Here is a 144,179-nt window from a genome sequence, read left to right on the forward strand (position 1 = left end):
GCGTAAGGTAGGCCCTATTGGTGATGTACAGCTGGATAAGTTGAAGACGGGCGTTCCTGGAAATCTTTCTGTGGTAATGGGTTATTTTCTCCCATGCTTTGTCTTCAAATTCCAGGCCCATTTCTCTTTCCCACCTCCCTTTGCATTTTAGTTCATTCTTGGTCGAGCCCTGCAGAAGGGCCTCATATATTCTGGAGGTTTCGTGGCCACCTTCAGCAGTGTCCAGTATTGACTCAACGATTTCATTTTCTATGATTTGGACGGTGGTCTCCGGCCATCTGATCTTCAGGGCCTGTGTCACTGCTCTGTGGAGCAAGAACTGGCCTGTGGGCAGGCCTGTGGATTCACTGAGGTCCGTGAATGTTATGAGTTCCTGGTCGTGAACAAGGTCCCCAAGTACTGCCACCCCATAGGGTTCCCACTGGGTGCGTGTTTCTGTGTGTCCCCATGAGGATTTAGCCATGACTGCCGCAATGGGGATCTGCGGGGAGTACGGGTCTAGCGGTCCCACTGTTCTGCAGGCTCTCTTCCAGAGCTGAGTTCCAAGCTTAATCAGGTAAGGATACTGTCTTAACGCCCCCTGTTCCACCCACAGCAGGTCTCGGAGTAGCAGTCGAGGCAGGGCGGGTTGAAGTAGTCGGGTGTCTGTAGTGGCTTCGTCTGCCATCCAATGCGTTACGTGTCTCAGTTGGCTGGCCAGGTAGTACAGTTCGAAGTTAGGGATTTTCAATCCTCCTTTTTCATAGGGCCTTTGGAGAGTGTCGAGCGCCACCCTGTGCCTGCCACCCTGCCACAGGAACCCACTACAGAGTTTGTTCAGCTCCCTGAAAAAGGCGGGGGGGATGCTAAAGGGGATGTTGGTGAAGCAATGCAGTAGGCGGGGGAGTGCCACCATTTTGAGGAGACCTGCCCGCCCAGCGACAGAGAGAGGGAGCTTACCCCAAAAAACCATGGACTTAGCAAGTGCATCTTTTGCCCTGACTGTGTTGAGGATGTGTTCGGTACTTGGGTTACGGTGAATGGTAACGCCCAGGTATCTAAAGGATGTCGCCTGCCACTGAAGGTCCAGGGGGGGCAGCGATCTGTGCTCCTCACTATATAGCGCAGCGAGGGGGTAGAGACAAGACTTGTCTTTATTAATCTGAATGCCTGTGAGTTTGTGGAAACAATCTAAAGTCTCCAGAATGTGGGGCAGGAGGTGCTCAGGGTCATGTAGGTACAGCAGCATGTCATCTGCGTACATGGAGATAAGATGTGTCACTCCGTCCAACACAATGCCTCCGTCTCCGTATTCCTGGCGGAGATATGCAGCAATCGGTTCTGCAGCAATAATGTATAGCATGGGGGAGAGAGGGCATCCCTGCCGTGTGCCTCTGTAGAGGGGCCATTTGTCTGAGTAAGTCTTGTTAGTACGCACCCTGGCGGTGGGGTTAGTATAGATCAATTGGGTCCATCTAAGGAAGGCGGGTCCAATCCCCATCTTAGCCATAGTGGCGTATAACCATTCCCATCTCACCGAGTCGAAGGCCTTGGTGGCGTCCAGTGACGCTACAGCGTATTTCTGGGGCCCTCGCTCGGTGCTGTATATAATGTGGTGTAATCTACGCAGGTTTTCGGTAATGGAGCGCCCTGGCACGTAACCAGTCTGGTCCTGGTGAATCAGCACAGGAATCACTCTGCGTAATCTGTTAGCGAGGAGTGCCGTCAGTATTTTACTATCTACATTTAACATAGAAAGTGGCCTATATGACCCACAGTCCGTCCCATCCCTCCCGGGTTTCAGCAAGGGGATAATAACTGCCTCTCTCATGGAGTCTGGGAGCGTGCCTTGTTCATAGGCTTCGTTATATACCTGCGCTAGCAGTGGGGCAAGGGTCCCCTCGTACGTCTTATAGAATTCCCCGGGTAGGCCGTCCGTGCCCGGCGCCTTCCCAGAGGGTAGTGTTCTAATTATTGCCACCACTTCCTCAGGGGTGATCGGGTCATCTAGGGCTTCGGCCATCTGTGTATCTAGTTTGGGTAGCCTTATGCAGTCCAGGGCATCCTCGATCCCGGAGTCGGGTGGAGGCAGGGTCGGAGAGTAAAGATTGCGATAGAACTCGGAAAAAACAGAGTTAATCTCTGCCTGGGTGTGCGCAGTAGTACCATCAGGTCTGCGTACGTGGCAAATGGGGGTCCTGGGGGTTTCTCGCCTGTACAGCCACGCTAAGAGTTTCCCAGGTTTATCTCCCAGGGCATGAGTCCTTTCCGTGTGCTTAGCATAACTTAATTTCCCAAGGGTCTCCCAGTGCGACAGACAGGCTTGTCGTAGTTTGGTTATTTCCTGCAAATGTTCAGGAGTCGAGTCTGCCTCGCTCTCCAGTTCTCCCAGCTTCTTTTCCGCACCCGCCAGGGAATTTACAATGGATCTTTGGGCGCCCCCCACCGTGGCTATCATTTCCCCCCTCATAACCACCTTATATGCCTCCCATGCGGTGCTAATATGTTCTACACTATCTAAATTATTTTGCCAGTATTCCTCCGTACTGTCTTGTGTGTGGTCGCGGAAGGCCGCATCGAGCAGGGCCTCGGCTCTAAGTCTCCACGTGGGGACCGGGGGTCTAGGCGGGTACACCTCCCAGGTGGCCAACATGGGGGAGTGGTCAGATAATACCCTTGGTAAATAATGTGCGTCATGGAACATGGCTTGCTGCCCATGACTGACTAGAACATAGTCCAGCCTAGTGTGGACATTGTGTGGAGGGGAGAAGAAGGAGTATTCTCGCCGCTCCGGGCCCAATTCCCTCCACAGGTCACAGAGTGAAAAGTGGCTTATCAATTTAGCTAATATTTTAGCTGGGGGGGACGGGCGTGAGTGTTTAGTGTCTGACCTATCTAAGAGGGGGTCTAGGGTGCAGTTATGGTCTCCTCCCCAAATCATAATGCTGTTTGCGTAAGGGCCCAGTCTGGCATATAGGGAGTTGAAGAAAGCCGTGGCATCGTGATTGGGCGCATAAGTGCTAACCAGGCACAGGTCTCTACCCTCCACAGTGCCCTGTACAAGGGCCATCCTGCCCTCATCGTCCGTCTTGGAACCCATTACTCTGAAGGGGACGGACGGGTCGATCCATATCAGGACCCCTCTTGCAAATGAGGAATAGGAGGAGCCAATGAGGGTTCCTTGCCACTTTTTGGCTAGCACCTTGAGTTTTTCTTTTGTTAGGTGTGTTTCTTGCAGCATGGCGATTCCGACCTTCTGGCGTCGCAAGTATGTGTGAATCCGGCGTTGCTTCACGAAGCTATTCATGCCTCTGACGTTCCAAGTCATAACTTTAATTCCGTCAGCCATAGGTGGCATGGTGTCTGTTACTTCTCTCCAGCCCTGAGCAAGGTCCAATTAATGGTGGAACTGTTGTGAGGTTATCCAGTGATCTCGGTGTTTGTTGAACAAAATTCCCAACATGGGTGTAAACCCCCCGTTGCTCCCTCCCATTTATTCCCTGTGTCCCACCCCCCCCCCATAACTGCAAACAAGTCAAACATAGAACCAGCCCAGCGAGGTCTCCCTCGTTATGACAAACCCGTTTCTGCTCCTCGGAACCGTACATTGGCTCCAGGTGCCCTACGGGAGGGTATATGTACCCAAAAAAACAAAAGAACTTTCAAGGGGTTGGAGTGAACCTTGACTCGTGCGTCTCCTAGCGAAGGATCCTTTCAGCTGTATGGAATTTCAGTGCACCCACCGGTAGTGGTTGAAGAACGCGCAGTTCCCAGCAAGTTAATGGGGAGCAATCATCTAGGCTTCCGTTTCCTTTCTTCAATATCCGGTATTTGTAGACCGTCCATCCAGTCCCTGGCCTGTGCGGGGGTGTCGAACAAGTGTGCTTTGTTTTTGTGCAGTACTTTAAGTTTTGCCGGGTACAGGAGCATGTAGCGCAGCCCGGCGGCTTTCAATCTGGCCTTCGTGTGTATGAACTGGGCTCTGTCCATTTGAACCTGGAAGGTATAGTCGGGGTAAATAGCGATTTTGGCAGAGTCACGTATTATCTGGCCGCCTGTTCGGGAAAAAGCCATGATTACTTCACGGTCTCTGTAGTTGAGAACTTTAGCTATCACAGGTCTTGGTGGGGCCCCAGGTGGTGGCTTCCTAGCGAGGGAACGATGGGCCCGTTCGATCGTGAATCCCTGGGAGAGTTTCCCGGCGCCTACTTCCTGTAAGAGGAGGTTTTCTACATAGGTCGTGGGAGGCGAATGTTATTACGTCGGGCTCTCCCCTCTGCTTCCTCTGCTCTATTTTCCAAGTTTTTGACCCTTTGTTGGAGTTCATCTACGTCCCGGAGGAGGTGTGTTTTAGATTCAGTGTTTTCCCTGACCTGTGTCTCGAGCACCTCCGTCCTGCCAGCCAGGGTTCGGACGTCCTGTCTTAGGAGGCCCTGGTCTGTAGCAACAGCATCTATCTTATGCTCCATTGTCGCCTGAAGCAGCCTGATGGCCTCCAGGATCTGGGTGTTGCTGGGCTCGGTAGATGTTGTAGTTATGGGGTCCGAATGAGGGTCTGTGGTCCCCCCACTCAGGTCCGCGAGGCCTGTTGACTCGCTGGCTGTGTAAGTATCCATGGTTGTCTGCCGCTGTCGGGGCTTGCTGTTTTTACCAGCCATCTCGGGGATGCACAGTGGTCCAGCTCCGGAGGCGCCCAGGGCACAGGCGGCAGTCCGCAGATTCCCGCTGCAGAGGGGAACCTCTCACTGACACCGCAAAGCCCACCCGGCAGCGCCACCCGGGATCGAGGCTTAGATCTGTAGGTGTCTTTGTGTCCTGGGGGCACTCGGGGGTCGCCACAGAGGGGGCAGCGATATGGGAGGGAAGGCAATGTCCGTTCAAGAGGGCAGGTGGAGGCAGCTCGCAGTTCACTGATATGGGTTGCCCAGAGGTGGTGATGCTCCGAAGTTCCGCTGTGTTGTGGTGGTTGGGCACCCCCTCCAGTGGTAGATGATCCGAGGGGGCCTTCCAGCGGAGTTATTGGGCAAAGGATGAGACTTCTGTGGCGGGGGTCAGGGAGGCGCGCAATGCAAGCCCTCAGTTCAGTGGATGCAGGCCTATGTTATGGCAGAGCAGGTTGGCCAGTTCGTCGTGGGTGCCGCTGGGCATCCAGGTGTCTGTAGGGGCACTGCGCTCTAGGCGGGATCTCACCGGGTGCAGGGTGCCAGGTAAATCCGGGCAGTGGAGGAGCGCTGATGCCTCTTGTTGAGGGGTTGTAGGGAGCGGGTGGGCAGTCCAGACTGCTAAATCATACAGTTGCGTAGGGTGGGGAGCTGCAGCTCCAGTGCCTCGAGGGAGGCAAATGGGTTCCCTTTATTTATGAAACTAGGGGACTTTCCAGCAGGATTTCCTGGCGAGAGATGAGCCCCCACCCGAGCGCACCAAGCAGCGGGGGCGACGCCCGCCTCCCGCCCCGCAGATGCCGGCTCGATCCTGCCAAGCTAGGCGGCCAGTTCACTGAGAGCGCCCCCGGGCGCCAGGACGCCTGCGGGGACACTGTGCACCAGGCGAGAACCCCCCGGCCGACGGGCGCAGGCCAACCCGGGCAGCGGGGGAGCTCCGAGGCCTCAGGAGCGCTGGGGCCTCTTATCGGAGGCGCTGCAGGGAACGGGCGGGTAGTCAATCCAGGGCGCAGGGTCGAGATCAAGGGCTCCGGTGGCTCTAGGGGGGCCAGCCCCGCGTTCCCACCACTCCCGGAATCCCAGTTCGGGCTGGGTCAGCCCCCTTCCGCCTACCTACGCCGCGCCGGCCGGCAACGGGTCTCGCCGGCGTTCCTCCGGCTCAGCTGGGCTCCGCTGCCCTCCCCAGGCTGGTCGCAGCTCAACGGTGGGCTCAGGGGTCCGATCGCCCCTCCGCGCCGCTCCTCTCCCTCGATCCCAGCGTGGGCTGTCAGCTCCGGGTCCGCCGCTTGTCTCGGCGGGCTACGTCCTCTGCAGTGCAGGCGAGCTCCGGTCCTCCAGACGTCAGGACGTGGGAGCCGCCATCTTGGCTCACTCTGCTCGACACAATTCGTCCGCCTAACAACGGCGTTCGTAGTCTTCGGTCGACTGGCAGATGGTTCGGATGTATGTAGATAGGGTTCCGTTACAGACGGTGCCGCTTGCCGGGTTCCAAAGTTAGTTAAAATTAAGTAGAAACAGCTTATAGTGGCACATCAACTCGGAGCTCACACGAGACACGTCCGCTCTACATGGCGGTTAGCCACGCCCCCCCCCTCTACCCTTGATATAGCAAGTTGAGCTCCTAAATGCTTAAAAGTTTGCACTCTGTTAAATTTTACTCTTCGAGAAGTCCGGATAGAGTGGTTACCTAGGAAATATTCGGTATACACTTGTACACCTGCTCGTCCAAGCAGGTATGTTATATATAGTGTGGCAGTAAATTTACTTGCAAGGTCCACTATGTTTTGTTCTCTACTATGGACATGTCAACTCTCCTGTATCCTGTTCTTAAATCCTGAGTGAGCTAGCTCAAGTACATCATAAAGAAACCTATTTGTCCACAGTCGAGTGCTGTCTGCAATTATGCAAACAATACTGGTTTTCAAAATGGCTGCCTTGGTCAGTAGGACATCCTCGGGGCGCAGTGCAATGTACCAGTGGATGATTTCATTACTTTCCGATACATGCGAGCACAGCAGAGATGGAACTTGGCGGTGATGTTCATGATGTCATATTCCAGCAAGATGAACTCTGCTGGTGGGGTCCTGCCCAAACACAGGAGCCCCCGCAGAATGCGTTGCAATTTAGAAGGTTTTAAGGCCCGAAATTCAATTCCATATAAAATCATCTGCAAGATCTTTGTTAAATACAACTTGACAATGCAACCAACCGAGTATCCTCCTGCATGGTATGATAAGCACTTCATAGCGCCAATCACCTGTGCAGTCTTGAGTTGTACCTGTTGGAATTGTAGTTTATTTATTTATTTTTGACATTTATATAGCGCATCGAGCCCGGAGGCATCTGGGCGCTTACTTACAATGAGTAGAGGTTACAGTTGCACACCAAATACAAAATAGAGACAGCAGATAAAAAGACATTACAATTGGACATAGAGTAACAATTAACATGCAGATTTATAGATAACAGGTGGGCGCATGACGGGGTGGCGAATAGCTAGATGAGATTTGTGTCTAGGTGGCTTAGGTGTGTGGTGAAGAGGTGCGTTTTAAGTTGTTGCCTGAAAATCCAGAAGGAGTCTTGAGATCTGAGTGGTAAGGGAAGTGAGTTCCAAAGTTTGCTAGCAAACATGGGGAAGCTGAAACCGCCGGTCTTTTGAAGCTTTAATCTGGGAGTGGAAAGTGGCTGCTCGTAGGTTGTTCTGGTGGGTCTGGAGCTTTGTGTCAGGGTGCAGCTGTTAGACAGGTAGGTGGGTGCCATCTGGTGGAGACACTTGTGTGTGAGGGTGAGTGACTTGAACATGATGCATTCCTGAGCTGGTAGTCAGTGTTACTGGTGTCTAGTGTCTGAGATGTGTACCGATCTGGGGATGTTAAGCGCGGACCTAAGGGCATTGTTTTATAGGACATGAAGCTTCCTGATATTCTGTCTCGATGTCCCTGCATAGAGCGTGTCGTAGTAGTCAAGGCACGTGAGGATTAGAGCTCAGGCCAGAGTGAGGCAGCTGTCAGGGGAGAGGAGTTTTCTGCAGGATCTGATGAGTTTGCATGTGTATGCGATGGCTGAGGTGGTGCCGTTTATTTGTTTGTTGAGGTTGAGTGAGGAGTCTAGATGAAAGCCAAGCATTTTTACCTCGTTAGAGACTTTAATGGTGTGACCATATATGATGAATGGCTTGAAGAGGTGGTTGAGTTTGGCGATTCTGAGTTGGGAGCCGATGATAAGCAGTTTGGTCTTATCATCATTCAAGCAGAGACGGTGTTGGGCCATCCAGTCTTGGATAGCTCGGACGATGACGTTGATGGTGGCTGTGTCGGTTTACCATTCAATTATCACTGCCAGGTATTTGTAGCAATTCACCACCTCTACAGAATTGCCATTCAGTGTCCAACTCCATATCCTACACCCTTTCCTATTTCTATTTGTAGGGGAGAACCCCGTCATTTAGGTTTTACTAGTATTCATGAGTTGAGCACCGCACATTCATGTAGGCGATCTAAGAAGCTCACAGCCTCCTAGTTGTTAAATCTAGCAAGGCAAGGTCGTCGGCATACGCAACCCGCTGTATTCCGACTCCACCCATCTTGGGAAGGATGGGCACTATATTCATAACACCTTCAGACAGGTCTGCCAAATACAGGTTGAGTAATGTGTGGGCAAGTATGCATCCTTGTTTGAATTCTGAACACGTATCTGTCCATTGTTTCATAGCCCCCTCAGATGATTAATTCTCTTCTGCTGCCATTCCATTACATCCATTTGTTAGCTTCCCTTCCCCATCTGTTCCCTCTCCTTTGTCCGCCATCCCTTGCCCCTTCCATTTGTCTTCAATTCCTCTTTCCCTTTGCTTCGTGCCTCCCTTCCCCTCCTCTTCCCTATACCTTACTTTTCCCTTACTTTCCATCCCCTTTCTCCATTATTCCCTGTACCATTCTCTTCCCTTTCCTTCAGTTTCCTTTCCTTTCCTCTTCCTTGCTTTGCCCTACTGATCCCGTCCCTTCCATTTATGTCCACTTCCATCCCTTTCACCTTCCCTACCTCATCACTTACCTACCCATTCCTTTCCCTTTCCTTCCCTTCCCCTTCTATTACCCATCCCTTCTGTTCGCCTACCATTGCATTCTACTTCTGTTCTGTGTCCTTTCCATTCATATCTGATTCCTTTCCACTTCTCTTCCTCTCTCCTTCTTTTCCCCATCACATCGTTACCCGTTACTTCTCTTCCACTCCTCTTTGTGTCCTCTTCCCTTTCTTTCTGTTCCCTTTCCCTTCATTCCTCTTCGCTTTCCTTTCAATCCCTTATCTTTCCTTATCTTCACTTCCCACCTCATTCCTGATTTCCCTTTATTCCCCACCAACTTCTTTCATATTTGGTTTATCTTTCCTACCTGTCTTTCCTTCCCACATCCCTCCCCTCCGCACTCGGTATCCACACATATCTCTCCGTCACCTCTCACCTTCCCTCTCACTTCAGTAGCGTGCCTGCAAACCTCTTCCTCTTCCAATGAGTGATAATTGGGTCTGCGTGCCTGTTGGCTTCTAGTGTGTGCTTTTTGAAAACATGGACGGTATTCCATGTTGGCATTCTGTTCCGAGAGTAATTAGGGGATAGTGTGAGGGAAGACATACCCGGCCAAGCTGTTTGGCTCTTATATCTACCTGTAACCCAAGCAAAGAGACAGCGAATCACCGAAGATGAATCCAACGGTTCCTAGGTGGCCTGGTTGACTACAGAGTTGGTGCTACCGCAAGGCCAAACTGCATCACTATCATCATGCCACATGCTGGTAGAGTGGGTCTTCGTTTAGGACAGGAAAACCCTTCCACAGGGCTTCACTCTGCCTCTGGCAGGAGGTAAATCTTCTCTTGCTGGTGGCAAAATAGGAAGTACTTTGTGGGGAAAGACATGCTAGGTCTTTTCTTGCCTTTTGGTTAAGAGCACAGTGGCCGCCAACCCTGACATGAGTGGGTAATTATAGTAGGCCAACCCCAGAGGTACTAGACAGACATGTCTGTGTTTGTTTAGTGCTGTCCCGGATCAGTGTCATTTACTGACACTAATCTTCAGGGGAGAACTGTTGGTCTATGTCTACCCAACTGAGTGCTAACCTGCAACTAATATTACTGATGGAAGCGGCCCTAACGTATTGATTTGTTGAGCCAGCCCAATTTGAGGCACCAACCCAGAAGGTCCACCTACATTATTCGTAATAAACTAGAGTACATTTACAGGCTAGTTTAGCTTTCCCAAATTTCTGTGTTCTAATGGTTTTATCAAACTATCAATACCAAAAAAGTGGTGAATATAGTGCAACAATAAATGCATGCTATAGTCCTTTATACTGAGAACAGGCCCTAGACCCAGGTGTCAAGTTTGGATTGGAGTCAGATAGGGAAGCAGTCCCCTTTTCGAAAAAGCTGCTGGAGGTCAGGTAACAGGCTACGTGGAGTTGTGCATGCATATCCATAATGTCCACATTAGTCACAGGTTCCCTACAAAATGTCATTCTGGAGATGTGCAAGTGGCAGAAGGAGCACCCAAGTAACCAGCCACAGAATCTTGGATCCTCCAGAATTAGCTGTTTGTATCATGGTTGCCAATGAGTAACTAGTGCCTCTGTTGGGGATGAAGGGTGACAAGGATCTTGCCGGGATTGTTCTGGTTCCCTTCATTTCAGTGGTGGTGCTGGAGAGAGTTTTGGCAAAGGTTGATCTTTCACCTTGAGCTCGGGAGGTCATAGTATAGTTAGGTTTATGAGTATCTGTGACAGAGGAGCCTGCAGTGGTTCGCCTGCTTGCAGTTAGAAGGGCCACGGTATATGATGGCGTTGTTGCGATAGTTGGTGGCCCAAAAGATGTTGACTTAGTTGTTTTGGCCTTGGCCACAGTAGAAATTAACCTGGTTGCATTAGCAATGACCGCAGTAGATGTCTTGCTGGTAGATACTTCTATCCAATTAGGCATAACCGTAGTGTGGAAGGTGTTGGAAGCTGTAGCAGTTGAAATTGTTATGTTTGGTGTTGGCGGTGAACTGAACTGAACTTCGGGGACGTATTGCTTAATCCAGGCATTATAAGCAGTAACCATAGTGTAGACCCCTGGGCGGTTTGCCTCGGCACAGCCATAGCCCCAGCTCACCACTCCAGCCAGGAACCAGCTTCCAGCCATATTGCACACAAGGGGCCCTCCAGAATCACCCTGGTAGGTAAACAAAAGTGAAGTTAGTCAATATAAGATGACATTCCTCGATGAAATCCGATAGCCTCCCAAATTTGCACATGTTATTACCCTCCCAAATTTGGTCTTCCCATCATACCTTTGGAAGTGCATGATCTTCCTTACAGTGCAACTCAACTAACAGCAAATAAGATGTTCACACATTACAGAAAGCGGTCCATGGATGGGGTTACGGGATGGCTCTGTGTCACCAGGATCACCATCTTTTTAGCTCAAGGCTTTCATCTAAACACGTAATGCTTCTCAGAGTTGAATGTATGCCATTGTTTGTACCAATTGCATTAAAGGACAGGCTTCCAATGGTTTGTAAAATGAAACCCCCAAGGCCAAGAAATATGGTGACCAAGGAGCATGGAGTAATCTGGCACCTGCATCTAGAACATAGACTACCACTTGTACCTCACTTAATGCGTTATGTTTTTAATTTATGTAAGGTCTCAAATCTAGAAATTCACCACGTCATACTAGTGCCACCTTCTGGGACCATTTTTGACTATATTGAGCCAGTTTATATCCCTTTCCAGCTTTGCCTGAGATGGCAAATAGCTGGGCTGCAGTTGGAGGTGGGTCACTTGGGTGAAGTTTCTCGTTGAGGCAAACGGAATGATGGCTGCAGGGATTGGCATCAGAAATCCAACTACAAGTGCTTTAGGTGGAAGATTGTGTAGTTTAAGGGTGATTTGGAAAGGCAAGAATCTACCTGGGTGGCATCAAACTGGGGCCGTGGTGGCAAGGCTTCTGGAATCTGGTTCATCTTGGAAGATGACGGCTCATTGAAGGAAGGAGGTACAGGAATGCAGCAGTTGCCAGTTCTAAGGTATGCTGGCTGGTCATGTGGTGCCACATCCGCAACCCGGGTCAAGCTAGGGAAGAGAATATCTTCAGACAATGAATTTTGAAGCTGTCACTGAGGACTTAATGCGACAAATGTACCAAATGTATTCGTTTGTGGGAGCTGGTAGATATGTCACACCCTAGTTACAGTACAAGTGTTGCACAGGGTTGGTGTGTGGAGTGAGTAGTCTCAAGATGAAGGGTTGAGGTCTATGATTATGAGTGGAGCTAAGGGGAGAAAAGGAATTGATGGCAGTGAACCCCATCTTGGTGAAGCCAAAGCGGGACGATTACAGGGATTCCAAAGAAGGAAACATATCTGCAGAGGGCAGACATGATAGCCAGAGTGTAATAGGCATATTACCAGTAAGCAGTGAACGTTAACTGTCATAGATGTGTCAGTCGTAAATTAGGCCTGCAGAAAGATCCTCCTCTTTATTTTCTGCCGGCCACAATCAGAGGTTTTCAATCGGAATCTATGTTTTTTTTTGTTATTTCTCTCTAGCTTTACGTTAGGATGGATTGTGGAAACGTTAAGTCTTCAAAAAGCCCTCCTGAAGGCTTCCTACTTGCTTGAAATTCTGAAGAAAATGTTGGGTTGATGAGCTGGCTAATCGTCCTCTAAGGAATTCACTGTCATGGACAGGCCCAGTGCAAGGACGTATACCAGTACAGCTGAAGTGCCACTTTGGCTCCCTCACAATGAGGCCAAAATCCACGATTTTGGAGCCAAAACAGCACTCATAGCATCTCTCTGCCTGTGGAGCACTCCACGGCTGCCTAGAATTATTGTCACATCATGCCACTGACCCTGATGATTGGTATGGAGTTTCAGAAAGTTATAGCATCACTTATAATCTATTAGAGTGCCTCTCATTGTGCAGGAAATTAAAACTAAAGGCTAGGTCATGGAAGGTTAAATGACAAGGCCTGAAACCAAACATTAGTTTTACGGAGAGTGCTAAACATATTGAGGTTATGGCTAGACAATGTGCAATCTTCAGTCGAAAGGAAAGGGGTGAATTTGTAGTGTAGTGAGAGGCTAAGCTAAAATCTACCACCAAAGGCCATCAGGATCAAGAACGTAGGTTGGCAATTCCTCAGCTATTACATCACGGGAGCAAAATTGTGGCAAACAGAAACAATCTTTGCATGCTTCTACTATCATCACAGCCATTGGAGGAGAGGACATTGAGGTCAAATGCTGGATGGCACACCGGGGCTTGGAACAGTATTACTAGGGGGTGAGATGCTCAGGAAGGGGTCTCCATTTTAGCCAGATTATGCAGGAATGCAATCTCTTCTTCACAGAAACTCCTCCGGTAAAGAGTAAGAGGCTTCAGACGCTAATGCTGGGAGCCTAAGTTGAGGGGAAAGTGAGTGTCCTTTGACGCTGACTTTGATGAGCAGCTTCTTTATTGGCATACAAGGAATATTAGCACATGGAGATTCTTATTGAGCCCCATCTCAAACAATTGGAGTGTTCGGAGCGCAGTCAATGCCTACTGGTATTGACTACATTCTGAACATTCTGACTTCAAAAGCAGACAGGGACATCACAATGCAATTTTCTAGGCAAGGTTTATTTCAACAAGACCCTTCCTCCCTGGGAGGGATTTTTATTCACTGCAACATATCCTATTTAACACAACAGAGAGAAAGCTACCACACGGCAATATGCTTTCGCTCTCTTATAGATAAACCGTTTACTTTTACATGACGCCTAGTGCATGCTCATTTTAAATCGACTCCAGTTCAATGACCTGTGCAATTAGCGTACTTAACGTATGAATACAACCTTGTTATTTAAACACTACGAAATGAAACCACATTTAAATTAGTAACTCAGTTTGTCTATTAACTCTACTCACAATCAAAATAACGGTTTTACTTCACCATCAAGGCCCCAAAAAATGAGTTGCTAGTACCACCATGTGGTGATAGTATTATTTGCCTCAGGAAGGGTCAATATCGCTTGGGATAATGACCCCTCTACCGTTCTATTGGGATATAAAATAGACAATGCCCTGGATATGTTATCACTTGATGAATTCATGTAAGGTAAGCCATTTGTATTACTCATCTCCAACACTACGGGCCCCATTACAAACTGAATTACCTTTGACACATGTAGAGAATTGTGGTAATCGCCCCATTATGGGGTCCCATAGGACTTTGTTGGGGTTAGGGGGAATTACCCCATGCAGAAATGCTGCCTAGTCATTACCACCATTTGTCATGGATGTAGTAACTCCATGTCAAAGCATGTGTTAACCCCTAATGATGTGGAGTGTTAAAAATTTCTGTTTTCCGAAAAGGCCTCTGTTTTACCGACACCATACAACACTAAACGGTGCACTATGGCTTTCCTGGCCCTCGTAATAAATGGCCAGTATGACAGTATCTGGCTTTAGGTCCCCGGGAATATGCTTTGAGAGGAAGATGCTATATGACTGAGAGCTCAGTCATGCAGTGTGACACAGGCATTCCAGATACATTAGTTCTCAGGTGCAGTGCTCCGAGTTTGGATCTTTCATCTCCCCAGACCTTACTATCTTTATTTTCCCTGAACACCACCTGTTATTTCTTTTTTTGTTGTTGAAATGTTTTATTTGAATCAAGAGTAATACAAGGCATGTAATAACTACAGAGGATATACTAACATATTATTCGAATACCAGATTTCAACCAATACATATACCAGAATGAACAATTCATGAAGGCCAAGTTTATTTATGAACTAGATGCAGAAACAAACAGATTTAAGATGTCAAACATGTCAAAACATCCAAGACAACAAAAGCATAACAATTGCAGACAAGGACTGACACTCACAGATGGAGGGGAGGGGGGGGCGTAGATACGCAGGAAATTGTAACTAGTTGTATTCGTCATCATCAGTTAGCAGTTACATTAGATAAGAACCTAAAGAATAACTGCCACTTCAATTCATGTTTAAATAAAAGAGAAGGGGAGGAGGCATTACATCGATCTAACCTATGAATGTTACATATAGAATTCCACCACATTGTATAATTAATATGACTAAGATGCTTCTAATTGGACGCTATAGTTTGGTTTGCAACTAGGATAAGAAGATCAAATAAATAGCAAACATTATTTTCCCAGATATCCCATAGCATTGCACAGCCCAATAAAAGAAATGTTAAACGAAAGTCATGTTGTATGTTGAAGATTAGCTTGATTGTGCTCCATACACTTTTCCAATATGCTATACCATGTTCACAGTCCACAGACATACGCTTAAAAGATCCCTGCGCATGAAGGCAGTTCCAGAATCTGTTGTTCTCTACAGCATTACATTTGAAGAGCTTTATAGTGATGAAGGCTCTATGATCAAAACAATATAAAGTTTGGAGTAAACTGGAGGATGTGATAACTTTGGAGATGTTGTTCCAAACGAGGGGCCTAACCGTTTCACTATATAGTAAAGAGCATTCTTGCTGCCATGTGATCTGAGAATTCCAGCTACATTCTGAAGAGGTTTCATCAGAAAGAACGTTGCAAAACATGGAGGTGCTAAAATGCATATGCATATGCGGTAGTCTTTCTTTGTTAGGAGTAACAGATTTACACACTAGTGAATCATAATTTTACATTACTGGATTAATAATTGTCGCATATTGGTGCATATAAGAAACCGGTATAAAGAGTCTTTCACTGAATTGATTAAAGGTTACAGGAACTCTGTCTGAGAACAGCTGATTAATGTACTTAACGCCCCGAGAGAGCTATGGTTTCCAAAAAATAGACCTGCCATTAATTCGTATTAAAGCATTAAACCAGAGATATTGTGAGATAAATTGATAGGGTTTTATAATAGAGGGAAACAAATAAGTTCCGAGGTCGCGAGTAGATAGGATAATACCAGCACCTTTAATAAATCTATTTTTCCTTTGATGATATAGGAATCAGCAAGAGTGAAAGGGTAAAACATAGCTCTCTCCATGAGCAGCCACATGGGCGCACTATTGTAATCTACGGGGGTAAACCACATCTGCTTCTGCTTCAAGACAAAGGGCTAATGGTATTTTTTTCAATCTGTGAACCCTACACCACCACAAGGAGATGGTTTTTTAAGTTTGCTTATTGTTATTATATACAGCTTCTTTCACCATAAGAATTTGAGTAAACATGATTCAATGGCTTTAGAGAAAGAAGAAGAAAGGGGGATTGGTAGCATATAGAGGACATACTAAACAATTGGGAAGATAATAATTGTAATAGTTCCAATGCAACCCCACCAGGAAAGATAGAGTGGGTGACCATGAATTTGTTAATTCATTGATTTTTGATAACAGGACAGTAGTATTTTGCTTGATGATATCTTTAATGGATGAAGAAATATATATACCTAAATATTTAATTCCTTTCGGACACCACTTCATGCCAAAAGTTTGAATATGATGCCTAGTGCAATGTATGTTAAGAGGTAAAATTTCAGATGTATCTATGTTTAATTTATAACCACATGTTAGTGAAAATCCTGAAATAATATTCAATACAAATTGCACACTAGTGTCTGGGTTTTTCAAGAATAGTAAGACATCATAATCATACGCTGCAATTTTTACTTGTATTCCACCAGCATCAATACCTTGTATATTATTGTCTTGCCTAATTGCTTCTAAAAAGGGTTCCATTGGCAAGATAAAAAGAAGTGGAGAAAGGGGGCATCCTTGACTTGTACCTCCTAAGAACGGAAAGTATCAGGACATTTGTCCATTAATGAAAATAGCGGTATTAGGATTTGAATATAGCACTTTAATCATGGGGAGAAAAGGGTTACCAATTCCATGCCATTTGAGGGCCTCAAATATGTAACCCCATTCAATCATGTTGAATGCTTTTTCCGCATCTAGGGCTACAGCCACCCAAGGACCTTTGGATTTAGGAATAATATCCAAGATATTTAAAAATAGCCTCACATTAGAGGAGGAAAGTCTATGTCAGACATACCCTACCTGGTCATTTTTAATTAAGTTGGGTAAGAGAAGAAGAAGTCTATTTGCTAGAATCTTGGCAAAGACTTTGCAGTAAGTGTTTATGAGAGAGATTGGTCTGAAGGTTTGAAGAAGTTCAGCATCTTTATCGAATTTGGAGAAAATAATTAACATGGCTTCTGAGAAAGATCCCTGTGCCTTGCTTGCTGTAATACCATGAGAAAAGAGCTTGGTAAGCTTAGGCACTAGTAAGTTGTTAAAGTGAGCATACAAATCTATAGAGAATCCATCTGGACCTGGGGCTTTGCCATTTTAAAGTTATATTATGGCTTTAAGCATTTCGCTAAGAGAGAAAGGGTAATTTAATGATTTGAGAGCAACAGTTGGATATGTAGAATGAGGAACATGTTGAAGGAACTCTTGACAATAAAGGGTTATTAGGCTTTGATTCCAAAGAATATAGTTTTTGGTTACATTTAGAAAAGACTTCAAATATTTCTTTATCTGAAAACCTCCTATCTCCTATCTGATCTTTGATTACAGCAACCCTCACTTTTTCCCTTTTAATTTTAAGGTATGATGCAAGCGATTTACTTGTTTTCTTGAAAAATGTGAACATTTTTGCCTTGTATTTTAAAATATTTGCACAGGAGTATTGTGAAGTAATTTTATTACATTGAAGTCTCAGTTTAATGATATTATTAAGAGTAGAAGGTGCACTACTACAAGTGTATCAGGAATCAAATGATTTCAGTTGTTTTAGAATCAGATTCTTGTTTTAATTTCTTCTTTTTGCTAGCAACAAATGATATAATATGACCTCTAAGTACAGCTTTAAAGCAGTCCCAATTGTTGACAATGGACATATCTTGGCTATTATTCTCTGCCAAGATATTACTATGTTGCTGAGCGATGAAAGGCGTGAATAGCTCATCCTTCAGAAGAGCCACGTTAAACCTCCATCTATTCGACTTGTGACTGTTCTATGAATTTTCGAGTTGGATATGGACTGAAGCATGTTCTAATAATGCAATGCAATCAAGTTGAGAAGAAGAAGATTTGACATAGATTTAGGGAGGAATATATGATCTAATCTAGGAATGGAATTGTGGGGGTTGGAGAAAAAGGTGAACTTTAAATCAGAATGATGAGCCATACGCCATGCGCCCATGAGGCCTAATTCTGATACGAAATTGAGAAATTGCTTATGGGATCTAGTGCTTTTAAAGCGAACACTAGATTTTCTATCAAGAAAAGGATCCATAATCTCATTGCGGTCTCCATAAAAATGTAATTATGAGGATTTGACTGGATGAGATCATTCCTTCGTTCTAGTCAAAAAGAGGGATAAGGAGGGGTGAGACCATACACATTAAGAATAGTGTATTCAATGGATTCCACTAAATTCTTAACCAACACCTACCTTCTCATATTATCAGAGTCAGTCCCTACAACTTTACATTTGAATGCTTTATTAATAAGTGTAATAACCCCATTCTTCTTGCCATGCGGCACACTTGAAAAATCTTGATCCTCCCAAAAGCGCTTACCTTTAGCAGCTTCAGTCTGAGATAGATGTGTTTCCTGAACGCATGCAATCAATGGTTTTGTTCTATTAAGGTGGGATAATACTTTCTGTCTTTCAATAGGGCTGCGTAAGCCTTTAACATTCCAGGATGTTATATTAACTGGCATTAAGGTTAGTAGAATTAAGAACATACATCTTTATTTTAATTATTAGTATGCCATTATGAGTAGCAAGATAATTAGAAAGCCCTTTATCATAGTTAGACTGACTTTCCTACAAGAATAATGATAACCTTGAAGGAAACACACATGAGGGAGAGGGAAAGACAAACAAAGTCAACATGGAGATCTTCAGTAACCAAAGGTAGGTGCAACAATGGATAAAATTGTGGCTAACGGGATAAGATAGGGGTGGAGAGTTAAATAAGGAAAGGCCCAAACTACACCCCACTCCGGTAAAAGGTATCAGTGAAGAATTCTGAAGTAACAAGCCATTAAGTCTTATGAATATGTTTGAGTGGTTGGTCTTGACGTATCAATTTTTTCCATATTGTTGATTTGAATAAAGCGTCTTAGATCTGTTGGGTTTTCAAATGTGGCAGTGTGTCCATTGAGGGTGACTTTGAGGATAGCTGGATGGATGATACCATTTCTTGCATTTAGTTGTCTTGGAGCGGGCCTGAATGCGAGTAGTTCCTTTCTTCTAGCAGCTGTTGCATTAGACACGTACTGGGATATGTATATCTTTCTGCCACCCCAAAGCAGTTGCTTAGTTTGCTTCACCTTGTTCATTATGAGATCAACATGGGTATAATCCAGAAGAGCAAAGATGAGAGTTCTAGGAGGATTATTAGTACTATGCACTAAATTAATTGGGCCTACCCGATGGGCCCTTTGGATATTTAGCTGCAGTGACGCTGGAGATCAAGAAGCTTTGGGAGCATGGTATTAAGGAAGGAGAAGGGATTATCTTTTTCATTCCCTTCTGGAAGGCCAACAATGTATAGGTTGTTACCTCTATTTTGGTTTTCAGATTGATTTTGTAGAGTTTTGACTGCGGTTTCCAATGTTGCTACTATGCTGGTAACATCCTTTGCATCACTCACTCGTCATTCCACTTCTATCATCCTTGACTCAATGCTAGACCATTTATCATCCAGCTGTTGTAATTTATAATTAGTGGCCTCCATGAAGGGCCTTAGGACCCTTATTGCCATTATAATGGTCTGCATGGCCAGATCCAAAATATCTTTCGACAGTATGGTTGAGTCGCTTTTTTGCCTTTCAAAGTATTAGATAGTGGGAGAGATACTTCTTTGGATTGACCCTTTTTGACACCATAACTAGATTACTCACACAGCTTAAAAGGCTCGAAATCGTTGAAGGCTATACGGGCCAAAAGAGGTGCGCAGAATAATTAGACTGAATGCTTATGCAACTTGTTCAAGAAACTCAGTACACTGTTATGTGGTGTTCTATAGTTCTAAGTTGCTCTATGTTCACCACATGGAGTTGTACTTTTATCTTATGTAGTATGATTTGAGTCACATGTAAGCACAGTGAAACCCCTCATTTATATATATATAATATGAACCATTGTGAAAGAGCAGTTATATTGTGGTGGCCTGGTTCATAAAAACACCAATATTTGATTCAGTGCCTTAAGGTGGATGACCATTGCAATTTGAAAGATAATTGCCTCCAAACTAATGTAATGATATGATTGAAATTGAGGTATCTGGAAATAGTTCCTGTTAAGTACAGAATTAAATCAATAGAGAGGCTTCTGTTTTAAATGTGCATTTGCCTTCTTTTCCACAGGTTGTGAACATATGAAAATACAAATTCCAGCACTAAATACTGCTGCCGGAAAAAGAGAAAACAGTACCTTGTTCATTATATTCTTATTTCATCCTATTGTTTAGATATGTAGCCTGTGTTGTGAAGAATGTTTGTTTCCAGCCTGCGGCTGTACGCTACGTTGTGTTGCTGCCGAGCAGCTGACAGGAGACGTTGGCTTCTGGAATCACGAGACCTTGCTGTCTGGGGCCTTGCCTACGCACATCATAGAAATAAACACACCAGGCAGCCAGCACTCTTCCCGGGTTGCCGCAAAGAACTGCCAAGGATTTCATAAGTAAAAAGAAATATATTCATTCTGAAAAACGTAGCAATTTATTACATAGCTCTCAACCATTTGTGATGCAAAGGCAGGTGAAATCACCCGATTATGTTTTTGGCGGGTGAGACACCCATTGGTATGAACGGGCATGCAGGAGGCTTGGCGGGTGAGTCAATTCTTAACAAGGCGGGTGACACCCGCCAAAACCATGTGAGTTGAGAGCTATGTTGTTATAACAAGGGGTACCGGAGCGGGAGCGCAAGTTTAAGCGGCCATCCAGCACCTGTTATTGCTAACTTGTTCTTTATCTCCTGATATTAGTGCTCACCCTTTCAGCTAAAGAGGTGTGGGGGAAGACCACATCACAATGATGCTAATGGCACTGATGTTGCATGGCATCCCTCCGCAGTGGGTTTCCCACTTTATGCCCACCCAGGGGTGTACTGGGAACCAAAAGAGGCCTTGGAAAGAATGTTCAAAGTGACCCTGTGTTACATATTTTCAGCAAGCCCAACCCTTTTACAATGAGGAAAAAGTGGAAGTAAAATAGGTTTCAATTATACATAAGGAGAAAAAAACCCGCCCCATTCATAACCTAACTCCACGGTCCGAGGCTAACCATAAGTATTCGTACATAAAGGAGACCAGGTACAGAAAACCTAATCTAGTAAGTCGCTCATCTGTCTAATACGAGGTAATTGGTATTGACCTATAACCATTGGTCCTGAAAAAATAGACTTGGTGTGCAAACAAATTTCATACATTTAACCATTTTTATTTATAATCCTCAAAATTTGTAAAATTTAATCTAAAAAACATTTTCTAAAACACATAATATAACCCAAGATTTATGACCCACATGGTGGGTATAACAGCAACCTAATGGGATGACTACATCACACATAACAACATATAAAATTTCAACAGACGCATAACATTTGAGATAAACTATGCATTTGAACAGAGTGTCATTTATCAACAACCATATCCCGACATGTTTCAGTTCTTAGTAGCTTCTCAATGCTTGAACCTTCTTCAGGGGAAAATAACCTTTTCACATAAGTTTTCACCACCATGTAATCCCGGGTTAGGAATAAAACGATCCAATGAGTAGGGTCACATGCATAGGAGAACAACCAACACCACAAGAAGACAGTGAGTCACGTTCTCCAAATAACTCTAAACACAACCTTTAGATTACACCACATTGGTGTCTAAAGGACTAAAGTACAGGTCTCAACTAGGCCTGCCCTTAAAAGAAAACTACTATACCTCTGAATGTGACTTTAGTAGTGCTAATGTCGAAGTCCCAACAATAGCAGAAAACTTCTTGGCTGTCAAATAAACTATTGAATAAAGGCTATCCGGCTAAGCTGGTTAAACAATCTTCTAAAAGAGCTTTCAATAATAATAGGGAGGCCCTATTGGAGAAGAAGGTGAGAGAAAACAAAAAAACTGGCATTGTGTTTGTTAACACTTTCTCGAATTTGTCCTACAAAATAAAGGGTATCATAAAGAAAGCATGGAAAAAGGTGTACAGAGATGGAGTTACTCCTCCCCTTCTTATAGCATTTAGAAAGAGCCAAAATATAAAAAATATGTTAATAAGAAATGACATAACGGTGAAACAAACTTTGGCTCCTAGACAGACTACATTGTGGGGCTTGCCATCTGTTAAAGGTCATTTTCCCTGTGGCAATTGCTTGATGTGTGGCTACACAGAAGAGACTAAACAAATCAAGTTGAGTCAATCATGTACTTGGGTAATGAATGAAATGACTAATTGTAATTCGGAAAATGTGGTGTATCTGATTACATGCCCTTGCGAGCTACAATACATAGGAAAAACCAATAGGAAATGCAAAACACGAATGATAGAACATCGTAGCTGCATTAAGAATAAAGTCATTGCAGCCCCCATGGTAAAACATTTCTTAGAAATGAAGCATACACATGAAGTTTTTGGATGGGTCATTCTTAAAAAGATCCAAGGCTCCACGAAACAAGAAACAGATCAGAAACTCTCTAATTTTGAACAAAAAATGATTTTTAAGTGTCAGAGTCATATTAGAGGGCTCAATGAAGAAGTGGAATGGCACCATGTAAATTTATAAGCTGTCCGTATATGGTATCCCCTCTGGATATGTTATACACTAATGTTTCAAAATTGCATTGCTTCTTTAAATTGCTTTGACTGACAAAAATTTGAAAAAAGTGTGTAAAAAATGGCTACATTCTTCAATTGCAATGTGTTTTGGGTTATATGTAGAAGTGGAGCAACATCATGTAAATGTATAAGATGCCCATATATGGTTTCCTTTTTTGGATATGCTAAAAACTAATGTTTCGTAATTGCATTGCCCCTTTGACCTAAAAAAACGTGATAAACGTGTAAAAAATGGCTATATTCTTTTAACTGCAATGACTATTCAAAACTAAGACATATCATTTGCTCTATGTATAGGATGATAATATATGTCATTAGTGGGGTGTACTGTTATAGTTTTTTCCGTAACCTTGTTTATCAAGCGTACATTGGACACATCAGTGTACATCCACAGGTTTTTACCACTATGGAACCCTGTATATGTGGTCAATTCCAAGATGGCGCTCGTAAAAAAAAAAAAAAAACAAAATGTGTATACTTTTTCCATGGACGGGACCGCTAGACATGTGTCTGATGTGTCTAGACCATCTATCGCTGTAGTTTCACTCTGTTTTTTATTTTTTTATTTTCATACTCCGGGTGGATATTTTTTTGTTAATGAGTGGCCAGATCGGCTGAGTGTGGCTTGGCGTATGAGCTGAGTTAGGGGGATAGTCCTTCTTTGTGCTCTATTGATCGTGCGCCTGGTTGGATTGATGACAGGAGTCCGTGGCCAGATCGTCTCATTGTGGCTTGGTTTATGAGCTGATTTAGTGGGATAGTCCTTCTCTGTGCTCTATTGATCGTGCGCCGGGCTGGATTGATGCCGTGAGTCCGTTGTTTGTGTTCTACATGGTCTATTTACAACACGCACGGCAAATGTCGATAAACCTGAACACTCGCAGTGATTGTGATTAGGAAAGCTTGTTCAGTGGCACGGTAAGGTAATTCGACCACGCGTAAACAATGCTGTCATTTACGGAATTGGAATTAGCATTTTGGTTTGTTTGGGCCACGCCACATGATACTTTACATCTTTGTTTCCAGAGATATTAGAGAACGTATAGGACTCCATTGATGAATTTTCCTCGTATGAGATACAGAAGCGTAACTCAACAGTGAATGCTGGTAATTATTTTACCAACCTAGTTGAGGTAATGATCATGTTACCCCTTCTTTAATACAATGGTGATGGTATTTGATGTCTGTTAGACACGCTGTGATGGTAATCTGGATCCTTGTTAATAGCACTGGCACTGGCACTTTTAAGGTGATTGGTTGGAGTGTATTAGAAGACAATACATGATGATGTGTTGTATAATGGCTATTAATTGAAGGTGGTATGACTAATACAGCTTGTTGGGATATAAGGTGTAGTTAGCATGTGGCTTTAACGTTATATATATTTGTAACGTGGTGGTATGTCGGACTTGTGTTCCCCTGTTTATTGTTTTATTCTCTGTACAGATCTCGGAGCGAGCAAGGGTTACTTTGAGAACCCATATTTAAATACATAAACTTGATTCAAGAAGTTTTCTGCTATTGTTGGGACTTCGACATTAGCACTACTAAAGTCACATTCAGAGGTATAGTAGTTTTCTTTTAAGGGCAGGCCTAGTTGAGACCTGTACTTTAGTCCTTTAGACACCAATGTGGTGTAATCTAAAGGTTGTGTTTAGAGTTATTTGGAGAACGTGACTCACTGTCTTCTTGTGGTGTTGGTTGTTCTCCTATGCATGTGACCCTACTCATTGGATCGTTTTATTCCTAACCCGGGATTACATGGTGGTGAAAACTTATGTGAAACGGTTATTTTCCCCTGAAGAAAGTTCAAGCATTGAGAAGCTACTAAAAACTGAAACATGTCGGGATATGGTTGTTGATAAATGATACTCTGTTCAAATGCATAGTGTATCTCAAATGTTATGTATCTGTTGAAATTTTATATGTTGTTATGTGTGATGTAGTCATCCCATTAGGTTGCTGTTATACCCACCATGTGGGTCATAAATCTTGGGTTATATTATGTGTTTAAGTAAAATAGGTTACCACACAAAACAAGCCCAGGGGGCAGAAGGTTACCGGGGAATCTCCAGAGTTCCCTAAAGGTCAGTCCATCCCTGCGCCCGCCCGCCAGTTTGAGCAATTGTCTTTCATACCTGTCACGTACCTGGCATGAGTCTTTCTGCCCTTGCTGATACCCGGCACAGATCATGTCGTACTTGATGAACACATAGTTTTGGCTAACCCCCGAGCCAACATGGTACATATTGTCGCAGGTCTTCTGGTCGATGAGCGGGACCTGCACTTCCTGAAGGGTCATGGGTGAGGTGAGGCTCACTAGGAATAGAAGAGAGATCCCACTTTGACAACAGACCATCATTTACAATCAGTGATGTTTATTTTGGACAAACATACATGCTCACAATAAAACTTGTTTACAACAATAAGAACACATTTACTAAAACGTATATATGATTGTAAAAATAATACTTTTACTTATGAAAACAATTGTGATTTTATTATACCTATCTATATAACATTTAAAAAACATTTTATAAAGTTAGAACATTTTAAGAATTTGTGCAACCTCCAAAGTGTTAACACTTCTTATACAGAAAATTGATTATTGCAGGGTTAATAGTGGAACCTGTTTTGTCAACATGAACTATCTATCAAGCATACGTCATGACTGGCCAGTTGTAATAAAAATGAATGGGCCTCATTATAGGTTTGCCGGTCTGGAAAAAATGGTGCTGGTAAGCGTACCGGCACCGTTGTTTCCGGACCGGCAAACCACAAGTCTGCCTGACGGAGCCACTGTGCCTGACAGGTCTGACCCACAGTAGGCAAACTTGTCACGGGAGCACCGGCACTGTTGTGAACTGTGCCGGTGCTCCCGTGTCACTTTTCCCATAGAGTCCCATAAGACTCTATGGGAATGGGGAGTAATGAAATTGCTGGCACCTGACTTCCCGGCTGCCGGACTTGGAATAGACCGGGGGCACCAGGAAGTCATGTGCCATTAATTCATTCCGAGTCCAGCGGCAATCCGCCGGTAACACTGGCAGGGTTACAACTGAACTCGGAATGAGGCCCAATAACTTTAAAAAATATTGCTCTTCGATTCCATGTTCTTAACAAAAAATTAGAGACTTCAAAAATCACTAGCTCTGGTGTTCAAACCTCGAAGGGGCGGGCACGATCATCCAAAACGTAGGGCGTCCATAGTAATTTGTTTCAACCAGGACCAAGCAGATCCGCCATTGGCGAATGTTTCATCCCGCAAGGCAACTTCATAATTCATAAGCTCTTTGGTGCTTGCCACTTTGAACGAATACAATATAAATCTGAGACAGGCCTCACAACTAAAGGCCCGGTGGCCCATCTCTAGGTGGACGGAGAGATTTCAGAGAGCATACCTCCTCCTGGTGTATCCGTTCAACCTTCTCTGTCTGTTCAGATTCTCCCTCAAACTCTGTTACACTGTACTATCCTCCCTCTTATTTCCTTATTCTTCCAACCTCATTCTTCCGTTTTACATCAGCCTCCTCTTTCCTTCTCCTTCCAATGTCCCTCCTACTCTGTGCCTCAACCTCTCTTTGCCTCTTTGCCTCATGTCACCTATGTTGTTTGTTCTCCAAATCCTTTCATTCACACCTCAGTCTTAATGTCCACTCCCTTTATAGGGGCCTAACCTTCATATGGAACCAGGATTGCAACAGCCATTCTATAAATTGAGTCCCACTGATAGGTTGGGAATTCCAGTGGTCCTCATCAGGGGTTGGGCAGTATCCCGGCTCTTATCCCAGCTAGCGTTACGGCAACTCAGTCCAGTGCAATTTGCGTGGGATCCTGAGTTGCAGTGGGGAGGTAAATCCCCATTCCCAATCAGTCCATTGGACCCAATGGGGGTTTCTTGGCGCTATTAGTGCAAGCGCAATTAGCGCTGCGCTAATAGCACGGAAAACAGGCAGAAAGGGGACATTTTTACCTACAGCAAAAAGCTGGAGGTAAAACTCCTACTTTCTGCCCAACTCGAGATTGGGGCAGAGTGGTAAATATCATTACCGCCGCATTTTACTGCTCCACCCAACTCATGATGACGCCCAATGTGTGCGGACACGTGGACCAAGCCAATGCATCTTAGCTCATATTATGCCAATCCATTTACTTTACATCTCGAGCAGCACATAACAAACCAAATGCTTTTAGGTAAGGTAAACATAACAAAGAACTGCAATTTCCTCGAAAGGCAGACTCTCTTGTAACTCAAATGCTCTGCTCTGGGGCCTCACATAACTATCCCAACCAACCCTCTAAACCTGCACCTCATAACATGCTTTGTTGACTCCTATAATACTTCTTTCTTTGCTCTTCAATCAGCAGATAAGTACAGCGCAGCGTGAGCGCTGGCATTGAGCACAAGAAAGCGTAGGAATGACAGCTTGATTACGAAGTGGTTAAATTGACAAGCACACACGCCATCAGACCTGTGCGTTTTTTTTTCTTTGACAGATACTGTGCGTCCTGCTCATGCAGGCCAAAACGCTTTACTGACAGCTCTCCCATTGCAGTTGGGGACCCGCTGCGACACTCTGAAGGGAGGCCCTGGGGGGTACGCATATGTGTTTCCCCACGGGGTAGTTTGGGCACTGCACTGGCCAGCAAACTTGCTTGGGGGAAAGGGTGCCTCTTCGCTGGGGTTGAAAGGGGGCTGGGAAGGTTCAGGAGCAAGCAACCGTTATTGGCTATAGCTGCGTCCAGTCGCTGCTCCTGTTCTTTCCTTGTCCCATCAGGCCAGGTCGAGCTAGGCCGAGCAGGTCTGAATTTGGTGAGAAGTTTGTCAGGTTGGCTGTTGGGGGGCGGGCGTTATATTAAAAAAAAAAGAAAAAATATAGGTATACACACGGTTATGTAAATAGTCATGGGTACGGCTTGTGGGAACAATTAAGGTGCACTGCAATCCTGTTGCCGGTGCGCTTTGCGGGTGGCAGTCAGCGAACTTACCTTGTGAGGGTTGCTGCTGTGTGGTGGTTAACTAGAAGTGCCGGCATGCTGCGGCTCTGTGGTGCAGACGGTGCGGATCTCATACGGCATTAGGGGGCGGTGGTAGGCTGGGGCTAACCCCTCCTGCGGTGTGGGGGGCCTGAATTGAAGTGGTAGATGAGAGGGCCAGGGGGTTCAGCAGAGCAGCTTTCAGTTTGTTGCCCCCGCTCGACTCCATGAGCATCGCTCTCTGGTGCAGTAAGGGGATACGGTGTGGCCAGCGGTCTGGCAGGGGATAGTGCGGCTCTATGAAGGGCCCCCAAGCCCATGACTCATTATAGGGTGACCATGCTATGGTCCGCTACCAGCTCCCCCTTTTTGGGGTAACAGGGTCTGAGGGTAAGGCCCTGAATGTTGAAATTAACCCAAGCAACCATGTAGTAAAGTGGTCCCCGAGAATAGCTATGGCCTTTGATAGTAAGATTGGGAGTCTCTTATTTGCAGAGGCAGTCATCCTGTTCTCTCCGGATGGGTTTGCCCCCTCTGTCTCTAATGTCCTATGGGGCCTAATGCCTGCAAAGCATCTGGAAAAAGGATTTAAGAAATGTGGGTTACAATGGTTAAAGGGACATACACTTCTTATGGGGATGAATGATTTAGAAAAGAATGCTGTCCTGTATGCTGGGTAACAACACTATGAGGTTCTGGCAGTTGATCAAGTCAAGGGAGACAGACCAATATCTGCAAATGAAAGCAATATCCGAAGACTCCTGGGTTATTTCTTGGAAGTATATGTAAATACAGGTGTTCCCAATTTGCACAGGTTGCTTATGCGCCGCTAGCGCCCTCTGCAGCAACTCGATGATATTTGCAATTTTGATTAAGCTCAGTAAAAAATCGAATGCTCCCGGCCGGACGGTTTAACTAATTTGGCCTTCAGCTCAAACATTCGGATATGGGCCCAGCTTTTGTCGCTCTTGTTTGGTAACATCTTGGTAAATAGAAAACCTCTGGGTTCCTGGTGTGCGTCCCTGATTGTTTTGATCTTTAAGGGAGGAGAAAGATTGTCGCTGATGCACTACAGGGCTATTTCTTTGCCAGATGCTTCGAACAACATTTTTGCCAAGATGTTCCTAAAGGAATTGCAAGAGTGGGCTAGGGGCGCTAATTGTCTGGATCCCTACCAGGCAGATTTTAAGAAGGGGGTGGGAACAGCCCTAAATAGTTTTGTCTTGGCCCTTCTGGCCGCACAAGCTAAGGAACAGGGGAGTTAGTAAAGCTTTTGACCATGTTAATTGGGCAACCCTTTGGAAGAGCATCTCTGATAGTGGATGTCCCCAAGCGTTAATTGGCATCCTGGAGGCTTTGCATTGTGGAACAAAAATTTAAATCAGACTGCATTCATATGGCTCTTTCTCTAAATGGATAGAGACGAACTGGGGACTGCGGCAGGGGTGCGTCCTTGGTCCGTTTTTATTCTGTTTTTACATAAAGGATATGCTTGCCTGGTGGAAAACTGTTAGGACAAATCCGCCCAAGTTGGGGAATGAAGCAGTACAATATTTGGCATACGCAGCATATGCAGACGAGGTTGTCATCTCCGATATGACTTCAATAGACTTGAAAAGGGCTCTTCAGGCGGTTGACGACTTCCTTAGTAAGCTTGATCTCTAAAAAGCCCCATATCTGAGGAAGCGTTCGTCTAGGGAATTCAGGTTCCAAATGTTGAGACTAATGCTACATTTGTTCCCTAATATGGATGTTTTGGGTAAAAGGAGTAAGGTTCCTAAGGGGGAAAGACTTTGCAGGCAGTGTGGCCTAGATGACGAAACACTAATGCATCTGTGTGTATACTGTCCAGCGCTGCGCTTGCTGTGGTTGGAAAAAACTGTTCTGCGCCCGAGCATATTGGAAGAGGATTTATGGATTAGAATCCTTAAGACGAACAAAATCTCAATGTCCATTAGACTATTAGAATGTTTGGATGTTGTTTTAATTTAGCAGAAAGGGTTCTCTTCTTTTCCTTCTCCTTTTTCATCCTGCTCTGTTGTAAAATAAATGAAACCTTCTGTCTTCAAATCCTCCTGTCTTCAAATCCTCCAGTCAGATTTTCCTGTCACTCCCTGATGCTTGCTATTAACCATGTGGACTTGTTTTTGTGTCTTTTATATTTGTTTTTATCATCAGAGGATGTATTTTTAGAACTAAAAGTTTTTAAAGTTTCTAAAGTTTTAAAGTTTTTAGTATGTAAAGAATTGTAACTGATTGATTGATTGTTATTTATGTATTTTTATGTAAGTCGATGTGTGAAAAGTTCTGTTTTTTACTAAAACACACAATAAATGAACAAATTATAGTTGGAGGGGACTGTTGGGGGGCTAATAAAAATTAAATGAAAAAGTTAAACAATATTGAAGGGGTTTTTTGTTACCGTTGGGGGGAGTATCTAAGGTTAGTGGGTGGGAGGGGACTTTATATTGGCCAGCGGTTAAAGAGGATGGTCTGTGGCAGGCAGCATTTAAAAAAAAAAAAACGTAATAAGCAGTTGGGGTGCAGTTTGCATTTCTGGTGTTGCTGGCGGGGCTTTGTGACACCAGGACATTTCTTGTTAGGCTGTTTGTAAAGGGCAGCTGTGGGATCGCGACGCAGCTACCTCTGCACCTCAGGAGTTAAAAAAAAATGGAAGAGGGGAAGTTTGTTGAAGTGGGGGGAAAAGCGGGCTGTTGTGCGGCCATGTCGGAGGACTCAGTTGACGCTCACGTCTCAGCAGGGCATTCGAAGCTCAGCTGGAGGGGTGGTGCAAGAGGTCACTGGGGAAGGGACCCAATGGGGGGAGGCTCCAGAGCAGAGCGGGTTCGGATGGGGCCCTTGCAGCGGTGGTGCCTTGTAGCTCGTCGGCAGGGAGAAGGGAGGGTAGTGGAAAGGGGGCCAGGAGGAGCAGGGTGGACATGCCGAAGAGGGCAGAAAGGAGCCGGGAAGTGGTGAGAAAGGGGGCTAGGTGCAGGGCTGGAGCACAGGGTGGTGGGGGGTTTGAGTGTACATGGGGGTGGTGCGGAGGTGGGCGTGGGGCGAAGAGGTGGGGCTGGTAGGGGGCAGAAGGGGATGGGGCATCGGTGAAGAGGGTTCAGGGTCGGACATACCTGCAGAAGAGTGCAGAGGGAAGAGGAGGACACTTTCCCCAGTAGATGGGAGGAACAGGGGCAGGCAGGGTACGGCCTCCCTGGTCAGCGTTGAGGAGCACAGAGGGCATAGTACGATCCCTGTTTCAATGGGAGAAGAAGAGGGACAGGACTTCAGGGTGGTCCCTCCGGCGAGTGGCAGTGGGCAGCCTAGAGGGTACAGTACGGCCCCTAGCACGGCAAACCACTGGAAAGGTGGAACACCTCGCCCAAGAAGAAGGAAGGAACAGGAAGGGGTTGGTGTGGCCCCTACCAGAAGACGGCACAGGACCATCGGAGTGGACGCCCCGTGGTGGCCCGAGGAGGACCTGCCCGTCCCGAGCGGGCTTACGGAACATGACTGGTATATGGCTTTGGAGGATTGGTTGTTGAGGGGGAGAGGGTCGGGGGGAGTGGGTGGCTTTGGAGGATTGGTTGTTGTGGGGGACAGCAGTCAGGGGATGTGGGTTGAGGGGGAAAGGGGTTGACGGGGTGGTAGGTTGGGGGGAGGACAGGGCTGACGGTAATGGGAGCATGCAGGAGTGTGGGTAAGATGGGGAGGAGACACTGCTGATGTTTTTTTGTTCCTGCAGTCCTTTGAGGAAGGAAAGGAGGAGTAGCAGTGTGGAGGCCAGGATGGCACGGCTGGGTGGCGAGGATAGGGCACCAAGAGGTAAGTAGGGTAGGGAATTATCCGCAGCATGGGTTACTAGGTGGGGGCACAAAAAGGGGAGGTTGGGGGTGTACCGGAAGTGAGGAATCAAGGACACGGGATGACAGCGGGGGCCCTGTTGAGGGCAGAAGGGAGGTGTGTTAACTCAGTGGAAGTACAGACGGATAACGTACCGGAGTTTGTGGGGCAGGTGGTCATGGAAGTTAATACTCCGGGTGCTCGGGAGAGCGCAGAGAAGGCAAAGAACCTACCCAATGAGGGTATTACAAAGCCATTGGGAGCCTATTTGAAGGCAGCGACAAAGGAAAACATTTGGGCAAAGAAATGTGTTGATGTTTTCAAGCTTTTACACAGGGAACTGAGATCTAAAGAGGAGTCAAAAGAAAAGGAGCGGGAGCTGGCGGAGAGGCAGCGGCTGCCTGTTACAATTGAAAACTGGACATCAGTATTTTTAATCTACGCTAGCGTCTGCTGTGAGAAGTACCCCGAGAGGTGTGAAGCAAGAACGGAAGCCTCATCCCTCTCCCCCTCTGACCCACCTACCCTCTCGCACACACCAATCTCAACAAGACACTAAAGAGGAAACTTACCTGGTCCCCCTCAATCTCTCAGCACTCATCGCCCCCCCTGTCTCGACCCACCACCGCACCTCCCCTCTCACCTCCTTCCCCCCACGCCTCTCCCTGCTTAAAACCCCTCTCCCTTGATTTCTCACCGACCACAACTGAAACTCCTAACTGCCCACACCCCACCTTCAATTCCCCTGTGCCAAACCCAATCATCCCAGCACACGCGTTCTTCCACTCCCACCCGAAACCCACCAACTTTTCCGCTCACCCTCTCTTCCCATCAACCATCATCCACCCCACCCCTCTTGCTCGCCAGTTTCCACCCTCTCCCTCCACACCCCCATCTCTGCAGCTCTGACAGCAACCTCTTCTACCGAAGTGAACTGCATCCTATTTAACGCCCGATCCCTAGCAAAAAACAGACACAGCATCTTTGACCTCCTCGCCTCTGACACCTCAGACCTGGTCTGCATCACCGAAACGTGGTTCTCTGACGACTTAGCCCCTATTGCCAATGAAGCCCCCCATACTACTCCCTCATCCCACTGAACCGTCCGTCTAGAGGATGAGGAATAGCATTCACCTATTAAGTCTCACTTCCACGCCTCAATCATCGAGAAGCAACCTGTCATGCACCAGCCCTGGAAATTCATGTATAGGTGGAAATACCACTAACATGGTTCTGATTGTTCCAGGTTGAAGGTCTAGTGTTTTTCCAACATGGCCGCCGGAAACTATAAACAACGATGCAAACTGGCGCTTAGCGCGTTGTATCGACTTCGTTACGTTCGCTGTCAGTTTCGTTTCCAGAGGCGACTTGCAGTTCAGAGCTAATTCACTCCCTGTCTCCCTTCTCTGTATGTATTTCACCCTTATTCCCTCACGTGGGTGTTTTCAGGTTAAGGTAAGGTAGCGGTTGGTTCTGTTTCTCTATTCGTTTATACACATAGCGCTAACCTCCCTTTGTGTCTGCCGCTATTTCCCTATATGTGTCTACATCGGCTATCTCTCTCAGCCTTTTCTCTTTACTTTACCGACGTCCACTGTATTGGAAGTCTTACCTTATTCTATTTCTTCCCCGTTATCTTTTTCTTACCTATTTCTTTCTTTTGTGGAAACTACTGGACTCTGACTTCTATATTTAACCCATCATTAACTCCATCGGAGGAATTGTTGGAGAATTGGTGTACTGTTTCCAAGGACAATTGAAAGATACTTTCAAACAAGCACTCACCGCATCTACAGACGGACAGTTACGATCTCTCAGGGTTTTTGCCTTTGGGCTTTTTTCCCAGCACGAAGGGCGTGCTCCTCGGGTTTCCCTAAGATCTGTAAAACACCCAGATCAAGGTGGCCACCGAGGGAGCGCGTCCTTACTTACGTCAGAAAAAGGAGAAGAAGTCAGGAGAAAGCGTAAGAACTAGGAAGAAGACAGAAGCATTAAGGTTGGAGGAGATACAAGAAGACCCAGGTGAGGAGGAGAAAGGGGTAGAGGAATCCAGTTTTGACAGTATACAACGCCCAATCAAACCTATGGCGTCTCCGGAACAGATACAGGAGATGTGCAACGCCATACAAGGACTCAGAGTGGAGATGCAAACCCTACATGCTGAGAACCTTCTACTTCGTCAACAGGCTGCAGCTAGAACAGAGAGTAGAGATGATCTACCACCTATGCCATTCTCATATGGTAAATATGAAGGAAACCCCAAGACAATAAAGGAGTTCCTAGATGCCTGTGCAGTATATTTTTCCTTCAGACCCAGAGCTTTCGAGTCTGAAAGGGCTCGGATAGGATTTGTCATTGCTAACTTAGCGGGTAGTGCTCTGGCCTGGGCGACCCCCCTGGTCACTAACCAGGATCCTTTGGTCAATGATTACGCTGTATTCATACAGGGCTTCAAAGACCGTTTTGAACGTCCGGAGGTCCAGTATACCAAATACGAAGCTTTCCTCGATGTAAGGCAGGGAAATCAGGACCTTCAAGCTTACATTGCGCAATTCCAGAGTCTAGCAGTATCCGCTGGTTGGCCAGATACAGCACAACAAACAATCTTCAGAAGGGGATTGAACGAAGAAATGAAGGACGAATTGGCCCGCGTAGCTCGTCCCAACAGCTTTCGTGAACTAGTAACCCTCTCCCTCCAGATCGAATTTCGGATCCAAGAGCGACGTTTGGAGAGAAGGAGAGGAAGAGGCTATGTCCAAAGGTATAGTCCTCCACAAGGAAGAAGAGAGCGCCCAACCCTAGAGGAACCGATGCAGATAGGATCTACCAGAGGACCCTTAACCAGGATTGAAAGGAAGAGAAGACAAGAACTGAACCTCTGTATGTACTGTGGATCCTCTAGACACAGCCTCAAGGACTGTTCTGAAATTCCCTCCAGAAGACAGGGAAACGACAGACCCCAGGTCTATGCAAGGGAGATCGTGGGGACAACGGCTCAAACCCTTGCAATCTTACCAGATTCAGTCAGGAAGGAATAGAAGACAACCGTTTAATGGTATTTCAGGTCTTGTTTTCCTACAACTTGAAACAGAATATCCCTGTACTAGCCATGCTAGATTGTGGAGCTGCGGGAAATTTCATTGATGTCAACTGGGCCCAAGAAAACCAAATTCCACTCCAAAAGAAGACAACCCCTCTCCCAGTTGAAGGTGTGGATGGACGTCCTTTATCTTCCGGAGTTATTACGATGGAAACGGTTCCTATCTCATTGGGAATGGGACACCACACGGAGAACCTTAGCTTTGATGTCATCAGAGCGGCACATTTCCCTCTGATACTGGGTATCTCCTGGTTACGACGTCATAACCCCACAATAGATTGGACAGCTAACAAACTCAGCTTTGATTCTGAATATTGCGGAGAACATTGCATGAAGGGACTCCAGGTTGAAGTCCAAGCTAGCGTTTCCAAAGGACTGTCCCACATTTCTGTTTCCTCTATCCCCGTACAGTACCAGACTTTTTCTAAGGTGTTTGAAGATATAAACCCTAGACTCCTCCCACCTCACCGAAAAGAAGATTGCAGCATAGACCTCAAGGAGGAGGTCTCTCTTCCATTTGGACGGATGTACCCTTTGTCCTTAGCAGAAAAGGCTACTCTGAAAGAGTATCTAGATACCAACTTGGAGAACGGACTGATCCGACCCTCAAGGTCTTCAGGAGGAGCATCATTGTTCTTTATATCTAAAAAGGACTCAAAGGAGTTACGCCCATGTATCGATTACAGGGGTTTAAATAGCCTGACTATCCGTGACAGATACCCAATGCCCCTTATCCGAGATATTCTCGAGGCTGTCCAGAATTCCAGAGTATTCACCAAAATCGACCTAAGAGGGGCCTACCATTTGTTAAGGATTAAAAGAGGGGATGAGTGGAAGACCGCATTCAGAACACCAATGGGGTTATTCGAATACTGCGTGATGCCATTTGGATTAGTGAACGCCCCGGCGATATTTCAGAGATTTGTGGACAAGATCTTTGCGGATCTTCTATATACATCTGTCGTAGTATATCTGGATGATATACTGATCTTCTCACCATCCTTGGAAGAACATCGAATTCAGGTTAATAGGGTTCTACAGAGACTACTAGAGAATCACCTCTTTGCTAAACCAGAGAAGTGCGTCTTCGACGCTTCCGAAGTCTCATACCTCGGTTTTATTTTGGCCGCCAATGGGGTAAGAATGGATCCTAGCAAGATCCGGGCAATAGACCGATGGCCAGATCCTTCTTCTGTTAAGGAGATTCAACGCTTCCTTGGTCTGGCAAATTTTTATCGTCGGTTTATTCCTAATTTTTCAGACCTGGTTTTGCCCTTAACCTCACTCCTTAAAAAGGGAGTAGTTTTTCACTGGGATACAGAAGCACAGGAGGCATTCAAGAACCTCAAGAAACGCTTCACTTCTGCTCCAGTTTTGTTACAACCTGATCAGACTAAACCATTTGTCCTGGAGACAGACGCCTCCGGAGGTGCCTTGGGGGCAGTATTATTACAGGAGAATCAAGAAGGGGAAGAACACCCCATAGCTTACTACTCCCGCACCCTGACGGGAAGCGAAAGGAATTATTCTGTGCTCGAGAGAGAGCTATTAGCTATGCGAGCTGCCTGTCAAGAATGGAGACACCTTTTGCAAGGGGCAGCGCAACAGTTCACGATCCGCACAGATCATAGAAACTTGAAGGTACTCCAACAGATGGAGTGTAGAAATTCGAGACATGCTCGCTGGGCATATTACTTTTCTAATTTCGACTTCCAAATCACCTACATCCCTGGATCTCAGAACAGTGTTGCGGACGCATTATCCCGAAGCTGGGAGAATGAGAAGCCAGAATTACAGAGGGAAAGAATCCTACCGAAGCATCATTTTTATATGATCGCAAATCTTTTTCTACAAGAAGTTCATAGTGGATTGGAAGAATTCACACAAGAAGTAAGAGAAACCTATCAATTGCAAGACATTGACGGATTATGGTTTCGCCAGTCTGCACTATTTCTACCCACCTCAACTCTTCAGGACCAAGCCATCCACTTTTGTCATGATCTACCCTTGGCAGGACATAAGGGGGAAAAGGCAACTTATGAACTGATATCCAGAAGTTTTTGGTGGCCATCTATGCGAAAAGATATCACCTCATATGTTTCTACTTGCCCCATCTGTGCTATCAATAAGACCCCTCGTCAAAGACCATTAGGACTCTTACATCAAGCCAAGGCACCGACACGTCCTTGGGAAGACCTTTCGATGGATTTTGTAGTAGAGCTACCAACTTCAAATGGTAAAACAGCAATTTTGGTAACGATTGATTCTTACACAAAGCTAGCCCACTTTGTAGCGTTACAAGGAGTACCCTCTGCCTCCGAAACGGCTACCATATTCCTCAAGGAGGTTATAAGACTACACGGCTTACCCCGAACCATAATTTCGGACAGAGGAACCCAATTTACCTCAAAATTTTGGGACTCCCTTTGTCATCAACTTGGAGTTCAACGAGCTCTCTCCTCGGGGTATCATCCTCAATCAAACGGACAGACGGAGAGACTGAACGCCAATTTAGAACAGTACCTCCGTTGCTATTGCAATAGAGAGCAAGACAACTGGGCTTCTTTGCTACCCATGGCAGAATTTGCCTATAATAACACATATCATACAGCTATCAAGATGAGTCCCTTCAAATGTACCTACGGGTACCATCCTCATCACTTACCAGGAATCATAGCTCCAGGATCTAAGATATCCACACCAGCCATAGAAGAGATGTTAATGGATCTCAGGGTCTCACACAAAGAAGCATTGCGAGCATTGGAAGACAGTAGGAGGAAGTACAAGGTGTCAGCCGACACCAAAAGAAGCCCCAATCCATTATGGAAACCAGGAGATCGAGTCTGGCTCTCTACTCGGTATTTACCTCGTTGGATCCATATGGGTAAATTTGCAGCCAGATTTATAGGTCCATATCGCATTCTATCCAGGATCAATCCAGTTGCATTCAAGTTACAACTACCCAGCGCCTTAAGAAGAGTTCATCCGGTCTTTCATTCCTCTCTTCTAAAGGCTCATAAGGAGGATCCTTACAAGAGGACAAGAAGAAGCCCGATTACTGCCCCTTCCGAAGAACCAAAGGAGTATGAGGTGGCCAGATTGGTTGATTCCCGTTATAGAAGGGGAACTCTTCAATACCTGATACATTGGAAGGGATATCCGATTGCTGAAAGAACATGGGAACCCAGATCACATGTACATGCCCCTCGACTGGTTCAACAGTTCCACCGACGGAATCCGGGGAAGCCTGGAGGAAGCAGGTATAGAAGGGGGCATACTGTCATGCACCAGCCCTGGAAATTCATGTATAGGTGGAAATACCACTAACATGGTTCTGATTGTTCCAGGTTGAAGGTCTAGTGTTTTTCCAACATGGCCGCCGGAAACTATAAACAACGATGCAAACTGGCGCTTAGCGCGTTGTATCGACTTCGTTACGTTCGCTGTCAGTTTCGTTTCCAGAGGCGACTTGCAGTTCAGAGCTAATTCACTCCCTGTCTCCCTTCTCTGTATGTATTTCACCCTTATTCCCTCACGTGGGTGTTTTCAGGTTAAGGTAAGGTAGCGGTTGGTTCTGTTTCTCTATTCCTTTATACACATAGCGCTAACCTCCCTTTGTGTCTGCCGCTATTTCCCTATATGTGTCTACATCGGCTATCTCTCTCAGCCTTTTCTCTTTACTTTACCGACGTCCACTGTATTGGAAGTCTTACCTTATTCTATTTCTTCCCCGTTATCTTTTTCTTACCTATTTCTTTCTTTTGTGGAAACTACTGGACTCTGACTTCTATATTTAACCCATCATTAACTCCATCGGAGGAATTGTTGGAGAATTGGTGTACTGTTTCCAAGGACAATTGAAAGATACTTTCAAACAAGCACTCACCGCATCTACAGACGGACAGTTACGATCTCTCAGGGTTTTTGCCTTTGGGCTTTTTTCCCAGCACGAAGGGCGTGCTCCTCGGGTTTCCCTAAGATCTGTAAAACACCCAGATCAAGGTGGCCACCGAGGGAGCGCGTCCTTACTTACGTCAGAAAAAGGAGAAGAAGTCAGGAGAAAGCGTAAGAACTAGGAAGAAGACAGAAGCATTAAGGTTGGAGGAGATACAAGAAGACCCAGGTGAGGAGGAGAAAGGGGTAGAGGAATCCAGTTTTGACACAACCTTCCATTCCTTCCTGTGAATCACTCCTCCTTAAACTATCCCTTTCCCCTTCGTTCTCCCTCAGCTTCCTAATAATCTACAGACACCCTGGCTACGATAGACAATTCTCAACAACCTCTGCGACTCTATTGCCACCCTCAAACTAAACCATCCCAACCTCACCCTTCTAGGAGATTTCAACGTATAGCTCGACATTCCCACCAACCCTATGACACACTCTCTGGTTGACGGACTAGACGCAATTAACCTCCAACCCCACATAAACAGCCCGACTCACTACAAAGGACACACTCTTGATGCCATCTTCAGCTCCCACAACCGGATACATCTAAGCCCCCCTACCCCTATCGTCTGGTCTGATCACTTCAATGTCTCTTTCGCCATGCGCTCACCCAACCCGCTTCCCGTACCCGAACCTGAACCTCCGAATCTATGCAAATGCCGGAAAAAACTAATAATCCTTCCTGACCTAGCCGACGCACTCCTCCAGTCTCCCCCGCCTACCTGCCTACTCAACAATCAACTAACCACCGACGCCTTTGACTCATGACTCAGCACCTCACTAACGCGGCTCACTCCCTCCTGCAAACCATCAGCCCGCTGTGGCCCTTTACCTAGATGGTTCATACCTGAATTGAAGACCAGTAAACAACTATATAAATACCTAGAATGCAAATGGCGGAAAGACAAAACTCCCCTGAGCAGATCCACCTTGGCCAGGGACCTTCATCAGTACAAGGCCGAAATCCAGAAAGCAAAAAAAAGCCCACTACAACTCCCGAATCCTAAACTGTAAAAACCCCAGCAAAGAACTTCACAAAATCATCACAGAATTCACCAAACCATCATGCACCACCACCGCCCCGACCTCCTCACAATCGCTGTGTGACTCGCTCTCTCTCCACTTTTACACCACAGCGCTCGAAAGAACAAACACTCTAACCAACAAACTAGCTCTCCTGCACCCACCAGGCAACCCACCCTCCATACCGCCCAACCCACCGCCTGCGACCACTACCCAACAAATATTCGACTCCTTTAGTCCAATATCAGCTGACCAATTTCTCAAACTTCTCTCTGCCCGCAAACCATCTGGCTCTCCGCTGGACCCTTGCCCGGCCAAAACCCTCAAAGAAATGTTTGCATATACCTGCGCAGGAGAACATGCAAGAACCATCAGAAATGACTCCCTTGCCTCAGGAACTTTTCCAGATGCATTCAAAACGGTTCACGTCAAACCACTAATAAAAAAAATGTCCCTCGACCCTCGCGAGCCTAAAAACTACCGCCCCATCTCTAACACCAGATTCCTTGCCATACTCATCGACAGAAATGCCTACTCCCAACTTGATGCCTTTGTCGAAGCAAACAATCTCCTTGACCCCGCTCAATCAGGTTTCAAAGCCCGACACAGAACCGAAACCACCCTAACCTCAATCTGGGATGACCTGAAAAACACAGCAGACTCTGCGGGATGCACCGCATTAATCCTTCTTGACCTATCCGCCCCCTTCGACACAATCAACCACTCAATCCTCCTTGACCGCCTCCACTCCCTGGGAATCCGTGGAACCGTTCTCAAATGGATAGCATCCTTCCTCAAAAATAGGAACCAAATAACCCTACTATCCACCTATCCCTCCCAAGCCCGACCAGTCGACCCAGGAGTTCCACAAGGAGCTTGCCTATCAGCCCTCCTGTTCAATCTCTACATGGCCACCCTCCCGCAAATAATTTGTTCACACAACATCCTGTGCTACAACTACACTGATGATACTCAACTAATTCTAAAACTCCTGAACTCAAAACCCAACTGTCGACCTGACCTTGCTTCCTGCCTCCTCGACGTAGAGCTCTGGATGACCACAAACCACCTCTTGCTAAACCCCTCCAAAACCAAAATCATGGTATGTGGCAACACCGAACTTCTTCCACACTCACTACCCTGGCCATCTGCCATGGGCAATTTGCCGACCCCCTCTAATTCAGTAAAAAATCTTGGATGCACCCTAGACTCCGACCTAACACTCTGGCTCCAAGTTAACAATGTCTCAAAGTCCTGCCACTACCACCTTAAAACTCTTAGCCGCATTTTTCCATACCTCTCCTTTCCCAACAGACTCTCCGCGGTCCAATCAATTGTTATATCAAGACTGGACTACACTAACCCCCTCTACCTCGGAATCCATACATACCAACTGACTAAACTACAAAGAGCACAAAACTCCACAGCCAAACTGCTACTCGCACTTGGCCCAAGAGACCACATCTTCCCAGCCCTTAAAACTCTGCCCTGGCTTCCGGTTGACCGAAGGGTGAGCTTCAAAACCCTATGCATTTCTCACCGAGCACTACATAAAACCGGACCTCAATATCTTCAAGACAAACTAAAACCCTACCAGCCAGCACACACTCTAAGATCAAGCTCAGCCGGCCTCCTAGTCATACCAAAAACAAACTTAGTCAGGTTAGGCGGATCGTCCTTCTCAGCCTTAGCCCCCACACTGTGGAACACACTCCCACCCCACATCCGACTGACTGAAGACCTCATGCCTTTCCGAAAATTACTGAAAACTTGGCTCTTCCCCTAAAACCAACCCCCGAACTCTAACTAACTCAAACTGGATAATGCTAAATCATAAATAGCAATGTAGCATCATGATCCGAGTGAGAGATCGAAAACTTATAATTTCTATTGGTTGACTAAAAAGGCCTAACGAATTAAAATGAGTTAAAAAAAATAAAAATAAAAATAAAAATTATATAATAAAAGTGTACGAAAGAGGTGGAACGGATGAAGTCGGTGAGGTGGATGAAGCGCGTAGAGTGGATGAGTGCATTGAGTGGATGAGTGCGCAGAGCAGATGAATTGCGTAGAACGGGTAAAACCCGTAATAAGGGTGAACGAAAGAAGTGGAGCTGATGAAGTCAATCAAGTGGTTGAGGCGCATAGAGCCGATGAGTGTGCAGAGCCGATGAGTGCACGGGTGGATGAGTGCGCAGAGCAGATGAATCGCATAGAGCGGATGAAACACGTAATAAGGGTGAACGAAAGAAGTGGAGCTGATGAAGTCAATAAAGTGGATGAAGCGCATAGAGCGGATGAGTGCGCAGAGTGGATGAGTGTGCAGGGCGGATGAAACGAGCAGAGTGCATGAAACGCGTAGAGTGGATGAAAAGCATAGAGTGGATGAAATGCATAGAGCGGATGAGTGCGCAGAGCGGACGAAAGCGTAGAGTGGATGAGTGGGCAGAGCGGGTGAATCGCGTAGAGCGGATGAAGCATGTAGAGCAGATGAGTGCGTAGAGCGGATGAATGCGCTGAGAGTATGAGTGCGCAGAGTGGATGAATCGCGTAGAGCGGATGAATCGCGTAGAGCGGATGAATCGCATAGAGCGGATGAATTGCGTAGAGCGAATGAGCGCGTTGAGCGGATGAGCGCGCAGAGCGGATGAGTGCGTTGATCAGATGAGTGCGCAGAGCGGATAAATGGATGAAGCCCGTAGAGCCAATGAGTGCGTAGAACGGATGAACGGATGAAGTGCGTAGAGCGGATGAGTGCATTGAGCGGATGAGTGGGTTGCGCGGATGAGTGGGTTGAGCGGATGAGTGGGTTGAGCGGATGAGTGGGTTGAGCAGATGAGTGGATTGAGTGGATGAGCGCACTGCGCGGATGAGTGCGTAGAGCGGATAAGTGCGTAGAGTGGATGAGTGTGCAGAGTGGATGAGTGCGTTGAGCGGATGAGTGGGGTGAGCAGATGCAAAATAACATAACATTATTTAAGTGCATGGATGTTATTAGGAAAGCGTTTTGGAGGATTTGCCTGGGTGAGGGTGAGGGTGAGGTGAGGGTAAGGTACAATGAGGAGTACAGGGCAAGAATGTGGGAGGACCAAGTGACAGTGTGGGGGAGATTGATATGGATCTGTGGTTGCAGTGGATACCGGCCACACACCCAGCACCCACGCTTCACGCGGTGAGTGGTTTACCTGTGGCTTACCAGTCCTTTCTTGGTCGCCCCGCCCTGGATGGGGTAGGGGAGGAGGCAGGGGACAGCCGTCAGCAGCCTGCTCGGCCTTTAATTAGGATGGGTGCTCTAGGGTGGTGTGCAGATTCAGACATGAGTGCAGTAGGTGCGCAGGACGGCACCCTGTGACACAATGTTTTGCGACAGGGGAGAGAAGCTGGGGCTCGGGGGGCGAGGGGTTGTGGGGAAAGACATATGCTCAAGTTAAGCTAGATGTGCTGGAGGAGTGGCTGTGTTTCTACCCGGATAGGGAGGGGGCCAGGATTGTGGGTGCAGGTTTTCAAGAGGGTTTTAGGTTGGGTACCAGGGTCCTAGGGTTCGGTGGTGGGCAGAAAACCTGAAGTCGGCACGAGAGAGACTGGATGTGGTAAGGGCGAGGCTGCAGAAGGATGTGGCCGAAGGAAGGGTGGTTGAACCATTTGCGGACTGGCCAGGTGATCTGGTGGTACCTAAAACGGTGGCCAGTGAGTTTAGGTTGATTCACCATTTATCATGGCCAGAGGGCATGTCCGTTAATAACTGTTTGCCCCTGAGGAGTGTGGGATGTCCTATGCATGTGTGAATCAGGCGGTGGGGCTTGTAAGGGAAAAAGAGCATGGTGCTTTTTTGGCCAAGTGTGACATTAAGTCGGCTTTTCGGCTGCTGCCGGTACATCTGGAGGATTTTTGGTTGTTGGGGATGCAAACTGAGGATCAGATTTACGTTTTCAAAACAATACCTATGGGCTGTGCAGTGTTGTGTACATTATTTGTGCCTTTTAGCTCCTTTCTGCATTGAGTCTTCCCTTACAGGTCAGGGTTTAGTGGCGTGTTGCACTATCTGGATGATCTCTTGTTCATCAGTGGGGGAGGAAAAGAAGAAGAGTGCCAGCAAGTGCTGGAAGCTTTCCAGACATTCATGCTTGAGCTGGGAGTACTGTCGGTGGAGGATAAAACAGAGTGATCTGCAGTGGTTCTGACTTTTTTAGGTACCAAATTGTATTTGATGGCTATGACCTCACGATTGCTGGACGACAAGGTGAGCAAGCTGGTGCAGTTGCTGCAGAGGGCGCTAGCGGCGCATAAGATGACACGGATGGACATGCAGAGGCTGGTGGGACATCTCAATTTTGTGTGTTGGGTTGTGGACCTGGGTCACCCTTTTTGTAGGAATATGGCCGCGTTCTGTGGCGGAGGCGAACCTCCTGCACCACAGGGTGAGGGTGTCTGGGGCTATGAGGGAAGATTGCAGGGTGTGGTTGTGATTACTGGAGGAATTTAATGGTCTGTATATGTGGTTACGGGAGGACCCGGTCACTTGGGAGGTGCAGGTTTTGTTTGATGCATCGGGTGCTGGAGGTTTTGGCATGTACTGGAGGGGCAGATGGTGCGCAGAGAGGTGGCCTGAGCAGTAGATTAAAGGTGGAAGGAGCATAGCTTTTTGGGAATTTTTCCTGTTGCTAATGGCTTTGGAATTGTGGGTCAGAGATTTCTGGAATAACAAGGTGAATTTCAACGTGGATATTGAGGCTGTGGTTAACATGTTGAAGAGACAATCTGCCAGGGATCAGAAGGTGTCCAGGCTCTTGAGGGAATTTGTGTTTAGGTGACTGAAATGAAATGTGGTGTTTAGGGCAATGCACGTGCCAGGAAAGCATAACTGCATCATTGATGCATTATCTTGCTTTCAGTGGCAGAGATTCCATGGGTTGGCACCAGAAGCGGAGATGGAAAACCACCGGGACCAGGAGGAGCTGTGGCAACTAGGAGATTGAGAGCGTTGCATTAAGCGGAGGGTTCACTGTTATTGTGGGAAACATACAGGAGAGCATGGTTGGAGTTTTTGAGAGGGGGAACGTGGAGTTGGAAAGGGAGATGTGATGCAGAGGGGAGAAGGAGGGATGATTTTATAAACCTTATACTGGGTTATGTGGGGAAAGGATGGTCCATGGCAACAAAAGAGGGGAAGGTGGTGTAAAGGGTTGGAGGTAAAATGGGACTAGCGTGGGGCAGAAAGGACACCCCGGGGAAGGGTTTTTCTGGTGCCAGGGACATGGCTCTTGGAGAAGATGGGGTGAAAAAGGGGTAATGCACAGTGAGAAGAAATGAAGGGGAGGGAGGGAAGGGCAGGAACTGATTAATTATTTAATTAATGTATTGCTTTGGTGAATGTTATTGATCTGTAGTCTGTAAGGCCGAGGAGTCAGGTTAGCATTTATTTGTAAGCTGTGGCCTGCCACACTGAAGCAACCTTTTCCACTCCATGCAAGTGTGGGCATATGCATTTCCCCCGGGGTAGTTTGGGCACTGCATTGGCCAGTGGGCTGGCATGGGGGACCGAGTGCCCCTTTCCTGGGGTCAAAAGGGGACAGGGAAGGTTATGATATGATATATGATATGGCATTTATAATGCACCTATACACAGGTGTTTCAAGGCGCGATGAGGGAAGGGAGGGGAACAAAGGGAAGACAAAAAACGATCCTACTAGGCCAGGTATCATTAAGATTGCGCAAGTGCATGGGGAGAGGGAGGGGGAAAGTGTGTGGGGAAAGGAGAGGAGAAAAGTGTAGTACAAGGGATAGTAGAATAAATAAGATAAATTTTAAAAAAAAGAGAAACGCGGCCACTGGTGGCAAGTGCAAGGTAAGTGCAGACATAAGTGCTGGTAGGGGGACTGAAGGGATACAGGAAACAGTCCCCAGGTGCCGGGGTAGCAAGGGAGGTAGTGCAGGTGGGCAACTGGCGGGGCCTCGGCCCAAGAATCAGAAAGGGTGGCCAGGTCCGGTGCTGTTTCTGGCAAGCATTTAGCAGGGGAGAGGGGGAGAGAATGCAGAGGCAAAGAGGAAGGTTTTGAGGTGCCTCTGGAACCGGAGATGGTTCTCCTCAAGTTTCAAGGAGACAGGAAGTCTGTTCCAGAGGGAGGCCCCTGCTGAAGAGAGAGATCTGCCACCAACTTGTTGCTTGGAGAAGCGACTGACCCTGAGGGAGTTGAATGCAGATGAGCGAAGAGCTCAAGAAGGAAGATATTTAGGAAGAGAGTTGAAGGTATTTCGGCCCCAGGCCCCGGAAGGCCTTGTGGACAATGCAGAGGGTTTTGAACTTAATCCTAGCAGCCACTGGGAGCCAGTGAAGAGATTTAAGTCCTGGAGAGATGCGATCCCTGGGCTTGAGGCCAAGGACAAGTCTTGCAGTCCTGTTCTGGATGAGTTGTCGGGAGAGGGCGGAGAGTAGAGGCAGACAGATTTAGATAGAGGCTGTTACAATAGTCGACCCTAGAGAGAACCAGGGCTCTGGAGACAGTGAGCTTCTGGGGGAAAGAGAGAAAAGGAAGGATGCCTCTGAGGAGGTGCAGCTGGTAGTGAGACTTCTTAGAGACATTGGAGATGTGAGGAGAGAAGGAGAGTCTGGAGTCGAAGATGACTCTGAGGTTTTTTGCCTTGTAGGTGGGAGCAGGAAGGGGGCCAAGAGAGGCCGGCCAGAGAGCTGCAGGGAAGGAGGGAGCGGGTGTGCCGATGAGTAGAATCTCAGTCTTACTGGCATTAAGGCAGAGGTCATTGGCGGCACACCACTCATGGATGGAAGAGAGATAGTCAGAGATGAGGGAAGGAGAGGAGGAGGCGGAGGGTAGCCTGAAGAAGAGCTGGGTATCATCCGCATAGCACTGAAAGTTAGGGCAGAGCAGCAATGCGGTGGGCAAGGAGTGCCAGGTACTGGTTGAACAGCCAGGGAGAGAGGTTTGACCCCTGGGGGACACCATAGGTGGAGAACATTTATCAGGGAGGAAGGACCCAAGTTGGACCTGGGAGGGTCGGTCGGAGAGGAACGAAGTCAGCCACACCAGAGCCTGACCAGTGATACCCAGGTTATCACGGAGACGGTTGAGCAGGATGCCAAGGTTCAGGAGCAAGCGACGGTTGGTGGCTTTAGTTGCATCCCTCCCTCTCCTTAGGTTGGCTTTTCTTTTGGGGTGCCAAGAAAGGTGGGAGTTGGGGTTTCACTGGATCTGGGAGGTTAAGGGGGTATAAGAGGGTGGCTTGGAAAAAGGAGGGGATGGTAGCGGTGTTGTGACAGGCTAGGGCATTAAGAGGTTTATTGATGTTAAATGGTTTATTGTTGTTGCTGATGTGGCAGGTCAGCCGGGCTGGGAGGGGAGCAAAATGGGTGAGGTCTATATGGGGGGTGCCGGGGACATGGCCCTTCGGAGAATGGTTGGGGAAGCAAAAAGGGGTAGTAGCACACTAAAGGAGGGAGGTAGCGCTGTTTGCGCGGACAGGCTTGTCTGGGGGTACAAAAAGGGGGAAGTGGTATGGAAGTAGTAGGGGAGTGGCCTCGGAGAAAAAGGGGGAGAAAGGGAGAATGAAGTGTGAGAAGAAATGAGGGGAAGGGAGGGAGATAAGGGGCAGGAATTGATTAATCATTTAATTCATGTATTGCTTTGGTAAATGTAATTGATCTGTAGTCTGTAAGACCGAGGAGCCAGATTGGTGTTTATTTGTAAGCTGTGGCCTGTCACATTAAAGCGACCTTTTCCACTACATGCAAGTCTGGTGTTTTGTGCAGTTTAGCCTAAGTGAGGATCACCGAGTGTAGTGGTCCTGTTTTCAGCTCTGGCGGCCGTGCCTCACATCCCTCACGTGCAGACAGAGCAGGCCCTCCCTCACTTTCCATGCAACCAAACTCCATATCTCCTCTCTCATCTTTTCCGGGCTATTTTACTGCTCCCCTTTATTCTTTGGACTTCCTGCCTCCCAGCTTACCCCTCTCAAATCCATTTACCACTCTGCTGTTCGTACCCTTTGTCTCCTTACCTCCCGTGATTCCATCTCCTCCTCGCTCTCTCTTCTTCGTTGGCTACCTTTCCACTCTCAGTTAAAATTCTGCTTTCTCTGCCTTGTTTTTAAATCCTTATATGGTCTCGCTTCCCCTTATCTCTACTCACTTCTCACCTTCTACTCCCCCTCACGCCCTCTTCGTTCTGCTGACCGTTTCCTCCTTACTGTACCTCCTTCCCCTTGTGCTTCTTCCAGGTTTCGTTCCTTCCAACTTCTTGCTCCTCTTCACTGGAACGCACTCCCTCTCTCAATCCGCTCTTCCACCACCCTTCCCTCATTTCGCACGTACCTTAAATCCCTTCTCCTCCACTCTCCTCCTTGAAGATCTTCCCATTCTCTCTTCATCCCCCCTGTCCCTCTTCTGACTCCTTAATCCCCTCTCCCTCCATTCTCCCACCTTCCTATTCCTCACTTGTTCTTTTCTTTTCTATTCCCCCTCGTCAATCCTACTTCCTCTCTACCTCCCCTTCTCCACAGTTAACTGCTTTTTGCACTGTTTTACTGTCAAATGATTCATCATGTAATTTTGCCATTACATTGTTTGTTTATTGTTTATTGTTGTTCACTGTATGAGTTGTTCCATTGTACAGCGCCTTGGCATAAAGCGCTCTATAAATAAACAAATCAATCAATCAATCAATCATTTAAAGTGTGTTAGTGGCAACAAAAAAACAACACTGCTTTCTGCGTTCAGGACACGGCTGTTAAGGCATGACACAGCGTGCTCTCAGACAGTGCCACATGCAGGCTGCATCACTTCTATCAACTCAGGTCTGGCAGCATTTTCAAGACTAATGCACAGTTCCTTTCCTCACATAGGACCCCTACTGGACCAGGACCCAAGGTAACCTGGCCATCTACCCTCACCATGGAAGAAATCCTGATGAGCAACCAACCCCAACAGTGGGGAGAAAGCTCAATGGACAGTGTGTTTCCCAGGCCAGGAAGCTCACATCCCTTGAGGGACCCAACAATTGACCAGATGGTGAGGAGGGCAGTATTTGTGACATTAGCGTACCAATGGCCCCCGGAATCTCTGTGGTGCACCGCTGCCCCATGCCTTAGAAGGGGGGGGGGCTTGAACCTCAAAAGGAAATAATTTATTTTAAAGTCACTGACTTCATAAATAAATTACTTCCGTAAATATTTTCTTTTTTAAGTCAGAGTGACTTAAAAACAAAATTATCTCTTTTGAAGTGCGTGGCAGTCTACTCCCAGGATATGGATGGAGGCATCTGGCTCCTATGCTCTGTGCATGGTAGGAAACAGGTTCCTGCTCTGTGGAGTACGGAGCCAGGGACCTGCCATGCCATCTGCCTGCAGAGGAGTGCCTCAGTGCTGGAAAAGATAGGAAAGAAATATATTTTTTTTAATTGTATATGTATTTGTTAGGAATGATTTTCTATACTCTGGTCTGGTGGAAAGATGTACAGAAAGCAGGCCTAATATTGTGACAGGGACAACTCTGGGAGCTGTAGCCAAACTAGTTCAAGGTCGCAAGGCAAGTGGTCTAGGCTAAGTGTGGTGAGCTTGTAAAGGTTCCACAATGAGCACACACAGTGAAGCAGTCAAAATACACACTTAGACAAACAGGTTAAATACATTATTCTTTAGTTATGGCTAAATAACACAGTGAAAAATGACTACTAACAGGTAATTCTATCACTCAAAACTAAAAATTAAATACATATATAGAACTACTGGAGTAGGGCAAAATACATATCAAACCCCTGAAAAGGAAGGTACAGATTAGTATTAGCACTAGTAGTTCACAGAAATTAAATTCTAACTTCAGAAGTCCATCCCTAAAATGTATGGAGTCTTGTGCCCAAAAGGTCAGCAAGTTCCATACAGTTTTGTGCAGCTGAAAAAAAAGAAGGTAGGGTCTCTGGGGTCCAGTGAACAGTTACAAGTGTCAGGGGACAAGTTAAACTGCATAACAATCATGTTCCAAACATTCGGAGTGCTTGTGTGAACAAGCAGTAGCAAATCCAAAGTAATCTAAAACGTTTCTAAAAGTTACCACATTTTTAAAAGGGAGTAAAGGGGTGCAAGTAAGTATTGCTGCAACTCACCCCCTGAACTCTGATTGTTCACAGGACTTGGCAGGTCAACAGAAGAGGGTCCAAAGTCGCTTTTCCCATCGTCAGCGTCAGCTCTTGTTTCTCAGGGGTTATAGATGCGAGCAGCTCTACAGTCGGTGTCTAATGATGGAGCAAGTTCTCCCTGCTGAAGACTGAAGCAGAACAGCAACACAAAAGGATTCACTTGCTGTGGTCAGACTTTCCCTCCTATCTCCGTTCTGATTGATGCTAAAACCACCAAATATCGCATAGGTAAGTCTTGTTACACAAGCTGAAGATCCCCTAAGTTCCAGGCCTCAACTCGGAAGGGCGCTGTCTGCAGCATGGTAACCCAAACTCAGAGCTGGTCAGTCACAGGACGGTCCTGGGGCACTTCAGAGGGCTGTTCTTTGTAGGACTCTGAGCTGACGCAGAGAATGGATGTTCCCTCCACTCCCATGGTTGCAGCACTTTTGCAGGACTGCTGGAGATCTTCCACAGGATGGGGCTCTACCAGAAAAGCAGCAGAAGTTGGTCGCCAAGCCTTCTTCCGATGGGTTCACGGTCGTCTTGCAAGTCTTGTAGCTGGACAGAGTGGGTGCAGGGGTCCTCTTCTTATCTTAAAAGCCAGGTAAGAGCAGCAGCTCCCACTAGCCAATGACAGGTCTGTCCCACACACACACCCCAGCAGTGGTCCAATCAGGACCACTGGCAGCAAAACTCATGCATACCACTCAGACACACTGGTTCCAGTTTGTGGACTGGGATCAGACAGTCCCATCCCATGTCCTGGCAGTAAACATTCATAGCCCTCCAGTAGCCCACCAAAAGCCTCTGCTTTCCCGGGCACTAGAAGTCCAAATAAGGATTTTCCTGGCCTCACTGGCCAGGAAGACGGCTTAAAGACAAGATGCCTGAAGGACAAGCAAAGAAGCATGTGGCATGGCCATGTTTGACCACTAGCCACAGTTAGTAGCCAAACACGTTAAACACAGTAAGGCTAAAACGAAATGTACCAAAAAAATGTAAAATGTCACTGCTCCCACCAGCTTGTCCATTTAGCACACCTAGCACACCTTGTTGTATTGTGCTCTCTATGTGCGCCCTGATGCCTTCGGGTTGCGGCACGTATCAAATAAATAAAATAAAATAGAGTAACCAAAAATCCTCTGAGTGTTAGTCTAGGACAAAACGAAAAGTGTACCCTATTGTACTGCATTGTAAGATGCATTGTACAATTATAAAAGTAAGCACAAGTGATAACAAGTTACTAAAAGTATAACAAAGTAACTAGACTAAGGGAAACAATGTTTCTCAGTACTGACAGTCTGAATGACATGTCAGTTTCCCCCTAACAGAAGAGCAAAAACCAGTGTAGTGAACTGCACTGTAAAAAGAACAGGCCCGATACAAAAATCAAAGTAAAACTTTTGGGGGTCAATAGAAATGGAAGGAAAGGTGCAGAAAGAGGAATCTTTCCTAACAGTATACTATGTAATGTGAGTGTATGATGAATGGGTGGCTGGGTGTGAGTGTCTGTGAGTGTGTGGTGAATGGGTGTATGTGTAAGTGAGGGAGTGAATGGTGTGTGAGTGCTTGTGTTTAATGCTGGGCTGAGGAGCTGATTTTGGGATTGGGAGAGGGGATGTGTGGGGCGTATATATTATTATGTAATGTATGTGAATGAGTGAGTGTATGATGTATGGGTGGCTGAGTGTGTGTGTGTGTGAGTGTATGTTGAATGGGTGCACGTGTAAATGGGCCAGTGAATGATGTGTGAATGTCTGTGCGCTTGTGTTTAATGCTGGCTGAGAAGCTGATTTTGGCGGTTCACGGCGGGGTGGGATGGAGTTGGCATGTGTGGAGGGTAGACGGGTATTCAAAAACATACTTTTTAATGGGCATCTGTGTTGAAGAAGTAATGATATGTATTATTAATTTGCTACACTGGCATTTTAATGCAGCCAGTTCAGACATGTTTTGTTATTGTTATGTTACTTTAGCATGGCATGTTTTACTCATGTAAGGGTCAATATGATGTGTGTTTTTACATGGGGAGGGTGCGGGCACTGTGCAGTCAGCAAATAAATATTTTCTTAGGATGGCATGCTATGTTTTACTGTTATTAACGCCAAAGTCAAAATGATGAGTTTTCTTGCGTTTTGGGCGGAGGTGTACGCGAGCCAAACAAGGAAAGGGTTCCTTACTGAAGCATTGCATTTATTACTGGCATTGAGGACAAAGTCAACTTGCATATTCTTAAATGGTGGTGCAGAGGTTGGGCAGGCATTTGTGCAGCAGCAATAACATGTTTTCTTCTTGTGGCAGGAGAGTTTTACTGGCATTAAGGGCAAAGCCAACAAGAGAATGTTTGTACATGGGGATACTGGCATTTACTGGCAGAGCCAGCATGAACATGCTTTCTTATAGTGTCATTAGTATGCATAAGATCACTGGCCATGCAAGAGTTGGCTGGTACATTTGAGTGTCAGGACTCAAGAGCCAGGTGCAGCTCCCTTGTTTCTACACTAGGTGACAGAGTTACGGTTTGATTAAAATACATACTTCCATCTGTCACCTAGTGCAGACCATGGTGTTTCCCTGCAGCAGCATTATCATCATGCACATTGTGCATGCGTGATGATGCAAAACTGCCCCGACTGTGGCGTCGCTCATGCTTTGATGCTGAGCTTGGTGGGGGGGCCTCAGCATGGCTTGCAGGGGGGGCCCGCATTTTGTGTTGTGCCACTGATTCACAGGGTTTGCGTTCCTCAGCAGGAAGATCGGCATCTTAGAAGATTGGATCATGAGTTCCCAAGGAATCAAGGTGGACGGATCCAGACCTTCTTGAAAAGAGAAGGCAACGTGAAGAACCAAAGCATGTAGGCAAGAAGTGCTCAAGCCCCACCTAGGGTTCCATGCATGTTTAGCGTAGGAACGCCAAGCATGCTAGATCATACGATCTTTTGAGTGAGCACAGGCCCGAAGTCGGAGCAGGGAGGAGAACAGACTGGCTAGTCCAGCGGAAAAATACTAGTGCAAGGAAGTCTCCATCTCACTGACATACCCTGGAGATGTGGAGTCAGATGTCTCCAACGGCTCCACGAGCTTCGTCCTCAACAAGGTCGTGGGTCCCTTGCTCGCTGAGCCATAGGGAACCAAGGTGCACCTCACTGAGAAGGCCCAACAAGGCCGAAACATGTCTGAGGTTACTTGTGTTTCTGTGCAGAGGGTACCTGGCCTAGCAGTTTGGGCTGGTCTGCTTCTATTGGTGGCAGTTACTGACTGATTTACATATGGCTGGACCCCTTTTGCAATCGCACAGACAGGCTAAAAAACGGTGGTTTGGAAGGATGCCCAGAGCACTGCCAGTGGTTCAGATGAATTCATAAACTTCCACCCATCACCTTTCTGGTTGTAGGTAGGCTCAGATAGCCGTCTGCCTCCTAGGTAACACAAACCGTGCTTTAGCAGTGGAGCGCGGGAGGTCAATATTGGTCAAGATCGAGCTCTAAGCGTGGGGATCTAGCCTCCCTGAATGCTGTGGCAGTGGCAAAGGGCATACTGTTCAGATAAGATTTTGTGAAGGACATGGCTAGGTTCACCAACACCTACTCAGCTTTGGAGAAAGCTCAGGCATCATTGAAAAGAGTGCCATTAAGGTTTTTGGAAGTGTTGGCATAGGAACGGTCTGCTCAGCCATGCTCTATATTCGACCATCTTGGCGGAGGTAGAACAGGAAGCCCAATCTCTTCTTCCCCTCATGAGGAGGGGTAGAGGCAGAGGATGGAGAGGCGCCAATGGACACAGGCCACTACTTTAGGTGAGGGCAAGAGTAGAAGCACCCGGCGCGCACGCGAGCACAGCAATACCAACAAATGGTGGCAAGCAGGCAACGCATCTAGAGAAATGGAAGAAATGGATAAGGGATGCCTGGGCGTTGGAAACAGTACAGGGTTTTCACCTCGAACTCTATAAAGAGCCCACCCAGGAACGCCTTCCGCAACCGAGTTTCTTCTCAGAAGAATATCAAGGGTTGATGATGAGAAAGGTCAATGCCCTTCAGAAAAGGCATGCAATCACCCCATCCGAATGAGAGTCAGGCAATTTCGTGAGCAATTTCTTTTTAGTCTAAAGAAAGCTCAAGATAAGACCCATGATCAACTTCAAAGCCCTCAATGCCTCGTTGATTTATCTATACTACAAGATTGAGGGTATTCATATCCTTCGGGACCCCTTACAGAAAGGAGACTGGCTAGCCTGGATAGACCTGCATGAAGCTTGCCTACTAGTTCCTATCTTCAAGCCGCATCAGCACTTTCTTCAATTCCGTTGGGAGTTCACTTGCCTCCCATTCAAGTTCCTCTCATCATCTCCCTGGTGTTTCACCAAACTACTCAAGCCAGTAATGAACATGTTGTACAAGCAGGGAGTCAGACTGATAATCTATTTGGACATCTGCATAATGGCACAGGATGTGCATCTGCTTCATTCCCAGGTGAGGCAGACGGCAGATCTCCTAGAGGAGTTGAGCAGCCTGGTGAACTGGGAGCAGTTAGAGATGAACCCCTCTCAGAAGTTGGAGATTCTGGGGTTTGTGATAGATTCAGTCCAAGGAACCCTGAGTCGCCCTCTGTCGGAGGTCAATGCCATCCGCAAGGAGATCATAGCAATCTTAGCCAAGGACGTTGTATCCTTGAGGGAGCTGGCGAAGATAGTAGGGCACCTTGCGTACTCCATTCAGGCAATTTTTCCAGAGCAGTTGCATTATCGTGCCCTGCAGTGTCTCAAGTTCGAAAACCTCAGGAAAGGCCTCACACATGAGCAGAGAATTCCCATGTTTCAGGTAGAGAGGACATGAAGCGAAGACAGAGTTGTGATGGTTACAGCAAATGGACAATTGGAATAGGAAGGCCATCTTCAGGTGTTCTCGTGATCTGAAAACAGAATTGGATGCCAGCAGAAGAGGCTGCGGGGCCTGCTGCAGAGAGATCTCGACTGAGCGGGGAACCAATCTCCATATCAACTGCTTGGAGATGTTAGCTAGCTCCTTCGCAATCAGATTCCTGACTTGAGACAGAGGCTAATGCTGCATCCTCCTGAAGGTGGACAATATCTCAGCCATGCGTTATACTAATCAGCAAGCAGCAAAAGTCCAGAATGCTGGCGAAGTTAGCTAAGGACTGCCTGTACCTCTGTCTGGAGAGAAAGCTGAGTGTGACTGCGAAGTACCTTCCAGGCCTAGCCAATCGAGTGGGATTTGAACTCCAGGTCTCTTAGAGACTCCAGCGACTGGAAGTTGGACACTGCAGTTTTCTGCAGGTTGATGCAGCTAAGATGACCACGTGAGACAGATCTGTTTGCATCCAGACTGAGCCACCAGCTCACACGTTTTTACAGTTGGAGGCCGAATCCAGAAGCGTCAGCAACAAACGTGTTCTTGCAGGTCTGGGAACCCGAAAATGGAATACGCTTTTCCCTGATTCGCTATGAGCGCTAGTATGCTTGCAGAAACATGGTGACAGCAGGTAAGGCTAGAAGTAGTTAAAGCAGCCTGGAGGGGGCAGGCTTGGATCCCAGACCTTATGGTATTGTCGGCCAATGCTCCACTCCTCGTCCCACATTGATAGGGCATATTAACGGATACAAAGGGCCTCCCACTTCTGCTGGTCATACTTTTTTTTGGTTTAAGTGCTAGTTTACATTAAACCTTCACTCATATATCAAAATATATAAAAGACCAATAAAAATAGCATATTAAAATCATAATCAAAATATACATCAGACAATTACAGACTACATAAATTCACTATGTCCAGAATTGAATGAAATTTCCACATGGCCAACTGTAAGAGTAACACACACATTCAAGACAGCATAATGATTTGGAGTAAGACAACTCACAAAGTACCGCTTGAATTCATTTCGAAATTCACTACAAAAATAAAGGTTCAATCTGCAGCCAAAGTCTAAAACCATTTTGTATAAGAACAGAAGAGCTGGCCGAGATAATAGAAGGCCACAACTGATCTGTAGAAACCATCTAGTTTGGTATGCACAAAATGTGTTTAGCTTGTTGGTGCTTGTAACGCATAACTGCAAGCGTGTGTGTGTCAGAAATGATGACAAGTGTGTGTCTTTATCACCCGCGATCTTCTGGGATGTGTCCAGGTCTTGAAAGTAGTATGTCTCATTCAGTAGGATGTCAACCTGCCCCATGACAGGGGTGACATGATTAACTAATCCTGCCACTTTGGACAGCAAAATGACCCAGGTATGCAAATAATGAGAAGGGTTACAGAACATGATTTGAGAGCTCGGGTCCAGCATATGTTTCTAAAACGTGAGTGTGAGGGAAGACGATGGATGCGAAAAGTAGGCAGGTGTTTGTGTGGCTTATATCTAGAGCGTACTTTGCTACCAAGGTTCAGAGAACTTCACGCAAGTCTTTAAGAATCCAGGGGGAATGATGGGGCAAGCTGGGATATGGAAGAGAAATTTAGTGGATTAATCCCATGGGGCCAAATGTACCTATATGTAGATCACCAGAGATATCTGTGTAACACGCCTGCAAACGTATGAATTCTGGCTGGATGCTTCATGCCTTTCATCCTTACCCAGTCGTTAAAAGGAGTCCAATTTAGTTGAATAATAAGTAACCTCTGTTATTTTGTATGCTATGACGATAGCTTATAGTATCACAATCTTTGGCCTGGTTGCAGGAGCGTACAAAGGAGAACATCTCCAAACAAGGTGATCTGTCTTCCTTAGTTTGTGCCGACACCTGCTCGAGGTCCACCTCTCTACGGTGCAGGCCCACCCTGTAGTGCAACTCTTGCCGCCACTCTGCTTCACATTAAGTACTTCAGGTTACGTTACAGGCCATTTGTACTGTGCACTATCACCACCGGAGTGTTCCCCTGGCGCTCTGGCGGCTCTGAAAGGCAAGCTGCCGGGATGGGTTAGGGGGGCGTGCGACGCTGTGCAAACGTATGAGCTTGGGTCGCTCTTATACATCACCTTCTCATTCAAGGGCGGCGGAGGCAGGAGTGCCCTCGGCCCTGCTGCGGGCCTCTCTGGGGTCTTGCCTGGGGCCATGAGGGTCTGAGTGAAGCTCACTGGTTCGCCTGTGGAACTAATGGTGCAATTGCAGACACAATACAAACTACTGACGGATCTAATTTTCATTTTGCAAGCGGGTTGTCGCTGGCCTGCTGCTCCGAATATTGTATCTGCCCAATACTGGTTCAAAATTGATTTTAGAAGAAGAGACCAACAATGTGTGCGCCAAACATGATGTCTATTTGTTTGTAGTTGGACAAGAAAGATATATTCATCAGGTCACTTGTTATTTTTTTGGGAATTCATTTATTAAAGTATTTTTACAATAAAAAGAGTCATAGAGAATTTTTTATTTCAGTGAGCGGTCCTTAATTGCTTGATCCTCAACATGATTTTCTCCAGTAATGTTAATGCTGGTTCATCAGGAGGGGTTTAAAGGACATTTTTGTATTTTTAGCTGCAATGATAGTTGTACATAATTGCAGGTTTTGTTTTTCACTCTGAGTGCACTAAATGTCATCCTTTGTTTGGAGTGGGTGTACAGTTTTAGCGAGGACACCCATGTATGGGTTTAGCTTCAAATACCGAGGGCAAATACTTCTTGTTTGCCAGGTAAACCCCAACAGGGACTCAGGGAGCTGTGCAGTTGGCACCTTGCTTAGTGGATCCTGCAGAAGTCGCTGGATAAATTTACAGCCTGATTTATGGAATTATTTGCGTGAAAACGCAGATTTGAGCGCCTTTCTGCCCGAAAATCCCTGTTTGAAGTATGGGGATTTTCGGGCAGAAAGGCGCGCAAATCTGCGTTTTTCACGCAAATAATTCCATGAATCAGGCAGTTAGTCGTGTGACTCATTTTATTGTAAAAATACTTTAATAAATGAATTCTCAAAAAACAAGTGACCCAATGAATATATCTTTGTTGTCCAACTACAAACAAATGGACATCATGTTTGGTGCGCAAACTGCTCCTGCTGTGTGCTGTGGTGCTTGAAAGCCTCTGTCCCAGCTGCGATTAGTCTCCCCTCAGGGCTGCAGGTGATAAAAGCGGAGGCATCAGTCAGGGCCACAGGTGAACCTTAAAAGCCACGATAGCACGACTCAACCTGATCAAAATGGTGGTACTTCCCAAATTCCTATTCCTCTTCCAGATGCTCCCCACTCAGGTCCCAGCCGCGTTCCTACAGTCCATGAAACGCACCCTACTCAGGTTCCTCTGGGGGGTGGGGGAAACATAGGATCTCCTACGACGTCCTAACGAGACCCAAGGAAGATGGTGGGGTGGGATTCCCGGACTTCGATACATATTATAGGGCCTCCCAGCTGAGGATTTTGGTCGACCATTTCAACCCTGGGTCAGAAAAGCAGTGGGTAGCACTGGACAATAGGTTACTTGCCCCGGTTACGCTCGATGAGTGGTTGTGGGTTCCCAGAGCGCACATCCCCCGGCATGTTCTAGACCACCCGGTACTGGGTGTCCTGTGGTCTGTCTGGAAGGAGGGGGGTTACTATAGATAGCTCACAACCTGGCCTTCCCCACTAAGTTGCATCTGGGCACCACTATTCATAGCTAAGGTTGCAGAGCCGGCCGCGTATCAGAGGTGGTATGAGGCGGGCCTTGTTAGGGCTTGCCACTTGTGGGTGGGTGGCTCCTTCATGCCCCTTCTGGACCTGGAGGAGGCCCTGGGGCTGGGCAAGCTTTCACCTTTTTGTTACCTCCAACTGAAGGGAGTCCTCTCCGAACCCTCATGGGGGGACACACTCAGGAGGGAACTCACGGACTTCGAGAAAACGATCATCTCCACACGGGGCTCCAGGGGGGTCATATCTCGTTTGTACAAACTTCTCTTGCTTTCGATACCCAGGGATCCACCGCCAGCACGGACACAATGGGAAAAAAATTTGGGCACTGCAATCGATGATAAAAGGTGGACCAAGATGTGCATCCGGGCTCATCGCTCAACGACCTCCCCTCAGTACAGACACCAAGCCCTCAAGGTTTTACACAGATGGCACTACCCCCCACAGTTGATAGCCAGAGTGAGTCCGGGCTACTACCCACACTGCTGGAAATGCAAAAAGAAAAAAGGGAACTACATGCACATGTGGTGGTCTTGCCCGAGGGTGCAGTCATATTGGGGAGAGGTCCTATCCTGGGTTAAGGGGGTGGATGGTGTCTCTAGGCCCCTCTGTCCCTGGTTGCTTCTATTCGGTATTGAGGTGGGTGATGACCAGGAGGACACCCAGGGCCACATGTTGCAGGTCATGCTCGTAGTGGCCAGGTGCTGCTTGGCCCAGAAGTGGAGGAATCCGCACATGCCTGATGAGAGGGAATGGTTAATGAAGGTGCGGACAATATATGGTATCATGTATTAATATCGCCACATATATGGTCGCCGTAAATAATATCGCCGGGAAAATGTCGTGGCGATATTATTTGGGTGACCATATATATGGCGACACGGGCAAAACGACAATTTTTCAGCGATATTTTTGCATGGCGATATTTTTGTGGCGACATTATTACATGAAACCCAATATATGACTTAGCATTTTTAACCCACATCCTGGATGAATCCAGATCCAACATTGAGGAACTCTGGCTTCCCTTCTTTGAAAAGTATGAGCGATCGACCTGAGGGGTGAGCCCATGAACTGTTGGCCTGTTTGGGTTTTGAGTCCAGAGGAAATGGAGGACCTACTAGGTATCCGTTGTACAAGGCACGCGCTCCCCCCCCGTGGGGTGCTGCTAGGGTGAGCCCTAGACTATGTGTGCACTAATCTATTCAACAGTCCGAACTCGAAAAATGCATAACGCGTCCCTGCAAGATAAGCTTGAAATCGGCACCTGTTCACTGGCTAGGGGAGGGTGGGAGAGGGTTGGGGGGGGGAAGGGTTAATGTTTGAACGTTTTTTCTGGGAATGGCATCGGATTGAAATGACATGTTTGTTGTAATAACCTTAAAAAAATGCTAATAAAAACTATATTTAAAAAAAAAAGCCACGATAGATGCAGAGAGGGGCATATCCCCCGGAGGGGCGGAGATGGGGGGAGTGAAAGGCTTTTCCAAGAGAGGCTTTCTTCACCAAATCAGAGTGCCACGTTTCCAACATACACATTTTCTTGTTGGTGGCTGACAAAGTCACATTAAAAGTCCCTTTAGGTGCTGGTTTTGGTTCTGTTCAGCTTTACGTGGGTCTCGTTGCTGCGCTCACTTGCTGAAGGCCTTTCCAAGCGGTCTCTTTGGCGAATAATAATAAGAAAGTTAGACATGCACATCTCCGAAGCGGAAACTCATCAATCTGGCTTTCGGCTTCCGTACCAAGTGCAAGTTGTCTCAAATAACTGCTGCGCACCAGGGGTGTTGCTAGGTCTGGAAAAGATCTGGGGCTATGCTAATTCTGGGACTGTCAGGACTGGGGGCTAGCTAGCCTTTTTGGTTATAACCCCTGGGCTTCTATCCGGGGCTACAACCAAAAGACCCAGGGCTATAGCCCCCTCAGCACCCCCTAGCAACGCCTCTGCTGCACACCCTCACTTCCATTCTGATATGTGTGTGTGGGGGGAGGGAGGGTATGGTTATTGTCCAACGTGTACCTTCGGAGCCCAGAGGTATGTAATGTCTGTGCTGGAACACCCGCGCCAGGGTTCCTGCACAGACTACGCATTGCAACATTCTGATACTGGTGGATCCCTAATGCGCAATCTCTGAAAAGCTATTCTCTACATACTGTGGATGGGGCATGTCGCATTTCTTGAAAGGTTGCCCGGTGCTCGGGTCTCAACAGGATTTCGGGGCTCACGCTCCTGGGGCATTAAAAAAAAAAACAAGATTACTATCACTGCGGCTGTTTACAGTCTCAAAGCTGCAAACAAGCAACTGTTGGTACAAATGTGTTCCGAATAGGATGTTGAACAGCAGCCGTGCTAAATAAAATGAACTCCATAATGTTTTTTTCTGAGAAAGTATATTCACCTTCGTCACAGGAAACGCGGAGCTGAAGAATGTGCTTTTATTTTCTGAAGTGAACTTTAGAGTGCATTTGCGGAAATAAACACATAATTGGAATTCATGATACCAAGCTGGTGCCCTCGGCAGGTATTTATCAATGACAGCCATATTGCTTCCCTGCTTCCCTTTTATTTGGAACTGCTCAGGAGGAAGTTGAATTAAGGGCCTCTTTCTTTTACACGCCCCCTCCGTTCAGCACGCTTGGTAATTGGGCCTTTTGAACGGATGGGTGTGGCTGAAATCAGGCAGGGCCTGTCTTATCCTGCCTCCCTGCACCTTTCAGTTCTCCCGGCCTTTGTTCCCTATTGTTGCATGTCACCCTTCCTGGGGAGCATGGTAGCTTCCAGGAACTGTATCATGTCACATGATAGTAACCATGTGACCAAGCTAATAAAAGAGACGAGCCGTTTCCGGCTCGTCAGTCGAACCAAGAGCTGACTCCTGTGTGAAGCACCATGCAGGTGCCATGCAGTATGCCAAGGCCTGCCACGTGGCATCCGGACGGTGCCCCTACTGGGCAATGCCGTCCCTTGTGAATGGTCTCACCATGTGATCATGGCCGCTGGGAGAACCCCGGCCTGGGTGCCCCCAGAGCCAGGGCTGCAGTTTTGGGTGCCCCCAGTAAGGGTGCCCCCTGCTGAATGTCAGCTGCGTGAGCACAGCCCCAAAGGTATCCGTCGGGTGATCCCGACATCTGCCTTGCTGTGTTAGAGGGACAGCGCGTTGTTTCCCTGCGTGCAGTTGTCAGAGGCATAAAGGCCAAAGGCCCAGGAGCACATCTAGAGGGATGGGCATGGGTAAGATGTATCTCGAAGCCACAAGGGACCGGGAGTGTTATCGGTGTATACACTCTGCAGAGAAGCTGTCTTAATCAGCCCAGTTTTGTTCTACTGCTGCACTGTCCTTTAAACTTCACCTAGTTTGCTGGCTTGTGTGCGGCCCTGTTAGAGGGATTTTTTTTATCTGTTGCGTAATTGTTATTTTCTTTATTAGTTGCGTATTTATAACGTGCTTAAATACCCAGAGGTTTCTAAGCGCGGACCCAGGGCTCGAACCTGTGTTGCTTCATGTCGTCTTGCTTGCAAGGCAAACACGTTTCCACTGAGCTACCATCCCGTGACACTCTTGAGTGCCATTGGTCGGTGACATCTTTGTGAGGGTGCGGGGTCAGGCTATTTCTTCACGTTTGTGCTGCATTGTCAAAGGTCTTTTGTTAAAGAATTTGGTGTTAAGGCTGGGGAAAGAAATGCTTTACCTGAAAGCGAGAGCTTTACATGAATTCTAGTTTTGGCTCAAAGGATGTATCAGAGTCTGAACACCGCGTGGTGGCCAATTATTCTCCAGCCTGTCTGGCAGTCATCCTGGGTGGTTTCCTACCACCAACTTTTTTTCGGAATGTGTCACTTTATTGTATTGGCTGCTGTTCCTCCTGCCTTTCACTGCTCCCTCCTGCATTCAGGGCCCTGTACATGCCATTTAGGCCTAATCAGCATTTGTTTAATTGCAAAGGTACAGTCCTCTTCCTATAACCAATGCCATTTATGCAAGGAAGCACCACAGTCAACCCCCACAATGCTATCTACCTGTACCCGCACTGTACCTTGGATACCAGCTTCAGAACTGGTGCTCAGATCAAATTGGTGCTTCTGGCTCTTCATTTTATCCAGGGCATCTGGGGCTAAAACATGAAAGTAATGCACGTTTCTTGTGTTGAACATGCCATGTGCTGTTGCCAGCTGCACTAGCCTACACATTTTGCACGCTCAAACCTTAGGCAGCAGAGCTATTTCACACAGATCTCAAAGTGTCAGTCCTTAGGCATTAGATCGATTCTACATGTCAAAGACCGTAGCCAGCAGAACTATCGCACAGGATACACATGCCTCACGAGCTCAGGTTAATTCAGCAGAGCTATCCTTCCTGTGACACAGATCGCAGAGGATGTGGCTTTTTTATTTTATTTTATTGTTTAGAGTGCAGGCCTAACTTGAGAGCAGCGCAGAGCTCCACAGTGTGTGGGTAGCCAGCTTTTGGCCTAGCATCTTTAAACAGTAGCGCAGTACTGTGAGTGGCGATAGACAACTGCACTATGCTACAGGGATAATGCTTTATGATGCCACTTCCCGTGATGTCAAGGACGGGGGTCAAATGACTTCACTTCCTGTGATGTCACGGTGTCAAATGACGTCACTTCCTGTGATGTCACATGGGGTCAGGGGTCAAACAACATAATTTCCTGTGATGTCAATCGGGCGGGGGGTCAAACAACATCACTTCCTCTGATGTAATTCAGAGGCGGGCGTGTGATGTCACTTCTGCTACCCTTTGGCATTTTGGTGAAATGACATCCCTGGCAGCTTTCAGTGTACAGGCCAATGAGAGTGCTACATATCATCATGACACAACATAGATGGCAATGGGATCCAGTTCCTGCTGAGGTAGGCTTAACGGAGCTCAGCAGAGGGTGCCACAGACATGCACAAACCCTGCAGAATACAATGGGGCTATAAACAGAGATCAGCAAGGGTGGTCTGCGTGTTGGCCTGACTTCCGAGCTGTTCATTACCTCCATCTTGGATGTTTCCCCAGCCAGTGACCCAACACTTCATTCCGGCAGGGAAGTGGACCGAGGGGGCAGGCAGGCAGACGGGCCGGATGTAGCTGGTGTACTGTACAGGAGCCGCCAGCTCAAGGAGGGCGATGTCCCCACTGGATCCTTCCGAGGTGTAGTTTGAGTTGATGATCACTCTCTTGGGAGTGGTGGAGATCACGTTGGGGTTGACGTTGTTTTGGGAGAGCTGGTAGGCTCCCAGGTACACCCGGAAAACAGAGAGATCAAATGGCCCGCTGAAAAGGAGCACACACAAAAGTCACAACTGCTGCTCTAAGAGACCTTTTTGGAAATAAAAGGTGTACAATTTAATAATAAAAAAGATACATCAATTTGTGTCACATACATTTTCCAACAGTCATTTTACACTCTAAATGGTTACATTTTTGAAATATGAAAAATATATTATGACAGCAACCCACACTAATATTAAAGAAAACACTGATTCTGACCAGAAACATTCACAATTAATATCTGAGTGAGTACTAAAATGAGCACACCTTTTATTAATCATGTTTGTATAAATCGTTGCTTCTGTCCCAATTTATGTGTTTTTTTCTGATGGTGTTAGTTGCTTTTCTATTGAGTATTGTTGATAAGGTCATAGTTACAATTTACATATCTGGTTTGTTCTTTCAATGATATATTTTGTTTAGCAAATTATGGTCTACAGTGTCTTCACCACTAAATACAACTTTTTTACAACACAAGTATGTTATTTTAATGAAACAGTGTAACTTATTGTTTCATTAAAATAACATTGTCATAACATTTAAAATGTAAACCTAGCTGAACCATCAGTTCAACGTTTTTTGTTCAGTCGTTATTCAATTTGTATTCATCCATCTTGGTACGCTACTAGGTAGAGCGCTCCCCGACATAGCTACAATACCATATACAATTTAACATGGCGGTCTTGAAGACTTGAGATGTTAGTCCTTGAGTGTTTATGGTCTCAATGTGCAGAATACCACAGTGGTAGGGCACCAGGCACCATTCCTCTACATATAGCCACAAGGCCATATTCAATCCAAGACAGCACTGAGTAAAAACAAGCACTGACAAAGCCAATAGTTTTGGCAGTTTGTTGTTCTTTGTATTTTCGCATTTCGAGGTTTCAAAGGAGAATGCAATAGGAGGTGCAGGTGTGCAAGGGAAGGAGATGGGGAATAGAGCAAGGGAGGAAGCCATTGGTAGAGGGTGCCATGGATGACGAGCAAGAGGGATTATGGGCGAGAAAGGATGAGAGTGAGAGGGTAAGAAATAACATGAGTGTGTGAGGGGAAAGATGAGAGGGGATACAGAGAGGGGTGCATGGAGGAAAAGGGGAGTACAGTGTGGGTGGGGGAATGGAGGAATTAGCGTGGGTGGGGGAATAGAGGGGGTAAGGTGAGGGTGGGTGGGTGTATGGGGGAATGGACAGATTAGGGTGGGATAGCATGGGTGGGTGGAACGCACTGCCACCTGCACTCTGAGGTGAAAGCTCACACCTAGCCTTTAGAAAAGCTGCCAAAACACTACCCTTCACATAACCACGCCACACCTCAGCTACCCAACCGACACCTGCTTGAATGCATAATGTAATTTACTGTCTCACCTAAATGCATAATGTATTTTACTGCTCCCTGTATTGTATTGTAACTAAGTGTAACTACAAGTAATCGCGCCGCGATGGGCTGCCTGTGCGCTATACGAGTGCAAAAATAAATAAATAAATAAATAAATAAAATAGAGGGGGAAGGCGTGGATGGGGCTAGAGAAAGAGGGGTAGGGTGTATGGGTGGTGGTAAAGAGAGGGGATAGGGTTGAGTAGAATGAGACGGGTAGAGTGAGAGGGTGTAGACAGAGGCGGTATGGTGGGTGTAAGACAAAGTGGGGGTGAGATGGGTGGGGTTGGAAAGGGGGGTGGATGGGGAGAGAGGGAGTTTTGACTAGAGAGAGTAGGGCTAGGGTGCATGGGGTAAAGATGGTGGGGCCATGGTGGGTGTAGCATGGGTGTGGGGTATAGCGAGTGGAGGAAGGGGGAGTGGAAGGGGCTAGGGAGAGTGGTGATAGGGTGGGGGTAGAGCAAGTGGGGTTTGGGTGTAAAGGGGAGAGAGAGATGAGGGTGGGTCTCTGTGTGGGGTTAGACAGAGTGGGGAAGGGTTGCTGGGGAAGAGTAGGGTGGGAGGGGATAGAGAGAGTGGGTGGTCTTAGACAGAGTTATGGGGTTAGAGGGAGTGGTGCAGGTGGCGGTGGAAAGAGTGCTGCGTAGTGGGTGAGGACAGAGAGAGTAAGGTGAGGTGGGAGGGTGGGTGTAGACAGGGCAGGGTGGTTGGGTGAGAAAGTAGGGTGGGTGGTGTAGAGTGTGGGTGGTATGGGTGTAGAGAGAGTGAGGTGGATGGATCGGGGTGTTAGAGGGGGGGCTGAGGAACGGTGGGTGGATGGGGTAGCAAGAGTGGGGTAGGGTGGGTGTGGGTAGAGAGAGTGGGGGTAAAGTGGATGGGCGTAGGGAGAGTGGGGATAGAAAGTGGGGGATGGGTTGGTGGGAGTGGGCACAGAGAGTGGGGGAAGGGTGGCTCGGGAGGGGTAGAGAGATTGGGGTTGGGTGGGTGGTTTTAGAGAGTATGGGGTAAAGAGAGTGTGAGGTGGGTGGGTGAGGGTAGAGAAGTTGTGGTGAGTGGCTGAGAGAGGGGTGGGTGGGGTGGTAGAGCGTGGGGTGGGTTGGGTATATGGCATAGAGAATGTAGGGGGGTTGATAGGTTTAGAGAGAAAGGGTGTGGGTAGAGAGTGTGGGGCGGGCTGTGTGGTGGTAGAGAGGGTGGAGTTTGTAGAGAGAGTGGTGGTGGGTGGGTGGGGTAGAGAGAGTGGAATGGGTGGGGTAAGAGAGAGTGTGGTAGGGTGGGTGTGGGTAGGGAGAGTGGGGATAGAAAGTGGGGGATGGGTTGGTGGGAGTGGGTACAGAGAGTGGGGGAAGGGTGGGTCGGGAGGGGTAGAGAGAGTGGGGTTGGGTGGGTGGTTTTAGAGAGTGTGGGGTGGATGGGGTAAAGAGAGTGTGGGGTGGGTGGGTGAGGGTAGAGGGTGTGTGATGAGTGGCTGAGAGAGGGGTGGGTGGGGTGGTAGAGAATGTGGTGGGGTGGGTGTATGGCATAGAGAAAGTAGGGGGTTGATAGGTTTAGAGAGAAAGTGTGTGGTGGTAGAGAGGGTGGAGTTTGTAGAGAGAGTGGAGGTGGGTGGGTGGGGTAGAGAGAGTGGGGTGGAGTGGGTGGGGGCTGTGAGCATGGGGGTGGAGTGGCTGAGGCTAAAGATAGTGGTGGTAAACCAAGCCCAGCCATCACATGTAATGAGGATGGGGTGGGTGGTGGTACAGAGAGTGGGCAGGGGTTAAGGTGGGTGTAGAAAGTCAGCTTTGAGAGGACTAAAAGAACAAAATTAGCCCACGTATACATGAAATAGCCTAAAATAGCCCACTGCAGCAAACTTACAAATGACTGCCAGCTAGGAAATGGAAATCCTAGCGCCAACTTGTTGCTTACAGGGCTGCTGATTGGAGCAAATACTGTTAGGGAACTCTTCATTGGGTAGTAGGGGGGGGGGGTTGGGAAACGAGCTGCTTGTAGCTACAGCAACCAGTTTAGAACTCCCCACGCCCCTTCTCTCTCTCGCTTCTGTGGCACAAGTGCCACAAACCTTCGCCGAAACCAATACATTCCAGTGGTTACTTCCGCCTAGCCGTATGGCTGTTAGGAGAACTGGACATATACTTTTAATGTATCTAATATGCGAGCAGACCTTTTCCTCTAGAGTAGAAGAGAGCTCCCCGTTAGCCTGGCCTTTGCTTTGTGTTTTGTGTTTTGCAGAGACTGGGGCCGGACAGGGGCTGTCAGGCCGTTGTGCATTCTATTCGGGCCCATGAGACATTATTTCTCTGACAATCAGAAGGTCGTTTATTCTTCACACAGTTTGAACTAACGTTTTTTTAAATATCTTTCAACTAGGTGCAATACGTCACACCTTATTTTTTTTTAAGTGGCGCATTGGACATAACGCTGTGTTCATGAAATTAAAGATTGCGCTATTTTGGCGACCAATCCCACAAATATGTGTTGCCTTTGTGCAATAAGGTGCCGACCTTTTATACTTTTGCTAACTCTACTTGGGATTAAATAGGGACTGGACCAGTGATGCACATTTCTATTGACGTCTTTGTATACTCTAGACACTGACAGAAACTAATAGACTGACACTCGGGAGTTTATATGAAAATTAGACTTGTGCACATTCTGTGAACTGCAAGTGTTGTGGCCCACTCCCGGGTCTTTGTCCCAAAACCCAAGGTGTCTTTGTCCGTCGACAAAGCGTTATAAAAGATTGGCTTGAATTGTGTATTTCTCAAGCCATATTTTATAAGCATAGAAATGTTACATATTTCTATGTTTATAAAAGATGGCTTAAAACGTACACCATTTTTTCCAACAGACAAAGACGCCTCGGGCTCAGTGATCTGTGTTCTGCTCTGCAGAGCAGAGAGATCACAGAGCCTGTGGCGTCTTTGAGTCTCTGCGAATCCGGTGGTTCTGTGATCTAATCTGCAGATAAGATCACATAGCCCGTGGGTTCCCTGAGGGTCAGTGACCTGGGGAGGGCAGAAAAAGGAAACATAACTTCCTCTTGTGATCCCTCATTCGAGGGGTCACAAGAGGAAGTTACAGTGACTGACAGAAGCTGTGGGTGGCTGGCACTTCTGTCAGCTTGCCTGACATTAAAATTGTGGGTGCATCTCCCGTTGCAGCTACGGCCGTGGCAGGATGTGTCCCTCCATGGCGTGGTGGGACCGGCCCCACTTTTTGGAGACTGCCGGGGCCTGGCCCCGGCTGGCACCTTTTTCACTTAAAGCACTGGAAGCAGGTCACTCAGTAACAATTGGTACCCAGTCAATTTACCGAAAACATTGCACAGTGGTACATTTCACAGAGTACCATAATACTGAAAAATACCCAAAACATTAAATATATATATATATATATATATATATATATATATATATATATATATATATATATATAGGGTAGTGTGGTAAGGGGTTAAAATGGGTCAGAATGGGGATGGGGTGGCGCTATAGGGGTAAAAAAACGAGTGGCTTCGGGGGACACCTCATATAAGAAAAAACATTCAGTGTTTTTCGGTATTTTGCCCTCGATTAAATGTACCACTCTGCAATGTCCGTCGGTAAAACCACATATAACCTAACAATTATGTTTATACTTTATAGATTGTTTTGGAGTGATTTAAAACGTCTTGGGAAAAGTTTGTTCTAGGCCTTTTTGGGGGCCATCAGCTGGACGCACTTTGGGCTTGCAAAGCTTGTTTTGAACTCGATAAAGTCTTGGAAAGCTTGTCCTGGTCTTGTGGAGCTTTTTGTGAACGTATTAAGCCTTGAAAATACGTTCAGAACTGTGTTAAGAATAAGGAACGTGGGCATCCGTACTTGTGAAGCTAGTTCTGAGTTAGATTAAGCATAAGGAATTTGGACATTAGATGACTTCGATATAAATGGCACTTTATAAGAAAGAACACGTGCAGTTCACTTTGTGCTCTGAGAAGACATCTGTGCAACAGTCTAGTTTTGAACGAATTCCTGTTTGACATCGATTTAAGAAGATGGTGTCAGAGCAGAGATACATATTATCTTTTAGGGGTGTTAATTTAAGGTAATCTAACTGGCAGTTTGTGTAAAGTGTGTCATATACAGCGGAAAACACTATGAGCTTGATTTACCGACGTGTTTTATGATGGCGCAATCCCATAGGAAAACGCTCTGTGAATCCGGCCATATACATATATAGAAGAATGCATTGATAATTCCTTAAATTAGGGACTCAACGACCAGCACAATTCCCTGCTCTCATTCAAAATATTCTTTTAATCAGGGCCATTTTTTTGTATGTGTTATTTAATAATGTAAACAAAGTATATCAAGCGACTGAATGGATTCTCATTTCAAAGAAGTAGTGGGAGGAACTTAGTCCCAACAGCACTGAAAACGTAAAAGTTGCACAGTCACGTTCCATATAGCACTTTGCAGAATGAGCTTATTGCCTAAAGTGAGAACATGTAGCCATGGGCCTGTATTTTCAGCTGGGGCTCTACTCTCAGCTTCCCCACTTGCCAAAAATGTGTGATCACTACTTTCATGGAGTTCTTTCAACCTGTACAAATCAGGAGTGCTTTTAGAGACTGAAAAACCTCTAGTATTTACTGCTGTACAAAAACTGACTCGCGTTCCGGATGTTTGCTACATGGACATGTAGTTTGGGCTATTTGGTGGTACTGAAAGTGCTACCTTTCAGCCAAAACTATTGTCATTAAAGTACAAGCTTTAACATAATAGCTTCAAATATGGGCTTTGAATGAGGGTCTTTTCCAATGGAGATGACATTTGAGGAGGGATACACATTTGTAATCCCTCCCATTCCCTGCCCCTAGCCATGCTAATCCCTTTGGCTAATCACATCCATTCCTGCCCATCTCAGAACTCTTTGAGCTGTGAGCTCTTCCATGGAGGGCAGCCATCTTGCATGACTGTCTCTAAGGAAGCTCTCTGGAAACAAGGCAAAACTAGCAGCCTTCTTCGAATAGGAAAGATACCATGTATCTTTAAAATAGCTAAAGTAATTTGCATTTTGGGAGCTTTTTATTTTTTGCAGTGACAAACATGTTGCATGTTCTGCATTTTTTCCATCTTTGATGAACCACTTTTTTTCATCAATGCATACTCTATATCACTGCAGTCAGAGATCCATAAAAGAATTCAAGATGAAGCTAGTCTGTAGCCGGATACCTCGCGCTGGATATTGGATTGATTTGGTATCTTCACATATGGTTTGATTTCAGTATGGTTTATTTTGTGTTACAAGTGGTCAGCCGACACGTGTTTCGACCCCTCAGGGTTTTTTTCAAGGCTGGTAGGTTTACAGACAGGTATATATGTGAATAGGTGACATATGGTTAGAGTGATAAGAAGTGGACCTTCCATTGGTTCATATTTACAAATTGAACATGTTTATCACACACATTAACATCATTTAAACACATGGTTAGCATATATATAGATCAGTTGATAACAAGATAGTAAGATAACAGTCCCATGGGAAGAAAAGGGAGGGAAGGAAGAGACGTATTACTGTTAGTTCCTTGGTAGTCTAGGGGTTTGTTTAGTACAATTTATGTCTGTTTGAGGCTGTAGGTTTTATTAGTTGGGTTATGGGCTTACCTAGGTTTGTTGTTTTATCCCACGTCTTTGGATGGTGGTGGATCAGAATTTTCCTAATGGCCCGGTAGGGCTTTTCGCTGTGGAGTAAACCGGGGCGATTTAGATAATTCTGTCTGCCAGTGCAGTTGCTTGTTGCATGGCTGGATGGGTAATTAGTTGTGTCTGACATTGAATCGCTGCAGTTCCCATAAGAGGACAACCCTGTCTTAGTGGTGGTGGGGAGATGTGGGTCCCACCAGTGCAAGTGTTTGGTGCATTACCGGTGACTACCATTTGATATTCAGTCTACGTTAAAACCTGTGGTGACAGTAAGGTGAGACGTTGCCTGGTGAATTGTTGAACGAGCTGGGACTGTGAAGTAATGTGCACGATTAGTGTATTGTGAGAAGGTTTCGCGTTGGCCTCATGGGACATTATTCCCAAGTGGGCGTGGGCATGTGCGAATCCGCTGGAAAATCGGGTGACCCTGTCTTAGTGGTGGTGGGAGAAGTGGGTCCCACCAGTGCAATAGTTTGGTGCATTGCCAGTTGTATAAACGTTATGTTTTTTTATTTTTGATTCAGTCTTTGTTACATCCTGTAGTGACAGTAAGGTCAGGCATTGTCTGGTGAATTGTTAACCGGCTGGGCCTGTGCAATAATGTGCATGCTTAGTGCATTGTGCGAAACTGTCGCGTTGGCCCCAACGGATTTGATTCGCAAGTGGGCATGTGCTATTCTGCTGCAAAATTGGGTGGCCATATTCCCAAAGCTGTCCAGGTAGTGAGGGGCTAAGTGGGTATTCTTCCGCAGAGTTGGACAGTAAAGTGGTTCCAAGTGTTGTTGGTGAGTGCTGGCATGCTAGAGGCCTGTGTAAGGCAAGCACATGGAGAGCCTGGTGCAGCGTTTAATTCATTACTATCATATCCAACTAGAAAAGATTCACATAACCGTGCAGCAGTAAAACTCAGTGTAGTACTACAAATGTACACATTTTGAAACAAAACATAATGTGCATAAGCATTTCAAGCTCAATGTCTGACGAAATATCTGTTTGCCAGTGTTCACTGGAAACAGCCCATGGGTGGCCAGCAGACTTTAAAAGAGCACCACTGAGGTTTGCAGGCTGGTGGAAGGAGGTGCGGGGGGGTTGGTGGGCACATGGTAAAAAGAGGTACTTTGGGGTAAAGCTTAGCTTGCGAGGAGGGCTGGGAGCGTGGTGTCGGTGGTATTGGGGTGGGGAGACTGAAATGGGTAAAGGAATGAGAGATCCGGGGGAAGAGTGAAAAGAAAGTCATTTGGGGAGAGTAGAGTTACTCTGTGCAGCAAGGGACCTGAAATTAAGTACCTCAGCACACTCACAAGACCCATTACAACTGTGGTAACATAACACTCTCACTGTGCTCGCTTGGGCAGCGTCTTGCACGGGTATGAAACTGTGCCTGGTGTGTTTGGGTGCATCGCAAGAGACTAGGCACACAGGGAGCCCATCATCTATACAGAAGAGCTTGAGCGGCTCATCGTGCTCATGGCACCGGGCAGCAGCTCCCAGCTCCATGATGTGCCTAAGGTAGCAGGCAGGCATTTTCCACTGCTAATGTATGCCGACAATGAGGTTCTTATTGCAAAAACTGGAAGGTCCCTTCAGCAATTGGTGAAATGCTTCCATAAAATATATGTCTGCAAGATACCTGAAAGTGAATGCAGTAAAATGCAAAGTAATATGTATGGGCCCACCAAAAGCAAAACAAAAACTATACTGGCTGAAGGATCCGCTTTGATAGGGGTTAGTGCTTTCACTTACTTGGGCCTCAAATCTTTCGAAAGGTTTGAAATGGCACCTGCATATTGAAGCTCAGGCTGGTAAATTTGCCCAAATTATTGGCTCTATATTGCGATACGGGCACACATTGGCAGGCTCCCAGTTGAACATGCTTTACTTATTTTTAGAGTTAAGTCTGTGGCAGGGGCCACGTACAGTGCAGCAGTCTGGGGGCATCAGGTACCTTTGCCTATACAAAAGAAAGAGAATCAATTTCTCAGAAGATGTATGGGGGTAAATCAGGGTTTTCCTGGTTATATAATCTACCAGGAATGCAGCACAATGTTTGTTTCAAACCTTATCCATCTTCAACCATTGTTATATTGATTACGTCTCTGGGCAATCCAGCATTGTCACTGACAAGGTCACTAATCCATGATATTTTGGGCTCAGATGTTGTGCACAAATCAGAATGGCCAAACTATATACGAGCAAGCTTCGCTCAGCTTGGCCTGATGGATTATTTTTATTGCAAAACAGGTGTGGGGGATCACGCTCTGGCGATTACGACCAAAACCTTTTTAAAATGAAAACATATTAAAAGAGAACATAGTGAATCCCATTAAAAAAAAGTATATGGGTTATCTTAGTAGGAAAGACATTCTGGGCCTGTCAAATTATGTGATCTGGTTAAATGAACCGAGAAAGAGGGCAGATTTCATTCGACTGACGTCCAACTTACTTTTTAGGAAAGGTACCCTGTCGGGCAAAGGAATACAAGGCTTGAATAGTTGTCCTTGCAATGAACATGAAGTAGATGATCTGTTTTATTTCCTGTTAATATGCCCTTTATATGTGAAGTTGCGGTGTAAATATCTTTGCCCACTGTTTAGGAATTAGGGGATAAGAAGCGCACGTGCAGCTTTTAATATGATTTTATCGGCACCTGATCTGAACTGTGCACTAAGAATCTATATCCATGTCGAGCAAGCTCTGGAGCTCAGAACGGTTTAACTGTAAAACATGAATTTAATTTTGCTATTTTATATTCTGTATCAAATAAATTTACCTTTGTTTTGTGCTGTTGTGATTGTTTTTGTACTTTTATGGGTATCGCCCAAAATAACGTTATATTTCTTCTCATAGGCTGTAAGACATGATCAGGACATGGCAGACAGTGAGAGGACCACTCAAAGGAAACAATGAGCCCATCCCAAGTCCCACAGCAGAGCGTTGAGGCATCCCAGGGGGTGGATCCAACAGCCAATCCCCATCCTAGCTGACAGAACTGAATCACCTTTCACCAGTGAAAGGCAGGGGGTGGGATCCTTTAAAAAACCAAGGCCTCAGTCGGAGAGTGGACGTGGTTGCAGTAGGAGATGGACACCGGAGACAGGAGCTGTTTTGTAGCAGGCTGGAGGACAGACCAGGAGGACATGGCGGGCGGAGTCCAGGAGGCTGGAATAGAGGTGAACAAGGATGAGCTACAGACTAGGAGCTGGAAAAGGGCCCAGGAGACCAAACAGATGAACCAAGAGAGCTGTAGCTGCTGGTAAGGAGTGAACGAGGGATTACCAAAGATAGTAAAGGAAACCTGAGAGAGGGGAGTGCCCAGAGGGGTGAAGAAGATGCAAGAAATAGTTATGAATTAGTAAAGACTTTTTAGGAGAGTGTTGACACCCAGAACAGTGGTCAAAGTGCAAGAAATAGATGTGAATTGGAAAATAGAGGGATGGTGCCCAGAAGGGTGATGAAGGTGCAAAAGAGAATTGTGAGTTGCAGAGTGGTTTTGAGAAGACAGATGGTGTCTAGAAGGGCGAAGAAGGTGGGAAAGATAGTGAGCGTTTAGATTGGGGACTGGACAAAAAGAAAGGTACCAAAGTAACAAAGAAGGGACGAGAAGTTGGTAAAGGATTCAATAAAGGAAGTAGACGAGTGGAAAGCAGGAGGCTGATAAGGGGAACAGTAGGAGGATTTGGTAGAGGAATTAAGACAAGAGGTAGCAAATTGTAAAACAGGGGTAAGGTTACAAGAGGAGCTAGTCCACTTCTGGTAGAGAGAACACGAAGACCACAGTAGTGTGGAATGAGCTAGGGAGGAGGCAAAATGGCAAGAAACCAAAGGAGGGAGAGTTAGTTGGCCACCCGCCTGTTCTACCAAAATGTCTGGGACCACATCCAAAATTTGGGACATGCCATGCCTCCTCCACAAGCTCTTCAATCCCTGCATCCAAACCACAGAGGTGAAGCACCTAGAGGTGACAAAGCCGTCGATCAAGTAGGAGGAGGAGGGACCAGTGACTAGTAAGAACAAGATGAGATGGAATAGGAGAATCAAAGGAAAAGGGAGATGTCTTAGTAGACACAAGGATTACTAAGGACCATCCATGAATCCCGGGAGAAGGCAAGAGTCAGATACTGGAAAACCAGAGGCTTTGTTCCGAGACATTTTTTTGTTTATGATGAACTGTTCCTGGAACATTCTAATGATGCAGGAAATACATTTCTGAGCTTTTATTATGAAATCAGCAAGCCTCTTCTAACACAATTTACATGTAAGCCACCAAGCCTCTCCTGACACATTTCAGTTAACATTATGCCTTTCCTATTTATTATTTTTCCCCTGCACTGTAACAGTTCCCTAATTATCCACTTTCAACTTACGTTTCCTGTGTTTGTCTGCTCGCTGTTCCCCATCACCAAAGTGACACTATATAGGGGGTCATTACGACCTTGGCGGTAAGGGGTTAACAGCGCTGGTAAAGGTGCCGGTGCCATTAACCCCTTACCGCCGCATTACCAGGTCCGTTAGTGGGAGCCGCTAAAGGATCAGCATGCTAATAAAGGACCCGTTAATAACGGGCCCATTATTCGCATGGTCCCTATTCCCATTGAGCCCTATGGGGGCTCGAATGGGAATGGGGAAGTACCGGGTCTGGATTCCCTGAATGGGGAAATACCGGGTCCTCCAAGATTGGAATGGCCCGGTAATTCCCTATTCAGGGAACCCGGACCCGGTATGCGGTATGGGGGTAGCCATGGCGCTAATAGCACCATGGCTACCTCCAACCTCGTAATGACCGTAACCCAAACTCGTAGATGAGACCCTGGCAAGAAAATTGATTTTGTGGCACCCACTACTGGAGCAACAAGTCTCGGGTCCCATGGACTTACAGACCCAAGCATTTACCATTGGCTTCAAAGACCTATCGGGCAGCAGAGGCTGTGCATACCTGTACCCAAGGGTCTGGAGATGTGTATTGTTTGTGGCTGCCAGCAGAAAATATCTGCAATACACCCTTGCCATCGGAGCACCAGGAGATGCAGGATCCACCTGCGGAGCAAAGAATAAAGATGGTAGATGGCCCTAGTGAGTGCTCGGGCCATAGCTCTGCACACACACGTGGAGGCAAAGCACATTCAGTGGAGGCATCAGATGAAAATGCGGGTGGCAATACCCATGCTGAACTCAGAGAGAGACACAGCAGAGCACAATGTGTGAAATACAGGCAAATGGGCATGACCCCTAACTAGAAAAACGCTCAGTCTGCAATAGTCGGTGTGGGAGTTAAGAGTTGAAGCTGGAGAGAGTGGGGGTGGGGGCGTGAATTGGTTCGGCGAGGAGGTAACAATGCAGAGTGAGCAGGAGAAAGGCCAGCAAGTTGAAAGAGAGAGCAGCGGTGCTGGAGTAGAACCTGGATGCAGATAGGAAAGCAGGAGGAGAAGAAGTAGGAGCGGAAAAGATTAGGAAAGATCAGGAGGTGCTGAGAAGAACAGGGAGAGGGAGGAGCAGAGAGAGAGAGTGAGAGAGAGAGAGAGAGAGAGAGAGAGAGAGAGAGAGAGAGAGAGAGAGAGAGAGAGAGAGAAAGAGAGAGAAAGAGCAGAGGAGGGTGGGAAATATCAGCAGGTGTTGGAGAAGAACGAGGAAGTGGATGGGAAGCAGAGAAAGAGAAAAATAACAAAGTCAGCAAAGGTTAGAAAGGGCTGGAGAAGGAAGAAACGATGGAATACGAAAGATACGAGAAAATGCACAACAACGTGGTGGTGAAGAAAACCAAGAAGGGTGGTGAAGAGCGCCGGAAGGGACACTGAGAAGGATGTGGGACAGAGCAGAAGAGGGGCAGATAGGAAAGAGAAAGGGCGGTCATGAGGAGGAGGCCGTACCCAAGTTTGGCAAGTCAGCAACCATTTTAGCACTGGGGAAAGCTATGGTAGAATGTGCAAAACACCCTAGAAGGTCTGACCTTTGCCATTCCCGCGTCAATAAAATCAGTTCCAGCATTAACAAGGCCCAGTCATTCAGATAATGAGCCACAGACACCAACAAGCCTAGATAATGGAACTTGCCAAAAAGAGAGCAACATCATGCCGAGAACAACAAAGGAACAGCTCAAAGTTCAAGTGAAGTAATACACGTTGGGGCACTTATATCCCCAAAGGCTGTGCGTTACCTAATTTGACCCTCAGCTGGTGAAGCTAAAGGAAAGAAAGAGGTGTTCTAATGGAATACGGCCCTTAACCAATTTGAAATTGTTCATTATTTTCTTCCTTGAATTCCCTGCTCCACTGTTTAAAGCCACACCTAAATCCTTGGAAAAGTTATTTGAACAAATAACCTTTCTGAACTTTATATTTTGGCCTTTGATTTGTCTGTTGATCACCAACTCATAATAAGCTGTTGAAAAATTGGAGTAGTGTGGTCTATTCGACTGCCACCGGACAGACACCAAAATGTAATCTTCTGGATGGTTTGGAGCCGACCAATGAGATTTTGCAGACAGCCTAAAAATGAAATTGCCGTAATACATAGCCCAGCTTACCAGAAATATGTTAGTTACTACTGCATTGACTCAATGGAAAATGAAAAGGGAGAGGCTTCCACAGAACATGAACACACTAAAACAGAAGTAAACTATAGTGTTGGCCAAGTGAAAGGGAGCGATCTATTTTAAAACCCATGATGGAAGCACCCATAAATGGGCCCCAAAATAGAAGTCCCATAATTCCCGATTGCCATCAATGATCGGGATATCTGCTTTATACAAGATTATCTTAAGCCAATTTACGGCTGTCAACCATTGATGTCTGAGAGAGGCAGCTGCGAAAGATGTCTGCTTATGACACTCAATCACTATCCATAGAGAGAAGGATCTGGATAAATGAGTGAACAAGTTTGGCCAATGCTTGGATATAAACATTGAAGAAGATACGGAAGGGAGAACATCCCCCTGGCACCTCATAATAGAGAGAGAGGGAGGGAAGCCGAAATGAAGGGCGGAAGAATGATTGAGTCCTATTAATTTAAAATGACTAGAACCAAGGCAGTGCAGTCCCCCCATACCCGTAGACTGAAGCCAACTGAGGGGCAGCGGACATTCAATGCTGTTAAAGGCAGCCAACAGGTCTAACAAGAACAGAGCTCATATAATGAGGCCATTCGAAGGTCATCGAGTACAAACATTAGACCAGACTTGGTAACTCTGGCCGGATGGAAGCCAGCCTGATGTGGGTCCAGAAAGTTAGGGGACTTCATCAAATTCCAGAAGTCTGTTGGGGTGGTCAGGAAAGGTCCCCATCAGTACGAAAAGTTCATTTTGCACACACCATATTGATGACTGGGGGTGCAGCGAAATTAGTGCAATGTTGTCATTTCATATGTATAGATTGTAGTTAACTGTGGATGAGATGTGTTACTTTTAGTGTTACTTTTTGTTCAGAACTGATACATATTACCATGCACGCACGCACACAGAAAGATTAAGTATTAAATCCACTAAATGTAAAAACAATCATGCACATTATTATAAATACATGGGGAATTCATGGATCTTAATATAAGTGGCCTTTTCACAATGAATCCAAACACAGTGGTTGGAGCTCTCTTGCTAAATGCATTTTGACTTTTAAGAGTAACTTCAACCTTCACTGTCAGCAGCTGCAGCAATAGCCTTGAGTTTATATAGTCTGATAAGTCTTGTAGATAGTAGTTATAATCGCCTGCTGCTTCAGAGCCTGACCAAAGAAGTTTCATTATTTATTTTGGTCAGTAGTAAAACGCATGGTAAGCTAGTGCATAAAGCTATTTAGACATTTCAATTGTGCGATAAAAGTGGGACTTTTTGTAGATTGTGAAGTTTCAATGGAACAGGGACCTGCATCATGAACAAAGGGAAATCCTTCACCCAACCTCTCATGTGCAAATCAAGACTTAGGGTTTAAACGGCTGAGGCCAGTTATTGCTAGTAATTAATTATTTTTTCAATAGCAATGTTTAACCATGTGTGGTCATCATGACCTACTATGGAGGAATCATAAGAGGAGGTGTGTTATGAATATTATCTGAAGATAATTATTGAGATAAACCTGACCAATGAAAACATAGGAATTGGGAAAAGATGGGGTTGCTTCGAAGAGGGTTGTGTCCAATCATGGTTGGGGGTGGATTGCAATAAAACATTATGGGAGTGTCTTAACTGGTCCAAAACTGTATAAAATATGTCAACTGATGTGGTTTTTTGAGACTTGGGTTAGTTTGTTCCTGCAACACCATCTAACTGCTCCCTGGAACATTGTAAAATAAACTTGCTTTATGTACAATTGGTAACTCACTTCTTAGCTGGTGGGTCTGTTTGGGGTAAGGGGATTGAAGGCCCATGCGTGTATTTGTCAAGCCAGGGTAGGACCCCAGGCATTCTGAGATGTTGGGGGTCTTCTATCCACACCTCTCAGCTGCAGCACTCCACGATGGGGACCAGTCTTCTGTGGACAGTGAAAAAGAGGTCTGCAGACTTCATATTGGTTAAAGGTCCATCTGCTCCCCAGACGTGGTGCCGTAGCCTATCTGTGCAGGACGACTTGACGAAGCACCACATCAGAGTGCCTCAGGTTCATGTAAGTGCATGTTTGGGGGTGCAAAGCAAGGGGGAAATAGGGGTAAAATGTTTTTTTTGGTAAAGGTACACTTGGAGTGTGAAATCAGTTGATGTTGCGAGGTTTGGAAAAGTGGATGTTTTTGATAGAGTTGTTGAACTGTTCTGTGTTGTAAGTCCCCTGTATATATTCTTTTACCTAGTTTGCTATTTTAGAGGTGTGAGGGGGTACCTTACACTGCGTGCTCAGTGTGAGGCTTGTCCTGATTCCCTTTAGTTTGCTTGTCTGGTTGGCTGGAGCCCTCGCCTGAAGGTGGGGTGGTATCTTAGGGTAAGTCTAACCGTAGATACCTTTCTGACATTTGTTTGTATTTGCTGTACTGGCGGTGCCCCCTCACCTCGATTTTCTTGGTTAGTTGAAGTAGTGAAAGGAAACTTCCTTTAGTCAGGGAAAGACGGTTTTGTAGTAGAGAAAATGGTATTAGTGATGAAGAGAGCAAGAGCAGTGGTGCTGTAGTGGAAAGCATTGTGCCCCCTCAATGCTTGAGTGGTGGGGATATCTGGCTGGCAGAGTTTTTTTTTAATATAAGATGCTGTTTTCTGTGTATGAGTGAGAAGTAGATTTGGAGTAAATAGTGAAGTGATGTAATTGCGGTATAGACGAGTATGGTGAATGAGTGTGAATGAGTGTGAACTTGGACTAAGGAATTGGGTAAGGGTAAAAAGGGAGTTTTTGGGTGAACATTCTTTGTGCCTCAGACTTGGCTCGATATCAGATTTTGTTTTAAACTATTTTTTGATAACTTGGGTTGGAGTATGTTGAATCATTTGTGCCATGTGTTGCCCGGCTATAAGGTCAACATTTTAAAATATCATAGAGAATGGTTGCAGGAGAGTAAGGTGAAAATGATACATTCTTGGCCTATTGAGGGAACCTATGATACAGAGATATTGGAGAACCTGCATACCTTTTAACCACAAAGCACAAGGGCTCGAAGTTAGAGAGGAGGTTACACATCTTGGAATTATGGAGGATGTATGAAAAAAGCGGGAAGGGCCATAATGTTGAAATTGTGGGGGAGGCTGAAAAAGGAGGGTCCAGGAATTTCTTCTGCACCGCCCCCATAACAGTGCTATCCACAGTGCCTCCATCAGTTATGATTTCTAAGAACTGGGATTGTGAGGAAAGTGGAAGAATAACTCCCTCAATCATTAGGACTACAGAGAGGTTGAAAACTGAGAGCGAGAAGGGGATAACTCCCCGACTGCTAGATTAGTAGATAGATTAAGGGCAAAGGAGCGAGAGAGAGTGAGGCCAGTAGTCAGAAGAGCAGAGGAAGGATTGAAAATGAGAGAGAAGGAAGAGCTTAGGCCTCTTCCTACTAGGATAGAGGACAGGCTGCGAAGAGTAGTAGATGTGCAAGAACAGGAGAAAATGAAGGAAGCACTAAGGCTAACAGAGGAAGAGGTAGTGTTCTACAGCGACAGAGATGAAGAGCAGGAGGAAGTGAAAAGACAGGTAAGGGATGTAGAAGAACGAAGGTGAAGACATGGGCAGGTTCTTGTTAGATTGGGCAACTCAGTTACAAGAATGGTTGAGGTGGATATGGAGAACAGGGATGCTGTCACAGGTACAGGGGCTGAGCAGGGAGGACGGGAGACAGCACCCTATGGTATTTGCTGATTATGCTTCCATGCCTATAGAAGGGTCAGGGGATGTAGTAGCCAGAGTAGATGATGAAGAGGGAGAGGAATGGGATGTCGAGCAAGGAGAGCATAGGGCATAGTCACCCTGCCTCCCGCTCCAGTAGCACTGCTAGAAAGCACTCCATAGAGCCATAGAATGTGCCAGTGTACTCACATGGCTGTACTAAGTAGTAGGGGAGAGATGGGGAAAGCCCCAAGAAAAATGGGTTTACCTCATTTTCCGTTGCTCCAGAAGGATCTGGGAAGGGCGTATTATGTCCTGTGGTCAAACATGGACCGGAGTAACTTGATGAAGACACTCCCTTCGCTCAGTGCAGGGGCAAAGAAGTGGATTTATGCATGGCAGAAGCACACTGCTGGTGTCATGTTGGCCATAGGGGACATGAAGAGCTTACTCACAGCCCTAATGGGGGAGCTGTCAGATGAGCTTTGGAAGAGATCGGGGTATCCAGCAGTTCAGTTTGATACAAATACCCATGATGGAGCAGCTTTTAATAATCTCAGGGCACAGGTATGGGGGGCCTTGGGAATTATGTATCCCGATACACCTTATATCAATTCAATATTAGCTAAGACAATGAAATTGGATGATGATCCTGCCACAAACATCCAGTTAATTCAGGAGATGGGGAGGGCAGAAACGGGAAAAGCATGGGACAAGAATGTGGCAATTTTTTACCACATGTTCAAGAAGGAACTTCCTAAAGATGTCCAGCATGATTTAGAGACAATGATAGGGATGGAAGCCAAGAGTTGACTGGAAATTCAGGCACACATTGTGCATTTTTGCAAGAGAAGACAGGAAAAAGAGAGAGAGAATGCAGAGCAGTCACAAACAGCAGAGGCTAATCTTGTTCAAAAGAAATTGGCGATTTGTCTAGAAGTGTTCACAAATCCTATGGAGGGACACCAGGGGCACTCGGTACAACAGGGACACAGTGAACCCGGTATGACACAGGGGTGGATGGACAGATATATCCCCAGTCCAAAGCCTATGAGAGGGTTTACGGGGGGGGGGGTGATTTCCACGGGGAAGTGAGTCATTTGGCAGGTACGGAGGAATGGGCACGAATTTTTATGGGTCAACAGGAAATAATTATGGAGGATTTTTTAGGATGCAGTGTTGGTCGTGTGGAAGGTTGGGGCACGTGTCATGGAATTATCGTGAACGGCCACAGTACTTTAAACATGGGAGCTTGACCCTGTCATATGCCCTGGGCTCTGTGCAATTGCAGCAGGCATGGGTTGGACAGAACCCAGTTACTGGGGCTGCATAGGCCTTTGGGATCCCACCGACCATGCCAGCACAAGCATCAGTGCAGACATGCGATAAGATTCCTTTACCCCAAGGAAAAGTTGCACACTACACTGGAGCAAGTGTTTTCGGAGAAATACTTTTCCTCTCCCAGGTGTAGGGCAGCCGCAAGGGTCTCTGATGTGTCCAGTCCTGTCTGTTACCACTGATCCAGAAGGGGAACCCCAGATAGGTGTGCAGGTAGGTGACCAAATGTTCTCATTCATGGTCGACATAGGGGTAAGTTCCCCTTGTCAGGCAAAACAACAGACAAACAGGATTCTCTCGGGATGTCCTGTTGGTTCCTGATACTGAAGATCTTCATATCAAGGTCAGTAATCAAAATGTATCAGCCCATTTGTTGTATTCTACAGACACCCAGGCAAATCTTTTGGGAACATCCTGAGCAAATTGTGTATGTCCATTATCTTCACAGAGGAAGGTATTGTATGCTCGATCCCAGGGTTGTATCCGGTAAGTGAAGCAGCACATTATGAGACCTAGTGTAGCAGCAGCGCAATTAGGGGGGTTCATGTGCATGCACCATTGTTTCTTTATGGGTGATGGTTTTGTTGAGTTGGGTCCCGGGGATCAGAGGTCAGGCCTGGCAAGTCCCATTTGAGTTTTTATTTCGGTCTGATGTGCCGCAGGAAGTAAGGCCAGTCGCCACTGTTACGATTCTATAAGAGCCTGTAGTGAAAGAAGAACAATGTGGTTTTCTCAGGAATAGATCAGGAAGGCGGAGAGTGGTGCACAGTTCTGTGCATCGATCCGACTTATCGCTAAGGGGCGTGTCAGAAGGGCAATTGTTTGAAGACACAAGAAAGATGGCCTTTGAAATTGGAGTGCCTTTCCAGATAGCCATAGAGCGAAGCGAGTGTCAAAGACCATGTTCATCATTAAAAATACATTGTCATTTTGGAAGGAGGATTCGGGGAAAGTGCCGGACCATTTGTGGACCAGCAATCCTCATGAAGTGGGGCTGCTAACGAGTGTTGGAACGGTAAGCATAAAATTTAAACAATGTGCGATATTACCACGAGTTAAGCAGTACCCCAAATCTAAGGAAGCAGACGAAGGGATTTATGAAACCATTATGGCACTTTTAAAGCAAGGCATAATACAACCTTTTGTGTCCCCATGCAATAAGGCTATTTATCCTATGAAGAAGGTGAAGGGATCCACTTGGAGGATGGTCCAGGATTTGCACCCCCTCAATGATATTGTTGAGGTGGAATTTCCAGTGGTACCGAATCCTGGCAACATTCTCTGTAACATCCGTAGTGGGTTGACCCGCTTTACGGTAATTGAATTAAAAAAAGCATTTTTCTATGTTCCCTTAAACCCTGATTCTCAGTACCTCATGACGTTTACATATTGTGGTCCGAAATTCGAGCACACAAGGTTGCCCCAGGGGGACTGTGGACATTCGAGTGTTTTTAAAAGGGTGGTTCAGATGGATTTGGGGAATTTACATGTGACCAGTACAGTAATTCAGTAAGTGGACGATCTGCAGCACTTCAGAGGAGCAGTGTCGAGGAGACTCAATAAAGCTCCTCGCCATGCTCGAGGAGAAGGTGTACAAAGTGGACAAAGAAAAACAGCAGCACTGTCAGACAGAGGTATTATATTTGGGGCAAGTGATATCGCCCACAGGAAGGAAGGTAATGCCAGAGACAGCCACTGCAGTTCAAAATACTCCTCAGCCAGTCACAGTGAAACAAATTCAGCAGTGGGCTCTGTAACTATTTTAGATTGTGGATATTTTATTACTCTAGTCATGCTGGGCCCTTACTGCAGGGAATAAAGGAAGCACAGAAGGTGAAAGGTCTGATAGAGTGGTCTGAGGAAAGGGGGACTTGGTTTTGGGAACTCAAGGCTGCGATCAGCAATGCTCTAGTGCTAGTGAACCCAAATTACAAGAAACCGTTCTTTCTGTTTTCCCACTGAAATGGACAGGTGATGTCAGTGGTAGCCAGCAAACATTGCTAGGCCACAAACCTTTAGCGTATTACAGTGGACTACTATACCCAGTGATGCAGGGACGGTTCCCTTGTGAGCAAGCTCTAGCAGCAGTGGCTTTTGGAATTAAAAATCTTGGACCATTACTATGGGTTGCCCAGTGATATTGTATGCAGAACATGCAGTCTTTGTGATTGTAGAAAAATCAAAATCCATGTTGATGACTCAGAGAGTGTCGGGGTATGAGGTAATGTCATGAAATGCATCAATTCATATCACCTAGTAAGTCCTGTGACATTTGGAGCAGAGCCAGTGCAGCCTGAGGATATTGTTCACGGTTGTGCCATGATTGTGTCACGTATGAGGGAGAAGAGAAAGAGATGGTGAATGTGAAAGAGGATGCCGTAGAAGGGGGTGCAGTGATTTTTGTTGATGGGAATTCAACCATCAATCAGGAGACGGTTGAGAGGCATACGGGTGCAGCTGTTGTGGGTCTTGTGGATGGGGAGTACCAGGTCAGACTGAAGAGACGGTTGCCTTCTCATTACTCTACTCAGCGGCAGAACTGGTGGCTCTTATAGAGGTGCTAGAAATATGTAAGAGGAAGGTATTCACTGTTACTTCTGACTCTGTGCGCTACCCATACAAATCAATTAAATAGCTCTTAGAAATGATGCCGCAGACAAGGCGGTGAAGGAAGCAGAATATTTTCCTTTCACAGAGTCCCAGAAAATAGAGACTCTGTCCCAATAGGTAAAGTTCCCAGCCCTTTATACCGCAATGCCAGTGCTCCAGATAATAGAAATGCAAGGGAAAGCCTCTAGAGAAAAACAGGAGCTCTGGGAAAAGAGAGGATGTGTTCTCTCATTCGCAGATTTGCTTTGGAGGCAGTAAGTGACAGGGAAGGTAGTAATGTCTGTAGAGCTGCTTCTGTTGGCTCTAGAGAAACTACATTTCCCATCATACTTCTCAATGACAGTCGCAGCAGAGCTCCAGGAGTACTGGTTTATCCCTAACTTACAAGAATAGGTAAGTAGATTTGGAGGGAATTGTCCAGGCACTCTGGTCCATTCAAGGAGCTCCACACCAATTTTGTGGACATGATAATGAGATGCAGTAACATCAAATATATAATTGTCATGCCTTGTCCATTCTCCTGGTGGCTTTAGGTTGGTCCCTGTGTACAAAAACTCTCAAGATTATATCTTCACAGGTTGTGTCTTCTCACCAACAGACAACAGGAGAAAATGGCGAGACTACTGATGATTGGCTCAAGATGCAGCTTCTCCCTGGGGACCTCATCTAAACCTGTGCCTTCCTGCATCGCTGGAACGAACAGCATTTCCATGAGCCGCACGCAGTGATCTGTATAACCCTGACTGCCATGAAGATGGAGAGCAACAAGAGTTGGATCCACCTAAGGGACACTCAAAGGGATACTGGCAGCCCCCCACCTGCACGGGAGCAGGAGCAGGCATAGAAGTTAGCTAAGTATGCCCTAAGGATTCACTGTTAGTTTCATTGTAAAGGGGGGTGCGCAAAGTGATCTAGAATTTAAATAGTTTTTTGTATAGGGAAAAGAATGTCTAATATTTTAAATTGTGTAAAAATGAATATTTTTGTGATTTTCTTGGTCCTTGGGTCATCATGTCTGAAGATGACGACTAGTATAAAAAGGAGAAATTTTAAATTGTCTAGTGTTATAAAGTTTGAGAAGAAAAGGTTAAGAGTAAAAGAAATGCCCAAAATAATGTTTTGATAATGACAAGGATGAATTAGATCCTGCAATGAATGCGCATGGTTTCGCAGCGGATAATATATGGTATAGCCATTTGGGGAGCGAGAGATCTTTTGGATATTGCTACATCTGCTCTCTCATGACCCATGTTTCTGGCGCTCCTAGAGTATTTATCCCGAGTGAGGTAGAGGTAGCAGATGCGCTATGTCTAGTACACCCAGCCCGGTTCATGGTTTGAGAGCAGTTTAAAGGGCAGTCAATTACTGCATCAATCATACCAAGTCATGCTGAGAGTCCAATTGCAGAGCACACGGAACACAAAACTATTAGGTTTGTTCAAAGAGTTCAATTGACCTTGGAAGGAGCTATTATTTCTAAAAAAATGATGGAAGCAAGGGGTGAAAAGTTGCAGAGCTGGAGGAATAAGGGGATTCTCAGAAGAAGGGGTGGCACAAATCAATCAAGAGTGTATGAATGTATGGAGAAATCATTTGCAGTATCTGGCATAGCTGAAGGAGCCAGGAAAACCTGTTAAGATACAGACACTAATTTTTCTCTGTGTTTTAAGGGCTATGGTATGGTGTCTATTGGCACAAATAGGAACTGCAGTCACACGCTTTGCATCACAGATCTGGCTGAGGTGCTGCTGCTCTTTTGGATAATTTCGGGACCTGTGGACCATATCCATACAGGAATTTGCCTCCAGCCTGGCAAGGTGTGTGCAATCTCTCTACCCTTCATGTGCCCATCCTCATGATCCCCGTAGAACATTTTTGCCCCATCCAATGCCCGAGATTACCTCTCTGCCCCCTTTGTCCCCTCTGCCCCTTGCATCTTTTCATCACCTTATATGGGCAAAAAGACTATGTTTGATGACAAGAATCATGAACAACTGCAATGTAGTAGAAAATCGAACTACCTTTCAGCAGCATAATCAAAAGCTTTAGCGGACATTCCCGATCGATACCAGCAAAAAACTGTACTCTCACCAAACCTCTTACTGCCTTGCATAAACTGAAATTGATCATGGAGACTGAGGCTGAGTATCTTGTGTCCTCCACCAAATTGGCATGCTTGTGTGGGGCAGCAGGTAGATTGACAGAATGGTGGGGGGACAAGTTGGGTTTGTTTGCTGGAGGAGTATGCCCTTATTGAGACCAGTGTGAGAGATGGTTGTAGGGATGTTCCCCAAGAAGATGATTATGATTTGTTATATAAAGTATTAACTAAAGGGGGGAATGTTGGGGTGGTCAGGAACGATACCTATCATTATGAAGGCATCATGTTAGGCGCCCCATATTGATGAATGGGGGTGCAACGAACTGAGCGCGATATTGCAATTTCATATGTATCAAGTGTAGTTAATTGTGAATGAGATATGTTACTTTTAGTGTTACTTTTTGCTCAGAACTGATACATATTAGCATGCAAATAGTCAGAAAGATAAAGTATTAAATCCACCAAATATAAAAACGTACATGCACAATAATATAAAATAAAGTGAACCAATTAATCTTAATGTAACTGGCCTTTTCACACTGAATCAAAACACAGTCGTTGGGGCTCTCTTGCAAAATGCATTTTGACTTTTAAACTAACCTTGCCAGGTATGTGAATGAGTAATTTCAACCTTCGCGGTCAGCAGCTGCAGAAATAGCCTTGAGATTTTATGGTCTGATAAGTCTCATAGATAGTAAATATAATCTCCTGCTGCTTGAGAGCGTGACCAAAGGAGTTTATTTTTTTTTTTTGGTCAGTATTAAAATGTGGGGTAAGCTAGTGTTTTAAACTATTTAGGAGTTTCAATTGTGTGATAAAGTGTTTTTTTTGTATATTAGAAAGTTCCAATGGAATGGTGACCTGGGAAATGAGATAGCATCACAAACAAAGAGAAATCATTCAACCACCCTCCTGATATCATGGAGAATGTCCATGCGAGCCATGCGCAAATCAAGAGTTAGGGTTTACATCGCTTAGGCCCGTTATTGTTAGTAATGAATTATGTTTTCAATACCAATGTTTAACCATGTGTTGTCATCATGACTTACTACGGATGAATCATAAGAAGAGGTGTTTTATGAATATAATCTGAAGATAATTATTGAGATAAACCTGGTTAATGAAAACATAGGCATTGGGAAAAGATGGTATTTCTTTGAAGAGGGTTTTGTCCAATCATGGTTGGGGGTGGATTGCAATAAAGTATTTTGGGAATGTTTTAACTGTTGCAAAACTCTATGAAAGATGTATACTGATGTGGTTCATTGAGAGTTGTGCTAGTTTGGTCCTGCAACACCATCTAACTGCTCCCCAGAACATTGTACAATAAACTTGTTTTATGTAAAACTGTGTGCTCACTTCTTAAGTGGTGGGCCTGTTTGGGTTAAGGTGATTGAAGGCCCATCCGCACATGTCCCAAGTGACTATCTTTTGTGTCACCTTGTCCAAAATAGGAAGAAACAAAATAAGATTAATATTGGATAGTAGTCAGGATTTAGAGTAGTTTATTTTTATAAGGGACAATTTTTAGGCCTATTTGAATGGGATTGAAACCTCCTCGCAAGGGAACAATATATGATTGCTGTGATGAAAGAAAGTAAACTTGGAAGGTTTTTTAAGTATTTGTATTGGTCTTAAGTCCAATAGAAAGACATTCTTTATTTGGGTCAGCAAGTGCTGGATTGCTGATAGAATAGTGAGCAGTCAACAGCAGATTATAATTTCTAACCATTAGCGTAGTGTATTTCTGACGTTTTTCAGAGAAGAAGATAGCAGTAGACTCTGGTAGCTCCTGGAGGGGGCATCTATAGAGAGTGCTACAAAAGTAGGACGTTATTTAGAAATAGGGAACATTTATTTTATGGATGAAATCACAATTGTCTAGTTCGAGGTACTATTGTTTTTTTTGTTTATTTGATTTGTTTGGTAGGATTTACGCTTGCCAAAGTGTACATCAATTTATAGTTTGGATTTTTCATCATGCCATTTGTTCTGTATCCTTTCCATAATCCTATTTTATTGTTTTAGCTCATTTACTTCGGGAGTGAAGCACTTGTCTTATGTAAAGAGGGGGGCTATCTTTAACAGATAGGGAATATCTTTACTCACTGTGTTGGAAATCCAATCAGAAAATCTTTACAGAAACTGAAAGGTGGAAGTTCCCTGTGGCAGGGATAGTTAGAGGTTGCACTATATGTATCTGATGAAGAAATATGTAAAGAAAACCAAACTGCCTTGTGATCTCTCTAGGTTAAAATATTTTATAACCAGAGTTCATTGTAACAGGGACAGAAAAAATAAGATTCAGGGTCTGGCCGGCTAGATGAGTAGGCGCAGAGACCCAATGATTTTGAAGAGTGGTCAGAAGATTAGAAGTGACAGAGATTAACACAATCTCAAAGAAGGTGATGGTGGGTAAGTAAGGAGACAAAGCCTGCACAGCCAGGTCTGAAATTGATGCCTGTTTTTCATGAGTGCCTACAAAATACTATGTGGAGTAAAAAATCCATGCCGTAAATACAACATGCAATCCTAGCTCATAATTAGGTGTCATTGTAACAACACTGGTATATCAAGGGCTGCCTCACCTGCACTTTGCTCTCAAATACAATTATTGAGTGGGGCGCGCAGCAAGGCGGCTGGTTCCGCTGTTCCCTCTGCTTCCCTGCCTCCCTGCTTCTGATGTTTTCGCTTGGTCCAGTTTAACTCCCGTCCTCATTGCTCAGCCCTATTGGTTTCTGACAGCACAGCTTCGGGAGCCTTGGGTACTGCTAACTGCATCATGTTAGGAAGGGGAGCTCTCAACCCCCCTCTCCATACAGAGTTATTTGTTTATCTGTTGTTTTGTCCATGTGAGCGCCCTGAGACCTTTGGGAGAGTGTTGCGCTATACAAAAACGTATTTAGTTAGTTAGGGAGGGAATTGAAAGTGAAAATTGCTTTTTGCCCAAAAGTGGAAGTGGACCCCTGCAGTGCAGCTTGGGAGCTGCATTTTGCATCACGTTGGGATCCTGGAAGACGAAGTAAAAGGTGAAAAGGTAAAAAGTGGATTCTTGCAAGCCCTCTAACACCCTACTCTGTAATCCTTGTACCGCATTATTGCAAGTAGCGACTAGAAGAGCGGCAGTTTGCTGTACTTCTGGAGCCCCTCCCCCCCTAGAAGGACCTTTAAACCTGCACCCAACTCCTGCCAGGGCAAAGGGCAGGGGTGTTAGCAGGAACATCCCTGACCATCCAGAAGACGTTGCAATTGAAGCTCTCCTCAGCCTGCAGTCAGGAAAGCAGGAAAGCAGCGCCCGTTTTATTGAATTCACTGATACCTGCACCAGCTGAGGTGCCAGAGGAGATGATTAGTGGTTTCCTGGAGTCTCGCATGACGCACGGAAGCGGCTGGGGGTCAGCGGCAGTGATGGTGCGTGGCTGGCACGGGAACAGGTGAGAACTAAGAGCCAAGAAGGGGAAGGGGGCTTCTATACCCCCAAGCGGATACACACAGACATTACAGTCATTACAAACAAGCTCTTGGCCTCGATTGGAAAACGGTCCTGATCAGTGGATTCCAAACCCTTAGTTTATTTATTTTAACAAGGGCACCTTTGCATTCGGGTGTGTTCTTCGCAATGTCAAACCCCATCTTGACTCCAATACCTACTCCTGGTCCTGCACCCACACCTGCGCCCGCACAAATATCCAAATGGAAAATGTTGCTTGTAAAAAGGAACATGCCATTATTAACTATAACGTCCTCGCCATGTGTCGCTGAGACCAACCCTAATAATCCTGGAAGGTCTGTTGGGGAAGTCCACTTATCAGCGAGATTCATCAGTTCCTTGGTTCATTCGATGCCCCTGTCAGTCTGGACCATTGAACCATTGGAGGGGTAGACGGGGGCGGGGGTAAATAATGTTCAAAATACGAAGTATTCTATTACAGCTGATAAACTCACATGCCCTCAAAATGAAGGTTTGGACTCTGTGTGCCATACGGGACATTGGCCTACTGATGGTAGGACAAAGATTCTTGCTGATCAACCAGGCCCTGGGGGGCCCTGCAGTAGCCCGCCGGCACCCTTGAATACTGTACGACCGTGGCCACAGGGAAAGTTGATGCTCCCGATATTGACATTTCTATGCATATTAATACGCTTCCGGCAGCTCTCGACAAACTAACCCCCCAGCCAGTGCTTGCTGGAGTGTTATGAATCTCCCGTTATTACTAAGACCACTGCAAAATGTCAGGGGGGATGTATAAATATGCGTAAGATATTCAGTACCGACGAGTCTCTGGCGTTCATCAATCAAATCTTCGGCCCTCACAAGGGGGCATCAACGGGTGGAGAAAACTGCCCGATTGAAAATAGTGGAAATGTGGCTGAGTGGATGTTCTGGCTACACCAGCTGGCGTAGCTGGTGATGTAGTGTCGGACAGCAGCACATTTAGTCCACCCCTCGCGCCCGATGAGAGCAATTAACAAAGCACATTCTTGACCAGACCAGTGGCCTAGAGACTAAAGAGTGCCAATGTAGCTTTATTCTATCTGAACTCCTGAACCTAAAGAACTTAGTTCTGTCCTTGTTTGAAGAAGTCGGGAAGGGTGCGGATAAGGAGGGTCTGCAACATAGCCTAGAAAAAGGGTGGAAAAAGGGCCCAAAAGATAGCGCAGGAAGTAGGATTTCACCCGCCAACAAATAGCCCTAATAACTCCAGAGCCACCTTGGGTGGGAGGGACCTTGCTAGTGGAAACAAAGTAAGTATGAACATCATAAGAGGTCCAGCTGGTAAAGGGTCACCATCCACAGTGGACCTAAGTGGCTGCGATTCTCCAGAGAGCACACAATATATTAGCCTCCCTATATTGACGAAGATTTCTACCCCAAAGGCAGATGGCGTATCCAAGGCAAAGGCTCGATTTGACAGGGCAGCAAGTAGGATGGGTTGTGTTTCAGTGGCCCCCTTTGCCAAATCCAGCAGGCCTACAGCAGTTCGGGCAAGGGGGTCAATATATGTACGTAAGGTCCCCAAATTGGCCCTAAACCAGTATGAGCATAGGGAAGCACTCCTAAACAAATGCACTCACTGGGTTTGTTTAGTATGGGGATGCCTATTTATAACCCGGGAGCAAATTGCAAGCTGCACCAGGATCTCCCACCAGGGGGGGAAATGCCCATGACTTTGTTAGAATTGATTTTAAAGACCCAGGCTGCTAAGACCATATTGAGCTTTGACAGGAGATGTCACCGCCCGGAATACATAGCAATAGAAATTAGTGTCCATCCTATGGAAACCATGCAACAGTGCCCTGTGCTCTCGGGGGCAAATGCTGTCCCATTGGGGAAAAGGATAGTGGGTTGACCCACTCTGGCCAAGACCCTGACAGCTACCGGTGTCCTAATCTTATTGAGATCTTTCTTTCACCCATGCTGAGAAACCCCTGCAATGAATCGAGCTTCTTATGGGGTAAAACTGGGACCTAGGTTCACTGCACTTAACCTGATTTAATGTTATCATTATGAATGAGATGTTAGCTTGAAATACGTGTAAAGTTTTATAATTGTTGGGAAATACTTTTATGGCTTAACGCCGAAATAAAGTAAATATTGACGATGATGATGATGGTATTTCAAGGGACAGGACTGCGAAAGGTGCAAAAAATGATTCTTTTAGGAAAAAGTGAAAACATCAGAAAATGTGTTCAGATCATTAGCTCATGTCATGCTACATACTCTCAGTGTATATAGCTTTCTGCAAACAATGTGGACATGTTTCGGGCCCACAGTTGACATTTGTGTATCTTCTTCAGGAAACGGGTTACTGTTTTAATTTATAGTAATATGTGTGGAAAATGTCAGGGAAATCACTTAATTATGTAATGGAAAAATCATCGTAATTGCGATGGTAAAGGTTGTAAGTTTTTTTGCTGTGCAGTTTAACTTTGGAATTACATTATAAAGAGATTGCATATGCTACGGGGGGGTGGGGAGGGGTGATGTGTACACAAGATTCGCTTCATTCCACAAGACAAAGCATATTCAGGAAAAACATTCTGAGGTGGTTTGCTGGGTCTAGTTTTGATTTTCTTCTTAGAGTGAGGTCATTTCGGAAGACCAGATTGCAAAACCTTTCACTACCTTATTACTGGGGACTGCTTGATGAAAGAGACGTGACAAATCTTCAATCATTTTTTACTACTATTTCAGAGAACCAGTTCTCCTGTATTTTTGCTGTTGTTAGGGCAACCATTTGGAAAGTTCAATTTCGGGTGCGTTTAGAAGAAGAAGCAAAATCGTTCAGTGGTTTTGATAATGGTACAAACATGCAATACCCAATTGCAATCCATAATACATGGATTTCTTCAGTCAGATGTCGTTCGTTATGGTCATTGGATGAATTAATGGTCTTGTCCCAACACTCTGACCCAATGCACTCTATGTTCCCGAAAGTTCAATCATACATCATACAAACAAAGACATCGACTGAGCACCCACAATGGTAGTGCCAAGGAAAGGTCTCCCTTCACCATCACCCACTCACTGCACCCTTACCTGGGGAAGCAGTGTGCTGCCATTAGCACCCATGCTTCAGTGATCAGCGAGCCCCCGCATAACTGGATTCCGTTTTGCTGCAGGCTGATCTGCCAAGGCCACTGCCCATTGTTGGCATCCTGTCCCCCCACAATCCGGTCTGAGATCACTGGTGAGCCACAAGCTGAAAAATCACAAAAGAGTGATTATGAACATTTCTCCCTATCCAAGGACATTTGAAGCCCAATGGCATCGACTAAGCAATGAGCTCTACAGCACTCAGCGCCCTTGGTCTGTTTAGGCTTGAATGTAGCTTGCAAAAACCTTTGGTACTGAAGCACTAATGTGCAGTGCCTGAGGTAGGGAGGGGAAGAGAGCACAATCGCGAAACTGAGAGAAAAGGTCAAAATGGACGAGAAATCTGGGAGTGCAGTGTATTTTTCTATTATCTTTTTATTTGCATTTGTAAAGGGCTGCACATACCATTGCTGGAATTCAGGCGCTATGCATTTTTCAGACTGCGGAAATCCAAATAACATAACAAAGGTTTCAATGCTTTCATAAAGGTCCATTAATCCTGGTAAATTCCAAGATATTCCATACCCTGAGGCACACACCGTAAATGCTCTGCCTCCAAGATGGGCTCGACGGACTGCTGGAGAAACCTGAAGATTTGTTCCGTAAGAGCGCGGAGAGTGCAGAGGAATATAGCCAAGAAAAGCTGGGTGTTTCGAAGTTAGAAGTTTAAAGACTATACACAAGGAATTCAATGTTATCCGGTTCTCTATGGTCAGATAATGACGGGATGCTTTGGCTGCTGAGATTGGCTGCTGAGACGGGCTGCGCGCTGCATTCTGTAAACGCTCTTTATTTGCTCTTTGGGAGGACCCTGTAGTACAGAATTACAATAATTGAGCGAACTGGAAAACTGCCAAACCTCTTGCAGAGTGTGATGGGAGCGGAAGCACTCTGGCAAGATGCGAAGATGACAGGAACATGAGTGCACTATGGCTACAATGGGGGTACAGAGACACAAGGAAGAACCCATTCGTGCTCCCAGGTTACCTACCATTTCAGATGGAGACAAAGTTCTCAACAAGGATGCCATGCTGAATGTTTAAGGTCTATTGTTGTACAAAAAAGGACTAGGGTCTCAGTTGGGACCCTTTTAGTTTCAGGCGATGCCTGCAGCTTCAGGCATCTATAGCCAAATGAGTGGAGTCTATTTAATTGGTTTTGTGGTCATCTCCTCACACTTTAAAACTATCTGGGGATCGTCTATATACTTCACAAAATCCAACTGAAAAGACTTTATTAGTTCCGCAAGCAATTCCTTGAATGTTAAATAGTAAAAGGGATAACGCAGAGTCTTGTGGGACACCCCATAATAGAGCTTTCCACTCTGATGAGAAAACTACGGATTAGGTTTTAGGAAAGAATTCTCTTTTGGCAACTTTCCCTCCATAGTTTCTATGGACCCCCAATCTTTTTGCTTTGTTTATGAACCCTGTCTGACTTTTCACTCCCCTGGCATGTTGCTTGTTTCTTATAGGGACAGTGAACACTCAGTCCTTCAGACTATCAGTACTGGGAAACCATGTTTCCCTTTTGTCTTTTACATTTGTGTAACTTTTTAACATTACACACATCATCGTACAATGCAGTGCAATGGGGATACTTTTATATCACCCTAGCTTTTTTGGTTACTTTTATAGGTGCCTAAGTACAAGCTGATGGCAGCAGATATATCGTTGCCATGTTTGGATTATTTCTAGTGTGTAAATGCACGTTTACCGCATATGGGTACTAAACTTGGCTAGTGCCCTAAAACGGCTGTGCCACAAGACGTTCGCTTGTTCTTTGGCCATGTTGTGGTTTGATCTTCTTCTAGCCTTGCCAGGTCAGGAAACCAATTATAAGGCCATGCACTTGCTAGGGAAAGCTACTGCTTTTACGGGCTAGTGCTGCCTTTGTGTGTGTGTGGCCCAGGAAGGGGTGGGACTTTCTGGTTCCATTCCACATCCATCGTGCCAGTCTAGATGTGGGGAATGAGTGAAACTTATAGTTATCCCTGATTAGACAACTACTGGCTGTTTGAATGGTGCAGTTCCTTACCATTGGAGGGCTCGAACTTGCTTCCAGGCTGAACTTTGGATAAGAAGAGGACTCCTGCAGCCATTTCTTCAGATCGGCATTGGAGCCAAGAATCCCTCGTAGATGAATAGCTGACTGAAAATCTGAAGAAGACTCCTGAAGAAGCCTGGAATTCCTTCCTGTGTCTGGCCCGGCAAAAACGTGGATTTGTCGGTGCACACTAATAGTTTCAAGCTAATTTTTTTCATGTGAAGGTATCAATGTTCTGGAATTTTAAGGTGCAGGGGAAGGGGAGAAAAGATGGTCTTGGCACAAGACCAATATTACACAAAATGAGGGGAATAAGAGAATTCAAATTGGGAACCCTCCCGTCCCCTGCACCCTATAGTATACTGTCCAAAGACATTCAATAATTCAATCAAAATTAAACATGCAAAAACGTTCAATTATGTTCAATAATAATATCAATTTGAGAGGTTAAAGATGTTTAATCAAAAAAAGAATTTCAAGTATAGGAATATTGACGATAATGCAAAAGAGAACATCCAGGAGTTCAATATACTTGGCTGACGCGTTTTGAGGTATTTTCCTCTTCTTCTTGAGTCTAATTGAACTGAGGAGCATTTAAGGAAAATATAAACATAAAGAAAAAGAACAAGAAAAAAAGAGAAATAATTCCCATATGTATGTTTTTCATAACCATAGAGTCCAGTGTAACAAGAATATATTGCAGATGGTAAAGTGTAATGCATAGCGTTATGAAAGGAAGTGAATGCAGAAAATAGAAGGTACATAAATCATCGTAATTGTTCATACTATACATTCCAGAGGTATTTCCAATGTCCAGTATCGTACTGGTTAACACACAGAGAGTATCATCACGAGTTGGGCTGTAGCCCTTAAATGCGGTGGTAACGGTATTACCGCCGCATTTAAGGGCTGGCCCTATCACGAGTTGGGCGCTAAATCGGCTGTTTTACCTCAACCTTTTTTTCTGGAGGTGAAAATCCCAGTTTTCGGTGGTATTACAGCTGGCTGTATTAGCCTGCAGTATTAGCACCGTAAATTCCCCATTGGATCCAAAGGACCCAATCAGGAATGGGGATTTACCGTTAAGGCCCAACCCGTGATCCGGTGGGTATACCATCGGGCCAGTCAGTGCTAGGGCTATTACAGTCAGCGGTATTACAGCCGGGAATACAGCCCAACTTGTGATGAGGCCAGAGGTTCTAAAGGGCACCCGGTGAGCACCAATTCACAGATCATTAATTTGCTAGGTGTGAGTATGGCACAATACTCGCTCATTATGTGTTTTTTAAAGAGAAATGGCATGTATCATATTCGCGTTGTAACAGAGGTATGACATGCATCGTTATGACGATGCTGGCTAAAAAGAATACATTTTAGATCTGAGTAGTATTTGGCATAGAAATATGATTATTATAAAAAAAATGAATAAAAAGCAAGGAACAACAAAATAAATGATGAAAGCAACTACTCACATTCGGGGAAAGGGGAAGGAGGTGTCTTTCTCTTAGCGCGAAATAACTGAATCCTTCAATTGAAGATAATGCAGTACAATTGTGCTCAATGGATCCAATCTAGCTAGCCTTGTCTGTAGGTTAAAAGAAAGGGGATCTTATTAAAACTGAGGAATAGAATGGGGCAAACTATTCAGTTAGCCAAGGCACATTGTGTTAATGCAAAAATGAAAGGAAATAATTAGATAAACGGACTCACTCATGTGTAGCTGTGAAAGTCGCATAAATGCAGATTATTCGTAGCTAGAATATCGTCGCCCAGCGTGCCCAAACATGTTTTTCCCTGTGGGACTACCTGATCTCTGAAGACCCTGAGCAGTGCTTCAGCCCTTGGACTTGTGGGACCAATTAGTCTCAATGTGGTCTTGTGGATTGTGCTGTCCTGAGACTTCGGAACTGTCCCTGGGCCACCCGCTGGTCTGACAAGCCCTCTTGTGGGCTACCTCACAGGATCTATCACCATTCTTTGGCTGCACCTGGAACTTTAGTGGTCGCCAGCTTGTGGTACAAGTCGCCTTCCCTGTGAATTCCAGCCTCCCAGAGTCAAGGGATCCTCTCCTATAGAAACCTCTTCAGCCAAGACTGGAAGGACGCCTGCCATCATCTGTGTGTGGTGGCCGTCACTTGAACTTACCTTCTCCCATCCCATGAAGTGTCCTGATGAGGCCTGCATCAGTGAATCTTACATATCTTCATCACCAGGGGTTGCATCTTGCGTCTGGACCTGACCAGAAGAATCCTTGCACCTGCAGCTCCTTGGCACCTCTCACTAGAACCAACAGTGGGAAATCCAACCTCCAGCAACCGCAGTCAAATCAGCAAGTCATCCGAGAAAATCAGATTTAGGGTGTAAGTAAACGCAAACACAAAGCATTTATCTCCTCCTGTCTCCTCGTGTCCTCGGTAGGGTAACATTGGGAACCAGTCCCTTTGTATCCCACCATTCTATTCCACTGCCTTTTGGTCATCGAACCTGTGTAGTATCATCTGAAAGATAAGAAAACAATTTATTTAATAACCTTGTTGAATATCTTCTTTGAACTCACCAACATGAGAAAATTAGAATTTACCTCCAAAGACGCATTCTTGTGACATAAGGCCCCATTCTTCTTATGGAGTGGACTGCTGAAGTTAGGGAAATTCACTTGTGACTTGAGTCCATCTTTACTGCATTATTATACTTACCTCCTGTGTTCAGTTATTTTAATGCATTTTAAGAATGTATGGTGAATGTATATATGTTTATTATTGAGTACTGTATGATAACATCACCTGCTAGTTTGATTTTTTACTGCGTGTAATGGCCTAGAATAAATATTGCTTTTTTTATCCCTGCCTAAATTGAATTATTGTGTGCTTCACTGTGTGGACCCCTGACCTCACTTACACTCTCCTGAGAATAGGCTTGAATGTGCTCCACTTTTATGTGGGGTGCAATCAAATGCCCCAAACTGAAGATCCCTTTCACATAACAAGCAGGATATTTCAACACTGACACAAAAACACCTTTGCATGTATCTGCAACTGAAAACTGAAGAGCCATGTGGAAAAGGCCTACCTGCCGCTGCCAAAGGATAATCATATTTTAATCAACAAAGGAAACAGTAAAATCCAAGGTCCCCTTCACATTAAAAGCATGTTCCACACTGACACAAAAACGGCTTTTCATGTGTGGTCACAAATGAAAACTGATGGGCCATGTGAAAAGGCCTACCTGTCATTACCCAAGGAAAAGTAGCATTTTAATTCACAAAGAAAGTGGAATTCAAAGGTCCCTTTCACATGAAAAACAGGATTTGTAAATAGTGACACAAAAACGGCTTTGCATGTCTGTTTGCAATTTAAATGTGAAAAATGTACCCCTGCCAACATATAAATTGAAAAAGACATGGTGCGTGTTGACAAAAAGTAATGTATATTATGTTTCGCATTTAAAATCCCACCAAACATTGGAAAAGAAAAGCCCAATTGGTTTCCATAAAAACAGTTTCTTTAGGCCAGAGGCAAACCCTTTTGTAGGCTGTCGGACACATGTCACAAAGAACTCCCCAACTGGAAGTCTGGCATCCTATTGTTTGCATGCCTAGAATGTAGACAGGTGGTGTGAAGATGGGGGAGCTAATTAAGGGAGGCTGAAACTCAAAGAGCAAACAACCAACTTCAAAGAGACTAATAAAAACTCTGGTCAGAGGTTGTCCCAGAGAGACAAATGGCTGGATGAAGCAGAATTGCCATTTGCTGAACATAAAGATTTACAATTAATTTAAAAGGACTATTATAGTTTAGACATTTTCCCCAGCAACCCTAAGTCAGATTTATTTTTCATTTATATGTCATTTTTAATGTAATTTTCAGGTGATTGTGGAGGTATACAATTCACCCATCTGGGACTCACGGAACTGTAATGGCCATCTAAAATGGGTTTCTGGCTGATCTGAAAACGTTCCAAATGTGAGAGTTGGTGAATGGGTGTAGGGTAAAATTAGGAATATGGGGAATGAATTGCATTTTTCAAATGATTATGCGTTCTGTGAAAACAGCAGAAAATTGCCACACAGCTGTGAAAAACGGCGTGGACCTGGCTTTTGTCTTATTTAATTCCCCATGATTAGCTGAATCAGAATATATATATATTATGGCAGTTGCGAGTAAAATTATGAAGTTTTGCAACATAACTAGATTTTTGCCAAAATGTAAGATAATGACGAAGATGGCGATTTTAAATAAAGCTGCCATATGTCTGCTCCAGACCCCTAAACCAATACGTAGAGGGAGGCTGGATTTGGGAGGAGAGAGAAGGGTAACTGTCCAATCCTAGTTGTGGGAACCCTTGAGTGTACTCCCCCAAGATTATAAACTAGATGGTGTCATTGCTGCTATATAAGGGGCAATGCACTTGGTAGAAGGGAGAGAAGCTGTTGAAATTTACCATCGAAGAGAGCTTATCAAACTTACCATCTGACAGCTGCAAGGAAACGCAAAAGGAGATTGCTTAGAGTGCATCTGGGTGGAGCTGTCTCTTTCCAGGAAGGCCTAAACAAGCTGACTGGGTCCTATGGTGGAGAGCCGGAGGCCATCCTTGAGAGTGGAGTGACCAGACCCCTGCTCTCTTTCCAGAGTGTCCTGACATGCAGCTGGCTTTCCTGAATCTTAAACAGAGGCTTTATATGTAAGTAGAACTGAGCCCTGGGAAACCAAAAAGTGGGGGAGTCTGCTTGCCTTAAATCCTTTCCCTTTATAGTGGGTGGGGGAGGGGGAAGAAACTGTGTAGATTCTTAGCCTACTTAGCTAAAAAGATTAATTAAATTCATTTCCCATTTGGTGGAACACTATGGGGTGATTTTTGTTAAAATTCTAAATTAACAAAGCTCCCGTACCAGTGTGCACTGAAAAACTTAATTTAATTGTGTAATCCTTTTTGTCCTGTTGATCCTGACTTCTTTAAGAAAGAGGGGTGTCTCTGTTCTTAAATCGGTCCAATCTTTTTGTCCAACTTTCCCCTAACACAGGTCTTTAAGTGGGGCTGAAAATCCTTAATTCTGAAATCATCCCAATTATTACCATCTAGCTTCCCCAACACAGGCAGGCTTTTCAGCGGGGGGGGGGGGTCTAAAATCCAAATTGCCAAATCATCCGAATGTTTCTGTCAGACTTCCCAACCCAGACCAAAGTTGGGGGGATGTCTAAAAACAAACTGCTCAATTACCCTGCATTTATTTCAAATCAAAAGTGTGGGTGAAATCATAATTGGCATATGCATTTGTCCAGATTTGTAAAACAAAATGGCTAGCCTTTGAGCACGCAGGAAAATAGAAACTGCACAGGACTACATCTATTAAAAAATAACAATTTTTATATTTCGTGTACACTGGCCTAGTTCTTGGCTCATTGGTAGCTCAGGGGGTGGGATCCAAGGGGTATTAGAGGAATTGGAGATAGGGCTGAATAAAATAATCCATTAAACAAGTTTGTTGCGTGACACCTTGAGTGGGGAGGGAAGGAACTCCCTGTGTTGAGGGTGGCCTCTCAATAAACTGTTACATTTACCTTGATTGGGGTTTGGCTAACCCCTCAGAGTTTCCTGTTCACTATAACTAGGATGGCCTCCTAAAATCTGTCCAGCAGACCATATTCTACAAATCTATCTTAACATTGGGAGCGGCCGGAAAGAAATGATGATATCAAGTCTCATGCTGTTTCATCAACACCAGTATAAGGTAGACATGTTGAAAGTAGTTTATGGTTGATGGTGTCATAGACCTTAGATCAGTGCTCCAAAAGTGCCTTTGTCTGTTGTTGATCTTAAATCATCTACAATGCTGGCTATTGCCATTTCGGTGCCCTGTGTGAAACCCAGCATGATTTGCATGCAAAATATCATTGCTTTTGCCATAAGACCGAAGATGTTCTATCACTACTCGCTCAGCATCTTCTCAAAGTATGGTAAAAGGGAGAGTGGTCAAAAGGTTCCAAAGGATGTGGATTTCATTTCTCCAGCTATGAAGTAATCTCTGCTTTTTAAAAATCTCTCTATGGACTGACCCCAATGAGAGTGAATCATTGATCATGCATGCACATTCCGGGGATATTCTTTTAGCCACTGATTTTAACTTTTCTGCAGAACATACATTTAAGAAATATGATATTCAATTCTTCATTAGTGTAGCAACATCTTGCTTGGTTATGGTCATAAATGTCAGTAATGAAGTATTACAAGGGCTAGGTTAGATAAGTGCGGCTGACCAGGCATCTTCATTTATACTTCTAGTTCATATAGTACTATATTGTTTTTCAAGTTGGAAATCTTACCTACAAGATGTATGGCTAATGTGTTGCAAAGTGTTTGGAAGGCAGAATAGCATGTTTAACAACTGGAGAGGTAGGGCAATCATACATAATTTAAAATATTTCTTAAGATAAATGCACTGCATGGCTGCTGTTAGTATGTAATTGAATTGACCTAATGTCACAGTGAAATCAGTTTCTGTCATTTTACGTTGCTTCAATAATGAGAATTAAATGCAGTTTGTTAGGGCCAATGGTGTAACTACTTTCCAAGGGCGAATCATTGCACCAATATATTGTCTGGTATTGTTCTTTATGGGAATCAACATAGGAAGATTGCACTTTATACTACAATGTTAGAGAGGCCAAGGGGCCAACCTTTCTTAACTACTACCTGATGATCAATCAGGCAGAAAATGTGATCCAAGGTGTTGCCATAAATTTGAGTGGCTGTCTGAACCAGGGCCGACAAGGCCAAAGATTCAAAGGTTTCCATTAGTGGGTTCCAATTTGAGGTTGTTTGAGGTTGGTTGATCAAACCATAAATTAAACAATGCAATAAAGTTTCCTGGAATTTACTGGTAGGCCTTGGGGGACAATACATCATGAGTCACCTCTGGGCAAGCTTGTCCTGTTTACTAGATTCCATCGGAAGGGCTTCAAAAGACTCAAGAGGGGAAGGATTTGTTTTTGGCACACTATATTTTCATGATAGATAATTGCTACTCTGCCACCTCTTAATTGGCTGTTTGTTGAGATACTGGTGTACAGGGGAGGGGCCAGGTCAGGTAAAATAGAGTTTAAAGCATTGCTAAACCACGATTCAGTGATGCTACAAATATATAACCTTTATCCATGATATTAAAAATATGATGAGCTTTTCACACAGCTGAATGAGCCCTAAGGAGCATCAAAGAGAGTCCAGAAGAGAAGGTGGTTTGGGCAAAATGTCTATACACATTCCCTTTGTCCTATAGGGTATTGATCGCCTGCCTGTCAGTCAAATAGTCTTCAGTGAACATCAGTGTCTTCACCGCAGTGGTTCACATCTGTGAATTAACCAATAGACACCTTAAGTGGTAATTCCATTACATATAATATCAAGCTGTCATGGCAACTGCAGTGGTATGACAGAATCGTTTTATTGCTGTTATTTATTTTAGGTTTTTGTAAGTAGTTACACAACCCCAATCGGTCGCTGCCCCGTGTGGTATGGATAGATTTCTTTAGCATTTGCCTGTGCATCTGGGGAAGCTGGCACTCTCTTCCACAGAGGCAAACTGGCCAGCAGTTGAGTGGTCAGGAAAACAGGCCCCACTAAATGAGGGTGAACAAGACCAGGAGCCCTCTCATGTTTTGCAAACGATTTATACAAGAGGGACTTACGTAGACTCCATTGTCTGGTGACATCTGCCACATGAGGTATTTGTGTTATAGAAATTGGTCAGACATAAAGCTAATGACTCAGGATCAGTATAATGGTCATCTCCAGTCAGCGCTGAATAAAGACAAGACTCAGTATATTGCTCACATTGACTCAGCAACCATAAAGCTGTTTTTAGCGCCCCAAATAATAAATTAATTCAAAATACCACCCAAATAAATGTTGTATACCAATAGTCGAGATTATAATGTAAATAAAGCACACTAATAATACAGCCACAAACAAGGGCAGCATATTAGTGTTCCTCTTTGTTCTTAAGTGTTACCTCTATGAAGTTTTCTTCCCGCTAAAACATGGTGGAAACCCCTCTGTTATTCTGCATATTGTTCCTTAACCAGTGGTTTCTCCTTATCCTTCCAGCTAACTACACACCTATCCACCCAGCCACTTATTCCCCTCACAAACTACAGCCTCACTTAAATACAAAAATAAATATTACAATATGCAGCATACTCATTTTAAAATGAATATTGTGAGGTATTTTTTATTCAGTGTAATTTGGTTTGTAAAAAAACTTATGCACAATAACATCTTTTGATAGCCTTTTACTGTCAGTCAGCAATGTTGATTTTTTTGAAAATTAAATTCCACAACACAAATAAATCAAACATAAATCCATCATTACTACACAAATTGCCTGTCATTATAGTATACAATCATGACTTAATTGTTATTACATTTCTCTATCATTGATCCCTATACTTCTCTTAATGCTATTTGTGTATGTAAAATAACAGCCCAAACAAGAATCCAGCAATAAATACAATTCCTAAAATCCAGAGAAAAGCATTATATACAGCAATTCAAAAGTGATAAAATCATTGTCGCCGGATCTACCCCATTGGAATGCTTCAGATGAAGTTTGTCTTCCTTTAGACACAAATGTCGGTTTCAGTCACTTTCTTCTAATGCTCGAGAAGGTGGACCAAAACAATGAGAACTGCAACAGATCCTCCTTAGGGCCCTCACGAAAGAGACAGAACTTCTAAATTGGGCTGACCTGACGATCAGTTGGAGGTGAAGTGAGCAAGCAGTAGGGCACCTAGTCTCACTTGAACAAATAGTACTTTCAGATAAAATGGCACTATTCAGTCTTCAGACTGTCGTCCCTTCACTTTACTTTGATTTCACGTTAACGAGACAATAAACTACCAGAGTGACTTCAATGCAGTATCCCATTCTTTAAAGGCCGCTTTCAGCAGTACTTTAGCTGTGGCGGAAATCCGCTGTGGATTATCCCAAATAGAGGGGATGTTCATCTCACATGATATCTATTTAATATACCTTTCCACAGCATGTTCTTAGCACTGTGCAGTGACAAAATGTGGACAGATACCCTTTTGATATTGACCAAGGAGGGAGAACATCAGAACCTGGGCTTTTATAGCAATGGCCTCAATCGACCCTCATCTTTGGCACCCCAGATGCAAAGCTTTGACCTCAATGCGATACTAGGTGTGCTATATGGCAAACATAAGGGAGGCCTCAGTGTCTGGATTTCCTGAGCTTTCCAAAAGGGACAGGTCTTCATAGCCTGATGCTTTTGCAAGAAAGGGGTCAGCAATGATGCTTTGGCAAGAAAGGGTTCAGCAATGAGGACCAGAGCTTTGAAAATCGTGATTGCTGCTTGAATCGCTGGCCCCATATGTGCTTGGAAAAACTATGCAGAGATTTTTGGGAGCCATTTTGAACCCGGGACGTCCACTTCCCTGGGCTGCACAAGTGGACACCAAGGTAATCAAAATGGTTCACCTTGTGGAGCCTTTCTCCTAGATGACCAATATCAACGTTTAGTTTTGGTTTCTTAATTCCTCAGTGCGTGATACACTTGGTCTTGGTACTATTTATGGGCAAGCTCTTTGAGCAACCAACCCAATGAAATAAAGTTAACTGTTTTTTCCAAAGCAATAGTGGTATTGGAGATTCCGATCACATCATCTGCAAACATTAGTATTCCCAATCCCACCCACCCCCAAAATCTGGGAGCATCAGCTTGAAGTTTATTAAGTTCCAAAAGTAAGGGAATGAATATACAAAAATAACTGTAGAAGAGCCATCATGCACTACGGTTACCCTGTATCTCAATTTGAAAAATCCTGGTGCTTTCACCTCCTGGACCAAATCAAACAGTGGCATAGTTTTCGTAATGAAGGCCTGACATTGCTCTCAAATAATTGGGGATGCCCAATTCTAGGAAGGAACTTGACCCATAAATTGTTATAGTGCGGTCTGGGGGGGCTGAGGCCCTCATAACTAAATACATTTCTGGGTCAATAAACAGAACCGGAACACCCACTTCAGATCAATAGGAATGTGGTGCAGAAATGTTGAGCAATGACACAACATACAGTACAACTTGTGTTCAAAGATGTATGATTAGGATTCACAATGGCAAGTCGTGGGTTGGATGAAAGCCTATGCGTATGAGGGGATTGTTCTTGAAATAATAAAGACATCTTTGATAAATAAGTGTCAAGGATGGAATACCTTAAAGTGAGATTCTCTTAATGTTCCCTGTACCTCAGGGTGTACAGATTGTGTAACATCCAAGTCTTGAACCTTTTCTCATATATCTCTGTCTCGCCAGGGAGGCCCTACTCTAACAAAGTTCAAAAGGTGATGGCCAACAGAATGTTCAGGACTATCCTTTACAAGTCCTCTAGCCTCCAGGCTAACGCTGCTTAAAAAAAAGAGTTTTCCAAGTATGGCCAATAAGTGTTCATAATTCTAACCATAGTAATCAATTCATATTCTAGAAACAAATATACAGCAAATGCTTTCCTGGGCAGTCTCCTCCTGGGGTTACTCCTGGCTCTTCCTTCACCAGGATCTATGGTCCAAACAAATGTATTAGACTTCCACGTGGCCTCTTGTTTCTTCAACACAACCTTCACAGGTCTCTCAGTGACCTGGGCTTCTCTCAACCCTCTGTTCGGTCTCTTCACAAGCTTGAATTTCCTCTCACTTCTATCAGGTCTCCCCACAACCGTGGATTCACTCAACACAACATTCTTTACAGTAACGGGTACCTCTCCCTCTTAATTCACTGTTCTTTTTAGACAGTGGATATTCATGGGGGTTCTTCTACTCATATTCACCAGGGAAGCAGCTCGCCTTCAGGCCTTCCCTCTTGCATCAGGTTCTGTGGATAGAACCTGTCCCTGGGTTCTCTTTTAACATGGCTCCAGTTCCTCTTGTTGAACCTCTGGTATTTCCTCACCATAGTAAATGTTGCACAGTAGTTAACAAATATACTACCTCTTCACAATAGCATTCTCTCCGTGTATCCAGGGAGCAGATGAAAGGGATTTATGTGATTTTCTGGAATAAAAGATCCTGCAGCCAAAAATAGAGAATATTTATTTTTCCGCACATTTCAACACACTCATATGCGGGTGGAGACCCCAACAGCCTCCCCACACTCTCATAACAATATCTGTTACCCTAACCAACCCTGCACATATAAATGTGTTGAAATTTGCAGTTCAAAACGTCTGCATTTTCGGCTGCTGGATTTTTGGCCACAAAATAATGGGGGGGATACTGATGAAAGCACCTCTGCTTCTTCGTCCAAGTATTCTCCTTTGACTGTCATTTTACACCTTCTTTTATGGGGCAGGGGTGCTGGGAAATTTCCTAAATCGACTCAGTATTGGTTGTTCCATTGTATGTCTTGTGCCGCCTGTCCGGATGAATTTATTCTCTCATTATGTTGCTTTCCAAACTTGGGCTCTCTTTAGGTATTGGTCAGATTTTAATTGATGTCATATTTGCTTAAATGTGGGCCCTAAGTCTTTAAAAAGGGACAAAGGACTCATTGCCATTTTGCATCTGCAAGCATGAGTCGGCGTGCTCCACTGTATTCAAGTCTTACTGTGCAGAATATTTGCTGTTTCAAGCAACTGCAAAGATTCTGTTTCCCGCTCGAAAGGTAAAGTGTTTGTTTGGATTTCTTGTGCTTTTTTCCCTTCGTGTTCATCGGTCTGTGAATTTCCACATTTAACTATTTTCCTAGGCTGCAAAAAGGGCCGTCACGAGGTGGGTCCGGGGGGTGGGGGGGAGGCAAACTGCCCCGGGCCTCGCGCTTGTTTGGGGGCCTCTCGGCCCCCTCTCCTAAGTGGAAGGCAGCACAGTCTCCCGTGTCCTTTATTCACACGGGGACTGTGCTGCACCTGCAATGATTTTGCTGTTTGTTGTGAAGCCGTTTGGCTCTGCAACAAACAGCAAAATAATGGGAGTCAGCAGGGCTCAGAAGTGTGCTCTGCTGCCCCCATCATTCAGCTGAAAACGTGGACATGCTGAATGACAAGAGAGGACTCCTCTCCTGTCAGTCAGTGTGTTCATGTTGCTTGGCGTGATCACGCTGACTGATGGGAGAGGAGTTCTCTGTTGTCAGTCTGTGTTCACGTTGCTCATTGTGACCATGCTGACTGACAGGAGAGGAGTTCTCTATTGTCAATCAGTGTGTTCATGTTGTCAGCGTGATCACGCTGACTGATGGTAGAGGCGTTCTCTCTTGTCAGTCAGTGTGTTCATGTTGCTCATTGTGACCACGCTGACTGACAGAAGAGGAGTTCTCTCTTGTCAGTCAGTGTGTTCACGTTGCTCAGTGTGACCACGCTGACTGACAGGAAAGGAGTTCTCTATTGTCAATCAGTGTGTTCATGTTGTCAGCGTGATCACACTGACTGATGGGAGAGGAGTTCTCTCTTGTCAGTCAGTGTGTTCACATTGCTTAGCGTGATCACACTGATGGGAGAGGAGTTCTCTGTTGTCAGTGTGTTCACGTTGCTCAGTGTGACCACGCTGACTGACAGGAGAGGAGTTCTCTGTTGTCAGGCAGTGTGTTCACGTTGTTCAGTGTGACCACGCTGACTGACAGGAGAGGAGTTCTCTCTTGTCAATCAGTGTGTTCATGTTGTCAGCGTGATCACACTGACTGATGGGAGAGGAGTTCTCTCTTGTCAGTCAGTGTGTTCATGTTGTCAGCGTGATCACGCTGACTGATGGGAGAGGAGTTCTCTCTTGTCAGTCAGTGTGTTCACGTTGCTTAGCATGATCATGCTGACTGTTGGGAGAGGAGCTCTCGGTTGTCAGTCAGTGTGTTCATGTTGCTCAGTGTGACCACGCTGACTGACAGGAGAGGAGTTCTCTCTTGTCAGTATGTTCATGTTGCTCAGCGTGACCACGCTAAATGATGGGAGAGGACTCCTCTCCTGTCAGCCAGTGTGTACATGTACAAGGTAAAGTGTTTGATTGGATTTCTTGTGCTTTTTTCCCTTCGTGTTCAGCGGTCTGTGAATTTCCACATTTAACTATTTTCCTAGGCTGCAAAAAGGGCCGTCACGAGGTGGGTCCGGGGGGTGAGGGGGCAAACTGCCCCGGGCCTCACGCTTGTTTGGGGGCCTCTCGGCCCCCTCTCCTAAGTGGAAGGCAGCACAGTCTCCCATGTCCTTTATTCACACAGGGACTATGCTGCACCTGCAATGATTTTGCTGTTTGTTGTGAAGCCGTTTGGCTCTGCAACAAACAGCAAAATAATGGGAGTCAGCAGGGCTCAGAAGTGAGCTCTGCTGCCTCCCATCATTCAGCTGAAAACGTGGACATGCTGAATGACAAGAGAGGACTCCTCTCCTGTCAGTCAGTGTGTTCAAGTTGCTCAGCATGACCACGCTGACAGATGGGAGAGGAGTTTTCTGTTGTAAGTCAGTGTGTTCACGTTGCTTAGCGTGATCATGCTGACTGATGGGAGAGGAGTTCTCTGTTGCCAGTCAGTGTGTTCATGTTGCTTGGCGTGATCACGCTGACTGATGGGAGAGGAGTTCTCTGTTGTCAGTCTGTGTTCACGTTGCTGATTATGACCAGGCTGACTGACAGGAGAGGAGTTCTCTCTTGTCAATCAGTGTGTTCATGTTGTCAGCGTGATCATGCTGACTGATGGGAGAGGAGTTCTCTCTTGTCAGTCAGTGTGTTCACGTTGCTTAGCATGACCACGCTGACTGATGGGAGAGGAGTTCTCTCTTGTCAGTCAGTGTGTTCACGTTGCTTAGCATGACCACGCTGACTGATGGGCGAGGAGTTCTCTCTTGTCAGTCAGTGTGTTCACGTTGCTCAGCGTGACCACGCTGAATGATTGGAGAGGAGTTCTCCCTTGTCAGTGTGTTCACGTTGCTCAGCGTGACCATGCTGAATGATGGGAGAGGACTCCTCTCCTGTCTGTCAGTGTGTTCACGTTGCTCAGCGTGACTACACTAAATGATGGGAGAGGATTTCTCTTGTCAGTCAATGTGTTCATGTTGCTCAGCGTGATCACGCTGACTGATGGGAGAGGAGTTCTCTCTTGTCAGTCAGTGTGTTCACGTTGCTTAGCGTGATCACGCTGATGGGTGAGGAGTTCTCTGTTGTCAGTCAGTGTGTTCACGTTGCTCAGTGTGACCAGGCTAACTGACAGGAGAGGAGTTCTCTCTTGTCAATCAGTGTGTTCATGTTGTCAGCGTGATCACGCTGACTGATGGGAGAGGAGTTTTCTCTTGTGAATCAGTGTGTTCACGTTGCTTAGCATGACCACGCTGACTGATGGGAGAGGAGTTCTCTCTTGTCAGTCAGTGTGTTCACGTTGCTCAGCGTTACCACGCTGACTGATGGGAGAGGAGTTCTCTCTTGTCAGTCAGTGTGTTCACGTTGCTTAGCATGACCACGCTGACTGATGGGCGAGGAGTTCTCTCTTGTCAGTCAGTGTGTTCACATTGCTCAGCATGACCATGCTGACTGATTGGAGAGGAGTTCTCCCTTGTCAGTGTGTTCACGTTGCTCAGCGTGACCATGCTGAATGATGGGAGAGGAGTTCTCTTGTCAGTCAGTGTGTTCATGTTGCTCAGCGTGACCACGCTAAATGATGGGAGAGGACTCCTCTCCTGTCTGTCAGTGTGTTCACATTGCTCAGTGTGACCGCGCTGACTGATAGCAGAGGACTCCTCTCCTGTCAGCCAGTGTGTGCATGTTGTCAGCGTGATCACGCTGACGGATAAGAGAGGAGTTCTCTCTTGTCAGGCAGCATGTCTACGTGTCAGCTGCATGGATGCTTTTTAAGGGTGCATGGAGGTAAGGTAAGTGTTTTTTTTATTTTAAATTAAAAGTGTATATGTGTATTTAAATTAAATTAGTATGTATATGTGTATGTATGAATGCATGCATGCATGCATGTTGGTGTTTGTGTCAATGCTGTGTTTGGTTTTATGTATACATGCATGTATGGAGTTGTGTAACTGGTGGATGAATGCATGGGTGAAAGTGTTTTTTGTGAGTGTGTGTTCAGCACCACCCCTAAATGTAGCCGCCCTGGGGGCCACTTCATTAAGGGGTGGGTTCATGGCATCAGAGGTGCACCTAGGCTAAAATGTCAGGGGGGAAAGGGGACTAACACTTCAAATGTTGGGAGAGGCGCTAACGTCAGAGGCTGTGAGGAAGGTGCAAACTTCCTTGTGTGGGGGAACCTAACATCTTTCCACATTTCGAATGAGACTATTCTGGTGAAGCTTCAATATTACAAGCAGCTACCTCTTGCCTTCATTTCTGAAACGTCACACTTAAGGACTGCTGTGAGAATGAAATGTCTCATGTCACCACTTCCCTTCTAATCACTCCCCTAGCACGCAAGTGCTAACTCCACATCACGATTTCAATTAACTAAAAATGTATGGATATGAATGCAGCTGCTAACAGTGAAATGACTTCTCATGGCCATGCTAATCCCTATGGCAACTCTCACCCAGTTCCTGCCCTCCCCACCCAAAACACCTCCTCACTGGAACTTTTTGAGCTAGCTTTAAACATGCCTTGCCATCAAATGTTGCCCTCAATGTGCCTGCAAGTGTTTCCTCAAAGGAGTCTTCTGAGAATTCATGACTTCATTGGAGTTGTAAACACATAACTGGTGTAATAAAAATGTCTTAATCAGGTCTGCCTTTGGCCACTCAATTTAAAAACACCCTGCATGTCTTTCACTGAAGTTCTTTTAAAAATAAGCATTGGCAAAGCCAATAGTTTTGGCTTGTGTATAAGTATTAGGCATTTACCAGGCACTGCTATTAGCTGCTCAGGTACTCAAACCATTTTGCACTGGCACTATCAATGGCCAGCTATTACCAATACAGAAGCGCCTTTCCCATGCCTACACGAATGCCCAAACTGTTAGCATTGCCAGTGCTCTTTTTGCTTTACCCTTGATGCACAGGACTTTGCATCAAGGTTAAAGCAAACATACCACTTGGCTAAATTGGCCCACATTGAATGTAGGCCAATCTAGCCAGTAATAACACTTATGGTACAAAGTTAGCCTGGATATACTTTCTGTGGCATGGCATTTTTACTGGCTGGGAGTCTGTACATGGCAATAATGGCACATATTGATGCAGTCTGCATGGACATACATGAGAACAACCAGCATGAATATATTTTTATACTAGCATATGTTGTGTGGAAAGGTGGCATGAAATGTATTGGAAAATGTTGCTATGCACAATTTGTGATTTGAAACTATTGGGAATTTCCATGTGCTTCCATACAAACCCAAATGCAGACTGAATAGATTTCTACCCAATTTTGCAAAGAAAGTGCTGTAAAATGCATACTTTTAACCCAATCTTACAAATATTTTCTTGGGAGTGCGAACCCCCCTCAAGCAACCCTTGTTTGGTTTGGGCTCCCTCACTGTGCTCTGTTGATCCTGCCTAATTGCACAAACATTTAAGCCTCTTAAATTCAGAAATGTACCAGCCTCCACTGTACATCATTTGTCACTGTGTATGATGTGTGTTGTAATGCGCACACAGGGGCAGGGTGCTCCTTAATGATATGATATGGCATTTATAAAGTTCCTGTACACAAGTGTTCCTAGGCGCGACAAGGCAAGTAGGGAGAAACAAAAGAGTAGGACAAAACACAGATCTTACTAGGCCTTGTGTCATTCAGATCGCACAAGAGCAGGCAAGGGGGGAGGGTAGAAGTGCAGAGGGTGGGGTAGGATGCAGAAGTGCAGTAACAAAGGAGAAACAAGAGTGCAGCCAACGGGTGGCAAGTGTGGGTACTCATAAGTGCAGCCAACGGGTGGAGAATAAGAGCAAGAGCGGGGACCGTAGGGTTACAGATACAGACCACAAGTGCAGGGGAGCCAAGAGGCAGTGTGGGATTGCAACAGGACAGGCAGGGACCTGGGCCCGCATTCAGAGCTTGACCAGGTGACCAGTGCATGGATCAGGAAGGTGATCAGCAAGGGAGAGGAAGAGAGAAGGCAGAAGCAAAGAGACAGGTCTTGAGGTGCTTCCGGAACCAGAGATGGTTCTCCTCAAGTTTCAGGGAGGCTGTTTCCAGAGGGAGGCCCCACCCGAAGAAAGAGATCTGCCCTCAACTCTTTGCTTGGAAAAGTGACTGACCCTCAGAGAATTGGAGGTGGCGCAGTGGAGAGCTCATGCCATTTTATATATATTTATCCATATGATAAAAAAAAGTTAGTCTGGCATGACCTTTCTTCAGTAGAGAAATCTAACTTTGCTGTAGTTGATTTGGAGTTGTAGTAATAAACCATATTTGGGATGATCCTGCACACAAAATCCAAGGGTAGATTTCTCGAGTCTCCTGTTTGCGGATGTGCCGCCGCTGGCCGAGTGCAAAAAATTGTAAGGGTGCCTCACCACATACTTTGCCACGGGCCTCACCACATCTTCTGACAGCCCTGGCTGCAAACCTTTTATAGTAATACAGCAGGTTATTACTTCACAACAACAAAGTTTACATGTTGGTCTTTAATGTAATTCTGGTATTATTATGTATACAAATGTCATGTTCTCTATTGTTGGAGTTTGACTCTCCCAGGACATGCTTACAACAGTAGTTTAAATCCTCTTTTCAGAGAAAGATGATTCTTATTTAGAGAAATACTACATCTCTGAGGGAACGGCGAGCCCCCGGATTCCCTCCCCATCCACACTCTGGGAGGCACATTGGGTAGCAGTGTACCAACCCGGTTCCCGGTGGCTTGGCACACTGATGGATGGGGGGTTTCTCCGACTCACCACAGGGATGGGGGGTTTCTCTGACTCACCACAGTGGCATCTTAAACCACATTTGTGAGGCAGGCAAAGAGAACTTTGGCATAAATGATGGCAGAACTGTTTAAAAAGGTGAGGGAATGATAGTTTAAGGCCCCATACGATTTCCTTTCTTGAAAATTGGAATAATCTCTACTTCCGAATACACCTTTCACTGCCTGACAGGTCAGCTATGACACTATCTGGACTAGAAGCTTTGCCTCTTTTTTCAGACCCAGTAGTATGCAATATTTTGGAGGCTGAGAATGCAACATAAGGATTTCAATTTTAATTTGCTCCGGCACAACCTTCTTCCTGGGGCACATGTGCAGCATGGCACAGCAGGCAAGCACAATTTCCCCCATCGTTTCTGGCCTATACATCAATGTCCCTCTAGTGTGGGCAGGCAACAGAAACAAGCTTTTAGGGGCTGAAGGTCTGCTCAATGCACAGCCTGGTGTGTACATAGGCTTCATTGTGGGCCACCTAATGTGGCATCTGTGGCTCCCACACAGGTGTTAGGAGCCATGGTAGCTGGGAGTATCCAGAGTCACCTGCATGGACAAAGGTCAGAGGTGTCAGTCACAGGGCATCGTGGATGTGCTGACATTTTACTATGGCAAGTTGATGGGCATTCTCTGCATGCATTTTGAGTGTCGATCCACAACGTGTCTAACATTCACAGTACTTGCACGTGGGATCATTCAGTATTCACATTGTTCTGTTACACCATGCACCGAGCTCACAGTCAACCGTTAATGCTTACAGGGTCTGTGATTGTCATGGCAGTGTGCCATGGTGCCTGTTTAGGGCCTGTGCATTGCTCTCATGCATGTGCCCTGATGGTTGTTTTAGTTGTACCTAAGCAGGTTTCCGTTGTCTGTGTCCATTCCGTGATGGTGTCATCTACCCTAGTACATGGAATCACAGTGTTACTGTACTTTGGTGCTGTGTTTCACTTTGTGGGTCAATGAGTATGGATGTATGATGTTGCATTGTTGTACCTGTAGTTGTGTGTGTGTGTTTCAAGTCTGCAGGGGCAATGTGCATTTTCTATGCGATACAGCATTGCCCCTCATGTCCTAGTCCTGTGGGTTGTAGGCTGTCATTAGTGCGGTGAGAGGGCAGGTCCTGCATGTACAGGGCCTTGACAGGGCATATATTTTTATTTTGTGACTATGCACCCCCCCTTCACATTGCTGTACTGTAGTGTTGCACAATGGAATTGTGTGATGACAATAGTTCTCACCCAATATCCATATCAGATGGCCTCTTTGCCATCTATGCATGGCCATGTATGCAGGCAGTGCACTATTGCGCAGGACCATGGCATCATGGTTGGAACCAGGAGAGCGGGCACAACAGTGTGTGATGTAGAGGTCAGGATCGCAGGTGACCCAGGCGTTGAGGGAGGGAAAATTCTTCCTGTTGCAGTATACCTGTTTATGTGCCTGGGGGGCCGCCAATGCCACATGGGGGCAGTTCAGGGCAGCAAGGATAGTTGGCATGTCGGCAACTGTATAAAATCATGCCTTTATGGCATTCTCCTGTGGTGGGGTGGTGGGCAGGGTGATAAAATGGGACAATGGCACAAGAGGGCTCCTAGCACCTGTACAAGCACCCTAGAAAATGTGGGCTGTGCAATGCCGTGCAGCAATGCCACTGAGTGCTGGAAGGTGCCATTTTCTAGGAATTGCAAAACAGACACTAGCTTCAGCAGCCGGGGGAAAAGCTGTCCTGATGTTATCATGCTCTCTAGGTCTTCTTGATTCTTGATTGTGTTTGGGAAAGGTGTGTGCCTTACGTAGCCCTCTTTAATGAAATGGGTGCACCTGTGGCTTCATTTGTGGCACCTGTCTGCATTTACGGTGGGGTTAACTGTGCTGTGTTTTTGGTGGTATCAGCAGCCAATTTCAGCGGTATTACCACCATATCCCAACTCGCGATGCAATGGTAATTTAACCTTTGTACCATCGACAGTATTGACTAAATATTTGGCGTAATGGTAATTGCGGCAGTCATTTTCTCAGCGTAGGTAAGATACACTGTTGACACGACATACCAGTGCCAACCTGGCAGCAGTATTTTGAACCACTTGCAGACATTTAAGATCGGTTTTGTTAATGCCAGCAAGCAATGCATTACCATAGTCAATTTTGGAATTGACAATTGCTATAGCATTATTAGCTCTATGGTGACAAGGCAACAAAGGACTTAATTTTCTTAAAAGTCGGAGATAATAACTGCAATAACTAATACTCGCGTTTATATGTCCGACCCTGGACATTGTGGTGTCAGGACTGACTCCAAGGGATTTAGCTTTGCACAAGGGCTTCAAAGAACAATTACCAAGAGTGAAAGAATGACACCTTTCTCTAAAAGATCTCACCAGATTTAGTAGCAGATGCAAGTAAAAGTAATTCAGTTGTTTCACTGTTAGAGGCATCTTCATCTGTACCTTAGGAAACATCTGGTTCAGTGCTGTGTAGTCAGTTTGATAATTACCTGGCAATTCTAATAAGATCTGAGTGTGATCCACATTGTGGAGGCTCTGGACCACACAGGGAGAGTATTGCCCTTGAAATCCCGGAACTTCCCCTGAACACCAGTTTAGAGTAGGCAAATAAACGACCCAATGAGAGGTGCCTGATTGCTTGGTGATGTAGCTCTGCTGCCGTGCACCGAGCTTCTCCTGTCTATCTCTCAGCGTAAAGGAAGGGTGTGAGGCTCTGCCAAGGTGGCCTGCGGTCTTGTGGGAGCTTCTCTTACCGGGTTGAAGACTGAGGTTCCTCTGTCAATTTGAGGGATTCTTCCTCTTGATGCCACTGGATATGTAGGTGAAGTAACACAGGAAGAAAGGCATTATCGGTAAGTAGTTAACGGGCAGTGGAATCCTTTACAGAGGACAGGATGGAGGTGGCAAAACGTGCAGGTGCACAGGAACACATGAAGATGTTCACTTGCATCTGTATCAATGGATAATTAAACATAAAGAATGGAGAAACTATATGAAAGAGGGGTGGAGGGTAGGCTGTGGGAGCGGATGGTGGTGGAAGAAGTGTGCCACAATGTAGCTCATATTGGAGTTCCGGTGTAATTTGGTGGCAGGGATCTATACTAATGTACTTTGGCGTGCACAGGTCTGTGTTGCCGAATTTTGGTCATTTACATGGCAGAGGGACAAATAGAAGGGCAAAGGGCGGCATACAAGCGTGTACGCCGCTTTTGCCCTTTCTTTTTGCACTATGCCTTGCAAATAGAGCAAATGCTGCCTGCCATATATGCATGACAGGCAGCGTTTAAAATGGATCCCTAAAGGGTCTGCCTGCTTTATTCTGGCGCATAGAGCGGACAGACCCCATAGGAATCCACAGCATTTGTGGCAGCATGAACATCCATGCCGGCGCAAATGCTGGCAGTAATTCCGTGGTGAAGAGGAAGGGAGAGGAAGGGAGCGGCAGAAAGGCAAGTTGCATTCCACCACACTTCTCTGCCATGGGCCATGGCGGGAATTAATAGTGTAAAGGCCTCACGCAAGGCTTTTACACTATTGTTTCCTTCCACAGACCATTTACCATGGGTCGAAAATAAGCACCAATGAAGCTCATATTCGAGTTCTGCTGTAATTAGGTGGTGGGGTGTGCACCACCTTTTGTCCTTCTCTTTTGCACTATGCCGTGTAATTGATCAAACGCTGCCTGCCATGTACGCATGGCAGGTAGCGTTTACAATGTAACCTATGGGGTCCGACTGCCATAGGGATCCACAGCACTTACAACAGTTTGAAAATCCATGCCAGAACAAATGGTGGGAGTATTTGTATTGCAGAGAGCAAGGTAGTGCCGGAAACACAAGTTGAATTCCGGCACTCCACTCCACGATACAAATTAATGAAAATGGGCCATGGCGAGAATCAATAGCACAAAAGCCTTAAGCAAGGATTTGACACTATTTTCTCCCGCTACGGCCCATTTACGGAGGGCCAAAAATGAGCTCCAATGTATTAGAGAGCCATTGGGAGACGCTGCAGATACTAAGCACATTCCTGAAAGTATGGGGCAAGGACGAGAGACTCAGGCACAGTGCAAGTTATTTCCAAACTGAGGGCAATAGAAAGAGATGGTCTGTGTCCTTGTCCTTTCCTGGCAAATTTAGACAGGATCTTAAAATTGGGAGGTTGGTACCGTAGCTGGTAGAAATCCTAGCCTGTCCAATTTGTTGTTGCTGGAGGCTTTGTAAGTAATAAGTGATGTGTTGAAATTGATGGTACCTGGGCAGGCATTTTAGATCTTTTAGTATGGGAGCTATCGGGTTGAATTTGTGATGGACAGATATGAGATAAGTGACTGTGTGTCGCGCGCTCTTTGGGAGGGTGAAGATGAAGACTGCAAGGAAAGAGATAAGGGCGAGTGAGTTAAGGGCGAGTGACAGTCTGTGAGGACTGTTTGGCTGTTTGCTGCTTGCTGGGCGTTGGAAGTGAAACGCAGTGGGAAGTCACTCCGGTAACACGGCGCCAGCGCTGGAGCACCTGGGGGCCTTAAAAGGAATCTTGTAATATACACAAGAAGAACGAAGGGGGCTGAGAACTTCTCCGTCGTTGGATCACTGAAACGCGGGGCTTGTTGCCTGTGTACACTCAATTGGATTATACCACAGTAAACAGAGAAGACACGGTAAGCACTTGCAAAATAAAAATCTGTAGGTGCCTTAAAAGAGCGGCAGAGAGCTGGGAACTGCTACATCATTTGTACTGGGGGCTGGCTTATAAGGGAATTATACCAAGAACTATAAATGAAAAGTGATATAGCTCAATAAATAGATAAAGTTGAAGAACATCCCGTAAGAAGCGCATACATTGTATGTGAGCTTTGCCAAATCCAGAGCAAATTTTGTAAGTGCCCAGCGTGAGCGGGAGACTGCGGGAGACAGCTCCTTTGATCCCGTTCACCCTATACACCGAAATAGATTAGAATATCAATGGGCTAAACTTTCTCTGATAGAAAAAACGACTAAATCAGAGTCCTGGTGCGACTAATGACTGGGAAGTCTTACAACTGTAGGAGATTGGTACAGCGTGGGATGCGCAGGCATTTAGTTTTACAATTTTAGAAGGAGCACCAAACCATAGGTCATCTGAAAACAACCTTTACAAACTGCTGCCAGAGTGGGGACTAGGATATTTATAATGAAACTACGCAGCACCAAAGACCTGGAGAGAGAAGGGGACGGGTCATATCTCGGGGGAAGTCAAGAAATAGACATTTTTACCAACTCACAAAATCAGGAAAATACACATCTTCATACTCAGAAACAAATTCAAGCACAAATACATGCAGAGGAATTACCTGGCCATCCGTTAGATAGCCTTAAAGAAAAAGAATTTAAGCACTGCAATCACAAACAAATGGAAACAAGGCTTAGAATATACAATAGCAACAAAAAGAATTCAACAGAAAATAGAAAATCATTTTGGGAAAAAAACGTCATAAAAGTCAGAGTGACCTAGATGGACAATCGCTAATCCTATGGGAAGAACTGAGGCAACCACAAACTCCATCCTCTAGTACGGAAATCCCCTCCTCACCAGCAAATTCAGGGAATAGAACTGATTCATTAAGGGAGAAGGGAAATGTGGAAACACCAGTTCATCAAGACCTACAGTTGTCTGAAAACATAGGCTGTGATCTAGAAGAAAAAAGTGATACCGTCTACCAGGATGAACATAAGATAAGACCAGAATCCAATACAGACACACTGAAAGCCCTAAACTTTGTACTGAGCTCATTGGTTTCAGTCTTCGAAATGTTAAAATAGGAGGTACAAGCACAAAGTGGGACTGTCTTGGAGATGTCAAAGGAAATAGCATTGTGTGATTCATCCTTAGTGGGTTTGGTAACTGCAACCAATACCAACATGACCTTACCGCTCCGGGATTTAAACCTGGAAATGGTAAAACAAGGTCTAGACATTTCATCAATCCTGCAAAGTCTGAAGGAAAAAAACCTTATGGAGAAACAAAACAACAAACTTCTGGGGGAGGTTCTTTCTTTGCTGAAAGGAAATAGAAAAACAACCCAAGAACAAGGCATCACAGAAACTATCTGAGAACACTCCTTAGACGACACACCACTATCGGATTCAATGCTGGAAGAATTTCGAAGACTTGCCAATATTGTTGAAGGAGAAATAGAGATTGAAGAAGGGGTGCAAAAAATGCAGTCAATGTAAATGAGAAACAAACAGAGCTATCCCATGGATGGCAACATGTCTGCGATCAGACATCAAGAGGCAGGAGAAAAGCAAGGAAACGCGTCACACAAAGAGAGAGATCAACGACAGTACATCTCAAAAAAAGGAAAAATGAAAAAAAAAAATGAAAGAAAATAAGAACATCGGAAAGAAAACAGAAAAAACAATCTCACAGACAACTCCTAAAACCTCAAACAGAAGCGAGGAACAGGATATACCAACAAACAACATGGTTGGTCGACAAATGCCTTTGGGGAAAAACAGGATGACACAAGAGAAGGAAAATCAGAAACAAAACAAAAAGAACTTTGAAAGGAATAAAACAGGAAAATGCAAGATATTGGAAGGAACTGTAGCAATTACAAAGGCAAGTATTTGTCTGCAAACTGAGAACAAGATAGAGGAAAGCAGCAACTTAAGAGCAAAAGTAAAGGAGAGTATGTCGAAGAACAAATCTGAAATAGAAAAATCTCAAGTAAGGAAAGAATTAAATGAAGCGTCTCAAAAAACAGTTGGAATGAAATGGGCTGCAATCTTTTTGAAAAAAGATCTCCAATCTGGCATAAAGAGCATTTGTCCGGGGAACACTGAAATGGCACAAGGCGGTCGTAAGCTAAAAATTGCTCCTATCTTTGAAATGAAAAATCAGAAGATCGCTAAAGAATCAAGTGCTCCTTTATCAGATGTGACTTCTCCCATTACTGCAAATGAAACAGGACTAGACATCATACACGAAAACAATATCCAAAATGGGGAGGGAAAGTCGGTCAAATTGGTTAACCTAGGAAAACAAGAGGATATCTGTTTGATCTCACAGTCTCTATTAAAAACCAGCGAATGTCCGGATCAATACAATTTGAAAAACCACACCACTCAAAGAGTGTGGTTGAGACTGCGCTCTAATACAGGGCACCACAAATCATGGAGCAGGGCAGTCATTTTGAGCTTGATGAAGAAAGTGGAAAATCTTCATTGTTTATCAACAGAAGATATAGAAAGTGTTAAATTCCCAATATCACAAGATCGTTTTTTGGTGGAATTGGTATTCACTTCAGAGAATGAGAAAAAAATCATGCTACAAGAGTCAGTGGAGCTAAAATCCTACGGATTGGAAGTCTCATGCAATGACTCTGAAAAATAAAACTATTAGTAATCAACAGAATGTCCTATCACCAATAAACAAGGGAAGGGACATTTTAAATGAACAGAACCGGACAAAAGAGGGAAGCAAAGAGATGGAACTAAAGACAAAGGAAAATACTCTCACACTTCTTCCAGAAATCCTTACGCAAGTACTACAGAAACTAGGACTGGGAACACAGCAACTTTAGAAAAGATGACCTAAATGTGTTCAGTTGGAACTCGCGGGGCTCCAGTGCTATAAGAGCAAAAGATATGAGGGCACATCTATTCAATTTGGGTGATGTTGTCTTATTACAAGAAACCTGGTTGGTAAATCCATTGAACATCGAAGGTTACACAGTCTTTTGCCTACCAGCAGCACAAAAATCATTAGGACAACCGTCGGGGGGTTTGCTTATAGCATTGAAGAATCAGATCTGTAACAATATAGTAGAAATAGGGAAAGACACATTAGGCTTTCATGCATGTAGAGCAAACACAAACCTACAAGGGAAACCCTCAACCTGGGTACTGATAAATGTTTACTGGAACCCCGCCAGTTCGAAACTGGACACTTTTTGGGGAAATCTAGGCCTACTACTGGAAGCAGTGAAGGGGGATTCAGCCACCAGTAGCATCATCTTGGCAGGAGATTTTAACACCAACTGTTTGCTCGCACAAAAATGTGAGGTAAAAAATTTGAATGCTGGGAAGACAAGTAGGGGTAGATTGTGGCAGGATTTTATGGAATGTTGGGATCTTAGAATGCTAACCTATTCACAAGAGAGCGACCAAGGAATATACAAAACATGGCACAGAGGGAAATCATCTTCTGCTATAGACTTTATTTTTGTCTCTAAAAATCTACATGCTTTACCCTCCGTCCTCACTATGAAACGAGATGGGGGTAGTGATCATTCCAGACTCGAATTATCATTCCAAAATATTCTAGGAATAAGAACAGAAAGAGAAACCCAGAACCTAGAAGGTAAAAATGGGAAAATTAGAGTAAGAAAATATAAGAATGGGGGACTTAAGCTTAATAGGCAGTTAAAAGAGGTCCCCGAACCAACCTGGAAACTGGAATGTGATCCAACAAGATTCAATAAATTTATTTGGGCAACACTAGCACCTGAAGACCTAGCAGGGAAGAAGAAGCATAAACATATCCATGCCTTTGATGAAAAAACACAAAGGAGAAAAAGAGAGCACAGAAAAGCACTGCGAGAAATAAAAAAAATAGGGTACCCGACAGACCAATTGAAAATAGAATTAAAAAAAGAAAAAATCATGGTCAATTTCGCAAAAGGAAAACCGTATGCAAATAGACGGGGATTATGTCCTCAAAATATTAAGTGAAAACAGCAAAAACTTTTGGGATGCCTGAAGTCAATTTGAGGGGGAAACAGGCAACTCACTCTGTAACTTGGTCTCTGAGAAAGATTGAGTTGATTACTTCACAGAGACTTATAAAAGTCAGAGTACCTGTCTCTTTATGACCATACCAGATATGCCTTGGGAACTTAATATCAAAGAAGAAGAAATCTATGAAATTATAATCAACTCCTCAACATCTAAAGCCTCAGGACTAAGTGGTCTGACATATCAGACACTGAAAGGAGAACCGAAATTATGGTTGAAATTACTATCTTGTCTCTTCAGGGAAATCCTTAAAAAACAGGCATTTCCAATTTCTTGGCAAACAGCATTGGTAATAGCCCTTTTCAAAAAAGGTGATCGTCGGGCAGCTGCGAATTATAGGCCAATAGCACTACTCGACATTGAAAGCAAAATATTCATGAGACATTTACTAAATCATGTCTTGAAATGGGTAGAAGAGTTCGAGATTCTATCACGATTCCAAACAGGATTTTGGAAGGGACATTCGACATCGGTAAATGGCTTAATTTTGAACATCTTAAATGAACAAACAGGGAAAAAAACCTCTCCTCCATTGTATGGAGCATGGATCGATTTATCGAGTGCATTTGATCAGGTCGAACAAGCACTACTTTGCCAAAAATTGCGAAAGTGGGGAATGCCAGAATCACTAATATCAATTTTGGTAGAACTGCATAGAGCCACAAACCTAAGAGTTCAACTAGATGAAATGGGTCATTTGTCAAAACTTGTAGAGGTAAATAGAGGGGTTAGACAAGGGTGCCTAGGAGCACCCCTTTTCTTTAGTCTGTTCTTGGCAGATATGGGAATGTTTCTAGAGTCATCTGCGTTGGCCAGTCCGACCTTAAATGGGAGAAAGATCTGTTGACTGGCTTACGCAGATGACATATTACTCCTCGATAGAACAGCAATTGGTTTGCAACGTCTGTTAACAAGACTCAATGAGTATGTTGAGCTAAACAGACTAACAATTAACCCTACCAAATCAAACATTTTAATTTTCAAACACCCATTGACATCATTTAAGAGTTGGAAATTGGGAGGCCATTGTATCAGAGTTGTAGAAGTGATAAAATACTTGGGTTACAATATACATGCTAATCCAGCCCAATACAAGATACACTCTGAGGTCATGGATAAGGCAATCCAAGGCGGCTCTCAAATGGTCAAATTGAACTACAAATTCTGTAAATTTTCGATCGTCCCATTGGTAAAATACTACTTAGCAAAAGTAGTACCAGTGTTACTCTATGGACTGGAAGCTAAACCGGGTCTTTGGATAACAAACTGGGAAACCTTTGAAGGTCGTCTCTGGAAAAGAGCATTGGGTCTCCCAAACTGTACATCTAGAAAATGCTTGAGATTCAAGTTGGGCCTAAAGTCCTTGAAGATTATGGCAGATTGGAATTTGATTTCCCTGTTTTGAGATATAGTTATGGGTAAAAAAACTTCCCTGTATGGAGATCTCGGGGCTCATAAATCAAAGGGTAAATCACCCCTCTTGAATTTACTCGGGGAGAAAGTAATGAAAACTTTGACAAAAATAGATCTTGATACAGAAACCTTGATCCAAAACCCTCTCCATATAAAAAAAAAATTGGAACAGTTGGACTGGATTGAAACAATAGAAACAGTTAGATCGGATCCTGTCCAAAGTGCCTTTTTGAGGGGGGAGAAGAAACTCGGGTGTTTATCGGGTTATTTAATGAAATCCCCTGATAGAAAATCGCGTTCAAACTTCCTCAGAATGAGACTAAATCTAATCCACGGTGGGGCAATTCTAGAGAAACGAAAACAAGGGATAAAAGCTAAAAGACTGTGCTCTGTTTGGCTAAACCCTGCCAAAAAAACGTTAAAAAATCTGCTCCTGGACTGTGAAGGCTCATGGACTTATCGCCTACATCTATTCAGAAATGTTGTGCACAGAGAAGAAGATATCATATCAGATTTTTTGTGGGAAAGACTCACCTCTGGCACAAATGTTGCACTATCATCGGCAGCCATAAAGGTGTTAATTAACTGTGAAATAGTCATTTAAAACGGTTATTCTGGGAAAACAGACTATCACAATATAGCTAACTGAGATCACAAATGGAAGTGGCAGGGTTTGGTGAAGTAAATGATTACTTTGTTTTATGAAAGAAACTCATACATTTTGTAATGCAAATTTTGTCAGCTGTTGTTGAATTGTTTCATTTATTTTTGTAAAGTCTTATTTAGCCAAAACAAATAAATAAAAAAAAAGGAAAGAGATGGCTTCATACGAGGGCAAAGGGGCTTGAGTCCCACACCCCCAACTGGGGGGAGGCAGGTGGCCGATAGCTTCAAAGGAGTCAGGTCCCATTATTTACCAAGCATGCCAGGATGTTTTATGGTGCCTGAATGTTGTTCACAAGTACACAATGTTCTGATCAATAAACCTTGTAAAGCCTTCTGCATTCACTGTAGAACACAGACCAGATTCTCACACCTTTGTTTGGAGCAAATGATGAAATGCGCTAATGCAGCTCATCACTTGCGCCAAAATGAGGTGCGCCCAAATCCACGAAGGGCCTCTGAATGTGTGCATGTTCGATGCTCACATTCAAATGCCCCTTTTCACTCCCTTTGTGCATTTGCGCATTTCAATGCTCATTCCAAAACCAGAAATGGGATGCACCTTTAAATGGGCAAAAATGAAATATCTTCGTTTGTTCCTGTGTGGAATACGTGCAAGGGAAGGACCATTTCTGAACCTTTCATGCATTTTCTTTGAAGTGGAAGAGCAGTGGTGTTAACCGCTGCTCTCCCACTTAGATTTCCATTCTTCACAGAAGGATAGAAATGCATTTGTATGCGGTCTGCCGGCGCTTTATAAGCACCCAGAACATAACAAAGCAGTGACAGGACGGCTTGTCACTTTGGAATATGCTCCAAGCACCCACGTGGGTACTGGGAGCCAGTAATACCTTAATGTCGAGAGCACACTGCTGACTTTAATGTATGTAAGGGGGATGGGCAGCGCCTCTTTACGCTACTGTTTAACCACCCTGAAATGCACAAGCCACCTTTGAGAATACAGTGAACTGCGTATTTCTGAAATTAGTGCAAATGAAAAAAGTGCATCCTCTAAAAAAATTAATTTGCACTCAAACTTGAGAATCTGCCCCAGTTTCTCCGTTCACTATAGCACAACTCCTGTAGCATTCACACCCTTCTGTGGGTGTTTTGATCACGTGCAATCCTGAATGTTGAAATACATATTGATACATTTAAATGCCACGCTTTTTTAGTAGATCACTCAGTGTGTTAAATGCTCATTACAGAGATTTGCATTCATATGTGAGATCACAGTATCAAATTCCAAGAAGGTACACCCAGCCTTTCCAATGTCTCAGGTTGAAAAAGCTGCGTGTATGTATACTTTTGTGATATTAACCACTTGATGCACTACAAAGCAATGTACCTCATTAGACAGCACTAGCTATGAAAAGTAACACAGTATCAGTGTGATGCAGGCCTAGAGCTTGATTACTCCAAATTAGGCTTGTAAAAACTAGCAGCTAGTCCAATGTGCACTCTAATTTTGTTTTGCCTCAATCATAGATAGACTACAGAGTGTCTCCATGAATAATAATCGTGCAACCATGCGCACACCACAACCACACAAAAATCTTTAACCGCCAAACTAGCAGCTATTTATCTACAACAACTAGTCAAAAGAGCAACACACTAGGCAGGGCATACACTTGATGCAATCTTCGCCAACAATGAACTCATTACCACGGCACCCCCAATCCAAATACTCTGGAGCAACCACCTCATCATTCCATTCATAATCACAATGGCTGTTCCAATAAACAAGCAACAGGACAAACCACTGATCACCATGAAAAGAAATTGGAGAACCATGAAAAATTGCAACCTAACTGAACTCCTGGAACTCAGCCATCCACAAGCAACAATTATGGAAGAAGCGGACCTGGACAAAAAAGTAGCCTTACTCCACACCTGGATCTTAACAACCCTAGACGACATCACCAAAGAAAAATCTTTCACCCCCTCACATAAAAAAACAATGGCAAAATGGTTTACCCTGCTACTCAGCACCATGAAAAGAAAAAAAAGAAAACTAGAATCAGAATGTAGGATCAACAACAACACTGCACACAAACTGAAATTTCTGCAGCAGATCCACTCATACAAAAAGGAAATACAAAAAGCGAAGAGGAAGCATTACGACAACCGAATCTTCAAAGCACCAAACACCCAAAAAGAACATTTCAAAAACGTAAATGAAATTTAAAAAAACACTGGGATGCAACAACACGCCAATGTCATCGATGAAACTATGTGATGACCTAGGAGACCACTTCAGAAATAAAATCACTACCATCCAACATACTATACAAAGCAGACCATGCAATCACACTACAGACTCCACCTATCCTCACGAGGAACATCCGAACAAACTACGAAACCTCCCTGAAATATCAGTGGAGACTTTCATCAAACTGGTAAATCAAAGCAACAAATCTGGCTCTCCAGAAGACCTCTGCCCCCCGGACATATACAAATCAATTCTCAAACAAGGAACTCCATGGAATACCAGAGGAATGTCCTCAACCTTTCAATCTCAACAGGCAAAGTACCACAGGCCTTCAAATCGGCATATATCAGGCCGCTACTCAAAGACACAACAGGAAACGTAGAGGACTTACCCAACTACAGACCCATTTCCAATATCCCGTACATAGCCAAACTGCTAGAAACGTACGTTTACAAAACAACCCAAGAATTCATAGAAGAGCACTGCCTACTAGACCAGGCACAAGTTGGATTCGGACCAAAGAGGGGAATGGAATCAGCTCTTCTCTCAATATGGGACGACTTAAAAACAAATGCAGACTCGGACCACAGTACTGCCTCGATTCTTCTTGACCTATCTGCATCATTCGACACTGTCAACCACTACATCCTCATAACAAGATTAGAAGGACTAGGAATAACAGATACCGCCCTACTATGGATGAAATCCTTCCTAACAAACAGAACAGAAACCATATGGAGGAAAACTTTTAAGTCCAACCCAAGAGACTCCACATGCAGAGTACCGCAAGGATCATCTTTCTCCCCACTTTTATTCAACATCTACCTATATCTATTCATCAAAATCATCAAAAGACACGGCCTCACCTGCTACAACTACGCCGATGACACACAAATAATCTTCAAAATACAAGAGACCCGAGAAAAAAAACACAACAGTAGAGAATTGCCTTTGTGATATATTCAATTGGATGAACTTGAACCACCTCAAAATTAACCCAGGCAAAAAAGAGATAATGATCATCACAAGAAACGGAGGAGACTGGCCACCAGGGGGCACACGGATGAGTCTCATCTCCGTGTGAGCTCTGTGGCCGCGGGTCCTTAAGGTGATCTGAGCCCCCACCTTATGACCCCCCCCCCAGCATCCAAAATCCCGGAGAAGTCACCTGCAGAGCCCGCGCCTGACAGTTCCGCAGCCCATCTGACTCCTGTGAGGCCCACGTAAGACTGGGAGGCGCAACCCGGCCCTATAGTACGAGGTGCAGTCTGGGCCCCCTCCCCCTTCGGGCAGACACCCTCCTCCTCTCTGGAGCCCCGCTGCAGAAACCGGGACAGCAACCAGCGCTGTGTCCCCCAAGCTTGCATTGAGGAATGGAATGGCTGTGGGCACGGACTGCGCCCGCCATCGCAGTAAGGTAGGCGGTCACCCCCCCCTCCATTCACAGGCCCACGCTCAGCGCGCAACCGCCCTGTGCCCAGCAACACCCCGACGTCTCCTCCCCCCAGCCCCCGGGGACAGTGTAATGCGCGGAGGAGAACGCGCAAAACCAAGGTAGGAGCGCGCCCGCCCCAAGAGCCTCTGGAGCCCTCACACACACTGAAGTAGTGTGAAGCTAGTGTGTAAAGGGCAAAACCCCCCCTAACAGTGGGAAAGAGTGACAAGGAAGAACAGGAGGAAGGGTTGGGCAAAAGAAAGTGAAAGAAGAGGCCCATAAAGGCTTGGACCCCCAGCCTATAGCCTGGCAATGCCATAACTGAGGGACTGCAGTGTGCCTGTGAGCTGATCCCGAAGCCACTGAACTGCCCTGCCACAACCACACACTCCTTGACCCCTGGGGTTTCATAGGCCCATGTTGGAGCAACAACCACACCCATCGACTACGGTCCAGCGAAGCCACCTGCAGTGGGAACACATGCTGAGCAAGCTACTCGCCCAAAAGAGAACCTAGAGTCACCCCCCCCATGACCCACATATTGGGACAGGTGACCACACCGAAGGCCCTGTAACAACCGCAGAGGAGTGTGCCCCGTCCCTTCGCTCCACGTGCCAAACATCAAGTGACATAGGCCCAACGCCTGGCCCTGACTGACAAGAAGCACGAGGCCGCCTGCCATGATCACCGGCCCCCGTCTCAATCAGGACAAAGACGTCTGCGCTAAGACCCTGCGGACCTTAGACCCAAACCCCACAAGTAAAAGAATAGTTTGTGATCACGCTACCCCTGCGGGCCCCACGCATCTCCTCTCCACTACCAAGGGTCGCAGAGATTCCGGACTCCATCCACTAATTGGACTAATTTTGGAGACCTCTGCATACACCGTAGCGCAGAGGATTGGGCCCCCGATTCTGGGGCGTGTGCCTCCTCTGTCGAAGTCCCCATCTCATGGACCCTAAGGCGAAACTCGCCAAATTCGCCTACTTATCAATCTCACCGACCCCCGAGTAGCGTGACCATGGAACCCGCAGAAACAGGCGCAGCGGCCACCAAAGGGGATATTGCGGCTTTGCTCCATGAGATAAAAAATATGGGAGCTAAGCTAGGCGGCAAAATAGATAAAATAACACAGAGAATGGACAATATCGAAGAGAGGTTAGAAGAGGTTGAGAACAATCAAGCTTCCATAGACACTCTCGAGACCCAAATGGACCTCAGAATACAAGAGATTGAGAAGAGAGAGGTCGAAATGTCGTCTCAAAATGGATGACTTAGAAAACCGCGAACAGAGAAATAATCTACGCTTCTTCGGTATTCCAGAACACGAAGGTGAAACGGAGGAGGACCTCAAACACACCATCCATGATATTATCAAACTCCTGACTGCGGACGAAGATATAGATGAGCCCAAAACAGAGAGAATACACAGGGCCGGCGGTCCGCCCGGCGGGCCAAGATCAGTTCTGGCAAGATTTTATCGATATCAAAATAGAGCCAGAATATTGGACAAGGCCAGATCTGGAGGCCCCCTTACCCTTGGGGGCGCCCATCTTTCAAGACTTATCCTCGCTCACGCTGGCGCTGAGACGTCTATGTAATCCTCTCACAAAATGGCTCAAAGAGCAGGGTTCTCGATACAGGTGGGGATACCCTTTCTCCCTCACCTTTGAGCATGAAAGCAGAAGAATCCAGCTACGATCCGAAGAGGAGATCCGGGACTGCATCGCTGACCTCCTCGGCACGGGTCCCAGGGAAGGAGAACACGAAGCCCCCGAATGGAACAGTCAGCCCTGGGAACTCCAGGGTCCGAGGAGAAAGAGAGTGAAAGCTTTGAGGAAGTACAGAAGGGGCAACAACACCCCTGAAAGCGACAAATGATCCGTCCCTCTGCGATCTACACTCGAAAGGCCCAAGACCCAGACATGCAAAAATGAGGGTGAAGGGGGGGCTCAAAATTTTATTTCTGGACTTATATGTGCAAAGGACCGTGCGGTAACGGTCCCTACTGGTGGTCCGACACCGGACTTGCAGCTTCCATCCAGTCCGAATCGGACACCATCAAGTCAACATGCAAGCCCTCAATCATAGGAGGAGAGATGTCCTAAACAATCCGAGGGCAGGGAATACTGTGTTGTATTCCCCAATGGGGTGGAGGGGGGTGAGGGAAAGAGAAAGAAAAAGCTATTTACTATTAAGAAGACCTGACATACTCAACGGAGCACTCCGATTACGGAGACACCCAGCAACAAAAGATGGGACCCAGCAGAAAAAATAAGAACACACCATAATGGCAAATAACATCAATGTAAGCAACAGGCCAACCACAATTAAAATAGGGACACTAAATGTTAAGGGACTTAACTTCCCCACCAAACGGTCACTCGTGATGAGGCAATTCAAAGGAGCAAAGCTCGACATACTCTTCCTGCAGGAGACCAAATACATTAAAGGGGAAGAAAGGAGGATTTTAAACGCCCGTACAGGCACTGATCATTAGGGCTCGAGCCTGCTCAGAAAAGCCTGTGTTGCCATCCTGATTGCAAAAAGAATGCAATTCGAAGTCCTGAAAACCTGGACAGATGTGACTGGCAGAGCGCTGGTGCTTGTTGGTAATATACATGGCACCTCATTTACACTAGCCTCTATATACGCACCTAATTCGGGCCAATCCAGGTTCCTACAGCACCTGGTCCCCAAAATAATGCTGGAAGCGTAAGGCGAAGTAATCATGGGTGGTGAATTCAATATGTGGGCTGACCCAACCCTGGATAGACAAGCCGAGAACCCTCTGGCGAATACCCCTCCAGAAGCCGGCGGCTCACTAATAGCCAACATGATGGATACCTACAAACTAACAGATGCCTGGCGCCACAAGAACCCACAAGATACGATGTTCACATTTTACTCAGCCCCGCACACCACATACACCAGAATCGACTACCTCTACCTCACGGCAGAGCTACTGGGCACAATGTCGGCAGCTGACATATCCCCAATAACATGGTCCGATCATGATTTGGTTACGGTTACGCTCGATCGTATGGCACTCCCTCACAGAAGCTCGAAGTGGCGCTGCAACGAAACGCTTTGGAAAGACCTGGTATTCCGTGAACATTTTGAAAAGGAGATAGCCCAATACTTCGGCCTAAACAACACAGGCGAAGTCTCGATAAACACAGTATGGGAGGCCGGGAAAGCTACATGGAGAGGAGTCCTGATCCAAGAGGGAGCAGCACTTATGAGAGAGTGCCAGCTCACAGAAAACAGGCTAAGGAACGAAATATTGCAATTGGATCACAGTGCGCAATCCCCTGGATCCGATAGTGATCGGAAAATAGAGTAGGCGGACAGCAAGAGGGAGGAACTGCGGCAGCTGGAAATAGACCTGACCATCCGAAAACTCCAATATTTAAAACAGAAACAATACGAGAAAGGCGACAAAGCCGACGCACTCCTTGCCACCAGACTTCGTGGTCAACGCAAAGAGAGATGGGTGTCAGCCATATACGATGAAACGGAACCCCACATGGACCACCCCCCGACATTTCTGACGCATTCGCCAACTTCTACGAGAACTTATACACCTCAGACACCCCGACAGACGAGAACGCAATCGATGAATATATGAACACGATTACCAGCCCCAGCCTACCCCGCAACGTCGCACAAGCCCTCGATGCCCCAATCACGAGCTAAGAAATAACAGACGCGATCAAAAGACTCCCAACAGGGAAGGCCCCCAGCAATGATGGTTATACAGCGGAATTCTATAAAACCTTTAGTGACACCCTTCTCCCAGTAATGGTCGAGCTCTTCAATCATTTCCTCCAAACTGGCACTGCCCCCACATCCTTCTCCGAAGCTCTGATCACGGTCATCCTGAAAGAAGGAAAGGACCCCACTGGATGCACCTCCTACCGTCCCATATCCCTCCTTAACATGGACGCCAAAATCTACACAAGGGTCCTCACTGCACGACTGGAGACGCACATGCCCCCTATAATCCACAATGACCAGGTGGGGTTCATACTTGGAAGACAAGGTGCAGACTCAACTCGCAAGACCCTCCACCTTATACACGAAGCTAAGAAGATGCCAAACTCTCCAGCTTTATTCTCAATTGATGCTGAAAAAGCGTTTGATAAGGTTGAATGGCGTTTCCTTGATGCTACATTAAATAAAATAGGTCTTGGCCCCACTCCTCGACGAGGAATCAAAGCTGTATACACCTCGCCCCGAGCCGCTGTAGCAGTGAACTCACAATACGCCCGCTGGTTTAACTTAAGCACAGGAACGCGACAAGGGTGCCCCCTCTCTGCAATACTTTTTGCATTATCTTTGGAACCACTAGCACAGACGCTGAGAACTAGCGAAGGAGTGGAAGGGCTTTGCGTATGTGGGAGGGAATATAAATTGGCCTTGTATGCGGACGACATCCTGCTCCATGTGCAGAACCCGATAACATCCATTCCAGAAGCAATCCGCCTCATCGAACAAAATAGCACCCTGTCAGGCTTTAAAATCAACAAGGCTAAATCAATCCTCTTCCCGTTACAAGAACCCACCAACAGCCAAAGAACAGAACTTGAACAACTCGGCCTCTGTGTAGGGGGCCCCACGCTCCGATACCTAGGCATCAACTTGCCGAAATATACAAGGCCAATTTCCCCCACATCCTCAACGCCCTTAAAGCAGATCTTGCAAAATGGTCACCCTTCACAATCTCATGGACGGGACGCCTAAATGCCATTAAGATGGTCAGTCTACCATGCTTCCTATATGCATTCCAAGTCCTCCCCATCTCGATGCCAGAAGAATTTTTCAAACAGGTAAAAAGGGAGATAACTAGATTCTTGTGGGAAGGAAAGAAGCCAAGAATACCCTACGAGACCCTCATACTACCCAAGGAACAGGGTGGGGTGGGCCTCCCCGACATTGAACGCTACTATCAGGCAACACAGCTGAGAGTCCTTATCCCACACCTCAGGGACAGGAAAGATCTACAGTGGGTCCAGCTGGACAATGACAATTTCGCACCGGCGACGCTATCCAAATGGTTATGGGTCCCCAGACCTCAACTCACACGGAAATTGCGGAACCACCCTATACTGGGAACCATATGGAATATATGGAAAGAGGGGAGAGGGATGGTGGGAGTGACCACATGGCCATCCCCCCTGAACCACCTATGGGCCCCCGGGGTCAGGTAGGAAATCCCGGACCATCCGAGATATCAAACATGGTTTGACGCAGTACTCGAAAGGGTTGGACAGTTATGGAGAGATGACAAATTCATATCAATTACAGATCTCGAAAACGCCCTTCAACTGCATCCTATTTCGATTTTCCTTTATATCCGACTAAAGGGAGTCCTCTCCAGATGGGAGTGGAAGACCAAGATCCAGAGAGAACTCACTCCCTTCGAGAGAATCCTCGGCAGGACCTCAACGAACAAAGGGCTAATCGCACGCATGTACAATACCCTGATCACCTAAGACCCAAATCCTAACTGTCGCCTCAAGGGGAAATGGGAAAAGGACTTTGATCGAGAATTCGATCAACAGGCATGGGAAGTAATCTGCAAAACTCTGTCCTGTATATTCATCGCTGCACAATACAAACTACATGCCATAAAATTACTCCATAGATGGCAGTATTACCCCCACAGACTATCGAAAATGTACCAGACCAAAAGCCCCAAATGCTGGAGACGATGTGGTCCGGTAGCCAATTACTGGCACATGTGGTGGGACTGCCCCAAAGTTCATACATATCGGAACTAAGTACTCGGATGGATCAAAGAAATAGACGGTATTGAGAGGGTACCATCCCCCCTCCTGACTTTATTTGGCCTGGAAGAATATGAGCTAAGCAAAATAAAGGGACTGGCCTCCCCGCTCCTACTTGCTGCAAGGGCCGGTCTGGTTATTAAATAGAAATCGCCTTGCCTCCCAACCAAAAAGGAATGGACCGCCATTGCAACCAATATATACACGATGGGAAAAATCACAGCAGCCCTCCACGAAAGAGCAGCTCGTCACGAGGAAGCCTGGTGTGATTTTGCCAATGTACCATCCCAAGCCAAAGACAAGCAACGCCGGAAGACCTAGAATCCTCATAAACCAATAGGAACACGAGACTTAAATCATCACCCTACTGGAGGGAAACAATCAGGCCTGTTGCACTGTCGCACTGATCGACCATATGCAACCTTAAAGAGACCGACGTCCCATCTTGCATCAAGCACAGAACATCTGTCACCGACGAAACAGACTAACTTGCCAGACCGTCTTGGGGAAGGAGGGGGGAAAGGGTCAGTAACTCTTTATACACAATGGGGAACGGATCTTTCGTTGTTAGTTAACAATACTATTGTTTCACCTGAAAGAGTATGTTGATATACCTATGTAAATGCAACATGAGTATACTTATGCACCTAACCCATATGTTTTAAAATCAATAAAACTTAAATAAAAAAAATAAAAAAACAGAGGAGACATCAATTACATCCCCTGGCCAAGAGAACTTGGCATGATCCCAGCGCCATTGTCGATTGTAAAAATCCTAGGGGTCCTGATGGACAACAACCTCACTCTAGAGCCACAAGTAAACGGTCTAAATGTTTCTTTCTCCTGCGACCTGCAAAAAGGATCCTACCGTTCCTGTCATTCGCCAACAAAACACCATCATCGCTCATGTCCAAAGTAGATTATGCTAATAGCCTATACCTGGGTATGCCTGAACAACTTCTAAAAAAAACTACAACGCGGGGGGCGCTGTTGAGCAGCCTGCAAGATGGCTGCCTAGTGTAAGAGCTCCGTGCCCAGCCGCCTCTTATCCGTTGACATCTGCAGTTCTGCTTTGGATCCTGTGTACCTGCTACGATCCCTGCACTGTGGCCATCGAGCTCTATCCGCAAGTCGAGTTCTGGGAGAAATCGGACACTCGGAACAGGAAATTCTTGTCCCGCTGTGCCTCGCCGCCATTGGGCCTTTGCTGGGCCCTGCTCTCATCGTGACCTGACCGGCTTCCCCCCGCCGGACTCGCTGCTGGCTGCTCTGCCCCAGGCACCCTGGGGCACACACTACACTCGTGGGCCGGCTCGCTCCTGCCCCGGTCCTACCGGACAATCCTTTCCGCTGGAGGCCTAGGCCGCAGACGACCGAGGCACGCCGGCTCCCATCAGCGGCTGTGGGGGGCCTGGGCTGGGCTGCCTGGCGAGAGCCGGCGGGGACAGCTGTCGTGCCCTCACGGGATCTCTTCAATACCCGACTCACTGCCTGAACCAACCTAGCTTTATCGTGCCCGCGGCGGCCCGGTACGCCGCCGGAGCCCGACCCCTTCATCTTGCTACCTCCCCCCTCTGGTTCCGGCCATGTTGAGTCGCTCCAAAGGAACTGCTAAAGGGGGTGCCATGGCAAATTCACTAAGACGGTCCCTCGACCGGAGGTGGGCCACACGTCGCCTCCGCAGGAAGAACTTGACAATGACCCTAATCCGGGGGTGGCGGCGCCGGACCTTACCGCCATGATGGAATCGATGGCTAAGAACTTTGCCTCCTTTCATGAGAAGCTTGACGATATCAATGCAAATGTCGCCTCGCTCAAGACCTGGGTAGATCAGGCTGGATCTAGAATCACTGAGGCCAAAAACCGGATCTCCACTAATGAAGATGCGATACATGTTCTTCAGGACACAGTGGCCACCTTATCGCGCGACATGAAGAGTGTTAAAGCAAAATGCGATGACTTGGAGTCCCGCTCCCGCAGAAACAACCTTCGCATCATTGGGGTCCCTGAAACTGCCCTAAAGGGGCGCATGGAAGATGCAGTCGAACAACTAATCAAGGACTTGCTGGGGGACCCGGACCTTTCCCCTTATTTCACGGTGGAGCGGGCTCACCGGGCCCTTGCCCCATGACCCCGACCTGGCGACATCCCCAGACCCATTATAGCCAAGATTCTTAATTATCGTGACAGGGACCTCATCCTTCGCCTGTCGCCGGAGAAAGGGGAGCTGCGACTGGAGTCTCACGTCATCAGGATCTTCCGTGACTTTTCGGTGGCGGTGCAGCAGGAGAGACGCCAATTCCTTGGCGACAAGAAAATGCTCAGGGAACGCAATGTACCGTATGCCATCTTATTCCCGGCTCGTCTCAAACTCACTCAAAAGGGCAAACTGTACTTTTTCACAGTCCCAGACGAGGCAGTGAAATTCATCGAGATGCAAATACCGCTTCAGGGCTCTGGAGAAGGCTGAGTGGACACTAATCAACTGTGAATGACACGGACTGTGGACACTTATTGAACTTGCTTACTTAATCTGCTCTGTGGTACTGGTAAGGCTGCTCTGTTTATTGTGCCACTCTGGCCCTGCAGTCCCTGCAAGCTGCAGCGTTTGTGTACACATCCTTACTACGCACTCCACAGAACTGGTCTCACATTGTTCTGTTGTCCTATCTCAATTTCTGTCATCCTATTGTTCAGGTCCTTAATCCCTCAGTTATATACCCCGTTCCCTGCATTTGAGATGCGGGGATGTGTGATATTTGACTGTCTAAACTGTTTTGGTTTATTTCGGAACTGTAGGGGCTCGTGTGCGGTCCCCGATTACCCGCTTCGTGGGCGGGGCCTGTGCCGCGAGTCCGCCACCACTGTTCGTTTTTGCAACTGAGCCATTTGGCTCCAAGCGTGCTGGTGCACGGCAACGGCGCACCCCATTGCGATTGCACTGTTTTTTCTCAATTTTTTGGTGTGTGTTGGCCCCAGTTGGGCCTCGGGGCAGATTGGGCCAGGTTGGGGACGGCCCAACTGTGCGCTGTTAGGGGTGGGCGATGTTTACACTGCTGATCCATGTTTGGTGGTGAGGGTGGGGGGTCGCAAAGGGGTTTTTTTACAAAAAGGCACACGAGATTTCGCGGCGCGCATGCTGAAGGGCCACATGCCCACTTGCTGTTCCAACTCTGGGAGCTCATACCACCACGGGAGCTGTGATGTTCACTGATTTAGGGTATTGTGTCTGTAGATACCAACTTCTGAAATGACTACTGTCATAATGTCCTGGAACATTCGGGGGCTGAGCAACCACACTAAGGCCCGCAAGATCGTTGCATATGCTAACAGACACAATTGCAAGATATTGCTTCTACAAGAGACACACTCCGATGGCCTCATTACGAGAGCTGTTGCCCCATCATGGGGCTCTGCCAGGTTCTTTACCTCTTACTCCACACAATCTAGGGGTGTTCTCACAATGATCCACAAATCAATCAAGTTTGTGCTGCATAAAAGCTATGTTGATCCTGAGGGTTGTTATGTTATAATACACTGCACACTGGTCAATAAAGAGTACTTGCTGGTTAACACTTACTGTCCCAATGTGGATTCTCCAGAATTCTTTGACACTGTAATTACCATACTGCTGGGCTTTGTGGGGGTGCAGATCATATAGGGGGGGACCTGAACCTTATACTGGACACTGCCCTGGACAGAACTGCCACTACACCCAGAGCTCTGTCTGGCGTGGCGCGCAGGCTGCATGGCCACATGCAGTCGCTCAACATTTGTGACGCCTGGAGAACACTTCACCCCCAGCAGCGGGACTACAATTATTACTCTTCTGTACACGATAGTTCGTCCAGGATAGATCTGTTTTTGGTCTCGAGAGAGGTCATGGGTAGGGTGGAGGATAAATGCATTTTGCCCCGCACATTATCGGATCATGCTTCAATCATACTGTCCTTGGGGCTGGGAATTCCCATCCCAACACTCTGCACCTGGAGCTTTAAGTCCGAAGCTCTAAAAGACATTGGCCCTCATTACGACCCTGGCGGAAAGCAACTGACCTGACCGCCATAGCGTAAATAGCGTTTCCGCCATGGCACGACAGAGTAAAGTGCGGCTAATTCTGACCCATCAGGCACGAGCAGTACGCCTTGGCGGAAGTGCAAAGTCCGCGATGGCGGAAATGTCCCCAAAACGCCCCTCACCGCCGTCGTACGGCGACCTAGGTGCAATTCCGCCACCGGACATAGCGGTCACCGTAAAGAGCGGCAATCGGAAAATACGGTGACCGTAAATATACGGAAACGGAAGCAAAAACATGGTCCCAGAACGGGAAACAGCACGCCGTACACCTATAAAATCAGAATATTCACACAACCATTAAAAATACTACCCTGAGAGACATCCCAACCCGTCATCCACCCTAGTGAAACCAAAACAATGGTAATAGTAGCGAAAAAAGCGTGCGACCGCAAGCGGCAGGTCCACTTCTCACGTGAGGAACTCACGGTGCTCACAGAGACCCTCCAGGAGAATGCTGCCGTCGTCTTCTCGACGCAAATGACCAGGACGGCACTTGCGAACAAGAAGGCCATATGGGCCCTGGTGGCACATCGGGTAAGTGCGGTGGGGACCGCACCCCGCAACCCACAGCAATGCAGAAAGCGATGGGACGACTTGCGGATACGCGTACGGAGCATACTATCCGCCAACCGTAACATTGCCACAGCTACCGGGGGAGGATCGGAATCACCCATCAAGCTGACCCCCTGGGAAGAAATCTGTGCCTCCACCATTGGAATGGAGACCATAGAGGGAGTCGGAGGGATGGAGAAAGGAGTGCAGACATCCGAAGAATCAGGTAGGTGGGCCAAATAAAACTATGCTAAAACCACAATGTCCAATCATGTGAAGTACCATGTGTCCACATAGTGCAACAGAAACAAATGTCCAGGAGAACGTCCACTTACATTGGCCTGATAGCGGACATTAAAAGTCAAATTAAATAAATAAATAATTAAAATTCCTAAAAACACCCTCTACACGTGCAGCAGGCACCCCCTAACTGCAGGCTGCAATACAACTGCACCCTCAATCCACACAAAAATGAAACCACCTCCAAGGCCCTGACCCAAATCACCCTCAGGTACCACCCCAATGCATGTGATACATTGCCATTCCAATTTCCACAGACCCATTAATAACGCTCGCCCTCCTTTACTCCACCACAGGGTCCGATTCAAACGACGAGCTCCAGGACACCCCTACCAGCACACCTGCAAAGAGGGCCAAGACCAACGGCCAAAGACCCTCCACCTCAGCTGCACGCATCAAGACCGGCAGCAGCACAAATCAAGTGGCAGCACACAGGAGGGGACTTCAACAGGCACCCCAGCAGCCAGCATGGCCACAACACCACCACCACCACAGCCCCCCCCAATGGATGCCACAGAAGGCACTGCTTCTGGTGGCCGCAGCACCATAGGTGACACTGCATTAATGGCAGCATGCTCCGACACAGAAAACGGTGATGTCGATGTACGATCCATCCATGACCTGTCTCAATCCCCCTGTTTGTTTCATCCCGTACAACATGAGGATACCACGCAGGGGCACTCACAAGACGACGACTGGCCATCCCCCACAAGCCCTGTGTCAAGGCAACATGAGGTGATCAGCCCCTCTGTGACACCACCGCAAATGGCCATGGCCCAGCAGAGGCAACAGTCCCTCGACCAGGTGATCGTGCAACAGCAGCAACTGGCCACGCTCCTCAAGGACCATGCTGATGAATGTGGGGGTACCAAGGCAGCCATAGAAACATGTACAGAGACACTAAGGGCAGAAATGGAGAGAAGCACCGAGAGCCTGAGAGTACAAATGGAGAGAAGCACCGAGAGCCTGAGGGGGGAACTGCATGCGACGTCCAAAGACGTATGTGCTGAACTTGCCGCTGTGCGCCGTGTGCTCACTGAGCTCTCACAAACCCTTAGGGACATGCATGGACGTGAGCAGGCAGAGACATCATCCGTTGCAAGTTCCGTCCAGGGCAGCCCCCAACGTAGATCTGGGAGGAACCTGCGCTCCACAGGCAGGGGTGCCCCTGATACCCGGAGAGGGGGCTTGCAATAGCGTCTGCCCACTGACAATGAGCATCTTTGGACACTGGTGTTCGGGGGGAGGTAGGAGGGTGGAGGGTGTGTGTTGGGCTTACTTGGGTGGCGGGTCGATGGGGTGTGTAACACAATTTCACATATGCTATAAACATTTCACAATCATCCAATGAGATGTGTGGACATTGATCTTTGTGTACGAGGCCATCATAGGCGTACAGTCCATATTGTGCATGTTCCAGACACACACAGTGCCACAACTCCCGTGTCCATGTATCAACCACCAGGCGTGAGTGCTAGAAACATGAATCTATGATAATCTGACGAATTTCACGGCCCTCCTGTGCCTCGGGGACTCCTTGAGGTTCTGCCACATCCCCACCCACATCATGACCATATTCTGGTGCTTGCAGTTCTGCGTCAGGGGGCATGGGCACATTTCTACGTATGCACATGTTGTGTAGCATGACACATGCCATGACCATCTTAGCAACCTTCTCATGGCGGTACAGGAGTGCCCCGCCAGACCTGCTGAGGCAGCGGAAACGACCCTTCAGTAGGCCGAATGCCTGTTCTATGACTACACGGGTACGTGAGTGGGCATGGTTGTAGTCCTCCTCATGCTGGTCCTGTGGGTTCCGGAGTGGTGTAAGGAGCCATCTCTTCAGTGGATACCCGGCATCACCTGTATGTGGACAATAAAGGATGTTTGAGGAATGACATTGCTACGTAAGCACCCCCCCCCCTTCCTGGCAGGTCATTGCCGCATCACATACCCCACATTATCATGCATGAAATGAGACTCACCGAGTAGCCAGGATCTGTTCCCTGCATGTCGCTCCATGTAGCGTGGTATTGTAGAGTTCCGTAAGACCATGGAATCATGGGTTGATCCAGGAAATCGGGCACAACAATGTGTAATGATCCTGTTTGAGTCACACACCATTTGTACATTAAGAGAATGATATTGTTTTCGGTTGCGGTACTGGGCCTCCATGGCATGTGGGACAACCAATTCCACATGGGTGCAGTCGATGGCACCAATGCAACCCGGTATGCCGGCAAGTGCATGGAATCCCACTTTTGTGTTCGTAATTTCCTGCTCCGAGCGTGGTAGAGAGATGTAGTCGTCTGCGTGCTTCAGGAGGGCATCGAGCACTTGCAATAGTGTCCGTGACAACAGTGGCTGTGAAATGCCATGCAACTGTCCGACTGTGTGCTGGTAGGTGCCTGTGACCAGGAAGTGGAGTACAGACACCACCTTCAGTAGGGGTGGGATGGCGGTTGGGCTATCTATCATGCTGACAAGGTCAGCGTGTGTCATGTCCACAATGGCGGTTATGGTGTCCCGGTCCAAACGGTAGAGGGTGTGGATCTGCTCATCAGTGAGGTTGAACGGATGTGCTCGGAGGCGTGGGATTGCGGGCTGCCTGCGTGGTGGTAGTGGCTGTGCTGGTGGGCCTTGCTGGCCCTGCCTTGCCCTCCTCCTCCTCCTGCGTCTCCTCTGTGCGGCCGGTTGTTGTAGTAGTTGGTGTTTGTCTTCTTCTTGAAGTTGGAGTACTTGCAGTGCTATCAGGTCCCCCAGGGCCAACATCGCAAGTCCTGCCGGTAGCATTTTGGAGTGGGTGTGGTTGTGGGAGGGGGTTGGGTGTGCAATTTATGTGTTTCCAAGCTGTATAGCCTCCACCTGTGGTGATTCATTCCACCTGTGCAAGCTGCAATCCCCTTTGGGCGAGCACGTCCCGCACACAACGCTGCAAATCGACGCATGGCATCTTGCTATTACAATCATGTATTTCATCCCGATGGCAGTGAGATATTGCTTCATATGTTAATTCTGCTATGCTCCCATTGTTTCACATACTATCTTTGCAGTCGGGAACAAACTTGTGAAGGGTCAGTGGAATGTAGTACTCGATTAACGGTGGACCCTCATGCAGCGCTGTACCGCGGTTCACCGACGGGCGGGGCGTCCCATTTGTGAGTGTAGCCAGTTGCCATTTTCACACACTGCCGCAATAAATGGATGGATTTGTGATTTCAAGCGGTCACAGATGCCTTTTCGACGTGATGTTGCAAATGAGGAATTCGAAGGACAGCGCTTTCGGTTTCCAGCTAGCGGCGAGGAGACGCCCGCAGGTCTGACTGCAGATAGAAAGTTCTATTGTTTAATGTCCTTGGGACAGGGGCCATGCCGAGAATGCAATGATTGATATGAATAGTATGGGGTGCGCAATAGCGTAGTGGAGGATAAGGCAGGACGTTCCCAAATACATGTTACTTCACAACACTAGAATTCCGGCCTGGAGCACAGTGGATTTTGCAGACTGCATTAAGCACAGATTCAATGGAAATTTCTAATGTTATGTGAGTAAATAATCAGGCGTTTTTATACCGGGATGAGGGAATGATGTATGGATGCATGGACAGATGATTTAATAGAGAGTCTGCCATGTACATGGCTTTTTGGAATCTATCAACTTCCTCTGCGCTATGTGATGCAGGGCTGCCATAGTGGGACCATCGTCTATCTGCCCTTGTTGAACCCTCCCTGTCTCGACGCGCCTTCAAACACTTGTGTCTATGCACGTTACTAATCCCATCTAATGGATTCTGTTTTAACAGACGCATGCACACAAACACTCGTTTGTAATAGTGTTTTCACCTCGATTTATATAGTTATGATTCGCAAGTGATTATTGGGTGCGAATAATCCTTTTGAGTGGGCTAGCATGCATATGGCTGTGGATTTAGTGTGATCTTTGAAGTGAGTAATTCAAATGGAGTTCAGATGCCCATACTATACTTTTTCGTTTCATTTGGGTGACAGGTATCTCCTCCCCTTTTGCCGCTGCCATCTGTATGCCACTCCTGCAGATGGCTTTTACTCCCGACACCTGCTGCTTCGTGTTAATCAGTGGAGCACCATTACGATCTTATGGGACGATCGCCAATGGCCCACATGCCCTTACGCAGTACTAGTGGCTAGGAGCAACATTTCGAGCTTTCAGCTGGTCTAGTGCCTACCTAATGGGACGGCCCTGCAGTTCTAGGCGCTTCCATGTTGCCTTTTTGAACGTGGATGTAGCCCCTGTGTACCATGGAGGAACAGGGCGTCACACAAGAAGAAGCTGGTCATTTATTGCGGATGCAGCCCACAATTATGAGATATGATTTGGAGTTCATGACCTAATAGCTGTATGGCCCGGGTGATTTTGTTGTGCATTAAATTTTGATTATGATATTGACCGTGTAGCGTTATTCTTTGCAAGTAATGTAGCATATTCCTATTTGTGGAGCAATGTATTGTGAGGAGATCTGCTTTGGGTTCGGCCTTCTGAGCATAGTTGCGTGGTACTGTACTGGGCGCGTTTGCCTACGAAGGCCAGTAAGGTCAGGGATAGGGGCTGCCATTATGACTGTTTTAATGATGTCATGCTCATGGGAGGGGGATTGGCTTTTGTGTAACAGATGCCGGTCAGCCAGGTGGATTGGTGGAATGATGTGATTTTCAGAATATGGCTGGTCACAGGTGCCTGTGTTTGCGTGCGTTTCTTGGAGGGAGACTGAGGTCATGTCCATTGGAATGGCTTCTGTATTCGTGCCATCTGTGCCCTGCTGCTCCCATTGGCCCCTCTTGAGATGTGCCTGGCTGCTCAGTCACTCTGCCAACTTGTGTGGTACATGCTTATGCTGCTGGTTGGTTTGTTTACTGGCAGGAGTACAGGGCTGGTGCAGTCTCACTCAGGATACTGCTTTGTATGTTGCCTTGCACTGGTGTCAAGCGATGGGGGGCCTGTTTTTGTTTGTCTCAGTTTTCAGTTCATGTTGCTGTACTTGGAGCTTCACATGCCTGTGCTGCATCAGTACGGCAATGGTGCCATGGCTAATATGGATGGCCACTCACAAGGCACTTGGAGCCCCTACATTCATTTGTTCGTTGGCATGCATGGGTGATTGTACATTTCACTGGTTGCATTGTTTGACTTCATTGCACCTACGAGGAGTTGTGCAATGTGGCCAGGGAGTGGTGTACAGGCACTCAGTAGGGCCTTTTACGGTTGGTTTGCGATGCCGTACTTCTCACCATGGCGGAATGGTACTTTCCGCCATGCTTGATGGCGTTAGGTACATGTCCGCTAGGGTCAGAATTCCCGTACCGTTGCGCCATGGTGGTAATTACGGTTTCGCAGTGCGCGCGTGCGCGTACTTGGTGCAGTTAGCGTTGGCGTTCACTACGGTGTCGCTAATGGCATCGTACTTTACGGTGACGGGTCATAATCGCAACGAGCGGTATTCGATGGCGGTATTGCATTTCCGCCATCGTTTTTCGATTTCCGCCAGGGTCGTAATGAGGGCCATTGTGTTTAAATCTGAGATTCTAGCGGACATTGAGTCCTTCTTTGAGCTTAACTCTCTTCAAGACACGACCGCCGCGGTCAGATGGGAGGCCTTTAAGGCTTACATTAGGGGTATGTCTATTTCCCGGGAGGCGGTCGTGTTGAAAGCCATTAGAGCCGCCCTTGGGCGGTCTGAGGCCAAACTGAAAAGATTGGAGCAATGTTGCTCCTCC

At 45.9% G+C, this 144,179-nt stretch overlaps 1 protein-coding gene across 1 annotated transcript; it reads right to left on the minus strand.

The window, feature by feature from the left end:
- Positions 1-10,133: 10,133 nt before the first annotated feature.
- LOC138579984 (serine protease 33-like) lies at positions 10,134-102,158 on the minus strand. Its single transcript, XM_069650213.1, has 6 exons — positions 102,041-102,158; positions 99,774-99,792; positions 93,264-93,437; positions 63,118-63,398; positions 24,641-24,810; positions 10,134-10,838 (listed from the first exon to the last, which is right to left on the minus strand). The coding sequence occupies exons 1-6, from the start codon at positions 102,156-102,158 to the stop codon at positions 10,134-10,136; spliced, it is 1,467 nt and encodes a 488-aa protein (XP_069506314.1).
- Positions 102,159-144,179: the final 42,021 nt, after the last annotated feature.

This window comes from Ambystoma mexicanum, chromosome 3p (assembly GCF_040938575.1).
Source record: "Ambystoma mexicanum isolate Mex_15411 chromosome 3p, UKY_AmexF1_1, whole genome shotgun sequence".
NCBI lineage: Eukaryota > Metazoa > Chordata > Amphibia > Caudata > Ambystomatidae > Ambystoma > Ambystoma mexicanum.

Coding starts and splice junctions, on each gene's coding strand:
- LOC138579984 (XM_069650213.1), bottom strand. CDS start 102,158: ATGGAAACCTTTGAATCTTTGGCCTTGTCGGCCCTGGTTCAGACAGCC. Junction 24,811..63,117: donor GGGAAACATCCAAGATGGAG/GTAATGAACAGC, acceptor TTCTATTCCTAG/TGAGCCTCACCTCACCCATG. Junction 10,839..24,640: donor GGCAGAAAGACTCATGCCAG/GTACGTGACAGG, acceptor TTTACCTACCAG/GGTGATTCTGGAGGGCCCCT.